This window comes from Podarcis muralis, chromosome 11, assembly GCF_964188315.1.
Source record: "Podarcis muralis chromosome 11, rPodMur119.hap1.1, whole genome shotgun sequence".
NCBI classification, from domain to species: Eukaryota; Metazoa; Chordata; class Lepidosauria; order Squamata; family Lacertidae; genus Podarcis; species Podarcis muralis.
The window spans coordinates 44,757,551-44,901,729 of record NC_135665.1 but is presented as its reverse complement, the minus strand read 5'-3'; the positions used below and the strand labels follow the sequence as shown (position 1 = coordinate 44,901,729).

At 42.9% G+C, this 144,179-nt stretch overlaps 2 protein-coding genes and 1 long non-coding RNA gene across 4 annotated transcripts; 2 read left to right on the top strand and 1 right to left on the bottom strand.

Annotated features, from left to right (window-relative positions):
* Positions 1 to 37,549: 37,549 nt before the first annotated feature.
* On the bottom strand, positions 37,550 to 52,529 carry LOC114606516 (uncharacterized). The gene is made up of 2 exons (XR_003708892.2): positions 52,267 to 52,529; positions 37,550 to 37,911 (listed from the first exon to the last, which is right to left on the bottom strand). It is a non-coding gene; the product is annotated as an uncharacterized LOC114606516 (long non-coding RNA).
* On the top strand, positions 51,783 to 70,754 carry FST (follistatin). 2 transcript variants are annotated; one of them, XM_028748866.2, is made up of 6 exons: positions 51,783 to 52,013; positions 54,150 to 54,341; positions 57,225 to 57,443; positions 59,542 to 59,766; positions 68,569 to 68,799; positions 69,310 to 69,593. In XM_028748866.2, coding segments are annotated over exons 1-6 (951 nt in total). In that variant the 5' UTR covers positions 51,783 to 51,931; the 3' UTR covers positions 69,312 to 69,593. The 2 variants fall into 2 exon arrangements, with proteins under 2 accessions (XP_028604699.1, XP_028604698.1); XM_028748865.2 differs by lacking the exon at positions 69,310 to 69,593 and adding an exon at positions 69,600 to 70,754 and having other exon boundaries at positions 51,786 to 52,013.
* Positions 70,755 to 96,787: 26,033 nt separating this feature from the next.
* Positions 96,788 to 142,580, top strand: NDUFS4 (NADH:ubiquinone oxidoreductase subunit S4). The gene is made up of 5 exons (XM_028748440.2): positions 96,788 to 96,994; positions 108,857 to 108,935; positions 133,564 to 133,736; positions 136,880 to 136,953; positions 142,366 to 142,580. Exons 1-5 carry the CDS (start codon positions 96,873 to 96,875, stop codon positions 142,467 to 142,469), a joined length of 552 nt encoding a protein of 183 aa, XP_028604273.1. The 5' UTR covers positions 96,788 to 96,872; the 3' UTR covers positions 142,470 to 142,580.
* The last annotated feature ends 1,599 nt before the right edge of the window (positions 142,581 to 144,179 follow it).

The window sequence follows — 144,179 nt, the reverse complement described above, 5'->3', positions numbered from 1 at the left end:
GGTTCGCCAGAAGCGGCTTAGTCATGCTGGCCACATGACCCGGAAGCTGTACCCCGGATCCCTCAGCCAATAAAGCAAGATGAGCACCGCAACCCCAGAGTCGTCCGTAACTGGACCTAATGGTCAGGGGTCCCTTTACCTTTACCTGGGAGTTTTAAGGCATAGACATTTGGCAGCATCCTTGCATATTCAATATTTTTACATTTCTCCCTCGAAGCAAGCTCATACGTCCAACATTATCAATAATCAGAAATGTTTTTCAAAAAAGCAATCAAATTTAAATCATTGCAATCAAATTCATGCCTGGAGAATTTGCTTTAGAACTAACTCACAAATTCATTTAAGGAGTGAACAGTAACATTTGACTGTAGGTAACTATAGTAAATGGATAGTCTAGCAAATGCAGCGTAGCAGAGAAAGCAGCTTTGCTGTCAGAATAATACAGTGAGTAAACTGAGAAGTTTTTTGCAGATGTTTGGGCCTCATAGAGTTTGGACGTTTGGCAACAGATCCTTAGCTAATGTTTACAAGTGTCCTCGTCTTGGTGGTTTTGATGGAGCACTGCCAATTTACACAGGCGGAGCATTTGATTCTTGGTTTACATGTGTGTGAGTTACGCATCCCTAATCTTACGCAAGTGAAAACATTCATGTGCTTTCAACGTGTAACTGGGCTACATTTTAGCCATGCTGCAGGCAGTCACTGCTGCTTAGCAAAGCTTTGAAATACTAAGCACAGTTATTTGTATATTTGGAATATAGTAGAACACATCATTGTGTAAACTCTAAATTATCCAACTCTCTTTATAGGGGTCAGCCTTGTATCCTGGACAAAAATTGGCCTGCCCCGTGCCCTCTATTGATCACCAGCAATGTAGACATTCTGAGCAACTGGCTCCTATATTCTTTTGTTCTTGATTTGGCTGCTGTTGTCATTGTACAATTGAAAGAACACTCTGTAATTGGCTGAAAATTGTTCCTACATCCTCCCTGCATGCCTCCACAACAGCTCCTGCTCTGAAAAAAATATTTAAGAACCCACCTCCCCAAACAGGGGATGCGCTGCTCTGGTTCGCCAGAAGCTTAGTCATGCTGGCCACATGACCCAGAAGCTGTACGCCGGCTCCCCCGGCCAATAAAGCGAGATAAGCGCCGCAACCCCAGAGTCGGTCACGACTGGACCTAATGGTCAGGGGTCCCTTTACCTTTATGCATGTGTGACTGAATGAGCACAGGTGCATCACACAAGATTGTGAGACTGATGTGTGATCACGGGTCCCAGTGATTTTCTCCAATGAAAATAGGAATGTCCCATTCCATAGTGATTATTTTACTATTTATACTCCACACATCTTACTGGGCTGCCCCAGCCACTCTGGACAGCTTCAAACATATATAAAAACATAGCACAACATAAAACATTAAAAAAAAAACAACTTTGCAGAGATCTGGACTAAATGCATGGAAGCTGAGGGACAAGGCTCCTCACCTTAGTAAGCACACATGAATAAAACCAGCTGAAAAGGGCTACATCTAGCCTAAATAACATTTAGCAATTATGTGGCAGAAAAGGTTGCGAGGCTTCAGCTCACTTAGAACTCAATGACAGCAGCAGGTTCCCTGTGTTTAAAAAACAAAACAAAACAAAACCACACAGCCTGTTAAAAATGGGTCACCTTACTCTTCTTGGATAGATGAGGTCAGATCAGAAGAGTGATCCAGACTTCATTTGGAAATTGTCTGTCAAACTAGAAGTTGCTCTTAATCCTCCCTTCCTGTCTGTGTCCTACCTGTGTTGGCTTGCATTGAAAGTTAATTCTCCACTGAACCCACGTGAGATTTAGCACAGCCGGTGCAGCAGTGGCCAAATGCATTATTAGCATTCAGCATTTTGCATGAAGAAAAGCATAGCTTTCCCAGACATACCTGAGGGCTAAATAAAGCTGTTTCTGAGTCCAACTTCAGACTGGCTTGACAATGGCCCAGCTCCCTCTTCGTTACCATTTGGTGTGGAAATTGGGTATACATTTCCCATCTGTTCTCTTTGAAATATTAACTTTGCTCTGACAGTGCTTTGAACTGACTCCGATCTGCATGAAACGTTATAAGAGATGCACTCTGTTTAATCGCGTTCAGGGATACTTGGGACACAGCTCTGATTAGTTCTGACACTGCTCAGAGGAGAAAACGTTGCAGTTGTACTCTTAAATGCAGAGCGTCTCATATTACAAAATGTACTGCATTGATTAGCTATTTCTTAAAAATAGAAGAAGAAGAAATAGCTGTTCAAGCATTCCGGAGAAAGACAAAAGAGCAAGGAAATAAAGATCAGCGCTCAGAAATTTAATTTCCTCAGAAAGAAAAAAGAATTGCATGCCTGTGGGTAAATTATCAGATTGTGGATTTTTTTTTTTTTTTTTTTAAGGAAAGAGATAGTTTCTAAGGATTACACAATCATTTGATTGTGTAATATTTGCTCTGTGATGTAACACCGCAGAACACCTGGTGAATGAATAGCAAGAGCAATCTGGTAACATTCCAGAATAACAGAATAACAGCACAACAGAACTCGAATACCTCTCCTACTTTGACTTTACTCTAACTTTTTTGATACCCACTTACTGGGGGCAGTGCTGGTGGTTTCTCTGCCATAACTCCCCCTCTCAGCCTCACCTTGCCTCACCCTGAGAAAGGAGTCCTCCTTCAGAGCCACGCTTTCTGGCCAGGAGAATTCCTGTGCCGACTGAGACCATGGTTTGCCACAGCAGCTAGAAATGCTTTTGAAACTTAAGATTCTTTCTTTCTTTTTCTTTTTAGTAAAAGGCGATTTATACGATCTGAAGAGAAACCAGAGTATGACTTAGATTCTTTCTAAAGAAGAAGAAAGAGCTTTGAAATGTCTTTCCAGTCACCATAGCAAAGCATGGCGGCAGTTCAGACAAGTGTTTATGGCCACCTCAAATTCTTGGTTCTGAAGAAGGATCCCCTGAGCGCTTTCTCATAATAAGGGGAGACAAGGAGGGCAAGGAGGAGGTGGTAGTGCATGCTGAGGCATGCAAACAGGGGTTGATCTACTATGAAACTAATGTAGCTTAAACTCCAGTACCCCTAATCCTGGAGGGGCCTCAGAAGCGACTTCACTCATGCATGTGGGGGTTACATTTTCAAGACCCTCCAAGTATCCCTATTTTCCAGTGACATCCCTGATTTAGTGAAACCGTCCTGGTTTCTAATTTGATCCCAGAATGTCCTACTTTTCCTTTGGATGTCCCTATTTTCAATGGAGAAATGTTGGAGAGTATGGAGTTATCCGACCCCCAAGCCATCTGAAGGCAATCCTGTACAGTGGTGCCTCGCAAGACGAAATTAATTCGTTCCGCGAGTTTTGTCGTCTTGCGATTTTTTTCGTCTTGCGAAGCACGGTGTCGGAAAAGTTTTGGAAAAGCTTCAAAAATCACCAAAGTCTTCAAAAACCTCAAAAAAGGCTACCACACCACGTGCTATGAGTTGCTCCTCGAAGTCAAGTCGCAACTGTATTAACGGTGTTAAGAAAAAGGAAACAAACTTGCAAGACGTTTCCGTCTTGTGAAGCAAGCCCATAGGGAAAATCGTCTTGCGAAGCAGTTCAAAAAACAAAAAACCCTTTCGTCTTGCGAGTTTTCCGTCTTGCGAGGCATTCGTCTTGCGAGGTACCACTGTATAGGGAAGGGTTTTTTTAATGTTTATTGTTCTATTGTGGTTTTTATATATGTTGGAAGCTGCCCAGAGTGGCTGGGGCAACCCAGTAAGATGTGTGGGGTATAAATAGTAAAGCTATCATTATGGAATGGGATATCCCTATTTTCCTCAGAGAAATGTTGGAGTGTATGCGTTCTGCGCCACTGCCGCCCCATAAGTGAAATCCCGTAAAGTGGAGGGGCACCCTCTAAAAAGCCTCTAAATCCATGGTTCCCAATGTGGGGCAAACGCCCCATAGGGGGGCAATTTGATATTTGGGGGGGGGCAATTAAAAATGAGCTTTTAGCAGTTAATGGCCTTTTAGGCTTCCTCAACGTGAATAGGAGTTCACTTCTTGAATAATAAGAATTATATGTCATGGGGGGGGTCAGGATTTTAGAGATTCTTAGGTGGGGCATGACCAAAAAAAGGTTGTGAACCACTGCTCTAAATGTTCATTTCCTCCTGCGCTCCAGCTTTTTCTTCTGCTCTCTCTCTCTGCACAACTTTCTCTTCAACTATAATTGAAGCTCTGGGGCCGGCTGGAGGTTGGACGATGCACAGGGAAAAGGTTGCAGCTGCACTACTCTGCGTGTCAGCTGTTCAGCAATGAGGTTGAGCAGCCTAAACAAAGCCAGTCTCTTCAGGGCTTCCCACTGCCTTCACTGCCTTCCTCTTCGCCACTCCAGGGAGGGTCTCCTTGTAGGCCACATCCAGATCTCTCTTGCCATTTCGTGGTATGATACTATTTATTTATTTCGCAGCGGCCCATGTATATGCAGTCATGCACGAGTAAAATGCATGTAAGGGTGTGTGTGCCTGTATAACACTTCCCTAATTTTCATACCCACCCACCCTGGCATAATTCAAAAACTATAAGGCATAGGAAATTTTAATTCACACCCATGGCTGACCTGTGAGATATTCCAGTACAGCAATTTAAATCAAAATCTGAGATGTAGTAGTTATTAAAAATTAAAAATAAGATGTGGTGTTCTGTTGTGGAACAACCCCATTGAAGAAGATAACAGTGCTTAACCTGAGCTCACTGCTGGTTGTGAAGGGGCCCCCAACAGTAATCTTCAGGGCCCCCAAAATGTAGGTCTGTCACTGCATGCAAAGCTTCAGGGATGTCAATACTCTGCCCTCCCTTTGCCCACCAACTGAGACAATTGTCCCATTCCACTTCATTATTGGGCCAGCCCTAGAGATGGGATATTATGGAGGTTATCCAATGGTACAGTTGCATATACGTTTTGGTGACCATTCTTTGCAGATTAATAGCTTGGTTGGCTTGTTTAGGTATGAGAAGTCCCAAATACGTTAAGCTGCCTCTTTGCCATGTGACTGGCCAATCAGTCTAGTGATTACCAACAGACAGATAGAATGAAGATATTTCAGATTGAGGCATGCAAACAAGTTGCATTCCTCAAGTGTTGCTAACTCCAGTTGTTTTTTTGAGCGCTGTCATCGTCAACTTACAGTAGCCTGCACAAATATATCCAATTGCACTGGAAATATCTTGACCATCTCTGGGGCATCATCAAAGATCCCTGCATAAAATCTGTATTTGTCATCCAGAGTTAATGACATGATTTCAGAAGCACTGTAAGGCCCCAAACACAAAACGACTGGGGGGGAAATCTAGTTCATTTTAACCAGCCATTTCATATGCTGAGGTTTTACTGCTTTTTTTGAACTTCTTCCAGTCGAAATGAAAAGGCTAACTCAGATGCTAAGTCTCTGCCTCATTCCCTGCACACAACTCAATAGATAAACTATAAATTCACATGCACAAATTTATAGTTCCAGTTAAAGGATAATGGAAGTAATTTTGGGTCTTGAGATCTAACAGACTTTCCTATCCTCCAAGTGTCCCTATTTTCCAGGGACAGTCCCAGAATTACGAAAGCCATCCCGGCTTCTGATTTGACCCCAGAATGTTCCTGTTTCCCCCACCAGTGTCAAAATGAGGAAGATGAGCTGGGACTTGTCCTGAGCGATGGCAGTGGCAGCTGCGAAGGAGCATCCCATGGCCTCTCCATGGCTGCCACTGCCGCAGCGGTGGAGTGAACCGACCAGGTGCCTGGGGCGGCACGTGTGCCCTGCGCCAAGGGGTGAGGCCAGCGGTCTGCGGAACTAGGCGAGCCAGGGCAGGACACTCCGCAGGGCCTCCAATGAGTCTGCCTGCCTCCTCCCACTCAGCAACCCTACAGCTGAGGGGAAGGCAACAGGCGGACCGTTTGGGGCAGCACAGAGCCTGCGGGTGCCCAAGCCACCACATCACTCCCAGGAGAGACACGTGGCTCGGGTGCACTGCAGGCCCCGCGGTGAGTGCCGCCCAGCATTTTGTCACTCCCCCTCAGTGGTGACACCCGGGGCAACCCGCCCCCACCGCCGCCACCCCTCTGCCCCTGCACTGCCAGCCTCCACCCTTGGGCATCTTGTAGCAGCTACTGGAGACAGGTGAGGAGGAGGAGCAGCTGCCATCACTGAGACCCAGCCCCACATGGTATGCCAGCTCTGAGGGGCAGGGCCATCCTGGGCAGGAAGAAAGAGGGAGTGGAGTAGAGTCCAAGGAGCTTTTTAAAAAAGCTCTGTGCATCCACATCTAATCTTGCCCCTTTCTAAAATGTATTTACTGCTATGTGTTTTTCTTTTTGTAAATCTACCAAAGAATCAAATCAAATCAAATCAGGATTATGGAATTTTCTCAGGATGGCAGAAAGTACAGTGGTGCCTCGCAAGACGAAAATAATCCGTTCCGCGAGTCTCTTCGTCTAGCGGTTTTTTGACTTGCGAAGCAACCCTATTAGTGCCTTAGCGGATTAGCGCTATTAGCGGCTTAGCGGCTTAGCGGCTATTAAAGGCTTAGCGGCTTAGCGGCTAAAAGGCTATTAGCGGCTTAGCGGCTTAGAAAAAGGGGGAGGAGCGGAAAAAATCGCAAGACTCGCAAGACGTTTTCATCTTGCGAAGCAAGCCCATAGGGAAATTTGTCTTGCGAAGCAATTCAAAAACTGAAAACCCTTTCGTCTAGCGGGTTTTTCGTCTTGCGAGGCATTCGTCTTGCGGGGCACCACTGTATGGACTTTCTTCTTCCAGCTTACTTTAGCAATGGCCAATTTCACTTCCTTGAATGAATTTGTGAGGGGACACTTTGTATTATGCATTTGAAGAGTAACTCTCCACTACAAAATGCATGTGTACATCTAATGAAACACTTCTGGTGGTTCCCCACCCCCCTGTGATTCAACTGGCCTTCACTATGGACCGAGCTGTTAATTTGACAGGCCCTGCCCTGTGGAACTCCCTGCCAATAGGGGTTCAGAGGTAACCATCCCTCCCTCCAGATGCCTTTTGAAAACGTTTTTGTTCAGACAGGCCTGTGCAAGATTATTTTTTCTTCTACCCAATCAGTATTTAATGATAGTTATTGGCATTTTGCTGATGTTTTTAATGAAGTTCTTATTGGTTTTATCCTTATATGTTATATATAAGTCTTGCTATATTTGGTTGCTTGTAAGTTGCTTTTGGTTGCCTTGGGCAAAATAAAGCAACTAACAACTTTAATAAATTGTTATGAATATGGGATTTTAAAGTCATATATTACAACCACCCATCTGTATCAATAGCAGCATTTTGCTTCAAAATGCATGTGAACAGGGGCGAGCATGTATCACCAGTGGCAAGATATATCTTTAAAATCTGGCCTCGTGAAACAATACTTGTTAAAGTGCCAGCCCAACAAATCACAATGTAGTGTGCAAAGTTTCAAGTTCACTAAAACTCTGGGATGCGCTGGCATCATTGCTTCACAATTAATTAAAGTTGAAATGTTCCCATGTGGATGTAAGACGCTTCTGTAGATCTGCACGAAATAAAAGAGTAAACAAATACAATCTGCCTGCCTCCTTATAAGTCTTAGCTGGTTACTTAACGTCTTCCTCCGTTTCCTCTAGCCTGAGAACTTTGAGGTCAAGATGAGGTCAAGCTGAGTCAGTCAGCTCTAGTGACACAGCAATACATACATCTGCTAAGCAATGGAGCCAAGGAAAGAGGGGGCTGGTTGGAAACGGAGGCTTGACGTCATTCTTTTCGGTTACTACCAGCCATAACCCTTAAAAATTATTAGGCACAGCTGGTTCATTAAAAGAAAGAGGGTGAAGAAAAAGATGGATCCACCCATAGAATAATTTTCAGTCTCCCTTCCAAAATCTGTTGATGACATTTTTGGGTCTTGGTTGCAAAGGATTTTGTGTTCGAAGGGATTAGAGGAATTTACAGTGTCAGCAACTGAGCCTTGGATCACAGCATAATGACAGAGACATAATGACTATTACAGCACCAAAAGTGGGTCATGCCATCACTTTCCAAGACCAATCAAGGAGACAGATGAAGTGTCCATCACAGAGATAAAGCTTCACCTTCCAGAGGCGCAGGGAGCGGGGTCCATGACATTTTTTCAAGAGTACACAGAGTACTTTCGATCTTGCCAACTCCTGAAATGGCACTGAGGACATCCCCAAAGGGGGCTGTTTGCTGCCTTAAAAATGCAAAGGTCAAATGATCAAAATGTAGTAAATTCTGTACAACAAAATATGTTTTTGAATGATCACATTGTTTTGGCTCAAGCTAAATGTGAAACTTGGTTTTGAGAGATCTTGGAGAATTCAGTATGCACAGTCCAGTTTTTTAAAAAATGCCACAAAGGTAGTGTTTGTTTTCAGCTTGATACATATTTTGATTATTGATATATTTATAATTTGTACTGTGATTTATGCCAGAGTTGCAATCTGGGATCAGGTCCTGCTGTCACTAGGAGCTTTAAAAATAAAGAAAAATACACTTGGACCAAGACTGCCCCAAATATTTTCCTCTCGGCTTAAGTTATCACAAAAGGTCACAATTCCTTTTTTACTTTGGTTTACCCAGTTAAAGAACTGCATAGAGTATAAGGACTAAAGAAGACTTGTTTTAAGTATTACTGCAAAGCTCAGGTAGATGGATTTGGTATTTCAAGACCCTAGATTTTCTACTTGCAGGAACACAAAAAGCTTTCTTTTCCTTGAAATTGTATTTATCACAAACAGCATTTACTGTATATATGAAAATAGACTTGCTTATAACCCACTCTGATTATTAACTTTCATATGTAATTTAGTGCCAATGTTAAAACAAGAAGAGGAAAATTTATTTACACCCATAAGGCTTTTCCTGCAAGTTGATGCTCTTACAACAAAATAACCTGATATTCCCAATTCTCTTTTTGCACAATTTGTTCACAAATTCCATTTGCTGGGATAATTTTTTCTGTTCTTCAGCAGCATCAAAGAGGTATCTATGGAGAGATTAATTCACAGAGTCCTGCTCCAAGTACAGCCTGATTGAAACAAACAGGGGACTTGCGGGAACTTTTATTTGTGAATGACTTTCCCAGAGCCAATTGCCATGACAAATGTGTGCTGAGATCACAGCCAACCATGTCCTCTGAGCTGTGAGTTCAGCAAATGTAAATTGGGATCATCTTCGCACATTCATAAAACTGTCTAATACAACAAAAGCCAACTTATAAGGCTTCGTCAAAAGCAGTTATGTGGTCTGAAGAATGCAAAGGTTGTAAATGATACTGAGCTGTGATCTCAATGTGCATCAGAAAAAGTACCAGAAAAAAATAAGTTTGAGGTGGTTTGATCCCACACACCACCATAATGTTAAAAAAATAAAATAATACTGTGTAAATTATCTTTTGCACAGATGTAGCAGCATTCTTACAAGAATCAACATTCTATTTATTTTCTCCTGCAACATTTATGTTTCATTAATGTAGTGAAATAATCATTATGTTCAGGGAATTATTTAAATGGATGCCCAGCCAAGTGGAGAATATTATGATAAACATAGGAAGGGCCACAACTGGAAGGGAAGGAGCAAATATGGCATTGAGCCTCTTTTCTGATGGCTCAGGCTCCAGGTATTGACAGAAGATTTAGCCAGTCAAAAGGCTTCATAGTCCATTAATGGCCAACTGCAGGACCCTTGCAGGAATAATGCAGGTGAATGGGGTGGAGGTTCCCCACCAATGTCCTATTTCCTAACAACTCTGAAGAGGGTTCTGAGGGATTAGGATAAACGGACCACTAGACAGGAGACACATCTGCAACATATAGGAGGGTTTATTGGGTTGTTTTTATTATGTTATTCTGTGTTTTTATATTGTGATTTGATGTTGTAACCACCCTGAGACCTGCGGATATAGAGCATTATACAAATTTAAATAATAATAATAATAATAATAATAATAATAATAATAATAATAATATTTAAAACACTATTTTGATATCATTGAGCAAAGGCATCAAGTTATTTTATGAATTTTTTATTAAAGTTTCAAAGTTTTTTATAACAACCAAACAAAACAATACAATACAATAAAAAATACAATAAAAAACAAGTATAATTTCAACCCTTATTTTCTTATGACTTACTTCCCTGACTTCCTCATACCTCCCCTTTCTGTATTCCAATTTCTAGATTTATTATTCAGCAAATCCTTCCCTTATTTTTCACTTAATTTTAACCATTCTTTTCTTCTTCACTTATCCGTTACCGCTATTAACCACATATGTTCTAATCCAGCATCATTCTAACATTCATTAATTTTACAGTATTTCTTTAAATAGTCCTTAAATTTTTTCCAGTCTTCTTCCATTGTTTCTCTTCCCTGGTTTCGGATTCTGCCCGTCATTTCTGCCAATCCCATGCAGTCTATCAGGCATCAAGTTATTTTATGAAGCGTGCCATTCTTTCAAGTTGTTTCAGCTAATGTTCCTGTTGTGGGTGATGGTGTACGTGTAAGGTTACCAGACGTCCCCGTTTCACAGGGACAGTCCCTGAATATGCAAATCAGTCCCCATACAAAAGCAATTGAAGTTGAAAAGTGTCCCCGGATTCATTGAAAAAAATCTGGTAACCTTATTGTGGTGGTGGTGTTTTAACTCACCATAGACTGATCAGGAAAGGAGGAATAGGATAAAACCTGAAGGAAGAAAAAACAAACAAAATGAGGTGTCCTATTATCAACAACTTTTAAAGCTCTTTCTTCTTTGCTTTAATGCGTTTGAAAGGCTGCCCTAGTGTTCTAAGGATCTACCATAATGCCTTTAAACCTCTGGGTACTTTTCCATCCCTTAAGAAAATTCAGGGCCATATCATGTTTGGGAGGACTTAGGATAAAGTTATAAAAACAAACACATTTTTGCAAAGTCTCTTCTATTTTATTATGGGGCCAACATTTGAAAAACGCCCGCTCTTCATTGAATGAAACTGAGTTGCCCTGGGTGTGAACCAAGTCCCAGAATTTAAGTCTGAAGTAAACAAACCTGAAAAAGAGTAGCATAGCCTATTATCTGAACTTAAGGGATCAAGCCATTATCACTTGCATTCCATCTGCAGGTCAGGATCCCTGAGAGGAATTCTCAGCAACCGTCCCGTGTAAACTGTAACGGGTTTTGTGGGGGATGATTATTGAAATTGTTTCGTTTTGCATATATTCTGCGTACAAATGCAGGTGTGGGAAATGGATGTTGTGGAAGGGGAGGAATACAACCCTAGTACATTTTTTTCACACTTTTGACACCGAGTGTGCGAATCAGCCCTACTCAGTGAAGACCCAGGTGGAATCTACACACATACAAAAAACGCTATGAAAATGCTTTTTAAAAAACGTTATTGAATTTGCCATAGCTCACTGTCGCCAGTGTCACATTTGCATATTGCACTTCACAACACACTTAAAACATTTTATTTGCAGCTGTATAGCTGAATCCCCAGTGTGGTGTAGTAAGAGAGCTGGACTGTGACCTGGGAAACCAAGGTTTGAATCCCTGTTCAGCCATGAAGCTCACCATGTGTTTACTTTAGGCCAGTCACCGTCCCTCAGATTAATCTACCTCACAGGGCTGTTGTGAGGATAAAATGGGAAAGAGGAGAAGGTACTTAATTCATTCTGGAGGTCTGTTCTTAACCTGAAACTGTTCTTAACCTGAAGCACCACTTTAGCTAATAGGGCCTCCTGCTGCCGCTGCTCCGCCGGAGCACAATTTCTGTTCTCATCCTGAAGCAAAGTTCTTAACCCGAGGTACTATTTCTGGGTTAGCGGAGTCTGTAACCTGAAGCGTATGTAACCCGAGGTACCACTGTAACTGCATTTGAGGCGTGGCTCCTGTTTCAAAAAGGATGTAAGCAACAGTGATTTTGCAGTGTAGTTTCCCCCTGAGATCTCATGCAGCACCCCAAACACATGTTTTGGGGCGCTGTGCCCAAAAAAGGACTTTTGGGGGGGAGGTGGGAACCAAAGCACAAAATCACTAGCAATCACAGCAAGCAAAATGGCCAGCGTATGCTCACGATAAAAAATGGGGAGATGGTGTCCGGGAAGATGGCATCCCGGATTTTGGCTTCTAAGTATGGGAGAGTATGAATGCAGGCGCTCTAAGTATCCCTATTTTCCAGGGAAAGTCCTGGATTTACCAGCCATCCTGGTTTCTGATTTGATCCTGGAATGTCCTGCTTTTGCTTAGGACATCCCTATTTTCATCAGAGAAGTGTTGGAGGATATGGCAGAATGTCCCTATTTTCATTGGAGAAATGTGGGAGGGTATGGAGTTAGCCAACCCTCAAGCTGTCTGAAGGCAATCCTGTACAAGGAAGTTTTTTCAAACATTTAATGTTTTATTATGTTTTTATATATATTTGAAGCTGCCCAGAGTGGCTGGGGCAACCCAGTAAGATGTGGAAGTTTCCCAGAATTGTTGTTGTCATTGTTGATGTTGTCATTGTTATTGTTGAATAGGACATTCCTACTTTCATTGGAGAAATGATGGGTGGTCTGTGAATGATGAGGTCGTGGCCTCCTTTGTTATTGCTTGGAAAAAATGTCTCACTTGTATTGGCTGTTGGCACCACCTCACTGCTACTGATCTGCAAAAAGCCCCATGGCAGAAGGTTTCATGATATCTTCTCCTGGGCTTTGATGGAGAAAAGCCATAACTAAATAGCAGAGCATCTTATTTGCATGCAGAAGATCCTAGATTCAATCCCCAGCATCTCTAGGTAGGGCTGGAACAAACCCTGTGCCTGAAATCCCATAGACTTACTGATAGCCAGTGTAAACGATACAGAGTTACTGGTAAATGGACCAATGATCTTATTCAATATAAAGCAGCTTCCTCTGTTCTTATGCAGCATGCAGATGGGGACATCACATGAGGAAATGTTCCTCCATTATAAATCCTCAGAGAGCATTGGGGAATGTTAGAAAGAAGTTGATATTGACCATTCTACATTTAGGAAGATCCAGTGGTCACTTGTATTACTGACTGTCCCTTATATATGCACATTAGGAACATAGTTCAGGGAAGGGATGTAGCTCAGTGGTAAAACATCTACTTTACATGCAGAAGGTTCTAGATTCAATCCCCAACAAAGATGGGGACGCGGGTGGCGCTGTGGTCAAAACCACTGAGCCTCTTGGGCTTACCAATCAGAAGGTCGGCTGTTCAAATCCCCACGACGGGGTGAGCTCCCATTGCTCTTTCCCAGGTCCTGCCAACCTAGCAGTTCGAAAGCACGCCAGTGCAAGTAGATAAATAGGTACCACTGTGGCAGGAAAGGCATCACGGTGTTCCGTTGTGCCAGAAGCGGTTTAGTCATGCTGGCCACATGACCCGGAGGCTGTACGCCGGCTCCCTCGGCCAATAAAGCGAGATGAGCACCACAATCCCATAGTCACCTTTGACTGGACTTAACCGTCCAGGGGTCCTTTACCTTTTTGGTTTTTTTACCAATCCCCAGCATTTCCAGGGAGGTCTGGGAGAGGCCCCTGTCTGAAACTCTGGACAGCTGCTGCCAGACAGAGTAGACAATACTAAGCTAGGTGGACCAACAGTCTGTCTCCACTTCCTATGTTCCTAAAAAGTGCAGGAGGCTGGCTTCCAAGTGCCTGGTATGAGGGCACTCACTGGTTTTGTTTTCGATGATTTTTTTTTAAAAAAATCTGCTCTGATTTCCGTACAAGTAGACGAAGACTTAAAGTTATTTTAAAAAATGTCGAACAACAACAACAACGAGCAGCTGTCAAGAGCATGGTAGGCAGCTTCCGTGACTTCACGTGATTATAAGAAAAACCAGCTGGGGATGTCTTGGGGTTTTCATAAAGTGTGGCCACCCTGGAAGGCTTCAGAATACAGGCCACCGGAGAGAGGCTTTGCAGAATGAAAGAAATGGCTCCCACAAACCCTCTCGGCCACTTCAAAATTGAGGTAAGTGCAACAGCAAAAATCCTCTGAAATATTTTTAATGATTTTCAAATGCCATTTCTTTTCACGTTACCTGATGAAAAATGGTGGGGTAGGAGAACGGAAGACCCTTTTTGGCACAGCATCGAATAGACATCCCTTTACACAGTGCATGCACGTTCTGTACTCAGGTATGCATTTTTGAATAAATAAAGGAGAGAGGAAATCAGGCCTTAGCAAAAGAAGCTAACAAAAATAAACGACTGAAGCCATTTAAAAGACAAGAGCTTTGATCCAAGGCACAGAGTTTAGGCCTGAGCGTCTCATAGGACAAGCGGCAAGCCCATCCTTGTTCTTTTCTGTTGCATGCATAAAGGCACGGAGGACAGAAAAGAGTGAGAGGTTGTGACACTACCGGTCAATGCCAGAAAGATATTGATGACTTGGAGGGAGTTCAGAGCAGAGGAACAAAAGTGGTCAAAAGGGGGCGGGAGCTGGAGGAAAGATTAAAGATTAGAAGAGACAAACGTGTAGTTAGCTAGTCAGAAAAGACAAAAGAGCTCCAGATAAACAAAGACTGTCAATGCCAGAAGTGGGGAAAGTGGGCTGAACAAAAGGGGGAGGGAAGTAAGCTAGGAATGCCCTGCCCGTGAAATTGATTAAACCTGGAAAAGGAAAAGGGCATTGGCCAGGAAAAGCAAGGGGAGCCCTATTACTAATTACAATTTTAAAAACTAAACTGGACCACATATTAGATCAACATTTCCCCATGTGGACAGCAGAAGAGCAACTCCCATGATTGCACTGTCTGCGCTCCAAATGCGTAGGAAATTCTTTAGAGTGGTATTTTTAGCAGGCCAGCTCAGGGCATTTTGCCACCTGAGGGAGACCACCCACCCGCTGCTCCCTCTGCTGCCACCTTCTTCTCCTTCCCCCACCTCCTCCATTACAAAGTGCCGCTATCCCACCCACCCCCCAAAGACTCACTCTGAGGAAGAATTCAGAAAAAAGGGGGGGCAGTACAGAGCAATGCCACCCACTTTCCTGCAACGCCAAATTTATAAATGGTTTTTGCATACCCTCCGACATTTCTCTGATGAAAATAGGGAGATCCTATTCCATACCCACCAACATTTCTCCAATGAAAATAGAGACCTCCTAAGGAAAAGCAGGGCATTCTGGGATCAAATCAGAAACTGGGATGGGTTCTGTCAATCTGGGACTGTCCCTGGAAAATAGGGACACTTGGAGGGTGTGTTTTTGCCACTGTGGAAAAATGGAGGTGATACAGGCAGTCTCTGAGGCCACCTTTTCCCGCAATGCCTTGCTCTGAAAAAAGGACCCTACATCGAGGTGTACAGTTCATTTTCAGAGTAAAGCATGGGGAAAGCTGTATCTTGGACAGCCTCAAAACAGCACTGCCATCCATTTTGCCACAACAGCAAATGCCATTTAATTTTTAAAATGTTTGCACTGTTTTTTCTGCCAAATTCAAGTAGTATCAGTGCCAACGATATCTTATGAGGTGTCTAAACGCATAGCCAAAATCTATAACTAGATGAAACCATGTATCTAACCAAATTCATCAAGCAGCTTTCAAAATAACATAATATTGTTATTTTACACAGGATTTACCTTTGGGCTAGCAAAGCTATGGTGGTGGTGGTGGGGGGTTATCTCAACATGGAAGTTTATCAAAATTAAGAAACAATGCAGAAGCCAATTCATACCAGAATATACTCATTAAAAGTTAAAGCACGAAAAAGGAAAGGAAAGAAATTGTGTGGAATAATTGTCAGGAAGAATGACAGCAAAATGAATTGGATGAGCTCATTGTTCTGTGCAATCTTTAAACTTCTGTATGTCCATGAAAACAGTGCATTTTTCTGTGATGTGCTATTCGCAAGTCAGGATATAGCGCACCAGATGAAGAAAAATTAAGATGATAATATTTCACTCATAAAACCACTGGTGTGCTAAACACTGCCATTGTCGATTCTGTGGTTTTTTGACGAGGAAGAACGCCTGGTTCTTTTGAAAGAGTATTTTATTCCACACACTGACTTTTAAAATACGAGCTAGTTCTTCATTACACCAACCTTTCCACATTAGTGAGTGACAAGGATTTCTGTGGAGCCTGTTTCACATGTGGCTTGGCAGGTGCTTTACATTTAAGACACATGAGGTTTTTTTCAGATTGTGTTGAGTTGCTCTAATCATAACCTCAGAGAATCAGTCATTGTTTACTTTAGTTCTATCATAAGCACATCTGGGCAACTCTTTCAGTAATGGCCAAGGTAATTAATAATGAACTGAGGTGGAAATCTGATAAAGTACTTATGACATCCATATTAGTGCCAAATGAATTCATCATGGCTGAAGTTATTGTAAAAATGCTGAAGGAATTAAAAGCCATTTGACGTAGTGTTTTAGGTGTGTTACTAGCATTCATACAGGACAAAAAAGAAGAATTACCGTACTTTGCATCATGGGATAACACCGTATCTTTCCAAAATTCTTCTGTTTCTGTATTCTGCCTTTTCCCACTCCCATCAGTATGAATGTTGTTGTTGTTGTTTAGTCGTTTAGTCGTGTCCGACTCTTCGTGACCCCATGGACCAGAGCACGCCAGGCACCTCTGTCCTCCACTACCTCCCGCAGTTTGGTCAGACTCATGCTGGTAACCTCGAAAACACTATCCAACCATCTCGTCCTCTGTCGCCCCCTTCTCCTTGTGCCCTCCATCTTTCCCAGCATCAGGGTCTTCTCCAGGGAGTCTTCTCTTCTCATGAGGTGGCCAAAGTACTGGAGCCTCAGCTTCACGATCTGTCCTTCCAGTGAGCACTCAGGGCTGATTTCCTTAAGAATGGATGCGTTTGATCTTCTTGCAGTCCATGGGACTCTCAAGAGTCTTCTCCAGCACCATAATTCAAAAGCATCAATTCTTCGGCGATCAGCCTTCTTTATGGTCCAGCTCTCACTTCCATACATCACTACTGGGAAAACCATGGCTTTAACTATACGGACCTTTGTTGGCAAGGTGATGTCTCTACTTCTCAAGATGCTGTCTAGGCCTGTCATTGCCCTTCTCCCAAGAAGCAGGCGTCTTTTAATTTCGTGGCTGCTGTCACCATCTGCAGTGATCATGGAGCCCAAGAAAGTAAAATCTCTCACTGCCTCCATTTCTTCCCCTTCTATTTGCCAGGAGGTGATGGGACCAGTGGCCATGATCTTCGTTTTTTTGATGTTGAGCTTCAGACCATATTTTGTGCTCTCCTCTTTCACCCTCATCAAAAGGTTCTTTAATTCCTCCTCACTTTCTGCCATCAAGGTTGTGTCATCTGCATATCTGAGGTTGTTGATATTTCTTCCGGCAATCTTAATTCCAGCTTGGGATTCATCCAGCCCAGCCTTTCGCATGATGTATTCTGCATACAAATTAAATAAGCAGGGAGACAAAATGCAGCCTTGTCGTACTCCTTTCCCAATTTTGAACCAATCAGTTGTTCCATATCCAGTTCTAACTGTAGCTTCTTGTCCCACATAGAGATTTCTCAGGAGACAGATGAGGTGATCAGGCACTCCCATTTCTTTAAGAACTTGCCATAGTTTGCTGTGGTCGACACAGTCAAAGGCTTTTGCATAGTCAATGAAGCAGAAGTAGATGTCTTTCTGGAACTCTCTAGCTTTCTCCATAATCCAGCGCATGTTTGCAATTTGGTCTCTGGTTCCTCTGCCTCTTCTAAATCCAGCTTGCACTTCTGGGAGTTCTCGATCCACATACTGCTTGAGCCTTCCTTGTAGAATTTTAAGCATAACCTTGCTAGCGTGTGAAATGAGTGCAATTGTGCGGTAGTTGGAGCATTCTTTGGCACTGCCTTTCTTTAAGATTGGGATGTAGACTGATCTTCTCCAATCTTCTGGCCACTGCTGAGTTTTCCAAATTTGCTGGCATATTGAGTGTAGCACCTTAACAGCATCATCTTTTAAAATTTTAAATAGTTCAGCTGGAATACCATCACTTCCACTGGCCTTGTTATTTGCAGTGCTTTCTAAGGCCCATTTGACTTCACTTTCCAGGATGTCTGGCTCAAGGTCAGCAACCACACTACCTGGGGTGTACGAGACATCCATATCCTTCTGGTATAATTCCTCTGTGTATTCTTGCCACCTCTTCTTGATGTCTTCTGCTTCTGTTAGGTCCTTACCACTTTTGTCCTTTATTATGGTAATCTTTGTACGAAATGTTCCTTTCATATCTCCAATTTTCTTGAACAGATCTCTGGTTCTTCCCATTCTGTTGTTTTCCTCTATTTGTTTGCATTGCTCGTTTAAGAAGGCCTTCTTGTCTCTCCTTGCTATTCTTTGGAAATCTGCATTCAATTTCCTGTATCTTTCACTATCTCCCTCACATTTTGCTTGCCTTCTCTCCTCCGCTATTTGTAAGGCCTCGTTGGACAGCCACTTTGCTTTCTTGCATTTCCTTTTCATTGGGATGGTTTTCGTTGCTGCCTCCTGTACAATGTTACGAGCCTCCATCCATAGTTCTTCAGGCACTCTGTCCACCAAATCTAAATCCTTAAACCTGTTCCTCACTTCCACTGTGTATTCATAAGGGATTTGACTTAGATTGTATCTTACCGGCCCAGTGGTTTTTCCTACTTTCTTCAGTTTAAGCTTGAATTTTGCTATAAGAAGCTGATGATCTGAGCCACAGTCAGCTCCAGGTCTTGTTTTTGCTGACTGTATAGAGCTTCTCCATCTTTGGCTGCAGAGAATATAATCAATCTGATTTCGATGCTGCCCATCTGGTGATGTCCATGTGTAGAGTCGTCTCTTGTGTTGTTGGAAAAGAGTGTTTGTGATGACCAGCTTGTTCTCTTGACAGAACTCTATTAGCCTTTGCCCTGCTTCGTTTTGAACTCCAAGGCCAAACTTGCCAGTTGTTCCTTTTATCTCTTGACTCCCTACTTTAGCATTCCAATCCCCTATAATGAGAAGAACATCCTTCTTTGGTGTCACTTCTATAAGGTCTTGTAAGTCTTCATAGAATTGGTCAATTTCAGTTTCTTCAGCGCCAGTAGTTGGTGCATAAACTTGGATTACTGTGATGTTAAAAGGTCTGCCTTGGATTCGTATCGAGATCATTCTATCATTTTTGAGATTGCATCCCAGTACAGCTTTCGCCACTCTTTTGTTGACTATGAGGGCCACTCCATTTCTTTTACGGGTTTCTTGCCCACAGTAGTAGATGTGATGGTCATCCGAACTGAATTCGCCCATTCCCGTCCATTTTAGTTCACTGATGCCCAGGATGTCAATATTTATTCTTGCCATCTCATTTTTGACCACCTCCAACTTACCCAGGTTCATGGTTCTTACATTCCAGGTTCCTATGCAATATTTTTCTTTACAGCATTGGACTTTCCTTTCGCTTCCAGGCATATCCGCAACTGAGCGTCCTTTCGGCTTTGGCCCAGCCGCTTCATCAGCTCTGGATCTACTTGTACTTGCCCTCCGCTCTTCCCCAGTAGCATGTTGGACGCCTTCCGACCTGAGGGGCTCATCTTCCAGCGTCATAACTTTTATATGCCTGTTGTCTTTGTCCATGGAGTTTTTTTGGCAGGATACTGGAGTGGCTTGCCGGTTCCTCCTCCAGGTGGATCACGTTTGGTCAAAACTCTCCACTATGACTTGTTCATCTTGTGTGCCCTGCTCGGCGTAGTTCATAGCTTCTCTGAGTTCTTCAAGCCCCTTCGCCACGGCAAGGCAGTGATCCATGAAGGGGATCAGTATGAATAATGATATATAAAGCTAAATATCAAAATAGGAGATTAATTTGAGTTTTGATTTCTGCAGAGCTCTCTTTCTCATTGTACATTTGGAGGCAAACATCCACAGCATTGATCTACCTACCCATCAACATGTTGCGTGTCGAGGTCCCCAGGTCCACCCCAATAACTCACACATCACACAGAAATTTTTGTTTAAGATTTTTGGCATAATTTTGGCCACAACTTTATTAAAATACAAATTTGTGAGTGGTTGCGTAGGCATTGGTTGTGACTATCTGCCCCCACCATGGGGGACAGACTGACATTCCGCACGATGCGAAAGTCAGAATGGGGGAATACACTTGGGGGTTACGCGGAGCAGGGAACCTGCCCTCACCCCAAATGCAACCAGGAGCTCATTGCTATGGCCCGAGCCCCCTTGACAGAGTGGACAAGCAATAGTTAGCTCCCAATTCCTTTAACGGAATCCCTTGCAGCAGCAGCATTAGAGGGGCAGGCACAGCCAATCCATGCCCCTCAACCAACCAAACCATAAACCAATGCCTAACCACGAACCTTACAAGTTGTGACGATTTGCTACGCAGTAGGCAAAAACCAAATGGCCCCAGCCAATCAGCCAGATGGACAAAATTCCTACCAGGCCCCCGCTCCAAAGCAGACGACCCCATGACAGGCATAGCAAGGTCAAAGCGAACAACCCTATTCTGGGGAGGGAGGGACGGGCAATCCGATGCACGTGCGAAAAGAGGAAGCCCTAGCCTCGTGCAAGGAGTTTTACTATTTCTGGCTGTCAATCAATAAATGGCAACATTAACTTCTTCCCAACAACAAGGGAAGCCCCAATCACATCAGTGGCCAACGATCAATTAGCCCGCCCCACAACTTTGGAGTGTCCTGGCGGCCCCCACCGCAACACGTGCTCTCCATGAAGGAGAACACGCTTTACAATAAACAGTGGCCTACAGCATGGTGGGGCTGAACCACTTATCCAACCTCCCTCTGACTGTGTCATTGCTTCATACAGGGATGGAGAGAAGCAGTGGCAAGGCAGCAGCAAGGTCAGCACAGTGCAAACGTTGTGCAAACAGCGAGGCCAATCTGTTGCTCCTGCCAGCGCATTTGCACTGTGCTGACTTCACTGCTACTTCCCCCTCTCTGTCCCAATATGCAGCAGCGACACAACCAGAGGGAGGTCAGGTGAGTGGAAAAGCCCCGCCATGCAATGAAACCAGTTTCTGAACCACTCCATATTACTCAAGTTCCATCTCCATTTTGGGTAACTGAAGCAGAGGTTTAGGCGCAAGGTTTAGGCTCAAAATATATCTGTACATAAATGAATCATACAGCCAGGCGTAACAGCATATGGTAAAAAGAATAAAATCTTAGGTCTTAGTGCATCTTTCGTTGTTCCATTCTGTTCCCTCTCTTTCAACATCCTCCACCAGTGTTTCCCAAACTTGGGTCTCCAGCTGTTTTTGGACTACAACTCCCATCATCCCTATTTAGCAAGACCAGTGGTCAGGGATGATGGGAATTGCAATCCAAAAACAGCTGGAGACTCAAGTTTGGGAAACACTGTACCCATAACACTGACCCTACACATTTCCTTATACAGGCATTATCGGGGGGGAGGGGGGAGTAGGCAGGCCATGTAGACTAGGACTACCATGTGTCCGGACATTACTGGGATTTCAAAGGCAAGTCAATCAAAAGCTCAACGACTTTCGGTGTGTCCTGGATTTTGCTTTTAGAAATATGGCAACCCCGGTGTAGAAACACAGCCTGCATTCAACTGGATCATGCCTTCATTTATTGTATAAATTCAGAAGTTGTGTGTGTTCTTGTGTCCCTTTTTTAATTTGAATGTTAACTTTGCAGTGGCCAGTGGCTATAGCATCCTATTGAAATCCTTACTTGCAGCACTCCAGAGGCCTAACAAAGTTAGTCAGTTTTGAGGCCTAAACACCAAACACTAAAAATGCACTTTGAGTACATTCAAGTTAGTTGGCCTTGTGGCCATTACATGACTGTGGCTGTCTGTGGTGGACGGTACCTTATATATTGAATTATTTCTTTGTTTTTTCCTTTAAACCAACCTTTTCCTATCCTATTATAGCCAGTTTTCCCCTCTCTTTTTTTTTTATCACACATCAAAATCATTAAATCTGAATTAGTCATATCTGTCTCACATCCATTGTAAGAAAATGTGACATGTGATAAATGCAAAAAGTTTTATTTTTCTCTGCAAAACATTGAACAGGGAAAGCAAATAACAAAAATGATCATTGAAATCCTGGGGGGCAGGGGAAGTCTTTCAGAAAGCGCAAGCAAAAATTCATCAAAGGGAATGCAGAAAAATTCTGGTTAAGTATATTAGTTCCTATATAAATATATTTTTAAACCTGCCTCGTTGAGTAAACGCTTCTTCCGGATATGGGATTTTTTAAAAAGTAAATAAATAGAATTAATAAGTGTCTGGCATTAAGCAGCTACAATTCAAAACATTTGTTTCCGATGAATTCCAAGGAATAGGAAGAAAGGCCTGTGATGATGAGAAAATTCATATAAAATTTTCATGGTCTCATGGTTTTCACTGTTGAACTGCCAATTACTCATTGGTGTCCCTGTGACGTCCTGCGGATGTACTTGCGCAGATTATTTACAAAAGCTAAGGAGTGATTAAGAAAGGCAGCAATGTTGAAAACATCCCCTGTTATGGTTTTGCTATACTTATGGGCCCTTCTTTGTAATCAGTGAGAGAGAGAGAGAGAGAGAGAGAGAGAGAGAGAGAGAGAGAGAGAGAGAGAGAGAGAGAGGCATATCCCAAAATTCTATGAGTCATTCAGTTAGGTTTCTGACAGAGCGCAACTAAAAGCACACAGAAAAGAAGAAGGGAAGTGACCAGATGGCCAATGATTAGGGATGTTGGGAGCTCTGGCCCAACAACATCCAGAGGGCACCTTATTGGCTAACCCTGTCTTACAATCCAACATAAGAACATAATAATTGCATTGATATAATTTTGAAAGATCTGTTGAAGATACACTATCAGTGGAATCTCGCTCTTAAATTTAAATGTTTATATGATTCTTAAATGGCTGTTGTTGATTTATGGGGGTCCCAGTTGTACAGGACACACAACAGCTCTTCACGCATGGATGTCCTCCATGAAGACATCTCTAAGCACCAACGCATTCCTGATGCTAACGGCAGGATCAGTGGCAGGTCCGCATTCTTCAGTCACTGTATGAACATGAGAAGAGTTTTGCTCTACTCTCACACTTGTAAAATTTAACTGCTTCTCCCACCTTTCTTCTTTTTTCCATCATCAACATTTCATTTGGTGTTATGAGTGGAGGGAGAACAGGATGGGCAGATAGAGATGAAGTGAGCATAGGAAATGATGTAAGTCCTCTCCCTCACCAGTGGAGAAACCTGGACTGAGAATCCCCTAGACCAGGGTTTCCCAAACTTGGGTCTCCAACTCTTGTTGGACTACAATTCCCATCATCCCTCCTCACAAGCAGGACAAGTGGTAAGAGATAATGGGAATTGTAGTCCAAAAACAACTGGAGACCCAAGTTTGGGAAACACTGCCCTAGACCTTTTATTAAATAAATAGTTGATGTGTTGTTTATTTGCCTTTGTTTGTTTCCTTGTTTTAAAAAATCCAAATTCACATTGTTGGGGTGGCTGAGAAATCCCATACAGAACAACCAAACTGTAATAATGGTGGCCACTGCTGCTTAGAGAATCTGCAACCAAACAGGGCAGCATCAATGATTTGAGGGTTTGAACTTTAAAATGGCATTTTTCCCACATGCTGTCACAGACAGCTCTCGAGAAGGAGTCACAAGGTTAAGTGAAACTGTGAGCAATCTAAAATAATCAGGTCATTTTTGGAACCTGCAAAGTGAAACACAGTTATGAAACCAGGTAACTGCATGGCTGGTTACCTAATCACACCTGCATTTATCGAGCAGGTGCAGCAACTCCGACTTCCAATAGCAATTCAGCAACAATCCTAAAAATGCCAGTGCCATTCAAAAGTAGAAAAGGGAAAGCCACACTCTTGACGTTTTACTCACAAGTCAGAATCCTGCAAAGTTAGTTGTGCCTTAAGCTCATTGACTTCATGGGGCTTAAGTGTACCTAATACAGTGCCAAACTGTGGCTGTAATTTGCAGAAGCACACACAATTGGGAGATTATGCATAATAATACCTCCTGCATGGAATTAGAATTCTACTTGCAATTGTAATTCACTAGCAAAATGCCCATCATTATGGGAGGTAGTGTATTTTGGAGAGAATATTCATATATAGTGGGGACTGCAGGCAGTGTTCTTGTTGGAAGCCAGGCCACCAACTTTGTGCCATTGTTCCCCTGCAGAACTTTGGTGTTCTCCATAGGTGTGAATGGCAGCCATTCACTTATATGGGAATAAAGGATACAATCATGGACACCATTTGATGGGACAAATGGGGCTAGTAAATGAAGTATCTGGAATAAAGAGCGTACCCAACTAAAAATCAGTTGTCCCAAATTACAGCTCCTTTACTGCCTGCTCCCATCTGCAAAGCTCCACCTATTCTTCTGTATCACTCAACCCTACATTTCTGGGGTCACATTAGATAATGCTTAGAGCACATCAGAAGATGCTTTCACTCATTCCATTAGCACACATACCACAAGAGGGACCATATTTGAAGGCCCTGCACACACAGTGAGTGGAATGTCTAACCCAAACTATATTAAGACTCCGTATGAAAAGAATTTAAGAAGAGCCCTGCACCCAAATATGTGCATCATCACCAAGTGTTTGCATGTGTTTCCCAAGAACAGTCTAAAATGGACCGATGGATTTCTTTCCAACAAAACTTAACTGTGACTTTCGAAAACTGCTGTGCAGAAAGTTAGACCATCGTCAAGGCTTCAGGGGATCCTATCACTCCCACGGTGGGATGCCAAGAAGCAGGAAAACAAGAAGAAATAAATTGCCAAGTAATTTATTCAATATTCACAGAGAGAGACGAAGGAATGCGGTCTCTCTTAGATAATGGCGTTGCTCCAAATAAGGCCCCACATCCTCAGTTCCTCCTATTCTACGTCACCCCTGTGCCAGCTGAGCTGTACTTTTTGCCTCTGAGCTTCCTGTTCTACTACTCTCAAGGCACGCCTGGTTCTGGGAGAGGGAGGGTCAGGAATGCTGTCAAGAGACACTGAGTCTGTCAGCTGTATCTTCCCTGGTGCTGCTTCTTCCTGCTGCTCTTCCAATACAGTGGTACCTCGGGTTACATACGCTTCAGGTTACAGACTCCACTAACCCAGAAATAGTGCTTCAGGTTAAGAACTTTGCTTCAGGATGAGAACAGAAATTGTGCGGCACGGCGGCAGCAGGAGGCCCCATTAGCTAAAGTGGTGCTTCAGGTTAAGAACAGTTTCAGGTTAAGAACGGACCTCCGGAACGAATTAAGTAGTTAACCCGAGGTACAACTGTATTTCCCAGCTTCTCCCCTCTGCAGCTTCTGAACTATGACCTTCTGCAAATCACTGTTCTAAATCTATACTGTCCTCTTCTCTGGAAGGTGCAAGAAGGGTGGGATAGATCCCACCATTCCTCCTTAGTCCAGCCCCTGACAACCATTGACCTATCTAGCTCAGCCTTGTCTACGCTGGCTGGCAATAGTTCTCCAGAGTGTCAGACGGGTTCTTTCTCAACTCTACCTGGAGATGCAGGGAGCTGAACTTGGGACCTTTCACATTGCATTGGGCTAGTTCTGAGTCTTGCTTCTTGCCCCTAATTGATTCACATAGCTGTTTGTCAGACTTCTCTATAGTGGTGGTTCATTTTGTCTGTTTTGTTTGGGCATCCGGTGACAGTACACACCGGGAGGAAGAGACACAGGCCAAAAGGATACAGCCCATACAATTTGCTAAAGAAACACAAAACTCGCAAGTACTGTGACAAGGCATATTTCCCAGTCCGAATATTATTTCTTCAGTGGTAATTTGCATGTTCATACCCCCTGAAAAAAATTGTCGCAATGACTTTCTCATCGCCACAGGGAAACAGCAGACTGTCTCTGGGATTCCACTGCCTCATGACACAATGGGTCATTGTGTCTTGCTGTTAGCCAGAAGGTTGGTGGTCCAAGCCCACCCAGGGATGGCTGGGGGCAGGACGCCTGCATTGGGGTCCCTTCCAACTCTATGATCCTATAGCTCTAAGATTCCTCTCTGCATCTGTATCCCTGAACAAATTCGGGCCACTCCCCACTGAGTGAGTTGCAGACATCTGAACTTAATTTTAGATTTTTTAGAAAACATTGTGATGGGTGCTGTATGGGTTTTATTTTAAAAGTACAGTTGATGCGGGGGGGGGGGAACAGACCAAGTAAAAAAGAGTAACTCAGAAACAAAACAACAACAAATCAGCTACCGCATTTTTCGCTCTATAAGACGCACCAGACCACAAGTAACACCTAGTTTTTGGAGGAGGAAAACAAGGGGAAAAAATATTCTGAATCTCAGAAGCCAGAACAGCAAGAGGGATCGCTGCGCAGTGAAAGCAGCAATCCCTCTTGCTGTTCTGGCTTCTGGGATAGCTGCGCAGCCTGCATTCACTCCATAAGACGCACACACATTTCCCCTTACTTTTTAGGAGGGAAAAAGTGAGTCTTATAGAGCAAAAAATACAGTAGGTATAACTGCAAGAAATAAAGGTGGGTTTCAATGGAGCAATATCTCTGGTACAGAATACAATGTGTACCCCAGGGATATAGAAGTTGTGACCCTCCAGTTGTTGCTGGACTTAAACTCCCACCAGCCCCAGCCAGCATAGCCAATGACCAGGGATGGTGCAACTTTCCTCTGTGGAGGGCTCCACGTTTCCCATCCTTGGTACAACAGATCAATAAAGCATTAATCTCTCTCAACATCCACTGCCTTCCAGCCTCCTCAACTTCTGAACCTAGTTACACATAACTTGGCGCACCAATAAAGGCTTGTGCATTTGTATTGCCTAACCCATGTGTTTTCAGGAGGCTGGGGGGGAAATGAGGAACCATGTATCATAAAAGCATTGTTGACTCTCTTAAGCCCCAGCCTCCCTGACACATAAGCTTATGACAAACCTCCCAACCCTTTTTAGATTTCTCAAGGACTGCCAATACTATTAGGGTTTTAAAATACTGGCGTTGTGGTTTATCTGATACACACACAGAGAGAGAATCTGAGTAATACGTGTTTTGGATAAAGACATCTAAATGCCGCGAACATTTCCTATGTATACTTTGAAAACGGAATTAAGCCCATTAGTAGAATGGAAGCTATTTGAGGCTTGTAAAAAGAAAGCGAGCTTGGTAGATTGTCTGGATTATTTCCCACTTTGAACATATTCTTTTACTTAACTCGAAATGACTGGTTTATATTAATACAGTTAAATATTGAAAGAGGTTTTGGGTCACAGGCTGATAGTAATTCCATTAAAGCAAATTATTTTTCCATTTCCAGAAAATCTAATTAAAAATGTGAAAGCAAATGTTTTGTGTAATTTTTTTTAAACTTTATTTTGCTACAGAATAATGCAGTAAACGTCTGGTAGTTCACCACCGCCGCCTGTTCTGCTTCTATTCTTGTTACAGTTTCCTACCCTGGTATTTCTCATTATTTCTTCCTTGTTTTCCCCTACTACTGATTCCAAATTAAAATGTGTGTGTGTGTGTGTGTGTGTGTGTGTGTGTGTGCGCACGCACGCACACACACACCCCATCGCTAGGAACTGATATGGTGAATTAGGCAGCCCAGAGTGAACTAGCTAGTAAAATGAGGACAGAATACTACTTTAATTTACTTTGAGTTAAAAGGTAACAAGCGGAGGGGAGAGGAAGATTGCCATCAAGAAAACAATTGTTGAATAGGAAGAGGGAGAGATTTACTCATTTAATTTACCTATTTATTTAGGTTATTCTACACCCTTCACCATATGATCACAGGGTGAACAACATACAGTGGTACCTCTGGTTAAGAACTTAATTAGTTCCGGAGGTCCGTTCTGAACCGGAAACTGTTCTTAACCTGAGGTACCACTTTAGCTAATGGGGCCTCCCGGTGCTGCCGTGCCGCCACCTCACGATTTCTGTTCTCATCCTGAAATAAAATTCTTAACCCAAGGTACTACTTCCAGGTTAGCGAAGTCTGTAACCTGAAGCGTTTGTAACCTGAGGTACCACTGCATTAAAGCACACCAATGAATATTCTAAAAAACTGATTAAAAAGATCAATACAAAATAAACACACCATAAACTTAAAAGAAAGAATAAACTCAGTAGCAGAAGGCACACTACAAAAAATTAACCACAGAAAGGTTGAGTAGCACTGAGGACTATTAAGTAATGAAGTGACATGCAGATACACAGCCCTAAGACCTTACAGGAGAAAATATGTTGTTTTACTACAGTAACACTGAAGAGATCAGCATCCTTTCATTTCAGTAGGACCTACAGCCTCAACAGCCAGCATTGTCAGGCATTTGCTGAGCCCCCAAGCCCCAGAAAGGGGGTTACCTTTGAGCACTAGAACCCCATAGTTTCTGCTCATCCTCCTTACCATCTGCTTACCTGCCCTCTCCATGTGGCCTAGAAGAGAATGGGACAATTAGTGAGCAAGTAGAAAGGGCAGTGGCAGCTACCATCTGCATCTTCACCAGTCCTAAACCCTCTGGACCATGCCGGAGGTTGCACCCAGGCTGGGACAAACCTCCACCACTGCCCAGACTGAGAGGTGAGCAACTGAGTGGCAAAGAGGAGGCACTGGCGGATGAAGCTCTGCCACCGAGAGGAGGAGGAGGAGGAGCTGGCTGTTTATGCCATGGTTCTGTTGGGATACTGCCGGGAAGATGGGGGCATCAGGCAGGCATCAGGCAGGCCCCCAGCTGGCTCCAGCCACCGGCCGGCAGCTGGTCTCCCTTGGAACAGCATCAAACAGCGACACAAGCCTCAGATACATTTAGAGACCCGTGCACGCTCTGTCAGCAGAGTGTGTAAATCATCACACAACAGATGAGGCGGACAGAGAGATGTGCAAGCATAATGTACAGCATTTTATTCAGCATAGTTCAGGAACAAAGGAAAACATGTCTGCTTTCCTTTGTCTCCAGCAAAGAGCAAAAGCTACATACAAACGGAAGTTCCCAGCAAGAGCTGGAAGTAAACAGGCATGTGACACACAATAGTCATGCCTGTTCCCTTTTAAGGTGGAATGGAACTATATCCTAACAGGTTCCTCAGACCCAGGGGCATATTTTATGTGTTACAATGCAAGCATTGACCTTATCTGGGGCAGGGTTCAGACTGAATGCTACAGGAGTGCAGAATGTTGATCTTGCTTCAGCAATGGTCCTCCTCTCATCTCACTGCTTTCCCCTGGGAAAACCCACACTTTAGTGCTCAGTCTGAACAAGCAATTTAAAGAGTGGGTTTTCCCTGGGAAAGGAGTAGTGCAAGGGGAAGACCATTTGGACTCCTGCCTAGAAAGTGAGGGTCAAGTGAGAAACTGCTCAGACTGTGCTTTCTAGACACAGGATGAGCAGAAGTGTGGACTTAGCCTAACTTAGGAGCAGCAGTTCTGTCTCACCTGTAAGCTCTGCCTTTACCAGAAACTTCCTCTTCATTTAAAGGGGCTCAGCCGACTCCAGGTGTCTTTTACTCTGATAGTGCAGAAAAGACCCTGGTTGTACCGGGGCTTCTGAGATGGGAATTCTGAGTCAGGACAGAATGTGACCTCAAACTGGAGGGAAGTTAGTACCATGGGCTTGTATGTTGGACTTATTCTGGGGGACCCTGCATGCAATTTCCTTTCTGACTTGGGAGCCCCCGATGGCATCCCCTGAGAACCTCAGTCCCAGAGCCACAGCACTAAGAAACTCTTACGGACACCACAAAATATTCATTTCACTGGCATCACAGTGAAGACCCCAATCATTTACTGACTATATAATATAGTGGAACTTCAGTACAATTATATTTTGCCTGACACAAGAGATGGGTAGTAAACTGTCCCTACTAAGCTCCCAATTTTTGTATCCTTCTGTTTTTCTTTTCACATGCAGACTCTTTTCTTAGCCTGTTGATTTTGTCTAAATAACAACATGCCTAAAAATATGTCCATTCCACTCATCCTTGTCTGCCACTCTCATCAGCAAGAGCTGTCACCTCTGAAACTCTTACCTTGTTCTTTGTAGCCTCCAAATTTGTGTTGAAAAGGCACCTTCTGCAACGGCTGCAGTCTTTGGGGCCATTTAACAAATTCCTGAACTCTTTCTTTTTATCTTTTCAAAACTGGATGAAAACAACTCATCTCCAAATTGAGGTCCCTACAAACGATGCTCATACTTTTCCTTCTACCTTTTCTTGCATGTTGATGCTTTCTGACCTTGCAACTATAGCTCTTGTCTTTCCTTCTCCTGACTCTTAATCCAACACCATCACATACCATTATTTCAAATACACTTTGAGTAGTTACCAGAATAACACTTCAGTCATTCAAGTTCGAGAGCTGCCGTTTGTTGGCTAGCGGTAGACCTGTACAGCCTCTTGAAATTCTCCACCCTAACTGAGGGCAGAGAAATGGGGAGACCATTTCCCTGACTTTTCCCAGGGGGAGGATAAATTCTCTGCAAACTTCTCAGGCATGGGCATAACTACAGATGGAAAAACATTTCATTTCAGCTTGCATTTAAAGGTGAACCTACTTAATGCACACCTTCCAAAACAATGAGAGACCCAAAACATAGCGATCCTTCAAAAGTTGCACATCCCTTTTTAATTAATTAATTTGCGGCTTTCCAGCCAAGGAATGTGTACCAAAATACATATATTTGGGTTGTCAGGGTTCAAAATTAGCAGGGCATCAGGTGCATTTTGTGCCTCAAGATTCTTCATTTGCGAGCACCTCAGAAAGTCTGGGCGCCATCTTTTGTGCCTGGCTGACACTCAAGGATTACTGAAATACATGTGCTTTTAAAGCCTGAAAGTACCGTATATGTTCAGGATTGACAATATGTTAAGGAGTTTAACAATAAAGAGTAAAGTGTTTCGAAAAGTATGGTATCAACATATGGTATCGAAAAGTATGGTATTGACATTTTTATTGTAAACAACAAATTAAACATGCATTTCTGCTAAAATGTGATATTAACAATGTGTCACTTATGTGAACTGCATATTAATTCATGCTTATTAAAATAATAAATAAATAGTCACCCAGTGATGCCTAGACATTCTGTTTTGGCACCCACAGCCCAGGTCCCAGAAGCCATTTGGCTCCTAGCTTTTCTACCCCAGTTTCTAACACTGGATTAAGTGTGTATAAATATATATTCCAAATATAACTATACCAAAAATGTGTTATATTTAGCGAAACTTCTCTACAAAAATGTATATGTCCAGCAAAATTCCATACAAATATGTGTATCCCAGAGGCTGCTGCCTCTGCTTGTTCTTTTCGCCAAGCCCTTTTCCCCATTAGGCAACCCTTCTTCATTTTGCATGTGACCAACCAACTCCCCCTCTGTTATTCATCACTGCCACTGGGTTTAATGGTGGGGGAAGGAGCTCTCTAAAAGCACCTCCTCACTCCATTAAACAGCTCACCTGGGCTGCCTTCCACCCACACTGCTTGCTTGCTGGCCTGCCATATTGCACTGTAGTTTGTGTGGCCACCTATTGATGGCCGCAAGAACTGCACCATGACAACAACCTTACATTTTTATGTATATCAGAAGATTTGGAGAAGGTTGCAATGAAATGCTGGGAAATTTTCAGAATTACAGTTTTCTTGTAATAAAAAAATGCAAACTGCTATGTAAATGTGGAGAATTGAACTAAAAACTGGAAAAAATGAGAAACTGATAGATTTTCCCATTCCTAGCAGTAGCACACCTTTTTATGGTTTTATGGTGAGGGCATAAGCGCCTGCTGGATCCAGATAGTGTCCCATCTAGTCCAGTATCCTGTTCTCATGGTGGCCAAGAAAAGCTTTCCCCTTCTGCGGTTCTCAAGAAATGATATTCAGAAGCATGCTGCCTCCATCTGTGAAGGTAGAACACATCCATCAGGGTTAGTAGCCACTGATAGATAAGTCTGGTAACTAGACTACCTTTCCAAGATAATTAAATAATCTCCAGGGTTCTAGCAGGGTTCTAACAATCACATACCCTCCAACATTTCTCCAATGAAAATAGGGACGTCCCATTCCATAACGATAATTTTACTATTTATACCCCACACATCTAATGCAGTTGTCCCAGCCACTCTGGGCAGCTTCCAGCGTATATAAAAACATAATAAAACATTAAACATTTTAAAAAACCTCTCTATACAAAATTGCCTTCAGATGGCTCGGGGGTCAGATAACTCCATACCCTCCAACATTTATCCAGTAAAAATAGGGACAGCCTAAAGCAGGCATGGCCAAACTTGGCCCTCCAGCTGTTTTAGGACTACAACTCCCATCATCCCTAGCTAACAGGACCAGTGGTCAGGGGTGATGGGAACTGTAGTCCCAAAACAGCTGGAGGGCCAATTTTGGCCATGCCTGGCCTAAGGAAAAGTGGGACATTCTGGGATCATATCAGAAACTGTGACAGCCTCTCTAAATCAGGGACATCCCTGGAAAATAGGGACACTTGGAGGGTCTGCAATCAATGGCTGCAAGCAGCAAGGACTGCATGTAGCTGTACATTTCCATCAGTATCATAAGACCAGTGCTTTTTTCTGGGGGTATGAAGGGGTACGCATACCCCTAAACATTTTGTGAATCTTTGTACTTTTGTCCATTTACTGTAATTATTTTTCCCGATTTGAACTATTAAATGGTGATTTTCTTGAGTCAAAATGAGAGTATCCCTAAACATTTTTAAGGGGGGAAAAGCACTGCATAAGACTGATGGGAAAGTGTATCTCCATCCATACTATGCAGTACCAATGAGGTTTACATGATCAGATGTTCATCCTCAGCTGCATGTTTTTGTTGCCACAGCAATCACTGCAAGCACCTGAGGCCCATGTACCAAGCAGGATCCGGCACTCATGTTGTTTAAAATCCAGGGTGCTTTGAGAAAACAAATTATTGGAACGTGGAATTCAGGGTTCTAAAATAGATTTTCAACTGTTCAGCCAACAGGTTTATGAGGCTGTTGCCGGGACACAGGATGTGAAAGGAAAAGGGGGAAACAGAGTGAGAGAGATTTGAATTTGAATTTGATTTCATCAGCAGCCTCCCAAATCCAGCTGCAATGAAACTACGCGATGCTGTTAATTGAACAGATGTGCCATAAGGGCATAAAATAAAAATGGACCTTTTCTTTTTAGCACAGCTGCCTATTAAAGATTCAAGAGTACAAAATAACACATTGCCAGGCCACAAGAGTAGACTATCCATACCGGGTAAAGCAAGTTACAAAATTGTAACTTCCCTCTCTCTTTCTTCTCCCCTTGCCTTCATTTTTCGCTAAGGAATGTGGTTAACTGACAGTCTAGCCCTCCCAGACAAATTATTAGTGGCAGGAGTAATGGCTTTTTATAAATAGTAAATGTGCATTGGACGATTGTTTCTGCCTACCTAATAATAATAATATACTGCTTGTGGTGCTTTTTCAGCAGTTCTGGATAGGTTTTTCAATTTTGCAGCACTTTCTGTGGCTTAATTATCGCTCTTATCTTTGTAGCCTCAAAGAGGCTTGTCTACTGCAATGCAATCTATGTGGGACATCCTTCTAGAGAAGGATGTGAGCCTGGGAGCCATATTTACCTGTGCTCCAGTGTCTGATGAACCATGGCAGAGGCAAGACCACAGTTCTCTCCTGTGCTAAGCCAATTTGCCACAAAGAGAAAATTAAGTTCGGTTGGCCATACTCCTTACATACAACTGGGCTGGGGGTATTATTTAGGGGGTTGTTGTCACTGTTGATGTCATTTTTAAATATCTTAATTTTGGATCTTATGATTTATGTGGAAATTGTTCAATTTAGTTGTATACTTTCTGATGTTTTGTTTATTCCTTATGACTCCTTTTGTTATGTTTGCAGTTTTATGTAATTTTTTATATGTTGTATGCCACCTCGAGCATGGTTTTAGCTTTGGAAAGGTGGCACACGAATAAAATGATTGATTGGCAGCTCTCACTAAGAACACACAATATTCATTACAGGTCAAGTAGTGTCTAACCAGGTATGCCCAAAAGGATAGAAATGTAATTCCACACAAATCCTAAATTCAGCAAAACATCAGTTTCCTAGAATTTCCAAGCTGTGCTTTTGAAATTTAGCTTTGAGTGATGCTGTTTTTAAAGTACAGTGGTACATCGGTTTATGAACTTAATCCGTTCCGGAAGTCCGTTCTTAAACCGAAACCATTATTAAACCAAGGCACACTTTCCCTAATGAGGCCTCCTGCCGCTGGTGCCCTTCCACCGTTCGGATTCCGTTCTTAGACCGAAGTAAAGTTCTCAAACCGGGACACTACTTCCAGTTTTGCGGAGTTCGTAAACTGAATAGTTCATAAACAGGGCTGTTCTTAAACCAAGGTGCCACTGTATCTTCCTACCAAAATTTAGCACTTTTTAAGTTTCACTGACTTCTGCAAGAGAATTAAACCCATGCTTCAGTTTATCTCATTGCAATGTATGCAGTTAAAAGTACTTATCTTGGACTGGGTTGTTTTCGTCATCGTCATCCATCAATGCATTTTATCATCATCATCATCATCATCTGAGTTGTTGTTGTTTAGTCGTTTAGTCGTGTCCGACTCTTCGTGACCCCATGGACCAGAGCACGCCAGGCACCTCTGTCCTCCACTACTTCCCGCAGTTTGGTCAGACTCATGCTGGTAACCTCGAAAACACTATCCAACCATCTCATCCTCTGTCGCCCCCTTCTCCTTGTGCCCTCCATCTTTCCCAACATCAGTGTCTTCTCCAGGGAGTCTTCTCTTCTCATGAGGTGGCCAAAGTACTGGAGCCTCAGCTTCACAATCTGTCCTTCCAGTGAGCACTCAGGGCTGATTTCCTTAAGAATGGATGCGTTTGATCTTCTTGCAGTCCATGGGACTCTCAAGAGTCTCCTCCAGCACCATAATTCAAAAGCATCAATTCTTCGGCGATCAGCCTTCTTTATGGTCCAGCTCTCACTTCCATACATCACTACTGGGAAAACCATAGTTTTAACTATACGGACCTTTGTTGGCAAGGTGACGTCTCTACTTCTCAAGATGCTGTCTAGGCCTGTCATTGCCCTTCTCCCAAGAAGCAGGCGTCTTTTAATTTCGTGGCTGCTGTCACCATCTGCAGTGATCATGGAGCCCAAGAAAGTAAAATCTCTCACTGCCTCCATTTCTTCCCCTTCTATTTGCCAGGAGGTGATGGGAGGTGATCATCTGAGTTAGCAGAATGTAAAAGTACATATCCACAAGCAGACAAGAAGAATACATTTGAGATTTTCTTTCTCTCAAAACCGGTGAAGACCCCTGTCATTAAGAGTAATTGATACTGGAGGTTTCCTGGGGAGCGTAATAGAAACAGGGCAATCATAGACTAAGCATGAGATTGCAGTCCCTTGATAATCTTAACTAAATAGCCTTTGAGACACCTCTCCTCTGTGGATTATCTAGCCCTTTGTCAACCATACTTGTACTATTGCTAACTTTCCTCCTTTTCTGCTCTAAGAAGTCAGATAGGAATAAATCCAGCCAACCAGCTACTGTTTGGATTTATCCCAAATTGCAGCACAAGTGCTGCCTGGCAGATGCACAATGCACCCTAGGATTAATATAATACAGGCTAAGCCCATCTTCTCAATGTGGGGTGGAATTAAGGGCAGAGGCAGGGCTCTGCATCCTTCACTCAGACAGCGTGTGCCAAAACCAGCTCTGTGCTGTTCAGCATCTGCAAGGTCTGTTGCGGATTTGCATCCATGCCAGGGTCTCTCTAATAATAATAATAATAATAATAATAATAATAATAATAATAATTTATACAGCATCTGGCTAGGTTTCCCCAGCCACTCTTGAAGGCATCCAACAAAATATTAAAATACAATAGTGCATCAAACATTAAAAGCTTCCCTAAACAGGGCTGCCTTCAGATGTCTTCTAAAAGTCTGGTAGTTGTTTTTCTCTTTGACATCTGGTGGGAGGGCGTTCCACAGGGCAGGTGCCACTACCGAGAAGGCCCTCTCCCTGGTTCCCTATAACTTGGCTTCTCACAGCGAAGGAACCACCAGAAGGCCCTCAGAGCTGGACCTCAGTGTCCGGGCAGAATGTCAAAGCAGCCCACACAGCCCACCAGGGTTGGGGAGTGACTTCTGCCAGCCACCGTTCAATGGTGAAGCACAGACATGCAGGAGGTTCCAGGTGTAATCTCTGGCAACTCCAGGTTTCTTTCTCTCTTTTTTTAAGGATCAAGTAGCTGGTGGAAAGGAAAACCTTTGTCTGAGACCCAGACAACTGCCAGAGTATTATTTGTTTATTCAATATTAGACCAAAGACTCATAAAGTCTAGCATTCCTATGGGAAGCCCATAAGCACAATAGGGTTCTCATGGTCCCAGCAATGAATATTCCCTGCCTCCAATACTGGAGATCACATAGCCAGCAGGGCTAGTAGCCACTGATAGCTTTAGCCTTCATGGATTTGCTAAATCTACTTTTAAAGCCTGCTACACCTTGTGGTTCCAGAGCTTAGCTATGCACTGTGTGAAGAAGTACTTTCATCACCTTTCCTGCTCTATGCCATCCTTTGGGCAGCAGAAACGATGTGATCTGTTGCAGCGCAGAAAAGTTCAGGAAGGTGTCTGATAGCCTCTAAGCCTTTTAGTGATGGGTGGAGACCAGCAGAATGCAAGGGATACTGTCCAATACCAGCATTGCACTGAAAGGAACAGCGATTTTAAAAAAACAAAGCCACCATCCTGCAGCCGCCCTCCGTTAGCACCACTGAAGCCTGTTTTCGGGGTGGGGAAAACCTGTTTGTTTTAACATGACACAGAACCAAGTGTGCTAACTCTAAGGCACAGCATCATATACAGAGAAGTATGTGTTGGAACAGCTGTGGCCTCAGCATGAGTGCTTGTGGATCACCGTGAATTTTTCCAGTGTATCATAATTACAGAAACACCTGTGCCAAACAGCTTACTCCTGATCCTCTATAAAAGTTCAGAAAGCCCTTCAGTTTTCTCATTTCTTACAAGCTTGTGCTGCCTGGAAGCCAAATCAGTGCTTCTCGATATGGGATGCTGTACAATTGCTCCTTTTCATGGCTGAAAGCCTGGGGGAGAACTGGGGGAGGGATGCTCAGGTGCATTTGTCGGCATATAATTTCCCTGCTTGATTATTTGCTGTCGAAGGCGTACGGTTCGGCATGCAGCTAAGACGGCCTGAAAATGCAATACCAGTCAACGAGATTTAAGCAGCCTAACTGGTTGCACTTAGCAGCCCAAGTGCACTGCAGCTCAGATCGTTTTTAATTCCAGTAAAAGAAAAGAAAGTATTTGGGGGCATAAATCAACTCCCACTGGAAATGTTGCAAGAACAAATCTTATGTGTGTTAATGGTATTTGGAGAAATATGTGTCCTACATTTCTGTGGGCATAACCTATGCCTCAAGTATCTGTTTAGCTGATGTTTTGCTACAATATTGTGTTTCCCTGTGTGTATCATATGATGAATACAGTGCAGCCTCAAGCATGAATACCTTTGGTTTGGTTGTTATTCCACAAGTAATAGCACTACAGCTGCATCTCCTTTGGGAATTGTTGGCTAAAGTCTATTAGATTATTTACATTCAAGAACCCAAGAGCATCAGCTTAGACAGGGTCATAAGAAAGTCATCCTTAGCAGTCACCACAGAAAGCATGACTGCCTATGCTTGAGGCAGAGGTCCAAAAAGGGGGGAAGAGAAAGTCAGGATTTAGCTTTCCAGCTTAGGTCTTCATCTCACCAGACAAGGGTGGAAATATAGGGAAACGGAGGGCAGTGCATCCACGCGGCAAACTTTTGAAACTCAGTTCTCCTTTGTAGCCGTATCTAATGGAGCCGAATTTTCTCTGCATCCTAATGTAAGAAAAGAAAATGGTAAGGACCCATCATATCAGAAGTGGGTAAGTGTTTCAGGGTCAAGAGTTGTATTCCTCTGGGCAGAGTGTTTGGACCACTTTGGCATACAAGTGGTATATAAATTAATAAATGACAATAATAATAATTATATTTGTGGCATTCTCCCTTCCATTTATTCTCTTTGTCTCTCTTTCTCTCTTGCATGCATGAACATGCATCCATTCAAAAAAAAAAACCACACTAGCACCCATCCTTTTTCCACTTCATTTGTTCATCATCCTTATAATGATTATACCATTCAGTCTACTCCACTTTCTTCCTTATGCGGCACAAAATGCAGTAACTGAGGGCCCGTTCTGACAAACCTGAAAGGAAGTTAAAATGAGAGTTTTACTGTAGACTGATTTGGGGTTGAGTTTTCATCCTGGCCATGACTTTTCCACTTTACTGTGTCAGTAAAAAGCAGTTCTCATACAAAAACAAAAGCTAAAAAACACATCTCCATTTCATTGAAAGCTTAGGTACAGCCAGCCTTCACTTCAGTCACTGTGTATAGCAAGCATGAAGAACTCAAGGCCTGCAGGACAAATGTGGCCTTTCAGGTCTCTCTGTATGGCCCTCAGAACTCTCCCAAGACCACACACCCCAAGCCACACCCCTCATTGTCCCTTGAGTGCCTTTCTCTAGATTGAAAGTGCCATTGAACTCTGATGATGCTTCTTGCTTGCCTAGAGAGGAGACAGAGTGAAGAAACTAGCATACTGCGCAAAGGTGAAGTCTACATTTAATGCTATATCTACTTTTGCCTCTGGCGGGCCATCACTAGTATATGGCCCCTAGAAGCGAATGTGGCCATCGGCCTTTATAGGTTATGTGAATCATCCCTATTAACCACAAGTGGCAAAGCCTAGCATTACGTACCCAAGTGTGGGTGGACTTCAGGTATAAAGAGCAAGGATAAAAAGAAGGGGGAAGAGGAGAATAAAGACTTGGAGCTATTTCTGTGTAGTGGAGTGTGAATGCTACCAATGAACTAAGAAGTGCACAAACTAGAGCTGTGCTGGAAATTTCATGAATGTCTTTTCTGGTTTTTGGAGGGGTGGGTGGAGGTGAAACAAAAGCTTTCTGGAAAACCATGGAACTGAAGAAGATATTTTTTCCCCCTGAAGTCTTCAGGAGGGGTTGCCACTTCCCTCACTTGATGATCAGGGTGGGGGAACCTTTAGTAACCTAAAGGCCACTTCCTGAATGGGCCACCTTCCAGGGGCCGAATGCCAGGGGTGGAGCAACAGATGTGACTATTTGTCCGGACTCTACAGTCAGAGGTTCTGCAAGTCCATCTGCCCATCCAGACAAGCAAGAGATATTGTCACAGGTCAAGGACACATTCTAGCCAGACACAAGACCTGGAGGAGGTCATGGAGGGCCCGAGATAAAGGGGTGTGTGGGTGTGTTGTTTTTCCATATGTTGTTTTGGCTTCTTGCTTTTTAATGAGGCTTACCGAGTGTTGGTCGGCTTCTCAGAATGGGTTTTGGAGGATAAGAAAAACGCAAACACTTTGCAGGATTGCAGGAAAGGGAAATTGCTTTTAGAAACCGAGTGAGAAATTATGGTGTGCATGGTGGAAATGGCCTGGGTGGTGTTTGATTTTTAAAAGAGAGACGCTAGGGTGTGAATTAACCATTGGTGAGACTTAGAATGTCTTTAATAAGTTCCAGCAGGGAGAAGGAGCTAAGGTTCACTGGAGGTGCCAGTCTGCTGCTTATTTGGGTTGTACTCTTCTGGGCTTTGTTTACATTTAACTCTTCTTACTCCTCCCTCCATCCCTCTCTCTCTCTCTGCAGACAACAATTTTATTGCAGGGAGAGAAAGAAACGCCACACCCAGCAGGTAGAAATGGGGCTGATGGCTTCTCTTGGTCAGAAATCTGTGCATGCTTCTTGCAACCTTTGACAATGATCTTCATCCTATCCTGGACCCCAGAAACCCATCCACAATGAATTTTAGGCTGCAGGTCTATACACATTTTGCTAGCTGCTGCAATGAGCATATCTGTCAACTTCAGTTTCTCATTTTTCCTATCTCAAGTTCAGTTCTCCACATTTCCACATCAGTTTGCAAAATATTTTTTTTTAATCCTCCTGAAAGTTCATCAGCATGTCTGGGTGGATTACTTCTTCTAATTTTATCTAATATGCACATTTTTGCTAACTAATTTCACCTAATATAATGTATTTTTGTATGTTACTTTCACCGCCGCATGCATACAAATACATGCACCCTTTACCCTGTGCATTTTTCTACACACTATTTGGCTGGAGAAGTGCGTTGCAAAATTCAGAGACATGCTGATTTCAAAGGATGGTTGTGTGTTTGTGTGTTGTTTCAAAGAGCGTGAATTGGGTAGGTTCACCTTTAAAGACAAACTGAATTGAACTTCTCCCCCATCCCTACTTGTGAGTAAACCCAGAGGGCACAGTGAGACTTGCTTCTGTTCAAATGTGCATAGGATGGCTCTACAACTGCTGCTTCAAAGAGAGACAGCTTGTTTCTTTTCTCCTTACCTTCTGTAAATCCCATCATTCTCTCCAGTGGAACACACAAATGAAACTCAGTTTGGATAGAATCTATATAAAAGTGCTGCTACATCAACTGCTGTTGTAAATCATCAGAACCTTCAATGATCTGTGTTAAGATATCTATGTAAACAGATTAAGATGTATTCCATAAACTACTTAATCTACAATCCTAAGCACTTGAAAAGGCAAAGGGTTTCACACATTAAGTAAAGCACAAGCCGCTTTCTAGCTATGTTGTTTATGGAACATGTGCATGTGTGTGTGGTGTGTGTGTCACATTACAACTTCATGCTTTCCATTTGTTTTCTGCATAAAATGTCATGTGATTTGGTATAGCATTCATAGAAATAGTCTGCAAATGCATGTTGGCATTGATTGCTTTCCAGCCACCAAAACCAGCTGACACTAAAATGTTTTATGGTTCAATGGGTTTGTGGTTGTTGTTTTTTAATTAAGTGCAGACTTAAGCCATAAAAGTTAGGGAAATTAATACACTGCAAAGCATGATTGGGAATGGGCATAGCTCAGTGTTGAAGCACATGGCTTTGAACGCAAAAAAAATCCCTGACACCTCCAGTAGACTGGGAAAACCTTCTGCCAGAGACCCTCAAAGGAAACTGTCTTATACTGCACCATATTAATTCTGCATTGCCTCCACCAAGGGAAACCAATGTAGTGTCTTCTAGATGTTCTTGGACTCCAGCTCCCATCAGTCCAATAGTCAGGGATGATGGGAGTTGTGCAATAAACACAGGCAATAATTTGTTCCGGAGGTCCGTTCATAACCTGAAACTGTTCTTAACCTGAAGCACCACTTTAGCTAATGGGGCCTCCTGCTGCCGCCATGCCGCTGGAGCACTATTTCTGTTCTCATCCTAAAGCAAAGTTCTTAACCCGAGGTACTATTTCTGGGTTAGCGGAGTCTGTAACCTGAAGCGTATGTAACCTGAAGCGTATGTAACCCGAGGTACCACTGTAATGTCAAAACCATACAAAATAGACACCCATGGCAGAGACCTGTTCAGTTGGAATAGCTTGTAGGAACAAAAAATATCATATAAGGAAAGGGCTGCTGGATGAGTCCAGTGGCCCATCCTGTTCAGTATCATGTTCTCATGGTGGTCAACCAGATTTGGGGGGGAGGGGGATGTTCCCAGAAAGTGCAGGTGGGTGGACATTGATTTATTTTTTACATTTTTAGATGTATATCTGAAAAGCGTTAATGGGTGAAGAAGTCCAATGTGGTTGCAACTGTGCTTCTGTATGTTGAAAAATGGGCACCGTTTTCATTTGTTGTGTTTAGGGTGGGCCCTTCTAGCTGAGCCTTTCCTCACTTGCAGCTTAAGATCAGGGTGCAGGCCGGGACCCTGACTGAGGGAGGAGCCGCCATTTGCCCTCCCTCAACTGTTGCCTGGTAACAGTCATTCCATCAGGCTACCTGAACTGTTTGCATCACAGCTGGACTTTGTTAGAACTATATCTTTAAGAAGCGGCACTGAGGTTGCTTTTTCTCTTTTTCCTTCTCCCTCCCTTTGTAGCCTTATTGGAGTTCACCGATTGGGTCTGCGTTGCTCCGGGACAGGAGGAAGGAAGTCAAAATGACACCGAGGTTGGTTCAAAGAAAGAGTTTATTCTGCTCTCCGGATAGCAGAAGGCACCTGCGTGGTGAGTCTACAGCAAGTACAAAGAAATGACAGGTTTCATGCAGTTTATATATCCTCCAGGCACCCTCTCACTCCTCCCCTAGGAGCCCAACCACGTCGGCGTACGTACACAGGTTGACATCACATATGTTCCTGCTCTGGTACTCTCAACCATAAAAGGATCTTCCTTCCTGTACTCCTGACCATAAAAGGATATTCCTGTTCCTACTCCTATCTTGGAGCAAGAGGTCACTACTTCCAAGAACATGCTCTGGCGTTAGTCCCAGACTTGGGTCTCTGCGTCATTTGTGGTGAGGACATAAGATATGTCTGCGTCTGTTCTACTGGTAAAGTCAAGGCCAGTCTTGCCATCCAACTGATAAGGGAGAGAGCTGTGTTCTTGTTTTGCATTTGCTCAACGGCTAAAGTTTATGCATTTTAGCTAAGGAGAAATGGGGATTTTGGTGCAGTTTAAAAACTGCCTGCACAGTCAGTTTTGGGGTTTGGGAAACCCATTCCTTCACCTTTCCCTTTTTCCATCTGTGCCCTGTCTTTTAGGCTGTAAGCCTGAAGGCAGGAGCTGTTCTACTACGGAACAGGTAAGCTACTCTGAGAGACGTTTTTTGCCTAAATGGCAAAATAAAAGTGCCATCTGCCTAAATAAATGTCATATTCAAAGGGTTTTTAAATGTTTTATTTTGCTTTCTTCTCTTCTCTTCCCTTCCTGGCCCCCCTCCCCGCCCATTTTGTGATAGCTTCCCTTGAGAACAGTGCACCAAACAGCCCTATGAGATTCCAACCTGCCCTTATGTTTTCTCCACTGTCCCACTGTTAACAATGTGTGCCGAAATCTATGACCTCAAGTAGGGACACAAGGGTCTGTTATTACTATTTCAGCTACCAATAAACCCCAAGCACGGGTAAGTTTGACCTTATACAGCATGTGCAGATTTATTTGGAGGCGTTTGGGAATGCCACCTGCTCGCATGCCCTTTTAACTATATCCACACAAAGCATTTGTCTAACCACACACAGTCACCACAGTCCTTAAAGCTTCACAAGAGGCTTCTTGTATTTAAGGTCACAGACAGCCTGCACAGACACAACACCCCGTCCCAGTCCTTCCCTTGGCTCATGATGAACCAAATACGCAAAAGAGACAACTGGTCTAATAAAGCCGCTGCAAAATGATTCAGATTTTTATGGAGCCAGTGCAGTGAAGTTTCTTATGATGGTTTGCTTGATGAACACCTGAGAGTGGAGGGCAGAGTGCTGGCCAGCCTGAATTTGTATGCATAAAAACCAGGAAAAGAAAACAACAATACGGTCATGTCTATGTTTATGTGTATGACCATTTTTCTTTCATAATCTTTGAGATTTTTTGTAAAAAGAAGTGATGAATGAATAATAATGGTGGTTATTATCTAATAGAAGTAAATAAATAATGTAAACTTCCCAAATAGATCTAATTTGCACTAGACAAGCTCACAAACAATTTTCCAATAGGGTTTCAATAGTTTTATGATAACAGAATTTGGCTACTTGAACTGGTTCTAAAACCAATACAAATATTTGTCACTAAAGTACAGTATTTTTCCGTGTATAAGATGATTTTTTTATTATTTGAAAATATTTAAAATTGGGGGTTATCTTATACATGGATAGTGCAGAGGGGGGACGGGCGATTGGTGGCAGCCGCGAGCAGAAGATTGTCAGCGGTGATTGTGCAGGTGATTGGTGTCTGTGGCAAGGCCTGCTGGCGATTGGCTGCTGCTGTGGCAATTGGGTGGGTGATTGGCAGCTGCAGCAAGGCCTGCTGGCAATTGGCTGCTGCTACAGCAATTGGGTTGGCGATTGGCGGCAGCTGGCGGCGAGCGGGAAGACGATTGGTGGCTTTGGCGAGTTGTGCGATTGGCAGTGGCGGTCAGGAAGGCAATCCCCCCCCCCCCAAAAAAAATAAGCTCAAAAACTCTGGGCAATCTAAACCCATTTCCTTAATTTGGTAAATAGGGTTTTTTTATACACGGGGATGTGTTAAACACAGAAAAACACAGTACTATGTATTAAAATTAAGGAAGTTCTTTCCATCGCTCTTTTCCATTTCTGATTTACTGATGCAAGAGGGCGTGATGCAGCCAAACTCGAAATCCCACTGAAGGCACCTTGAAGTCCCACTGATTTCAAAGGTAGAGCTTTAAACATGTGCTTGGCTTTTGCCTGGATGCTCCAAATGGCAGCCATAACACTTGGAGCTTTGCACAATATGGACCACCCTGACCATCTGGAAAGCATACCTTCCTGCTGGCAAATAGGGCTGCCTTGAGAACTCTGCACGTGAGCTGAATGTGCTGAGAATGTGCCAGAGTGTCTACGGAGGAGGAGGGAAGAACCTTTCTCAGTTCACTTTCCCACATTCACTTCTAGGCAACCTTCCAGAGGTCACATGACAGTGGTGGGCAGGGCCAAAGGCAAAGGTGGGCGGAGCAATGGATAGAAATGTAGGCTAATTTCTATACACACAGCTCTCTCTCTATACTCCAAGCGAGAGTCATTATTAGAGTTCAATGACATATTCACGTCCTCTCACTGAGGATGTCAAACCACTCAACCATCCCAATTTGAGTGGGACATCTGGAAAATAATAATAATAATAATAATAATAATAATAATAATAATAATAATAATTTATTATTTGTACCCTGCCCATCTGACTGAGTCTCCCCAGCCACTCTGGGTGGTTTCCAACAAAGATTAAAAATACATTAAAATGTCACACATTAAAAACTTCCCTGAACAGAGCTGCCTTCAGATGTCTTCTAAATGTCAGGTAGTTGTTTATCTCTTCGACATCTGATGGGAGGGCATTCCACAGGGTGCCACTACCAAGAAGGCCCTCTGTCTGGTTCCCTGTAGCTTTGCTTCTCGCCATGAGGGAACCACCAGAAGGCCCTCGCCGCTGGACCTCAGCATCCAGGCAGAATGATGGGGGTGGAGACGCTCCTTCAGGTATACTGGGATGAGGCCATCCCGGCTTCTGACTGGATCCTGGAATGTCCCATTTTTTGGTCCGACACTGTGGCATGAGTCAACTAGCTCCCATGAGAGCTTGGGACCAAAGAAAAAACTGAGTTGCTTCATGGATGTTTTAACTGAGATTCCTGCATTGAAGGAAGAAGACCTAGACTACAAGACCTCAGGACACTTTCCAACTCTATGATTCTATGAGTGTCCCTATTTGGATCAGTGGGATGTTGGAGGATATGGGGTGTGAAGCAAGGCCAGTGCAGGGCATGTGGCCTGGGAAGTGTGACACCCTTAAAAAATGGCAGCATTTCTGGAACATTCTAAGGTAGCTGATTTAAGGAAAAAAAACCTAAAGCGATTGGCCAAAGATAGTGGGTTTCTATTCTTAGCTGCTATTTTTCTCCTACTCCCAAGTATTTACAAGATGATATTCCTGCCCCACCGGTCCTGGCTACAGCGCGTTCTGGGTCTGTGAACCGCCATTTTAAATTTCTCAGAATGCCCCTGTTGTAGCATTGCTCCAAAGCACTGTGGGGAATTTTAAAGGGAGACTCGGAGCCACCGGCCACCACTTCAAACTGAGCCTGTGGCCTGGAATCCACTAACTTAGGAGGGGGGCCTTCAAAGGACAATTCCCCAAAGATCCCCACAAAACTGAGAAGAGTTTGCTTGCAGGAAGTATCTCAGATATGAGCATAAAAATTTCTTTGTTCCTGTCATCATTTATAAAATGGAACTAACCATGTTGAAAATGTTAGCTCAGTATTAACCGCCCCCCCCCAAAAAAAAAAACTGGTCTTATGCTAGAGAAGCCATAACATTTTCCAAATCTGTGCCTAGACTGTGTTTAATCTCTAGTAGGAAAGATTTTCTATTTACCACATGCTCGGGTGCTTTGCTTCACCAAAACATTCAACAGACAGAAATAGTACCTCATGCAAACATACTGTTCCTATCTATTAAATGTTTTGGGGAAGCAAAGTACAGTGGTACCTCCGGTTAAGAACTTAATTTGTTCCAGAGGTCTGTTCTTAACCTGAAACTGTTCTTAACCTGAGGTACCATTTTAGCTAATGGGGCCTCCCGCTGCTGCCGTGCCACCGCCACGCAATTTCTGTTCTCATCCTGAAGCAAAGTTCTTAACCCGAGGTACTATTTCTGGGTTAGCGGAGTCTGTAACCTGAAGCGTCTCTAACCTGAGGTACCACTGTACCTGAGTGTAGCAACAGAGAAACAAGAACAATTATCAAGGAAAACTGAACCATCTGACAGTGATGGTCATTCTTCTGAAGGGCAAGATAAGCCTTGGAACAGGCGCTGGAGAAAATTCCCCATGTTTACTAAAATGAAAACTGATTAAAATGACAATAAAAATAACATTCCTTACAAAGGAATATGCTTCCTCACAAGTTGTCTCAAAGAACCATTTTCCCATGAGACAGAGTCGGGTTCCCCCTCATTGTTATTTTCCTCAGAATGCAGCCAGACATATTAAAATGTATAGGCTTCTGAAACAAGCTCGCTATTTAATGAGAAAACGCAAAGCTTGAGAATGGCAGCATTCTTGTGTCCCGTGAGACAATTCCTTTACAGAGCGGGCATCATTGTTGCCTTTACTGTAAGTTACATTTTGTTGTTGGCAAAGCAAGAGGAGGGAGGCAGGGCAGTCAAAATATGCTGATATATGAAAGGAAGATTTCAGGTCCAACAATGCTGCTCCCCGACATTTAGGTGCGAGCAAAGCCAAATGCCTAGCATTTGAAGAAGCCAAAACAATAAAGGAAACTGCAGCTGTCTCTACGCGATGTCAGAAAACAGGTGTGATTCAAGTCTCCATACCAGGGCAATCATATTGATCTGCCGATGATGCACATCTGAGGCGCATATGGGACCGTTATGACCTGGTATGAGGTTTGCTTCCAGGAATATGGGCTGTTAAAGCTGCCCCTGTAATAGCAAATACTTTCTAGAATTGGGATAAACATTTTGCCCAGCGGATCAATACGAAGCCAAGGTGAAGCATGATCAAGGTGAAGCTTCAGTGAGAGAACGTGAACCATTCTCCAGAGCAAACAACCCTCCATTTTATCCACACTGATCCCACACACTGGCTCAGTCCTTGACCTGATGTAACCAAGTGCTTTGCTACATTTGTGAATTGGGAAGAGGGAGTGATCTTTTATCGAATTGCCAGAATGCTGTAAAGAATGAAGGCAGGTAAATTTTAATTTTAAATTTTTTGTTACTCCGTCCTGTTGGCCTACTTTTCTGCTGTTCTGTCCCTGACTATGTTTGCCACCAATTACCGTATGTCTTGTATTCTAATTACATTACTTTTCTCCTTGCAGACCAAGATAAGCTGGTGACACCAAAAACCACAACATTTCCAACAGATGACATTTAAATTAGGGCCATGATGATGCAGAGTTTTAGTTTGCATAATTTTTCATTTAATATGGCATATGAAATGGCATATAAAATCTTTCGAGTTTATATATGTTTGCACACAAATTGCAGTGGCTTTCAGGTATCATCTATCTATCTATCATCTATCCAGTATCCAACATGAAATTAAAGCTGAGATCCTGGGCCCCCAAATGCATTTCATTTCATACTTAGCACCAACAGGAGATACACAAGTAAAAGTTAACTGTATTCCCATCACTTCCATCCAACACCCTCTCATCTTGGGAACCAGGTGCCTTCCAGATGTTGTGGTGTCTGGGGTTTATGGGAGGGCACCATATTTGCAAAGGGTGTCATAGATAGAGTTCTACAGGGTTATGCAAGATGAGGGTCTGTTAGGATCAAACACAGTGCTTTCTTCTAGGGAGAGAAAAGGTGCCAGTACTCACCATGAAGTTGTTATGGTAAGTGCCACATTTTAAACCAGTGCTTTTCTTCTATAAAAGAGGCAGTAGCGTACCATTGAGTACGCTACTGTGGTCTGAACCACTGAGCCACTTGGGCTTGTCTATCAGAAGGTCAGTGGTTCGAATCCCCGCAATGGAGTGAGCTCCTGTTGCTTTGTCCCAGCTCCTGCCAACCTAGCAGTTTGAAAGCATGCCAGTGCAAGTAGATAAATAGGTACCACTGTGATGGGAAGGTAAACAGCATTTCCGTGCACTCTGGTTTCCGTCATGGTGTCCCGTTGTGCCAGAAGTGGTTTAGTCATCCTGGCCACATGACCCGGAAAGCTGTCTGTGGACAAACGCCGGCTCCCTTGACCTGAAAGCAAGATGAGCGCTGCAACCCCATAGTCACCTTTAACTGGACTTAACAGTCCAGGGGTCCTTTAATTTTTACCGTTGAGTACCCCCAGGGGGAAAAAAACACTGACTGGTATAGTAACTGTATGACTACTTCCCAGTTCAAATATTTCCTTGGCCACAAATTTGCTGAAAGTGGCCTTAAGTCAACATGGCACTGGACATCCCACCCACAACATCTGGATAACAATACCAGCTCACTTTGCCCAGATCTTGCAATACATTATTGGGGTGCTGTGTGTGCAGTGCTCTGAGCCAAATATGCAGAACAAAAGGGGGTGCAGTGAGGTCTGTAATCAGCCTCAGGTCACAAGAGACCCTTTTGCATCTTCATCCGTTGTGACTTTGAGCAGAGGGTGGAAAGCTTTCTCAATGGCTTATTACAGTGGTACCTCGGGTTAAGAACTTAATTTGTTCTGGAGGTCCGTTCTTAACATGAAACTGTTCTTAACGTGAGGTACCACTTTAGCTAATGAGGCCTCCTGCAGCCGGTGTGCCGCCGCCACACGATTTCTGTTCTCATCCTGAAGCAAAGTTCTTAACCCGAGGTACTATTTCTGGGTTAGCGGAGTCTGTAACCTGAAGCATCTGTAACCTGAAGCGTCTGTAACCCGAGGTACCACTTTATTTCCTTAGAACATAAGGCAGAGATAGCCAACCAGGCGCCCCCCAGCTGTTCTAGACTACAATTCCCACCAGCCTCAGCTCTGGAGGGCCCCACGTTGACTTCCCTTGGGGAGTGGTGTAAGGCTAAATCGGAGAGGCAGGACGTTTCAGCGGCAACATTTACAAGCCTGATTCATAAGGAAACGAGCAAAGTTTCAAAAGAGTCAGTGTCTGGGAAAACACCACCCGCTACGTGCGCGCGTGTTTTTAAGGGAAGCCAGAATAAATGAATAAAATATCCGGCTTTGTCAAAACCGTGCGGGAACACCGGGATCCATCCTAGACTCTGCCGCTACCTGTTTTCGACAGGAATCCCGCATTTTTAACGACGGTTCCTGCAGAAACCTGGCTTGTTTTATTCCTTCCTGTCCGTGCATAACGGCATCCGCCATAAGAGGGCGCTCATCAACCCCGCATCAGGCGTGCTATTGAGAAAGGGGGGAAAGGGAGAGCGCGGCTGAACTGATTTGGGGGACGGGGTGAGACGGGGAGGGGGGGGCGCGGCGGAGGATGCAAAGAAGCTTCTGAAATTATCAAAATGCCCCGGAGCTCGGCAATAAAGATTATAATGACTATACTCCCCACCACCAGCACCACCCAAATATGTATATATATAAATTGCAAGGAAGAGGTCAGTCATTTACCAGTCTGGTTGTGAATGGGTGTGACGGGGGGAGGGGGGGGATATGCCTCGGCGTGGCATTGTGATTCATGCCCATTTTTCAAAGGCGGGACCGTGGCCCAGTCTGAGGCACCCAAACAACTGTCTTCTAATATTAGCACGGCTGTATTTCTAGATCTATTATAGTCTGTCCAGACAGATCCCATTGTAATGGGATCTTTTATTAAAAGATTAGCACTATCTCCTGCAGTTGGTGGAAAAAAATCTGTTATCACTGAGTTATTTGCAGTTGTAGGAAGGGGGGTTGGTGGGGGGGCAGAGAGAGAGAGAGAGAGAGAGAGAGAGAGAGAGAGAGAGAGAGAGAGAGAGAGAGACTTGGGGATGGAGGGGGGAAGAAGGGGCAGACGGGGGGGATAAAGGGGGGGGGAGTCTGAAGAAGGATCGGCCGGACTTCGGTACAAATCCCAGTGACTTGGCAGTAAGCAAGAATGTTTGCCTGCATTTTTTGCTGTCTGTTGCCCTCTTGGTAAGGGCCGGGCACTGGACGAGGCTCGGAGGAGGTGGGGGGGGTTTATTGTTGTTTTTAAAGAGGCGGATTTTTGAATCAACACTCCCCATTTTTTTCCCGTTAAGTAATCGTTTGGTATAAAAGGAAATATCGCCTACTCAGTTTCATTCAGCGGTGCCAAAAAATGTTATTATAAATGAGTCCGCCAACTCTTCTTGAAAGAAGCCGAGAAGAATGCCAGACAGCGCTTAATAGACTAGCAACGCTGCAAAAGTTCATTAGGCCTGTTGCAATCGCGTCCGTCCCGTCTCTCCGCCTCCCCCGTCGTAGAGGATGGCTTATTATTTTATTCTTCGGGAAGAGGGACCGCCTACGTCGCCTCCCCATCGCCAGTCCCTTCTCCTTCTCCTTCTCCTTCTCCTTCTCCTTCTCCTTCTCCTTCTCCTTCTCCACCGCCGCCGCCACCTTCCATTGCAACTCCAAATACTCCAGACGCCCCCAAGTGAAAAGACTCACACTTGGGTATTGAACCGGGCATTAAACTTTGATTTGTTTTTGACGAGTCCCAGAGAGGGCGAAATATGTGCGCGCCAGACACTTAACTACTGTTTGGAGGTGTGAGGGTTAGAGATTTATGAGTAGCCACAACATCTGGGGCGCGGGGCTGGTGGTGGGGAGACGGCGGGAGGGGTGGGGAGACCGTGCAACACTCACCCCCCCCCCAGTCCAAACACTTCCAGGGAGAGGGGCGCAGGAGAGACAGACAACGAGGACAACGCGGACAACGCCAAGGCTTCGTCTTTTTCCTCTCGGGAGGAAAACTTCGTGACTGCTCAGTCGCCGTCTAGCTCAGCTGCACCTCCTTGCAAGCATAGATCTCTGCACACACAATTCTCTTCCGTTCCAAACGCAATCGCTGTTTTGCAACTCGCATATCATCCCCCCTCCCCGGCCAGGTTGGGTTGGGAAGGGGCTAGGGAACTCGGGTGGGAAAAGCAGGCGCTGCAAACCAGCGAAATGGGCTTTCGAAACAGACTCCCTAAGAAGTAGCGTCTCCTGTCTAAACGCGCCTCTCTCCCCCTTCTTTTCCCTGCGCCCTGGTTTATTAGTGGAGTCAGGGGGTGCTCTTATAAGCTTTTCCCCCCCCCCTTTTATTTTAAGGTTACTAGAAACTGTTGTTGTTGGCTTCAGACACACGCACACAAACCACCACAACAACGTACGCTCCTTTCCTTCCTTGCTACCGCAGACGGTAAGGAAGGTGAGGCGAGTCCCTTTGGGTAGGTAGGGTCGCTCTAACCGCCAGTGTGGCGAGTGGAGTGCCTGGCTTGCGGAGCGTAAAGACTAGATGGGCGCGCGTGTCTGTGTGTGCCCGCGCGCGCGCACCTAAAAAAAAGGGGGGGGAGGTCGGATCATTGGAAAGGGTTTCACACTGATTCGCACTCAACTTTTAAAAATCTCCAACACTCTTCCCCCCCCCCCCACCTCCGAACACACACAGACACTCGCGCGCGCACACACACATTAGGAGACCGCCCACCGCAGAGCTAAGACCCCATAGATTTAAAGAGAGGCAGCATTCAGAGCCTGACGTTCATTCAATAAGCAGCCTTGTCTGTCTGGCGTGCTCTTTCGTTTCCCTCGTCTTCCTCCTGCTACTTGAGAGGTTGCGTCTTCTCTTTCCGCTGGAGGGAAATAACTAAGGATGTTAAATCAGAGAATCTTCCCGGGCATGGTTTTTCTCCTGCTGTTTTTCTGCCACTTCATGGAAGATCAAACAGCACAGGGTAAGATGCGCTTTTACGCCTTTTTAATGTGCAGATGTGCCTATTCTGTCATCCGTCTGCCTAGAGAGAGTCTGTCTGTCTACCCTTTCTGCCTTCTTCCCTGACGCTTTTCTCCAGAGACTCCCGTCAGATGAGCTGACTGTGGAACTCAACGGGGCATGCCTCTGAGCAGACATGTCTGGGATTTTGCATGTCTACGGCTGCCGTCTCGGACATAAATAAACAAGTCCGTTCAACTCGCACTGGGACTTACTTTTTTGGGTGGAAACGTGCTTAGGATCGCTCTGCGCGGGCCCCTTAGCACAAATGGCGCAGAGGTGACAGGGCGATCCGCGTCTGGCCGGGTGCATCGGGCAGGGAAGCGAGGCGCAATCATCATTAAAATCTTGATTGCCTTCATCATCATTAGCTCTAGCCTCTTTTCTCAATAGCTTTTATCTTGCATCCCTAACGCGCTGCAGCTTAAATGAGCCGCTGCACCAGCTCAGAACTTTTCTGAGTTCGACCACCACGGAGGTCTGGTTTTGAACATGTGTGAATCTGTGTGTGCTCCCGCGCGCGCCTGAGAGAGAGGGAGGGAGGGGAGGCTGTGCAGTTTTGTTTTTGTTGTTGCAGCTTTTTGGTAAGGTTGCTGTTTAATTTGCTAAAATCATCTTGGCGCGACGAGGATGGGAATATGGACTCCGAAAGGAACTCATTATTATAGCTCACACTCCTAGAGGAAAAGAGTTTTTTCAAGTTTGGATAATTGTTTTATGTGCCCCTGCTTTCCTCTAGTTTTATGCCATTCTGTGAACTTTGGCAAAGGGTATCTTAGGGTGATTAAAAAAAAAACCAACCCACAATGTAACCACGTATTTACGACTAAACGCGTTTCGCCCCATCTCCACTCCAGTATTGATTAGATGTGGATTGAGGGGTTATTAGGATACTTCTACAGTTTAGACTTGGGACATTTGTTTCTGTTTCCTTTGTTAATGATTATGCCTCCCTTGGTGCTATATTGCAACCTTAGACTGACAGCAGCTAAAATACGATAATTATTATTACCATTACTCTTTTGAAGTTTTGAGGCGGATAGATTTGGTGCTTGGGACCACGTTAGTCGTGTGTGTGTGTGTGTGTGTGTGTGTGTGTGTGTGTGATTTCCTTCTGAATTCTTTGCTCTGGCAAAATTCCCATATGGATAAAGAAGCAGAATCGATTGCCACTGAGTGTTTGGAGGAGTCACATTGGTGGTTCACGAGGGACTCGCCCCCCCCTCCCCCAAATTCTTCAATCTCAGAGAATGGAGCGACAGGTCTAATCAGTGTTCTTGGTTCGGATCCAGAAGCAGCAGCAGCAGACCAGCCGCAAGGTTGTTGTTGTGGGTAACCGTGTGTTTGTGCGCGCGTATGTTCCCCCAGTTGTTTTTCTCTAGTAAACCCGTGTAAACTTGTGTAGCTTAATCCGATTCTTCTCCGCTTCCCTCCTCCTGCGCTTAGCAGTACGCGTGCACACTTCGATCACTCACTCCTCTACTACAAGCCATCTATTTCTTCTATTGATGAAATCAGCAAAGTTTGATGATTTCGAAAGACTACGGTTTTATCATCGCTGCTACCACCGTTGCCAAATCCTATACTTTGGGTGGAGGAACGGGAAAGACTGTAGTGAAATTTCCCCGTCGGTTGTGTGTGCGTGTGTGTGCCAACTTTTATGTATGAATTAAGCAAGGGGGTGGAGTGTGGGATGGACAAATGAGGGGGAGATAATAAGCGTCATTCCCCCCCCCTTATGATCTTCTCCTTCCTTTTTAAAAAAAAAATAACTCCTGAGACCTATTTCGCACCCCTGCCACGTGCAATTAAGTCTTTTCGGGCCCCCACCCTACCCTACGCGCCACACTCCCCTCCAAAGCTACAGCGCTTTCTCCATATGGAAAAGTAAGATGTCAAATTGGCTTGATCAGGTTATTGGAATAGCGCTTCCATTTGGTCCAGAGGAGAAGCTTCAGGTTATGAAACCGGACAAATAAAAAGTAAACAGTCTAGTAAAAGTCAATGAAAGCCGCACGTGTTGTGTCTGGGTCACTGGTAACTGACATTGATATGGCTGGGTCTCTCTCTCTCTCTCCCTCTCTCTTTCTGAATGCAGCTGGGAATTGCTGGCTCCGGCAAGCCAGGAACGGCCGCTGCCAGGTCCTCTACAAAAATGGTCTCAGCAAGGAGGAGTGCTGTAAAACCGGCAGGCTTACCACTTCTTGGACCGAGGAGGACGTCAGCGATCACGTGCTTTTCAAGTGGATGATTTTCAGCGGGGGTGCCCCGAACTGTATCCCATGCAAAGGTGGGGGCCTCTTAAAAATAAAAAAATAGGAAAGGGCTGTATTTCTTCGCCAGGGGTGTTCACATGTTGCATTCAATGAGTTGTGTGACAGCTTTGTACCTGTGTCCAGTGTAACATGTGAATGTATCTGTTAAGTTGCACAGTACTGAGTCAGACACCATTGGTCCACACTGACCAGTAGTGTTTGCTCTGACCAGCAGCGCTTCTCTCTCCAAGGTCACACAGGCAGAACATTTCCCCCAGTCCTGCAACCTGAGAACCCTTCTTATCCCTGAAGCAGTCAGAGGTTGGGCTTGCTTTCTTCTGCATAGAAAGCTCTAAAACTGAGTTGCCGCCCCTTCCTAGGAAGGAGGAGACTTCTCACCCCACCCACAGCAGCCTAGGGCTTCGTAATTTGTGCCAAGGCTCAGAGCCCAGGCATCTGTTTTCAGTGCCATGGGCTCAATCCTATTCCACCCTGAGATCATCTGGTAAAGGGTGGGTTATATGCTGAATACCTAACTAACCATGTGATACATGTAGCAAGGCAGAAGAGATTAAAGTGCCCCTGAGCTGGTAAGGGACGCGGGTGGCGCTGTGGGTTAAACCACAGAGCCTAGGACTTGCCGATCAGAAGGTCGGCAGTTCGAATCCCCGCGACGGGGTGAGCTCCCATTGCTCGGTCCCTGCTCCTGCCAACCTAGCAGTTCAAAAGCATGTCAAAGAGCAAGTAGATAAATAGGTACCGCTCCGGCAGGAAGGTAAACGGCATTTACGTGCACTGCTCTGTTTCACCAGAAGTGGCTTAGTCATGCTGGCCACATGACCTGGAAGCTGTACGCCGGCTCCCTCAGCCAATAAAGTGAGATGAGCACCGCAACCCCAGAGTCGGCCACGACTGGACCTAATGGTCAGGGGTCCCTTTACCTTTACCTGAGCTGGTACAGAGTGCATTTGCCTTGCCGTTTGTTGACTAGCGAAAGCCCTACAGTAACAGCGAGGGCTTCCAGATCTCAGGTTGGTGTCTCTAGACAGTCTGCCATCCAGTGTCTCCTTCTCTACAAGAAAATAAACAGCTTCTCCTTATAATAGACATCGCTATTTTATTTTATTTTTGAAGGAGAGTTCCTGGTGCTCTAAGACTGCCTCCAGCTAATTCTAGATGTGTTAAGGGGCAGCTACAGTTATGCAGAAATAAATTCTGCATGTGCTCTTCATAAGAGAGTCTGCAGGTAGGCTTGCCAGCAGTTCCCCCTGTGCCTCTAACAGCTGCACAACAAGCAGAAGTTTGGCAGGCCACCCTTTCCCAGCCAATTCATCTTCATGCTGGGAGCAGCTTTTTGCCACAAGGCTATTATGGCCACGGGGGCCCTGCCAGGAGCAACAACACCACCCCTGCTCCTCTTACTGACCACTGGAGTCCAAAGCATGCTCTGATGAAGACTCAAGTTGAGCTCTGGTTACATGGGGGAACATGGTGTGTGAGTGAGCATGAAAGAGGAAGGTGGCAACCACTACGAACTTTCTTTTAGTGGCAATAGTGTGCAAAGCTCCATAGCAACTTTTGCTCACCTGGTACCTTCCAGGTGTTTTCCTGCACTGGCCGGGGCAGATGGGAGTTGTAGTCCAAAACATAAGGAGGGTGCCAGGATGGCGAAGGCTGTTTTATAAAGAACTAAGGTGTAGCAAAGGGACGTGGGTGGCACTGTGGGTTAAACCACAGAGCCTAGGACTTGCCGATCAGAAGGTCGGCGGTTCGAATCCCCGCGACGGGGTGAGCTCCCGTTACTCAGTCCTAGCTCCTGCCAACCTAGCAGTTCGAAAGCACGTCAAAGTGCAAGTAGATAAATAGGTACCACTCCAGCGGGAAGGTAAACAGCGTTTCCGTGCGCTGCTCTGGTTTGCCAGAAGCGGCTTAGTCATGCTGGCCACATGACCCAGAGGCTGTACGCCGGCTTCCTTGGCCAATAAAGCGAGATGAGCGCCGCAACCCCAGAGCCGGAAACGACTGGACCTAATGGTCAGGGGTCCATTTACCTTTTAAGGTGTAGCAGCAACTCACTTACCCAAGTATCTTGGGCAGGATTATTCTAGAATAATAATAATTTTAAAAAGAAATGGATCGCAGCCAGGGCTTTTCAGAGAGGCACGTGCAACCTTGGGCTGTCTGTAACTTAAATGACCTCCCCAATGAAAGAGGGTAGAGGACAAAACCCAACAGGTTAGGAGTGCTGGATGAGCAGAGAAGATACTGCATAGCACAGTCAGTAGAGCATGAGACTCCTAATCTCAGGGTTTGAGCCCCATGTTGGGCAAAAGATTGCATTGAAGGGTGTTGGAGCAGATGATCCTTTACAATTCTATGATTCTAACGGACTGGAGAAAGGGAGGAGCTGAGGCAGATTTCCTCAAAGAAGCAATCTTTGACATGCATCTCACTTGTCCTGCGCATGCAGTTTCTCATTGGAGATTAGCCCCTTGGGCATGCCATCAGACGATTAAAAGGATAGCATGGCCCACCCTTTCAATGGAGGGGGGCTCTAATGTCTGTTGCTACTGCCCAATGCTTGCTATTGCAGGTTAATAACTGGGGAGTGCACAGACATTATTTTGTGCCTCTAGCACCAGAATAAGGGGCATTTGGGAAGGAGTGGAGTGGATACGGACTTGTGCGTCACGTTGAATGCATCCGGCTCAGCAAACGGGAAGATCCTGTGTTTTTATCTTATGGCCTTTTGCTACGGCGAGGGGAGAGGGGGTAACCTTCCTTATATTCTGGGTCAGCCTGTGGTTGTTTGTGAAGCTGTGGTGAGGACTCTGGGTGTTCAATTAAAGCAATGTCTCTGGGTTTTTCTTCCACCCGCCCCCAACACTGCCCTGCTCCCTTTCCCATTTCCTCTTTAGAAACCTGTGAGAATGTGGACTGTGGGCCTGGGAAGAAATGCAAAATGAACAAGAAGAACAAACCTCGGTGTGTCTGTGCTCCGGATTGCTCTAATATCACATGGAAGGGCCCAGTCTGTGGCTTGGATGGGAAGACCTACAAGAATGAGTGTGCCCTTCTGAAAGCCAGGTGTAAAGAGCAGCCAGAACTTGAAGTCCAGTACCAGGGCAGATGCAAAAGTAAGTTTGCAACTAATCTGTTCTCTGGGTCGCAATGCTGGTGGGGGGAGAAGGTCTATCTGGAAAATCAGAAGTTGCTGGTTCTCCCAGTATACTACTTATCATGGTATATAATGCAGGAGATACCAGTGCAGAAAAGTGCTTTGTGGATTCTAACTCAAGTTCCCCCAAGAAGGACTGTGTACAGGCCATACCTTTAAAGCACATGGCTTCCCCTCTAAAAAAGGGGGAAAGAATCCTGGGAACTGTAGTTTGTTAAGGGTGCCGAGAAGCCTGTCCTACCCATTTGTAGCGGAATGAGGTGGTAGAGTCCTCAGGCGGTTGGCTCAAGTGTTCCTCTTCAGGCTATAGGTGGGGAACGCCACTTGAAAATTACTCTCCCCCCAACCAAAAAACAATTAACATATGTACAATTAAAACATATGTATAATTAGAAAGCAAGAATGATCCTGGAGAATAGTTAAAGCTGATCCTGTTCCTTGATGCCCAAGTTGTTTCCATGTGCTGGGAGCTGTTACTTTTTCCACAAGAGAACATTCACAGCGTCCACCAGGGGTGGATGTTGGTAGTATGGCGAGAACAAAATTTGGCACGCACCCCTCCCCGCCTAAATATTTCTTATTTTCACAATAATTCCTTTTGATACAGTTGCTTTTTATGGCTCTTCTCAGTAGGGACCCATATAAATATAGATTTATTATTATTATTATTATTATTATTATTATTATTATTATTATTATGTGCCCTCTTGGCTTGGCAAGGGTTCACCACAAGGGGCACTGGGATGCAGAGGATGTGACACCTACTTCAAGTTTTGAAAACCGCAGTGCTATATCCATGTTGTGGCTAGTAAACCAAGCAGGGGTAGGGAACTGAATCAGGCCAATGGGCCGGATCCTTATGTCGCCTTTGCCGCCACAGATAAGGGAGACTTAAAACACAGCAAGTTCATTCCCTGTCCCACCCCCTGCTGTGTTTCAATTCACATTTGCATGGTGTTGTTCACACCAGACAGGAGGCAGATGTGTCCTCGCCTGGATGCGCATGGCTTTGCAACCCTCTCCACCTGGAATTCCTGCTCTTGCAGCTGTCATCTGCCTCATGTGTGGTGGCTGTCTCACACATACACATCCTTCTTAAGTATGAAGTAAATGCAGCTAGTCATATTGAAGCTCTACATGGGGCTATCTTTGAAGGTACTCAGAAACTCATAACTCATCCAGAATGTGGCCGCCAGACGGGGAACTGGGAGCAGCTGCCCGGACTATATAACTCCAGTCCTGAAATATCTACATTGGCTCCCAGTACGTTTCCTTGCACAATTCAAAATGTTGGTGCTGATGTTTAAAGCCCTAAACTGCCATGGCTCTGTGTACCTCCACCCCACTGTTCAGCCTGGACACTGAGGTCCCGCTCTGAGGGCCTTCTGGCAGTTCCCTCACTGCGAGAAGTGAAGTTACAGGGAACCAGGCAGAGGGCCTTCTCAGCAGTGGCACCCTCCCATCAGATGTCAAGGAGATAAACAACTACACAACCTGCTAAATACATTTGAAGGCAGTCCTGTAACAGAATTTTATATCCTGTTGGATATCCAGAGTGGCTGGGGCAGCCCAGTTGGATGAGTGGGGTATAAATAACAAATTACTATTATTGTTGTAAGCTGGTTTGAGAAAAACAGCAGTTTACCTCAAGAAACTAGAGGATTCACCTGGATTGCAACAAACACCATGCATATGCGACTTCAAAAACTGGAAGTGGGAGCCCACTGGATGAGGACTAAGCAGTCTGGCTTGTTTTTGCCTGCTCACACTTTACAAGCCCTGATGTGTGGGACAGACAGATATATTTGCAGGGGTGGAGCAGGTGGGCCAGAATGGTTTGAGAAAAACAGGCCTAATTAGCTAGAGATGGGCCAGAGACTCCCCACCACTGAGACAGAGTGGTCATCTCTTTACTATGTTCATTTCCATTTAATGTAAAAAGCTACTAAACAACTTCTCAATGGTTGCTGTTGGTGCCACATGTTATTCTAGGCTGCTTGGTGATGGAGGTGGTTCCTGTTGTTGCTCACAGGTCGTTCCCCTGTCTATTCTTTCAGAGACCTGTAGGGACGTTTTGTGCCCTGGCAGCTCCACCTGTGTGGTCGATCAAAACAATAACGCCAACTGTGTGACATGCAATCGGATTTGCCCAGAGCCTACCTCCCCTGAACAGTATCTCTGTGGGAACGACGGGATCACATATGCAAGCGCTTGTCATCTGAGGAAAGCGACCTGCCTGCTCGGAAGATCCATCGGTCTAGCCTACGAAGGAAAATGTATCAGTAAGTACCATGCATTGGGGAGGGGAAAACCTGAGAGGCCTGAATGAAGGAGGCTACACCATCCAACTTGGGATCTGTGCCTCATGGGTGGAAACCAATATCTGTATTGTGAGGGAAACACAGGGCTCCCTGCTCGGTGTCTAGTGGAGAGGCAGCCACAGGAGAGAACTGGCAGGTGGAAGGAGTGTTTATGGAAGGACCTTGGCTCAGTGATAGAGCATCTGTTCTGCATGCAGAAGATTGAATCCCTGCCATCTCCAGGCGGGGCTGGGAGAAAACCCAGTTTCGATTCCTGGAGAACGGCTGCCTGTCAGTGTAGACAATACTTGGCATAAGCCACTTCCTATGATCCTGTGTTTAACCTTTACCCTGACCAGTTCTCCTCTTCAAGTCATTTTAAATAGATTTTCCCCCATCTGAGGACACACACCCTCCTTCCTGCCCACAGAACCTCTTCTGTGTGGACTCTCCACCAGTTATCTTGGTAGGTTTTCTGAGTTCACCTCAGATGAGTGAGGGCCAACTGTATCTACTGAAGAGCGAGGAAAATACTGTTTTATAGAATCACACCGCAGGAATGTAGGACTTTGAACACTCAAAAGGTGCTCTATAAACTTTAAATATTACCATTTACGGTTATTGCAATCCCCATTCTGCTTCCTCTTGTCTCACGGGGAAGTTTACCAATGCGTGGAGTGGCAAATGGTTGTGGGGCTACCCTATTGGGAGCCAGATAGCTTCCATCAGTCGCCTTAACAAGAAGGGCAATGAGCACCATACAACAGCCAGTGTCAGAGAGTGTCTATTCAATATTGGCTGGACGAGACACCTGGATTTGGGCAACCTGTAAGCCAGAGGAACCCTCCAGAGTGGAGAGAGGTTGCTTTCAGGGTATCTGTGCCCCTCAGATATAGGTGGCATAAGCCAGCAAGGCAAATATATATTCATTTACTTTACACACACTGGCCCCCACAATGATTCTGTGAGGTATGATTTACATTTTAAAGTTAAAGAACTAAAGGCTTTGAGAGAAAGAGGGTGTGAGATAGAGACTTGATCAAGGCAACCTGATGATTCTGTGACAGGGATCTTATTTCAAACCACATTTGCTTGCCCTCAATTTCTGTTACAATTAAGATGGCAAGGTTTAGATCAGGGGTGAGGAACCTGCTGACTAAATATTCCATCATTGTTAAATGTTGGCTGTGCAGGCTGGGGCTGATGAGAATTGGAGCCCAACAATGTTGGAGCCCCAAGTTCCCCACACCTTGCTAAATTACTTAGATGAATCTATTTTAAACAATTATATTGACATAAAAAGGTGCCCTGAGGTCAACTTGAAAATTATTTTTAATAGCCATAGCTATTAACACTGCAGATAGAAAGTATCATCTTGCAAGACGCATTCTCTCCTATGTGAAAAGGAAATGCCTCTTACAAAATTCTGCCTGCTTCAATGCATGTGTACATCAGTCAAAGCAAATTTCAGCATGCTTCCCTCTTAAGAACTGCTGTGGCTTTTTTCCTATCACGGGAAAATGTACATAGATTGATGGGACAACCCTAATACATACACTCCATTCCCTTCCAACTCTACAGTGCTATGATTCCATGTCAATGACTTGAGATGTTAGGAAGCTGGCCTCTGTACCACTAGTATTTGTATTTTAATTAATTTTTATAATGTTTTTATAATGTTGCACTGTTTTAGTGTTGTTAGCCGCCCTGAGCCCGGCTTCGGCTGGGGAGGGCGGGATATAAATAAAATTTATTATTATTATTATTATTATTATTATTATTATGGGATGGCTCCACTGTGGCAGAGGTCCCATGCTATCATACCCCCCAACATTTCTCCAATGAAATTAGGGAGGTCCCATTCCATAATGATATATATATATATATATATTTCTATTTATGCCCCACACAACTTACTGGGTTGCCTCAGCTACTCTAGGCAGCTCCCAGCATATATAAAAAACACAATAAAACATTAAACATCTTAAAAAACCCTTCCTTATACCTCTGCGAACGTCCGCCTCATCTAGCGCCCATTCCGGCAAACGTCCGTGGCAAACCCGGAAGCACTCGTGCGCAGACACGGTGCTTTGCCCTGCGTCCTTTTTGGCTAGTGGTCGAGGCTCCAGAATGGATCCCAGTCGCAAAACAAGATACGACTGTACAGGACTGCCTTCAAACAGCTTGAGGGTCAGATAACTCCATAACCTCCAACATTTCTCCAATGAAAATACAGTAGGGACATCCTAGGGGAAAGTGGGACATTCTGGGATCAAATCAGAAAACCGGGATGGCTTCTCTAAATCAGGGCTGTCCTTGGGAAATAGGGACACTTGGAGGGTCTGTGCTATGCCCAAGTGGGCGCAAAAGCTCACAAAGCCCTAAAATAGGGCTTTCCATTGTGGGGAGCCACCTGGTTTAGAGCCACTGGATCCAAAGCCCTATGCATCCCCCGAGGTCCCCTGCCCCCATGATCCATGAGCTGATCCAACTAGTATTTGGATGTGGTGGTGACAAGTAGACATCTATAGTGTTGCACTGTTAATCAATTAAACTATCAAGTAATAATAATCCCCTAAAATTTCTCCTTCATCCGGCAACCATAATCATTCTAATACAATTTCTTTGCAACAGAAGAGGAGCAGATGGCAGTTTAAGTGACAGCAAGGGGAGAGGCTCAGGAATTGGGCTGGTGCTGAAATTCACAATTCCAGACTTGAAAAATGCAGATTTGGGTAACTCCAATAGGAGATTAGTACTGTGAGCCCAAAAATGCAAATTTGGGTAACTACAATATGAGGCTGGTATTATGAGCCCCAAATTTCTTCTCCGGTTCAGATTTTAACCTGAGTCCAATAAGACCTTCAGTTCTCCCTTCCATCCTATCACTCAGTACGCCAAGGCTGGAAAGAGGTTTTTCTCATCCCTTCTTTGTCTGATGCTATGGCTATGCACGCTACATGGCTTCACTACAAACTGTTATTTCCCCACTCCTGTGAGAGATCTAAATTTTTAAAGGGAGAATAGCTATTTTTGGTCCATGTAAAATAATATTCCCCATGAATTGTTGTTCAGGCAGTTGTTTCTGTTGGAATCCAGTTGACTTCAACACTGAAGCCATGTGGTCTGAAAACATCTTCAAAGATCTGGTATCCTCATGTATTTGGGGTTCCAGTGGGAGGTGGGCCAAAGATTTGTCCTCAGTAATTGTCAGCTGAATTAAATAGAAAGTTTTCTTGAACTAAAACCTGGATTTCTGGATTCCAGGAATACATTCCTACTTGGTTTTTAAGTAATTTTGGAACTTTTAGCATTTTCTTCTGCTGTGGTTTTGGTGTGGAAGACGAGGAATGGAATGTGTTGTGCAAGGGGCGCGCCAGTTTTTCTCTACTTTTCGGTCAAGACTAGCCATTTCAGTGGCATGGAAATTTCTAGAGAAAATCCATTTTTCTAATTCCATTTACCTGGCTGCTATATCTCTGCCATTTCCCCACTTGCTGCAACTTCTTGCACCTTCCTCATAGATCACCGTACCCACTGAGGAATTAAGTAATGAGATATCATTACAACTTTGCAAAGCCAGTCAGATTTGTATCACAGGCGGCAGCTAAGGGTCAGGATAAGTGAGGGCAACTGAAACAAACCTTTTTGCAAGGAGTACCCCCCAGAATTGAGACTTTCGTCACTGGCAGAAATACAGTCAAAAGCAGTTAATACTTCTAGCCCTAGTTAACTCCATAATTTTTCTACAAAACCCAGTTCCCTGCTGATTCCAGTATGGAATTTGAAGATACAGTGGTACCTCGGGTTAAGAACTTAATTCATTCTGGAGGTCCGTTCTTAACCTGAAACTGTTCTTAACCTGAGGTACCACTTTAGCTAATGGGGCCTCCCGCTGCCACTGCGCCGCCAGTGGGCGATTTCTGTTCTCATCCTGAAGCAAAGTTCTTAACCCAAGGTACTATTTCTGGGTTAGCAGAGTCTGTAACCTGAAGCGTCTGTAACCCGAGGTACCACTGTAGAGGGGTGGGGTTGCATGTGATAGGAGACGGCTTTTGCCTGTTTCCGCAGAAGACATGCTCCTCTCCATCTTCCAGAAACTTTCTCATTAACCTTGGAGATGCTTTTTAACTCTGTCCTATTGGGAAAACTTGGGAGTTCAGATCATTCGTTAAAGTTGTGCTCTCCCCTTTCTCCAAAATGGGCAGGCTTTTGGAGAAAGGGCTTTTTAACCTCGTTCTCACAAACAGTGGATAGTAAGTTAAACTCTCAGTGCTGTACCAATTCAGATTGCAGCTATGGACTTACATGATCAAATGCTTCTCCATACAATAAACAAATAAATGTAGTAGAAAAGTAGATCAAAAAGAGAACTTCTAGCTTAGTTTTTTCCTGGCATTCTAGTTTTCTAGGGATTTTTGTAGGGAGCTCTCTCTTTTTTTGCATTCAGCCATTTGAGCTCATATATACAGTCTCAAGAGGCATTGTCCTGGCAAGGTTTTACCACCTCATCTGCCATTTGTGGGCGTCAGACTTTAGATTAGCAACATATCCTGTGTCTTTTCCCCCAAGATCAAGCGGTGTGCATCACAGCTGAGCAGGGTTCTGAATGTATGTTTAACTTATTTAAATCCGGCACTCTATAGACACTACACCTCAATAGCTCCTTTGTACTTACATTCCCTTACATTAAAGGACTCTGTCCTGCTCTGCCACCCAGGCAGCTTTCCTAAGTGCTATTAAAAGCACATTTTAGTCCAGAATGCATCACTTGTGAGTATTTACAATGGATGATTAAAAGCAAAGAACTTCCTATTTTAAGTCTACAAGTGAAAAATGTAGAACCCTATTTGAGCATACCTGGGGAAATCAGCCAATTGGTGATATCTGCCAGTGTCAAAATTAGTGACAGGGAACCATCACTACCAACCCTGGTCATGCATGGTGCTAGGCTTGGAAAAAACAAATTCAGAAAAAATAAGCTGAGCCTGTTGTATCCCTGATGATACCACTGAGAGCATGGCAGGTTCTGGTCCCCCCCTCAGCTGCTTCAGTGAGCTTTCAAGTCATCTCCCCCCCCCCTACCCACTTGCCATATGTCTGGAATACGTCCATCAAAAATGGCATCCAGGTGGCATTTTTGGAAATCAGTCAATATGTCTGGGGAAACCCATATCAGTCCGTATCAGAAGTGTGGGGTTTTTTTTTTTCAAAAAAATTTTTTTTTCAAAAAAAGCTCAACAACCTTTTTGTCTGGATTTTCAGTTTTTTAAATATGGCGACCTTACATCCTTCCATTTATGTTTGGTCAAGGGATTAAAGCACATATTGGACATTTAGGTTAGCACAATTAAAGAAGATTGAAGTGCTCTGTGGCCTTAGTGTAACAAATCCACAAATTTGTGGCCTTAGTGTAACAAATATCAACAGACTTTCTGCAGTTAGGAAAGTGACGGGGAAGTACACTGAAAAGTGTGGGATGAAGGAACGATTAACACGAAGCTATATAAACACTGCACAAGCAAATCAGGAGGTCAGCTGGGGAACTACAGGAGATGAACAAAAGAAGGGGAGTTTCATTCATATTCACCGCTCTTATGCCTGGACCATTGAGAAATGTGATTTCCGCAGTGCTATACACAGCATGGGGGAAACTAGATCTCCCCAGGAGTGGGGGAATAACAGTGCAGCCATGTTAGAGTGCATAATAGCCATAGCATCCGAGAAAGAAGATAATACAAGTTTCAGCTGAAGGTTGTACAACTGAAGCCAACGGCTGATGTGATTCCCTATATAATTTACTAATTTGATAATCAGCTGCAAATTATATATCTTGTACTGAATTTATGGACAGAAAGAAAGGCAACAGCTACAATCTAAAAAGCACTTTGCACGTGGCCAAGATCTTAGATTTTTAACTTTTTTTAACAGCAGCTCTCCCCCTGCCCCGCCTCACCACTGCCCTATACAGTCACATACACTATACACTCCATGCTAAAACAATAAAGACTGCAGTGGATCCTTCAAGGTAAATAAATTTAACCTGGTATTAGTGTTCATGCACCACAAGCCATTGTACTGATTGCATGAAATGTTGTCCTCAGTTGGCTGTAAACATTGAAGCTAAAGGACCTTGACTTGCAAAATGTACAGCCAGTGACATTTCTACGCAAATTCAAACACAGGCAAAATGAGTACAGTAACCCTTCAAGACAGAGAGGTTTCTGATCACGCAATCTCCCCTTGCTTTGCCGTGCTAACCTAACACCTAGAGTGGGAGACAAAACTTTGATCTTGTTTGGGCTCCTTGCTGTAACACGAGCTGATTTTGCAACTCCTTCTGGTGTCATAAGTGGTTTGCTACATTATCTGACCCTTCTGAGAATGCAGAGCTAGTCATTCAGTGTGACCATTGCGGCTGGGTCTGCCACTGTTTATAAAAATAGAGGACTAATTGAGCCCTAGAAAGCAAGATGCTTCTCCCTCCCTCCCTCCCTCCCTCCCTCCCTCCCTCTCTCCTCGCATGCCTTTCCCTTAAAAATCCTATTCTGATCTTTGGCCTCAAAGATCGAGCACAGGGGTCTTGGGACCAGCAGCAATTACTAGTTTATAACATTGTGCCAGCACTGGGAGCTGTCCCTGTGCCCAGAGTTGGCTCAGCAGCTCATGTAGAAGCTGTTACATTGTCAGTAGGCCACTACCTCTGACCTGGAAGATCAGTGTGACACAAGAGCCACATAGCCCACTTCTAAGTCGTCCTGGGTTCCATGGGATTTGCTCCCTAGAGAGTATGCTTATGCTTATGGATCTCAGTGGCAAATGTGGGTCACCAACACCCCCTTTATCAGGCAACCTAGGGCCATTTTAAAGGCAGTCATGTGCGTTTTCTTTTATTCATAGGGAATGGGCCTAAAAATTCACCTTGAATCTGTGCCTTTTTAAAACTCTGGTTCCTTTCAAGGTGACTCTGAATTCTCTCTGCTTTGATTTGTGTCTCTAGTTCCCAGGCACTGTGTCTAAAACAACTCTGTGTTTCTTCATTCACTTGTAATGGGGAATCTAACATTAGCTAAAACTTTTCCCCTATTTTGGCCAGAGTGGATGAAGTTTGCAGGCACAGTAGTCCTTCCAGAGTGGATTATGCCTGTCAAAGTGGATAAATTGATCCAAGTGGGGTGTTGTTGTTTTTTGTGAGGGACATAAAAGGGATACATTTTCGTCCATAATCCTGAGTGGGCGGGCCTGTCTTTCTTTTTGATGTGGCACTTCAGCATGGGAGGGAAAGACTCCTGAATCACTCTGATTCACCTGGTTATCCAGCCCACACAGAGAGCTGACACTCACCCCTAGTGCTTCCCTAGAGTCAGGGCCAGCCCTACCACTAGGCAAAGTGAGGGACACGCCTCAGGCGGCAGATGCTGGTGGGTAGAAGCAGCAGCCACCCAGAGTTCCTCCTGAGCTCTGCAGCCATTCCCTTGTGTTGCCACACAGCCTCTCCTGGCCTCTCTAGGTGTGGTGAAGAGTATTATCCCGTCATTAGTGTGGAAGTAAGAATTCAACCACCAGCACAGTTGGTTTCTGTGTGTGGAGTAGAGGAGTGTCACCACCTTGTCCTTCACCCCAGACAACACAATTTTAAGGGCTGGCGCTTTCTGTGGTGGCTGTTGCCGATAAATCAGATTTATAGGATTTGGACTTGGCCATGGCAAGGGTTTCAGCTTGAGCCATTACACCCAAAGGCAAATAGAGTAAAACAATCCTAAGGCCAGCAAAGGAACAGATGGCACTCCTCAACCTTCCATGTTCAGAAAGTAGATCAGGCTAGCAAATGAATCTTGTTTCAAAACAGGAGAAGGAACAGGATTCTGCACCAAACAGGAGGATAGCAGTATAGCTTATGGGGTGCAGGGCAGGCTGGGTAGCCCACACAGCTCTGTCATCCATCACCTCACTGCTATGCCTCTCAGCCACCAGCATCATGACCCTGTCTCTCTACATAGCCTGAGCAGACAGCATTGGAGGCTGATCTGCTAGGATGAATGGAGCTCTGCCTTACCAATCTTAGTCTGTCCTCTGTCAGCCCCCACCTCCTAATAATCAGTCCAGAGAGTGGCATTAGCAGTCAGATTCCTCCTCCTCCTTCATCTCTTGCACTTGCAGAATTCAGTAGGGAGAAGGATGGGGGCAAAACCAGAATTAGTTGGCCTTGTCTCTTGCTCTACCTGCCGTTGACTCTGGTTGCATCTACTGTTGGCCTCCCTGCCAGTCCTAAGGGGCATCAGCTTCTGCTGATTGAGAGTGGAAATCAGCATAGCATTCCCTTGTGTTGCCAGACAGCCTCTCCTGGCCTCTCTAGGTGTGGTGAGGAGCATTATCCCGTCATTAGTGTGGAAGTAAGATTCAACCACCAGCACAGTTGGTTTCTGTGTGAAACCTCTCTGAGATTGCACTCACAGCCTCCAGTGCCTTTAGCTGAAACTCTCCCTCTTCTAGCTAAAACTTTCAGCCAGGGCCCCACCCTCCATCAGAAAACCAGGAGACAAGTAAAACTCAATTTTAAGTCCTAGCTTCTCTCCACACCTCCAGCTTCACTGCCTCCTGTTGGGCAGTCACAGGGTTGTTGTTTTTTGGAATCGTCTTTGTGACCCTGCAGAAATTGTCAGAATATAAATTCACAGTTACTTTGCTTTAGCTCTTTAAAAAAAAAACAAGCAAGCAAACAAACGTCAACCTCTTTCCCCCTCCCCTCTTTTTCTTTTTTTTTTTAATGAAAATCTCTTGTAGAGGCCAAATCTTGCGAAGACATCCAGTGCAGCACCGGGAAGAAATGTTTGTGGGATTTAAAAGTGGGCAGAGGCCGGTGTGCCCTCTGCGACGAGCTCTGTCCCGAAAGCAAATCGGATGAATCTGTTTGTGCCAGCGATAACACCACTTACCCAAGCGAATGTGCTATGAAGGAGGCAGCGTGTTCACTGGGTGTGCTTTTGGAAGTAAAGCACCCAGGATCTTGCAACTGTAAGTGAGATTTTTAACCTTCCCAGGAACGGTTATCTTCTGAAGGCAAAACAGCCCCCAGTTTAGGGAAGACTGACACCCTTATTAAACATGAAAGGGAACATGAGAGAGATCTTATGCAGAAAGATTTATATATTATACAGACGTCTTGTGGTTCGTAAGGCATAACAGATAGCCAACAGCGGACATTTTGGGGAGCCTTTTCTCATTGTAGGAAAGGGTCTGCTTAACATCAGAGGGCTGCCTTTAAATGCATCTTTCGGGCGATTTCCTGCCCTCGCTTAATATCGTTTGCTTCAGTGTGCTTTGCTGTTTGCTTTATTAACACTTGGCTACAATCTAATCGCACCCTCCCTCCCCACTCCCTCCCGCGACCCCCCTAGCTTAACACTTAACCACGTGGGCTGCTGTCTCCTTGCAGTTGCCTCTGAATGAAGGACTCAAAAAAATAAAAATAAAAAAGCAGTTTAAAAAACCTAGAACACAAGAGCACTTTTTATCTAATTTCAGGAATCTGCCAATAAAACCTGAGCCATTGAGTCTTCAGAACTTGCTGCAGTTATGACTTCATAGATTATGTAACACACACACACATGCACACAAAAACTTTATTGCGTAACAGCAGATGCCAAAGTGCATCTCACTACAAGCCACGCTTAAAAAAGCAAAACAGAAAAAGAGAGTAAAAATGCAACTCTCTATCACGGCTATGCAGGGGGCTTTGAAAACATGCTCTGAGCTGCTTCTGCGCTGTTGTTGTCCGTGTTTAAACAACAGCTCCCCTGTATTCTCCTATCTAGCCATTAATGAAGATCTTGACGAAGACGACGAAGACGACGACCAGGACTACAGCTTATCTTCCAATCAGTGGTAAAACTTCCATCACTTTTGGAACAGCCATTGGGCAAGAAATACAATGTCCATACTGTACATAAATGTATGCTTATTTATTTGGGGAAGAAAAAAGTATACATATAGTTGAATCTTGTAGACATTTATTTATACTGTGTCATGTTTTATAATTTATACATAAAAAAATGTCCGATTGACTGTACACCTTTTTTTTTTTTTGGAAGAAATTTAATCGTTATGGGATGAACAGTGTTATTTATTGTGAGGTCTCTTGCCTGTATAGTAAAGCTTCTTCTTCTTTTCTTGTAAACTATAAATCCATTCCTTAGAGCTTATCCCCCCCCCATCCCCGTCACAACTCTTCATAGCCTTGTTTCTGCCAGTGTTAACTCTTTTCCACTTTAACAAAACTTTGCATGTCAGTTTCCTGTTACATTTTTATTTATTGTATTTCCTTGCCGGTTCTGTACATACATCCACAATCCCTCGGGTATTTGTTTACAAGGAATCTTGACTGACCAAAAGGCGCTGTAAACTGACTTAACTATAGATTCGGGGTGCAATGAGGCAGTCTTTAAGGAAACCTCTTCCCCTTGGTTATCCCTTGGTTATGTTCTTCTGATTGATTCATGTTATTGAGGTGATCTCAGTGTACTGGACATTTCTACTGTACTATGAGAATCCAAACCCAAAGATCGGATTATGAAGGCCGTTAATAGCTATATGGCTAAATGTAATGAGAGCATAATTTTTTTACTGGGGGAAAAATACATTGTCACATGCATCAATGTTTTATTTGATGTTTCCTTTAAGATAGTCCTGCAGTTCCATTTTTAAAAGTCCTTTTCGTTTCTCATTCAAAGTGTTCACAGAATATTATATCAAAGCTTTATCAGTTCAAGTTTCTTGCTTTTCATAATACTTTTTTTTTCTGAGGCAATTTTATATTTTCAAACATGGCGAGTTAAATATAAATTCATTTAAATATATAGTTTTGTACTTTTCTACCATGTAAATGTGCAATGTATATAAAAGTTATAATGTGTATTTGTAAATAAATTATGAGTGAAAAAAATAAAAAAATGGATTTCTTTTCCCTATAATACATTGGCTTCAGTTATTGGTTGCTTAATGAGGTTCTTCCCCACCAAGGCTTTTTGAATGTGGAGGCAGTTAGTTTCAGAGCTGGCTTCCCAACTTGGTACCCCTCAGGTGTTGAACTACAATTCCCATCATCCCTCACCATTAGCTTTGCTGGCTGGGAGGGATGGGTGTTGCAGTCCGAAACAGCTGGAGGGCACCAAGTTTGCAAATTCAGGTTGTTATTTCGAGCCCCGGGAATTGTCTGAAGGCCTGTCAACTTAAAACTAAGCATGTATAGCCCTGGGCAGTGTCTGAATGGAAGACCACGAGGTAAATAAATAAACAAACAAACAAACAAACAAACAAATAAATAAATAATTTATTATTTATACCCCGCCCATCTGGCTGAGTTTCCCCAGCTACTCTGGGCGGCTCCCAATTGAGTATTAAAAACAATACAGCATTAACATCCCTTATATGCTACTTTGGGTTCCATCATGGAAGCAAATTTGTACTTTTCTTTGGGTGTGAAAAAAATATCCCAATCTAGTGCTGGATGAACTCCAAGAGTTGGTGCTGACAGGGTTTCAAAATGGCTGCTTGCCTCATGACATGCGGTGAGTAGGAATAAGCGTCACATGATTGGGAAGGGAAGCAATTATACGCTGGGAAACTGGTGGTGGTGCTTTTCTTTCAGATGAACCAAATAGAAGTGGACTAGTAAAATAATCTGTGGGCTAAGTAATTTTTGCAGTATTGGCTGGTGTGGAAGGGTGGAGTCACCCTCCAAACACCAGTGTCGTTGCAGATAACCTGGATGGGGACTGGGCAGGGCTATGGTGGAGGCAATCCAGCACTCCCACCTGAGTGAGCCACCCCCCCCCCATGTTTACAACCCCACTGCTCTGCCCTCTCAAGTTAAGTTCCATACCACTACACTGGCCACTAGTGGTCTTCTGAAGACTTATTTGCAGCACTGCTTTAAACCTTATATTCAAATGGTGAATTTACTACTGCCAGCCATATCACTATGTGATTTGGGGCCACATTGGTGATGATCAGTAGCAGAGAGCAAAGGAAAAAAATTCACTGTGTGATGGTACGAATTCACATAGTGGATTCCAGTAGATCATTAGAAATCGCCATGAGATTGCCGGCCTCTGGCAAAATGCCTAGCACAGGACTGGAGAACCTGCATCCCTCCAGAGATGTTGCTGATCACCCCTGACTATTGGCTGAACTGACTGTGGACAGAGGTTGTAGGATGAGAGTTGAGGTCCAGCTCTGAGCCATAGTAAACCTGAAGAAATGAAATCTGAACCTTAGTTCACTGGGGGATGTACAGTGGTGGAGGAACCCTCTCCGGCACCCGGGGCGGCGCAGCCCATATGGACTCCCTACAGAATGCCACACATGCACAGTCCATACGGACGGTGCGCGAGTGGCACCCATACAGGCTGTGGGCTCCCTCACTCCCTCTACAGGTGAGGGGAGGCAGGGGCCATCTTGTCACCCCTCCCAGAGTGGCACCCGGGGCGACCCGCCCCCTCCGCCCCCCATTCCTACTCCACTGGGGATGTAAAAGAAACAGGGTTTGCAGCAATACTGACATGTCAAAAGTGATCTATTAGAGTTATGGGAAAGTGGTAAACAAGCACAGGTCAAATAATTTTATCTATTATTTATTCAACCACGATTGAGTAAAAGGGTTGTTCCACACAGAATAAACGTTCCATTCTGGTGCAAAGTCACATTTAGATTCTAGAAAATTGTACTCTAACTTACTTCCAACGTCTCATATTGAGGCACCTGAGAGCCAGTGTGCAGGAGTGTTTAGAATGTTAAACTAGAACGTCAGAGATCCAGGTTCAAATCCTCACTCAGCCACAAAGCTCATGGGGTGAACCTTCGCCCAGTCACGTTCTCTCAGTCAAACTCAACTCACAGGGTTGTTGTGAGAATAAAATGTGGGTTATACAATGCCCTTAGCTTCTCGAAGGAAGGCTGAAATATTGTAATAAATATTGCAACAGTGACAGCATTTGTTCCTCTTTATGTCATTAAGAGCTTAGTCCAGTTTCAAGAATCCTTCCGGGGACTCTCTCTTTATCCTGTAAAACCATACAATGTCAATATAACCATGTATTTTGCCTGCCTACAATAAAGCTTTTATTGGTGGACACTGGGATCGTGAAGTTTTAATCGCGTATTAACAGGTCTACTTGCTGAGGAATTAATTCCTTGCACCTAGTAGTTCTAAGCCAAATGATAGCTGGATTCATTTATACTTGGTGGTCTACACAAAAATATGTGAATAGACACCACTGGGCTGTATCCAACACTGTCACTCAGCTGGCAATAAGACTTCCATCAGTGGAAGCCTCTGGAACACTCTGGTGCAATGAGCAAAATGCCAGCAAAACCCTTATCAAATAAAGAATGCCTAACTTCTGGGGAACTCCGGAAGGGTAGTCAGATTAGTCTGGTACAGCAAAAACAATTTAGTCTTCTGAAGCACCTTCAAGGTCTATTTTGGCACAAGCTTCAGGGGGAAAGTATCAGCTTTATCGGATGCATGAACTGTTATCCTCACTTGGCAGACACAGATAGGGAAACTAATTTTGTAAACAGTGAGGCCAAAAGGCCATGAAGTGCGAGAGGTCCAGGAGATCTGTGACGTTTGTATTTAGAACTGTAGAGCTGGAAGGAACCCCGAAGGTCATCTAGCCACAGCTGTCAAGGTTTCCCCTTTTATTCCGAATAGGATTCCTCGCAAGAAAAGGGAAAAGTTGACAGCTATGCAAGTATGATTTAGATAAGAAGTGATATTGGAGTCATGTATAAAATCAACAGAAATAGCTTCTATGGATCTAAGACTAAGACTTATTCAGCAAAAAATAATATTCAGAGTCCATTGGACTCCAGCAAAACTTTACCAGAAGAAAATAACAAATGCAGACAACTGCTGGAGATGTGGAAGTAAAAATGCAAACTTAGTACATATGATGATTGGCTACCCGATGATAAGATCATTTTGGTGCGAGGTGAGGATATATATAGCAAGAGTAATTTTTAAAAAATGTTATTTGGGGGATTTGAATTTAATTCTAAATTATATACCAGAAACATGGGAGATTACAAGGGGTAAAAAAAAAAAGGATGTACTGTGCCATGTTAGAAGCAAAAAAACTTGTTCTGATGAATTGGAAGAGCCGCAAAAAGATCCCATTGAGCACATGGATTGACAATATGGACAGACTAGTTGCATACGAACGAATTGCATATCGACACAAATTAAGAATGGATAAATATGAAGAAATCTGGAAGGATTAATTAAGAGATAAGGCGGAAAGTGGAGGGAAGTAGGGGGAGGAGAGGTGGGGAAATACTGTTAAAAAGGTGTAGTTATAGGTATATCAGTACTCAAATCTGAATTGTTAAATTGTGTTATTGTGTTATTGTGGTTTTTGTTGTATGTGTTTTTTGTGGTTGCTGTTTGTATTGAAAAAAATGATTAAATAAATTAAAAACACACACACAAATACAGCTATGCATCTAGCCCAACCCAACCCCAACCCCCCCCCCCCCCCCGCAAGGTAGGAATCTCAGCTAAAGCATCCCTGATAGGCGGCCATCCAATCACAGCTTAAAAATCTCTGCGGAAGGGCAGTCCAAGGCAATCCAAGGGAGACCTTTCCACTGTCAAACAGCCCTTGCTGTCAGAAAGTTCTTCCTGATGTTTAGTCGGAATCTCCTTCCCTTTATCTTGAAGCCATTGGTCAGGCCCTGCCCTCCAAAGCAGTTCTATAATGGTAACAGTTGAATTTTTAGGGAGTTCCACACAAGGGTCATTGCTACAGCGAAGGCCTCGTTTTGTGCTCTTTGGTATAATGATAGAAAACAGAGCAAGACGTCTTGGGTAGATTTGAAAGACCATGGAGGCACATATGGGAAGAGGAATTCTTGAAGATAGGCAGGAACCAGGCCATCTGAGTCTTTAATGGTAAGCCCTAACACTTGAATTGGCCCTAGAAGCAAACAGGCAGCCAATCTTAGCAGGACTATGATTTCTCTTCCGCAAAAGAGCAGCTGGTTTCTGCAATAATCAAAGCATTCCTAGCCGTCTCTAAAGGCAGCCCCGCGTAAAGTGCATTACAGCAATCCACAGGAGATTATCAGTGCATGCAGAATGGATGCCAGCTCGTGATCTGAGAGGATCATAATACAAATCAAAGGTGGTAATCGGCCATCCTGGCTCCTTTTGCTACTAGTGTATCTAGCAGCAGAGCAGGATACCAACCAAGACTGCAATTCTGACACTTCAGAGGCAGTGCAAGTTGAAATTTCTCAGGAGGCATTTTTCGGAGTTCACATTCTCACCCCTCTTCCCTAGAAACCAGGCCATTTTGCAGAAACTAGTTGTGGTGCCTGCCACACACACACACTGAAATGGGATACAATTTGCAGACATGGTAGCCCTTCCTAAGGGAATAAATCCTGCCAAATTTCAGAAGGATAGCCTTTGTAGCCTTGGAGTGGATAAAAAGGATTCACTTAATCTCCCCAAGTGATCTGTGGGCAATTGGTCTGCAAATACCAGACATAGGAGAGGTGCCTTGAGGAAAGAAACATGCCAAATTACAGACAAATAGGTCAGGGTGTGTGCTGTGCTAGATGTCTTTAAAAGTGTGTGTGTGTGTGTGTTTGTGTGTGTGTGTGTACCTTCCATAACTTTTTTATTTTGGCAGAATTAGATCAAATTTTCAGGCAAGTCCAATGACACCTTTAATGTTTGTTTTTTAAAAACAACAACAACCAGTTGGTTGGAATATAGCAGGCATGTGAGATAAGAAACCTGACAACTGCAAGCAAATGGGTCCAGCAGTCTTAGCGCTGACTACAATCATAGTTGATTTACAGAGAGAGGCAAAACTAAAATCTATTGGTTTTCCTTTCTGAAAATACTGGGATTGGAGTGTCTGGGTAAAATCATCTCTCCTGGTTACAAGCTTGACCTGACAGTGACAATCTCCCCTACAATCTCCCTTTTGCCCCATCTCCCCCTTTTTCCTCTATTCTGTTGTTTTCCTTATAAGGTAAGGTTAGAGAAATGAGTTCCACTTTTAGCAGATACTTGTCCGTAGGAGCATCTGATTCATTCAAGCACTGCAAGGTGCTTAGCAGAGATGCCTGGTTTGAGTTGGGGTGCCTTGTACTGATTCCACTTCATCTCAGACAAGTCCCGATTTGCTCCAAAGCACTCTGCTTTGGCTCAGGATTGAGGCTTCCTCCAAAGCTACTTCAATTCATATGTATCTATAAGGTTGGCATCTGTCTGTCTCAGAAGACAATGGAAGAGTGGCCTTTGAGGGTGAAGTCAAACCATTGGAGAGTTACAGTGCCTGCTGCTGCTGTAGAGACCAATATGGGAGAGACATGTTTTGTTGCAGCTGGAGCAGATGAAGGCATCCAGTTGTGCTGCTGCAGGTGTACCATGGCATTTCTTTTTTCTGCACTTCCCCCAGCGGTCATTCCTCCTCTGGTTACTGCTGTGGATACATAACCTGACATATACATAACCTGGTTACTGCTGTGGATACATAACCCGACTGGCATGTTCTCTCTCTCCTGGTCTTTTGTTTGGGAGCTTCAAAAGCTTTCTTCAGCCCAAACATCACAGTGACTGATGCCAACAGACACTGGCACACTTAGGGATCTGCAGAGTGTTCACAGTTTGCGTAACAGACCTCAGCGACTCAGCATTTGGGCCAATCTACTTTATGTACATATAAGCACACACGGAGCACTGCAACATGGCTCCCTCTCTCTCTAGCGCCAGATAGCAAAGAGAAAGAGCAAAGGACAATAGTCCCACTTCACAGAACACAGTAACACAAACATCCTGTCTCCGTCACTTCCCACTCTGTGGAGTCAAAATATAAACTGTCATGTGTTAGACAAAAATCCCATGACTGCAATCATGGAGCAGGAATTCTAACATCTATATCTATATCTCCAAATTATTGTTCGTTCCATTTATATGAGGCAGAGCAGTACTCATCCGATTTTACCTTCTGCTACTGGTCCTGACATGTAATTCTGGTCTAGAAATGGAACCACTAAACAATTATGTCTCGTACACCCAACTTCTTCAGCCAGCTCACAAAGTTTTGATGATCAGTTGTGTCAAAAGATGCTGAGAGATCCAAAAGCTCTAACAGAATCTCACTTCCTCTGTCAGGCTCTAGATTTGGGGTGGGCAACCTGTAACCTTCCAGGTGTTGCTGCACTACAACTTATATCATCTCTGACCATTGGTTATACTGGCTGGAACTGATGTGAGTTGGCCAACATCTGGAGGAGCACTGGTTTTCCATTTCTGCTCTAGATGGAGATTATTCATTCAAACTGCTGCAATGGGTTATATCAGTTGTCCCCCCCCCACCCATGTGCCCCTGCATCTCCCCTCCAGAGAGTTGGGGGAATCCCTAGAACAGATGGGGGGCATGCAGCAGGAGAGGGAGAAGTTCTATTGCACATGTGGAAGTCCTTGCATGAATGGGGATACAACACTATGTGTCCAGTTTAAGACTGATCGCTCATCCACATTATGCTTGTCCCATACTTTCTAGGCATCGGTCCAAGAGTTTTGTTTGCCCTGCTGCTTTCTCCAAGAAAACCCAAATGGGTTTTATACAGATTGATGTTTGTTCCGATTCAGGGGTCAACCATCCTCACACTCTCACCACCACTTCTCTCTTGGCATTTTTGTGCCAATGACAAGTTGCAGAACGCATCTCACAAAATGGCCCCATGGAGACCCATGTCACATAGGCAGGCATAGCTGGTGAAAGGGCCAGTGTGGTGTAGTGGTTAAGAGTGGTAGACTTGTATAATCTGGTGAACAGGGTTCATGTCTCTGCTCCTCCACATGCAGCTGCTGGGTGACCTTGGGCTACTCACACTTCTTTGAAGTCACTCAGCCCCGCTCACCTCACAGAGTGAGTTTTGTGGGGGAGGAAGGGAAAGGAGAATGTTAGCCACTTTGAGACTCCTTCGGGTAGTGATAAAGCGGGATATCAAATCCAAACTCTCCTTCTTCTTCCCAAGAAGAGAACAGAAGAAGAGACAGGCCAGCATCTGATACGTGAAGAAAGCCACAGCCTTTGAGACAATAAATGGACATATGATGGGGTTGACATATTTTGAAGACCAAAAAAGAAGACACATTTGCTGACTTCTGCCTTTAACTACGGATTGCTTATGATGACTCTCCTTTTACATATCCATGAAAAAGACAGCATGTCCTGGGAAAAGAGGACATATGTCATATGAAAGCACAGTTGCTTGAACCCATTCTCTCTAGTCCCTTTTGTGGACCAACAAACGAGCACCTTACCCTGAAAGTATACTTGATGGAGCTTAATTTTTATATGGAAAATGAGAAACCAAAAGAAGTTCTATTTATCATCTCTTCTTCCACCTCCCCCTGCCAAATAACTTGTAATTATATTTCGTACTACTACAACCAAAAAACAAAGTATTCCATAATCAGAGCAGCAATTAAGTTACATAGTAATTGGTAGGTGATGTGAAGCTTAGAATGGGCGAGCCCCATTATGAAATCAAGTCTGCCATATGTTTAAGAGATACCAGTCTGTTTCAGAAATGCTTGGAATGTGTGAGACATTTATTCCTATGGGATACTAACTGAATGCATAAGCAAGACAGATTAAAGGAAGTAACAAAGCTGCAGATGCATTGAATATGAGGTGTCCATGTTAATGCGCATAAATGTATTAACCTGCCAACTGTTCCATGCTGAATTCATATTCATACCGTGATTGTGTGAATTTTGCTGGGAAAATCAAGGGGAGTAATTGGACGCAGGAGTGCTGTGCTTCAGTTATATGCTGTTCTGAAAGAAACTGACTTGTTAAATTCAGTTTGCTGTATGGCACATAGAGGTATTTACAGAATACTTTGCAACAGGGAGTGTAAAAAGATACAATTCCACAGGAAAGGGCAACTAAGAGCCTTGTGGCACCTTCAAAGGGTAGCGCACTTACACAGCAGTATGAGCTTTGGTAGTTAAAAGCCACAGAACTATATGAAAGTTCACGCCGCACACACAAAAATGTTAGCCTTCAACCTCTTTTCTGCAGGATTTGCACCTTTTAAATTTCCTGTTTCAAAGCAACATTCCCTCCACGACAATTCTCCGCTCCCGTGAGAATCAATATGATATTTATTCATAAAAAAATATTATTATACTGCCAGCTCATATTAAATATCAAGGGGTACAATAAATCATAAAGCAATACAAAACATGAACACATGTACTTAGAATAACCTTCTGCACACAGGGAAGGAACTGAGCAGAGGAGCAAGCTGAATTTTCACTGTCCTGGCAGGCTCTGAATGTGCTTGTTTGGTGGTGGGGAAGACTGTGTGTGTGTAGACCTAATGAGGGAAAATTGAAGGACCCCCTAGATCAGCCTACGCCAACCTGCTGCCCTCCAGATGTTTTGGACTGTTGGTAGGTCCAAAGCCAATCATCTGGCGGAGCCTTGTTAGTCATCTCCCATGGACCAGAAGCGCAATTCATGTCAATGAAGAGCTGTGCCTTCTGTACAGTCGGCCCAGCTCTACAGAACTCTCTCCCAGTAGAAATCAGCCAGGGACCATCCCTGCTACATTTCGGACGCCTGGTTAAAGCCATTTTATTCCAGGGCGCCTTTGCACCACAAATGCTGCACCGGTGTTTTAATCCTCCGGAGTTTAATTTATAGTTTTCGTTTTGTATATTTTCTGTATGTATTTTATGAGCCGCTTTGGGAACAAGATGGTGAAAAGAGTGTTATGCATTTTAAAAATAAAAAAGAATAAATTAAAAACAAACCTGCACCAGCCCCGCCTGCCAGCACAGAGGGGTGGGGACTTTCCTGCCCTCAGGACCCCAGCAGCTTTCCACTTTGTAATTTTGAACAGAACAAAGCCATGCCATGACGTCGTATCATTCCCAGGGGCATTATTTTGTGGGGTGGGGGCAGGTGATGGCAGCCCCTTTTGGCCAATTACAGGTGAGGATAGGGAGGGGGAGGAATGTGTTTTGGGGATGTGAGCTGGTGATGAATGTTGTTAAGAACAAAGGGAGCAGCCTCATACTGAGTTGGATCACAGGTCAGTATTGACTATACTGGCTGGCAGAAATTCTCCAGGATTTCGGACAGGTACCTCTCCCAGCCCTATAGAGAGATGCCAAGGATTAAACCCGGGACCTGCTGCATGCAAAGCAACTTCTCTTCCAATGAGCAATTTGAGAAAATACAGCAGACAGACGGGGATGCGGGTGGCGCTGTGGGTTAAACCACAGAGCCTATGGCTTGCCGATCAGAAGGTCAGCGGTTCGAATCCCTGCGACGGGGTGATCTCCTGTTGTTCGGTCCCAGCTCCTGCCAACCTAGCAGTTCAAAAGCACATCAAAGTGCAAGTAGATAAATAGGTACCACTCTGGCAGGAAGGTAAACGGCATTTCCGTGCACTGCTCTGGTTCGCCAGAAGTGGCTTAGTCATGCTGGCCACATGAAAAACTGTCTGCGGACAAATGCTGGCTCCCTCGGCCTATAGAGCAAGATGAGCACGCAACCCCAGAGTCGTCCACGACTGGACCTAACGGTCAGGGGTCCCTTTACCTTTACAACAGACAGACAGGTAAGTTTTCCAAAGTCTCGGGTTGGCTCAGAAAAATTGTTTGGGTTTTTTATTTCCCCAGAAGAGTTCAGAGAATTTCAGAGTTAATCCGAGGCAACTTTGGGAGAGCTTGCCCATTTCAAAAGCAAACTTAAACATGTTATTCAATCAAAATACCCATGCCCAGCATTAAGCTGGGGCTGGGTTTCCAGTTTTATAGTTATCTAAATATATTCAAACTTTGGCCAATACTTGATGTTACAGATATCCCAAGCATTTGGGGGTCGGGAAAGAGAGAGAAAGGGAGTGAAGTGTAAACGGGATTTTTTTTGCGTATTTCAGATGACTGATGTTCATGCTGGCAGTCCTGGGAAATCTACACCTCTTAGCTCTTATTTTGGAAAGCTTTGGCTGAAAAGGCTTCAGGTCCCATGAGACTGATATGTAGATGAGACATTAAGAAAGACTAGAATGCCTTGTTATTACCTCCCCACATGCGACTAACCAGCACAATGGCCTGGGAATACCATTCATTCACCAGTTTGGGTTGCTATTGAATTCATCCTCTTGTTCCAGGTCTTCACATTGAAAAGCCATCACAGCAGAACCTTGTGGGCATTCAAGGAGAAGGAAATCCGGACACTGAAGTGCTAATTGTGATGGAAGATTCTGAATCCAGGGAACTGACGGACAAATCAAAATGAAGTTAGGATCCAAATCAGTGGTGTCCGTCCCCCCCCCCCATCCCTGTACTCACACACACACATTTCCTGTCTCATTTTAGAGACTTTAAAAAGAATAGATCGTGTCAAAGGAAACTGTGATGAGGCAGAACACGGAGCAGGAAACATGTTGCTAATTTTAATACTGTCATTCTTAAATACATAGCAACAAGTCTATGAGAACTGAATCCTTATTTCAGAGACATTGGTTAAATTGTTAAATTGACAATGATTAAATGTTAAATTGTCAACTTTTGCTGTTAATTCTACTTCATCCATTAGATATAATTAAGAAAAATGGTTTTGCTGATGATGCTTTGAATGTATTGTTGGCAGAACTTTACATGGTTGCATGGCATCGTGTTTCAGCAATAGGAAATCCATTTTCCTCCCAAATGCAATTTTGTAAACCGTGACCATCTTCTTCTTCTTCTTCTTCTTCTTCTTCTTCTTCTTCCTCCTCCTCCTCCTCCTCCTCATCTTCCCCCCTCTCATCTTCCTCCTCTTCTTCACTATCGTACTCTGAGCTTTGCATATTATCCATTTTTAAAAGAATGTGTTCATGAGCATTCCCCAATCTGGTGCCCGCCAGCTATCTTGGGCTACATTCTCAGAACCTCAAGCCAGGATGGCCATTGGTCATGAGGAATTTAAAGGATGGGTAGACCAAGCTGCCCAGCACTGCTTGGATTATTGCCAATACAACAGAAGGACCAACCAGTGGACAGTTTGTCCGGGGTCCTCTCAAAAGTGAAGCTGGTCCTGGATCAAGATGCATGGAGGCCAAGACGTACATGAACACAACATGTGAGACTGCAGGATATGTTTACTACTTGCATCAGGGATAAGGAACTGTGGACCTCTAGCTGTTGAAAGACAACAATTCCCATCATTGCTGACTATTGACCATGCTGGCTAAGACTGATGGAAACTGGAGTACAACAATATGTGGAGAGACATAGGTTCTTCACCCCACGTTCACATGTTATGGCAAGGAGGAGAAGTGCCTTGAATTAAAATCTCCATGCTTTAAATTAAAAACCCCATCCCCAGTATAGTGCATGCCTGAATTGGTATTCTGACTCCAGTTCCCATCAATCCCAACAAGCAAAGCCAAGGGTCAGCCCAGAGATATATAGAAGGCACCAGGTTGGGGCAGACTACCTTAAACCAAAGCTTAGTATTTCAATAAATATTCCGCAGATATTTTAATGCAGCATGTGCATACATGAAAATCATACTACGACTGCTGTGCCATGTGCCCTGGTGAGAATTTGATTAGACTCTGTGTACTGGCATCTCCAGACAGGGCTGAGAAAGACCCTTGTCTGAAACCCTAGACAGCTGCTGTCCATTTCATGACAGCTTCTGTCAATCCTGTAACTCTTTTCTGGGAATTGGTCCCACGGAGTAAATATGCATAGGACTGCACTGGACTTTGCCATTCCAGGATCACAAGATGGCCGTGTCCACACCATACATTTAAAGCACTACGATACCACTTTAAACACTCATGGCTTCCCCCAAAGAATCCTAAGAGCTGCTGTTTGTTAAGGGTAGTGAGAGTTGTTAAGACCCTATTTCCCTCCCAAAGTTCTCTGAAACGGGATTGGATGTTAAGCCACTCTAGAAATTGTACATAAAGGTAAAGGGCCCCCTGACCATTAGGTCCAGTCATGACCGACTCTGGGGTTGTGGCGCTCGTCTCGCTTTATTGGCCAAGGGAGCTGGCATATAGCCGTGGCCAGCATACATGTGGTCAGCATGACTAAGCCACTTCTGGCAAACCAGCGCACGGTAACGCCGTTTACCTTCCCGCCAGAGCGGTACCGATTTATCTACTTGCACTGTGATGTGCTTTCGAACTGCTAGGTTGGTTGGAGCAGGGACCGAGCAACTGGAGCTCACCCCATCGCGGGGATTTGAACCGCCGACCTTCTGATCGGCAAGTCCTAGGCTCTGTGGTTTAACCCACAGTACCACCCGTATTGTGAACATAGCCAGTGTCTAAATAAGAGCTAATCGTTTTTCTTTAAGTAGGGTACCTTATTCTGGGAATCTGTTCATGTGGTGTTTTATACAGCTCCACCGCTTTCTATCTAAATCTTAGCCTATGCTTTTTTGTTTTGGTATGGTAAATGATTAAAAGTATGTAGCATGAACAATTTTAAAGAGGATTATACTTGTATCTCTTTTGGACTAGAAAACTTTGAACTGAATGTGTCATTAACATGTATACTTCTATAGTTCCAATATTGCCTAGTTCTATTGCTTTCTCTTGTTAAGTATTATAAAAGAGTATGTGAAACAAGTTTTAGATTAATAAGAATTACCAGAACTACTTGGAGATATAAAAAAGATGTATATAAAATAATGAAATTCTAATCTATTTAGCTTGATGCAAATTAAACCACTAATATCACATTGGTTGCAAATCAGCTCAGCTGTTCAAGAAAAATTAAAGCTTCTCTTATCAGATTGTCTAGTTCTCTTCCAAAGATTTGAATAAAAATCATATAGAATATAGATGCCTAAAGCTGCAATCCTAACTCTACTTACCTGGCAATAATCCATTAAATTCAATAGGGCATATGCCTGAATAGATATGGTTAGGGTTCCAAACTTACCTTAATTTTTTTATATTATTATTATTATTATTATTATTATTATTATTATTATTATTATTATTATTATTTTGGTGCACTTCTGTCTAGAGCAACAAAATGTCTCTTACATTTGTTACAGAGACATTTGTGGGTACAATTAAATTCAATGGAAGAAAACAAAAATCTAAATTCTGCACCCATAGCTTCCATGTGGTGCATAGAAAAGGCAAGGAAGAATAAGATGTTTAAAGTAATTTTTAAGTTTGCAATATATGAAAACGTCAAACATTGTGTGTGAATATAAATTGATTTATTAGGTTTGCTGCGATTTGTGCTATGGTTTTTAAAAGTACGTTTTGTGAATTGATGGGAGGAATACACAGACACAATAAGGATTACAAGTCTCTTTGATGAACTCTGCCTCATTTAAATCTGATTCTCTCTCTTTGTTACAGAAGAGATTATCTCCCTTAAATGATTATTTCCCTTCTTTTGAAATGTTAACTGAAAGAAAAAATAATTGACAATCTAAAGTGTATAGGACAGCGTAGGAGCGGGTGTGTAAAAATAATACATGCGTAAACAAAATTAGCAAAGGATCAAGTTTTCACTGCGCAAAGACACGCCACTACCACCAAATTTAGAGTGACAGCTCTGGAACAAACAAAAAACAAAACAAAAACCAAGCACACACAGCTTCTTTGGAACACAAAATTTAAACTCTTATAAAACAACAGCAACACAAGCAATCCATGGATCCTGATGAGTAATTTAATTTTGGCTTTTAATTTTTGTCATGACATACAAGTGGAAGTATTGACTTTGGGCAGAGAAAGCCTCAATAGACGTGTCACACACACACACACACACACACACACACACACACACACACACACAGCACATTTGGATTTCTGCTGGAGGTGACATTTTGTGATCTGAACTGTAATGGGTAATGGGAATGTCTTTGTTGCAAAACTTAATAGGATGAAAACACAATTCATTAAAAAGTGTTTCAAAATTAAAGGACGAGCTTCTTAATATATGAAGAAGTTTACATAAAATAATAATAATTTGTGCACAAACAAGCAAGCATTTTCATGCATTGTGCATCTCAGAAACAAGAGTTAGGTTTCATTTGACAGGGAATTAATGTCACTTTTGCTTTGCCAGTGCTTCCTGTTAGGGTAAGAAGCCTTTTCTTTCCTATGACAGAATCCTGCAGCTGAATGGTTGATAATGTCAAAGGGCTATTAATATGCTAAGCCTTTTAATGGCATGGGATACCTCCATCCTGTTCTCCCCAGTTTTGCAATAGTCCTTCGTCATTTATAATTTGGCTTGAAGAATCTGAACATTTCCAACTGGGTAGAATTTAAGATAAATTATAATTTCTTTTAAAGGCCTGAGTTCTGCTGCATAATGACTTTAACATTTATTATTCAAATATCAGAACCGTTGTTGTTTGAAAAAAAATGTTTTGTTTATCAGGTTTGCCAGATAATATCATTTTTAAACAATAAGGTGGAAACCAAAACAAGAAATTCACATCATCAGCAATTACTTTTGAGACTTTAGATTTCCACCACAATAAACTAATATAGAGAGGTGCTTTTTATTTGCAAGCTTTAGTGATGTGTCTATTACGCCTTATAAAAATTCAGTCAGAAATTCATGATGTTGGAGTACACCTCATTTATCTGAATGGTTTAATGGATATTCAAGTGTTTGGACAGGTGAAAACCCCACTGACAAAGGACACAATGTGGTTCTAGTTGCCGGCAAATAAGCTCTAATACAGCACAATCCAAGGCTGCTCAGACGTAAGCCTCCACAGAGGTCAAGGGGGCTTAATCTTGAGCAAGTGCATATAGGATTGCAGACCAACAGTGCAATCCTATACATGTCCTTTCATCTACAAAGAAATCTACATAGGCCCAGCCCACTGATGGGGCAGGGTGAGGAGCCTGCTTCACCTCACCTTGCCTCCAACACCTGCCCTGTTGTCTCTACCAACAGTGGTAGCGGTTTCTGATGCGCTGAAATCTCATAAAATCCCATGGAATGTGTGAGATCTCACGAGACTTCGGCGATATCTTGCCAGAAGCTGCTGCTGGCACTTCACAGATGGGATACCACTGGTGCTGCAGGTAAAAGAGGTGCGACGCTGGCATTGGGGTGACAACAAGGGGGCAGGGTGACAGCGGGGGAAGCGGCACCTTCCCATTTTGCCCCTTATTCTTCAAATCCCCTCTCCACTTGTCTGCACTTGGCAGCCTTCTGGGGTTTCCTGAAAACCATTTGACATCTTCAGCTGGGCTTTCTTGAGAGCCAGTGTGGTGTAGTGGTTAAGAGCGGTAGACTCGTAATCTGGTGAACAAGGTTCGCTTCCCCGCTCCTCCACATGCAGCTGCTGGGTAACCTTGGGCTAATCACACTTCTTGGAAGTATCTCAGCCCCACTCACCTCACAGAGTGTTTGTTGTGGGGGAGGAAGGGAAAGGAGAATGTTAGCCGCTTTGAGACTCCTGAAGGGGAGTGATAAAGTGGGATATCAAATCCAAACTCTTCTTCTTAAACATCATAACAATTGTTGCTGTTTTTAAGTATTTCTACTTTTAAAGAAATCAGCGTGGAACTCTCTCTTTTTTTCATGGTAGAAGGAACAAAATCAGCAACCACTTGGTAGCCAAGCCTTGCTGACTTCCCATGTTTCAATCAAAGTTCAGGGGCAGGTGTGGGGTACAGCTCCCATCAGCCCCATCCTGAATGCTCAATGGCCAGGGTTGGTGGGAGTTGTGATTCAGCAGCATCTGGAGGGCTGGGGGTTCCCCACACCTGCTTAACGGGCTGTTACTGCTTCTTTGCCTTTGAAAACAGGTCACATTAGCAGGTAATCGTGTTGGTTGACTTATCTTACAGTCTGCTACTGAGCCTGGTCCAGGGCTGATGTACAAAACTCTGAACAAATTGGGTCCAGGATACCTCAGGGATTGCCTGAACCCTTATATTCCAGCTTGATTACTGACAGGGGTGCCAACTTGAATAAAATATTGGGGGGGCCAAGTAAGGCCCACCCTGGTCACTTGGCGTGGTAAATGGACACCCTTTGAATGGCAATGCTCATTAACCGGGGGGGGGGGCTTGAATATTTTATGGGGGGGGTTGAAGGGACATTGGCCCCTAGGAGTTGCCTATGATCACTGAGATCATCTGCAGGAGCATCTTGGGTCACTCCTTGGTAAAGCTTGTTTGACAACAAGAAGAAAATGAGCCTCCAGTGTCATCAGCCCAGACCTGTATAACACCCTGCCATTAGACATTTAGTGGGTGCTTTCTGTGCCAACTTTCAAACACCTGCAGAAAACCTTTCAGCCAGACCAATGTAGGCAATTGAGAGTATCCTATACCTCCTGTGGTTGGTGGTTGGAGCCCACCCAGGGACAGCTGAGGGCAGATTCCTGCATTGCAGGGGGTTCGACTAAATGATCTGCAAGATCCCTTCCAATTCTACAAGTCCATGATTCTACGTCCTCCACAATGGGCTATTGATGTTTGTTTTTAATTTCTATTTGGTTTTAATGTGTTTTTAACTATTTATTAATTCAGTGTTTGGTTGTATGTTTTTATATTGTTCTAAGCAGCTGTGCTATATATACTTATGGTACAATAGTATAGAAATATTTTTATGGGGGGGGGGACACGGATTAAAGATGTAATGGAGGTTTCTCAGGTTACCTTTACTTGCCCCTTCAACACTCCCAAACCAGGCTAGATGTGTAGCTTTTTCAGGGCAAGATCTTGACTCCTGATCAGATTGTATCATGGTGCCCAAAATGGCCACCATGGTTTTTCTAAACACTTGCAGGGTATGGCATCATGATTTCAGGAAACTGATTAGTAAATCATTCCATGTATTATAGAGGGGACAGGGCACTGGCGGAAGAAGGTGGGTGCAGTGGGTGTGGTCCGCCCCAGGTGTCATCCCTGAGGGGGGGGTGACATCGCCGTCCCACCCCCGTGGGACACTTACTCCACCTCCCGTCACATTCGCTAGCTCTGCCTCTGGGACAGGGAAAACTGGATGCAGAACTGGTGTTTTATTTGGCAGCCAATAAAGCGAGATGAGCACCGCAACCCCAGTCAGGGGTCCCTTTACCTTTATGTATCTGATAACATATAGTTCTTCCTGTAAAAGGAGGATCTAACTCTCAAAAGATTACTAGGAAATATATTCCTGGCCGATGCTGAATATTTGTTGGTACAAAAATGTGTAATAAAAGTGATCAGAAATTTTCAATGACCAGTTCAGTTAACTGAAACGTTCAGAATTTCCCTAAATAAAAATTGGAGCCAGCAACAACACCACAATGTTCTGTTGCTCATTAAACTCTCTTGCAACTGAAAGGTGCAGTTTCTTGCTCTGTATAATCTGGGTTTAATGTACCCAAGTAGAAATGTCTGCCTTCTGCTGAAGGTACCCCTCCAATGTGTGGAAGGCCAACAGATGGGTGACGAGGATGTGATGGCACACAGCCTCAACCACTTCAGATTATTCTAGTTGTGCAGCGGAGAAACTCCTGAATAGGGCTTTCATCGTTCAATCTATTTGTCTCACTTACAGAGTTGAGGCTCTTTCCCTGCTTACCCAGTATGGTCTGTTGACTGGAATGGGGAGCAGAGGGCTTCATCACTGGAGAATACAGTTAATAGTCAGTGGTTTCTGTCCTACACAGTAGGAGTGAACAGAAGAGGCCGGGCTTCAGCTGAAACACATACAGGGTAGGATATAGCCTTTGGGAACCAGGCAGGTTTAGCTTCACACAAACTGGTGGATTTATTGAAAGATGGCAAAGGGTTGGTGGTACCATTAGCCAGAATTGGCTGTAGGGTGATTAGGCTGGAGGAAAGTCAAACTATATCTTCTGCAGATGAAGAGAAAGAACACAGATGGAGAAGGCTGTAAACCCTTTGAGATATACAAGAACCAGGTATAATGATGGTGTGATGGCCTGGGACTCGGGCTCGGACTTGGAACCAGAGGAGTCTCAGTCTGCACTGGATCCTTTGCCTTAGGCATCATCTGAACCAAGTCTGGGGCCTGATCCTGAAGAGTCCCAGTCTGCACAGGTTCCAGCTGGGCTGAGTCAGGGGCCTGAGCCTGCCCTGACTCCAGATGCGGGGCTTACCTCGTTGACTCCAGCTGGGCCATCACTTCCAGCTGCTCCACTAACAGTTTGGTCAGGGGAGGCTGAGGTGGCCCCTGGGTCTAGTAACCCACCAACATCTCCAGAGCTGCAGAGACTAAGGTCTGAGAGAAGGAGAGACCTGAGTACTCGTAGGAGGAGTGCTCGCCTTCGGGTGAATCAGGGAGGTGAGTCACCAGGGGATCAGGACCAGCCGCTACCCCGACAAAGATAAAAGGCTGTCGGGCCCCACCCCAGGTTGCCGGAGCAACATTGCTGTATGCTAGATCCTGCTTGAGATCCTGTATGGTTTTCTGCCTCGTGTCTTGCCTTGGCCCTGTTGGACTGACTCCTAGCGGAACCTTTGGATTCTAGTCCAGTCCTGGACCGTGTTTCACGGGTTACCCCCGGGCCCAGCACAGATGGTGTAATCAACAATAGCAACAATACATCCATAACATTGTAGCAGATAGGTCAACTTTGCATTGCATTATGTCCTCACTTTAGGGATTATGAGATTGTGTCATCAATTGGATTGTTTTCTTTTTTATACATATTGTGTCACTAATATTTTTGAATGCTATCCCTAGTAATACCAATAGACCAAGGGGGACTATTGAAAACTTATGTGAGAGGTCATAGCCCAGGATCTTCTACAAGCAAAGCCAGATACTCTACAGTAAAACCATGGCTGCATTAGTACTGATAAAGTTTTCATCATACTTTGAGCTCTATATAATGTTTGTCCAGTATTAGGCTCCAAATGGGCTGGAGGTGCTAAAGGCATGACAGCTTCCAGGAGGCAGACAAAACTAAGCCATTTTAAAAATAAAATAAAAGTGAGGAAAACGTTGGAAAAATTGAGCCTAGAATGAGTCAAAATAAAAATTTCACCCACTGGAGGTAGACAGCTTTACAAGTGGCAGCTCAACTTCCATGGGCTTTCTTTCTGTAACAAATTGAGTCTGCCACTGCTTGTGGTGACACCTCATGAAGACATAGTACCATTTCAAAGCCATTTTAAGTAAATGGCAGCTCTCATAAAAGTTGGTGGCCAGTGATGGCCAGTGCATTGTGCAGCTTGGGAAGATATCAATCTAGGTCAATCTTAGTAGGGTGACTTACGGTATATCCTCAAAGGTACTGCTGGGGTGGGGTTTTGGGGAGAGGGGGTGCCACAGAGCATTATATGAACTATCACCAGAAAAATGATGTGGAAGGAGTACAATTGTCTGAGCAACAAGAAACTGGTACCTAATAAAGAGAAATAATTCCCCACTGACTCATTTACAGAACATAGAAAATATCCAAGCTGGAACTTAAGATACCTGTAGCAGTATGTCAAGATAAGACGAGCCTGTATCAGCTTCAGATGGGCCGAAGCTGGTCAAAATCTCACATTTTTGGTTATGGGCCCAGAACCAAAAATGTGAGATTTTGACCAGCTTTGGCCCATCTGAAGCTGATACAGGCTCGTCTTATCTTGAGCCCAAGCAGAGTAGTCCACACAGCAGAATGATAAGCAGTATGTGCCACATTCTTAACTTTATTTACACTCTATGCTGAGAGAATACAAACATGCATCTTGCCTCTGTGAGAGCAGAGAAGCAACTCCTCTCGGAAACAAAGAACAGCAAGAGAACAGTGAAAAACAGGAAACCAGTGAACGTCACATCCAGTCTCCCATTCCCGTGGGAATCCAACAGTAACTCGGACTGTGGAATGCAAAACAATGTCTTGTGACTGCAGTTGCTGCTCAGTGAGGAAAATAGAAACCAACAGTATAAGGCTGATTCTTTGAAATACTCAGTCTACTGAGATGATCACATTTTGCACTGGTTATCCTAGTTAAAATGCAATGTTCAAACTAAACATGCCAGCTTTGGGGAGACTAAGTTTCACAAGCATCTGTCTGTTTATTAATTAGTCTTCTTTCCCCCCAGTGATAAAAGAGGGAAACAGTTTTTTCTCTCTTATAAAGTGTCTTCACGCTGTTTCCTCAAATAATTCAAAAATCACAAATAATAGCAAGAATCTTTGGTGTAGTTTTAGAACTGATATGACTGGGTTGTTTTGTGGGTTGAGGGGGGTGTTAACCAGGAACTCTGACTGGTTATATTGGCCTCCACTTGGTGGTGGTGGTATATGACTTCAGAAAACTAGCACAAGCCATTGGCATGGGTTTTTAGGGGGATACCAGATTTCAGGATTCATAGTTAACACTGTCTTCAAGACTTGTAGATAGCACTTGAGTGTATGTCTGTGCAACAGTCTGTTGAGAATATTAGACACACTCTAAAGATGGAACAAGTAAAGAGGGTCTATTTAACTTTGAGCAGTGAGATCTATAGACAAGGCACCCATCAAATTTACAATATGTGGGGTCTTTGCTAAACCAGCCTCAAAAGTCCCTGCTTCTCTTCACCACCAGACTTCAAAAAGAACAACAAAGAGACATTTTCTTCCCAGCAAAGGATGATTAGCATTTAACATTATTATCTACCAAGATGTGTCTGATTTATCCTGCTCGAGGCACTCAAGCCATCATGAACAGCACCCTTTTTTATTTTCACAAGGCTCAAGCATCAGTCAGGCACACCCAATATTTTTTAAAAAGTTTTTTAAAGGGGGGGGAAAACCTGAAAAAAAGAACATAGGAGCATATGGCTATAAAAATTCAAAGACAAAAATCTGTTTTACCTCTTTCTTCTCATGGAAAACTTAACCAATTTTACACCCACAGAAGACACTATAAAGTGGGGGGGGGGTGGAGAAAAGAAGGGGGCTTTTGCATAGACAATACAAGAAAAGAAAAGAAAATCCCTGCTTACGTCAAACAGTATGAACAGTTTCTTAACAGCATCGGCCCTGAAATGAGTTTGTTTTTTTTTTAAAAAAAAGGCTTCGCAGCCCTGCCTTCCACTCATCTTGCAGGTTTCTAAAGTGGGGGTGGGGTGGGGGATAAAAGAATCACAGTTCCCTGTCTGCTAGGTAAGCAATTGTGAAAGAATATTTTGATCATTTTTCCAGTGTGCATAAGCACACAAAGAAAACCTGGGTAAAATAATCAATAATCTTACTTCAAAGAACAATAAAAATGTGTGGCATAATTAATATATTTGTGTCAGGAAGCAAAAGAAATTCAATTCTAAAATGCCTCTGAAAACAAGCAAACAAAACCTTTTACTAACCCCTGGGAGACATATAGAAGTCCACACCTTACATTTAAAGCACTATGATGCCACTTTCAATGTTATGGCTTCTCCCAAAGGAGCCTGGGAACTGTAGTTTGTTACAGGTGTTCGGTAGGTTTAGCTCCATGAAGGGTTTCCTAACAACCATGCATCTGATGTGTTTGCTACTCTGAGATCCTTTGGGAGGAAGGGCATGATATAAGAATAAAAACACGATAGAGTCGTGATCTCCTTTCTTGGTTTAGGTCCATTGGTTTGGGTTCTAAGTTCCAGAGCAGGAGAAAACAAGCTTGCTCCTTCCTCCATGTGAAATCTTATATCCTCTGTCTCCTCTTTACTAGGCTATACATACCCAGTTCCCTCAACTGTTTCTCATAAGGCTTGGTTTCCAGACCCTTGATGATCTTTGTCGCCCTCCTCTGCACACGTCCCAGCTTGTCAATATGCTTCTTAAATTGTGGTTCCCAGAACTAAACACAGTCCTCCAGGTGCGGTCTGACCAAGGCAGAATAGAGCCAGTACTATGACTTCCCTTCATAGTATTAGCATTTTTTGCTGCTACATCACATTGCTGACTTATGTTAAGCTTGTGGTCTACTAAGACCCCTAGATCCTTTTCACATGTACTGATTATTTCTACCTAAGTGTAGAACATTTTATTTGTCCCTATTGAAATTCATTTTGTTAGTTTGGGCCCAATTCTCCAATCTGTTAAGGTCATCTTGAATCCCAATTCTGTCTTCAGCAGCATTGACTTGCCCTCCTAGTTTGGTGTCATCTGCAAATCTGATCAGCATCCTCTCAATACCTTCAACCAAGTCATTTATAAAAATGTTGAACATCAGGTCCAGGACAGAACCCTGCAGCACCCCGACTTACCACTTTTTTCTAGGGTGAAGAGGAACTGTACTTGAGTATTCTTTGGGTTCAGTCACTCAACCAGCTATAAATCCACCTAACAGTTACCTTGTCCAGCCCAGCTTCCTTGTAAGAATATCATGGGGGTCTTTGTCAAAAGCCTTCCTGAAATCAAGATGCACTATGTCTACAGGATTCCCCTGATCTACCAAGCTTGTCATTATGGAAAAGGGAAATGAGGGTCATCTGGCATGACCTGTTTTTTAGAAACCCATGCTGGGTCTTAGTAAGCAAAGCATCCTTTTCTACGTGCTCACAGACCGACCGTTTAATTATCTGTTCTAGGACCTTTCCCTGTATTGAATATTATACCAATATTTGCTATGACCAAATATCACAGGAGTTGTGAGCAATCATAACAGCCACAGTGATACAAGGAAGGCATTCGTGGTATTTCTGGCCTATCAGTGATGGACTCTATGCTATATCTGTAGTGTTGTTACTTGCAGGAGTATCAACAATCTCAATCTGAAAAGAATTATGAGCCCTCTCTTGATTGCAGCCCAAAGGGTGGGCTTGATAGAAGCCACAGGAAACAAGTTGCAACACAAACAATCTACCCTGACTCATTCTGATAACAAGGGCTTTGACTGGAATTCTTACTTGCCTCCAGCCTAGAGTAACATTTAAACAATAGATTTCAAACCACATTATCAATAGCCAGCACGAAAGCAGTGCCCGTTAAAAATGATTTTCTGCAGACTTATGGGGGAAAGGTGGAGTTTCCCTGTAGGTCTGTGCCGTCTGTTTAGTTGCATGTGAAACGGACAATGTAGCAGAAGTTGCCTGTTTTTAATTTTTCTTTTTCTCCATGGGCTGTGATGTTTTATTGAAGACTCATACAAAAGGAAAGGGGGGGGGGAATTAAAACCAGACAACTCTGACTTCATTGTAAATTTCATATGCAGTCCAGCAGGCCGTAACAAATAGCGTCCACCCCTCCCCCCTCATCAGCTCTTTGGCTATAGCTTGGAGATTGCATAAAATCACAAATAACATGTGCCATGTGAGTATCCTCACTGATTTTAAAAGACAGAAAATGGTGTCGAAATAAAAAAAATAAATCTTTCATTATGTAATAGTATTGCATAGTGAATTTAGCAAGATTTAAAAGATGAAGTAGATGGAAAGCTGCCATTATTCCTTTTTCAAATCCTAATTTGGACATCACAAAAAGAGAAAGGGGGGGGGGGAGCTGACATAGTACCAGCAGGAGAGATCATTTTGCATATGGAAAGTAACAGACGTGTACAGCCCAGGAAGAGAAACATACCCCAGGCAGGAAGAAGGGAGTCATTCTATCACCAATATAGTTTTATTCTTAAAGTCACCACTAACCCAATGTGCACAGGAGTTAGCATACAAGCAATTAGTCATATTTATGTTCTTATTCAATGAGAACTAAGGCTGCAATACTAGATTCACTCACTAGAGATTAAATTCCATTGATCACACTTAGGTATTTAGGATTGTGCTGTGTGGTTGCAATCTGACAGATACCGTACATACAGAACTCACAGGGAGTCTTGTTTTTGAATGAACATGCAGAGAACTGAATAAGAGCAAATGTCATTAAAAGGTTTACAAAGTGCAGTAGGTATAAAAACTGCAGGTGACTGCAAATATCTGGTGAATAGAATGTATTCCATTGGTAATAATTATTATCTAATAAGGGCTCTGGGAAGGATAGTGACCAACTTCCTCAAAAAAAAAATAGGAATAGTGACAACCCACTGCTATGACCTGGTGAGGTGGAAGTGCCTTTCTGTCCCTTGAAAAGTTAATAGAGCTGAAGGAGGAAGTTGAACAAATGACACTCTTTCACACTTCATCGTTCAGCTCTATGGGCTTTTCAAGGTTAAGATGATTAATTCTACTTGAATTGAAGACTGCAGGCACACCATAGATTTAAAGCACATTACTTCCCCCAAAGAATCCTGGGAACTCTAGTTTGTTAAGGGTACTGGGAATCAAACCTCTGTGAGTGATAAACTACAGTTCTCAGGATTCTTTGGGGGAAACAGTGAGCTTAAAATCTATTGTGCATATGTATGCACTTTCTGTCTCTCCAGAGGACGGGTGGTGCCCACAGCACGCGCTCAAAAATCTAATTGCACCCAAGGACCTAAAAAGATTGGCGACTCCTGTAGAAATCAACCTGAAATGCCACTTAAAGGGAGAGTGCGAGTGGTTAAGCCATCAGATGGCTGTTCCTGCCTCTGTCCCCTCACCCTCTTTTAATTCTCTGAGCGACCCAGGAGGGAGAACTGGACCCAGCTGTTCTGCTTAGAGAAACCATTAGAGAAAGAGAAAGCAGCAGCTGCTCCTCACAGGAGCTGCCATTTTCTTTTCTCTCTTCCTCCCCCCTTTTTTGCAAAAAGAACTGGAGGCGACCAGCAAATCCAGTCCACCCAATCAGTGGCGTAGCGTGGGGGGTGCAGGGGGGGCGGCGGCACCGGGCGCAACATCTGGGGGTTAGGGTTAGGGGGCGCAAATCCACGGGTTAGGGGGCGCAAATTACTTGCCTTGCCCCGGGTGCTGACAACCCACGCTACGCCACTGCACCCAATTGCACCATGCAGAGAATGGGGGGACGGGGAGACGGGACCAAGACTGCCAAGAAAGAGAGAAAAGGAAAGAAAGAAAGGTGAGCAATTGTGTGGAGGCTGTTCTGGTTCACCTTCACTTCCTCTCCGGTGGGGAGTGGGTGACACAGAGGATTCAGTAACTGATGGTTGCACAAACCTGCCCAGGAACACTTTTATGTCTATCATCTCTCAAAGGCCCTCTCTGTTCAGAAGGATCTATACTAACTGACTCATCCTTGCTCTCGGGGCGATGCAGCATGGAGGACTGGGGCCCAGCAGGACTGTCTAGGCGAGTTCTTCAACCTCTGTTCCCCATTTGTTGCGGGACCACAACTCCCACCATCCCTGACCACTGTGAGACTGACTAGGGGTTGCTGTGCACCTAGGAAGAGGTGTCTGCAGCTGCCGCCACATCTGCCTCCTTGACCTTGACCTCTGGATTGTGCCCAGAAACAGAGGTGGATGAGCAGACAGACAGACGCTGGAGCCAGTCAGCAACCCAAGTTCTCCAGACCATACCTGTCTATCTGCCATTTCTGGTGGTGAAGAAGATCGGGCCAACGAAGGGGCTTGGGGTGGGGAGGGGAAGGAGGTCCCCTGCCTCTATTGGTTACATCCCAACTTTCCTCAGAATTGCTCAAGGCAGCATAAAGGGGGTCTTTCCTCCAGCCACTTTGTCCTCACAAGAACCCTGAGAGGTAGGTTAGGCTGAAAGAGGCTGGCTCAGTGTCACGCAGCAAACTTCCTTGGCTGGGGAGGGAACTGAACCTGAGTCCCCGTCCCGTCCCCCCCCGCAACCTTCCTAGCCCAACGACAATCTTCAAATCACACAGACATATTGCCAAGCCATTCCAGGAGCTGCCGGTGGCTATTACGGCAGCCACGAGAGATTGACATGGGAGCAAGTCCCACTGAAGTCAACGGGAATGGTTCCCAAATAGACACGTGCGGGATGGCGCAGGTACGATTTGCACCATACCTAACCTCCCTCACCTCACCCCACCCACTCCTCTCACTTTGTCCTCCTGCTTAAAATTGGCCCCTCCCTCCTCCCCCCTCCCCCGCCGCCTCTCTTTGCTCTCGCCTCTCGTGGCAAGTTGTTACGGCAGCGGCGGCAGCAGCAGCAGCCATTCATCTCCTTCTCCCCCTCCCCTCCCCCGCTTCGCGTTTCAGCCGGGACGGAGGCGGTTTGTCCCTAGCGGCGCCCCGTCTCCGCAGCAGCTGTTCTCACCAACATGGCGGCGGTGCTGCTTCTGCAGGAGCTCTCAATGTCAGCGGCTGCGGCGGCGAGGCACTTGGCGCGCGGGGCAGGGAGAGAAGCGGCAGCCGTTGCCTCCACCGGCGGCCTCGGGCCCAGGTATATATCTATCTATCTCTCTATATATATGGGAAGCAGGCGCGTCGGCGGGTAGATAGGGGAAGAGGGAGGGCCGTGGCCCCTCATCCTCCACTGCCCACCAGACCAGGAATGGGATTGGGGGTCGGACGAGATATGGGTGTGTGTATGTGTCTCGTTGTCCAGGTGTCGTCGTAGAGAAAGGGCGTGGGTTGAGGCCACGAGCCAGGGTGTGTGTGTGTACACATATACACGTGTTTATATGCGACAGACTTAACTGGGACGCCCCTCACCCAGCTTTGCCTACTGGTGAGGGGGAAGCAGCTCTTCGCCTACCCCCAACTCTTAAGGGTCTTTTATCTGGCCTCCACTTTGCGCAGTTCATTGTGCGTCCAGCTGTAAACGGGGAAGAGAATTAGCTCTCCTTTCAGATAGAAAACAACAACAAAGATTGTCCAAGAGGCACCTAAACAAACAGGTTTATTGTATGTTTTCGCTTGGAGACCTCAGCTGCGTGAAGCGTAGTGTTTGATTGTCAGGTGCAGTCACTTGGCGCAAGGTGATAATTGCAAGCAGCCGGGCATGGTGAAGGCCATGAAATGTAAAAGGAAGTAGTAAGTAGGCCTGTGCCTTTTTCCGTGCGGAAAGGCAGTATATACAATACAGAACGTGCCCTTTGCAACAGCGGTCACTGTGATGATAGTCCTTCCGGTTTGTGTTAATGTTGATTTGACTCCTGTATGGGAAAGAAGCCCATCGTTTCAGAAGCCTGGTTTTTCCATTCTTGTGATGCTGATGATTTCTTTATTAATGTTGATCTTCTGACTGAAGCTTACTTAAGATGTGCTTTTCTCAGAACTTTCCACAGTTGCAAATCATGTTTCCCTCTTCCTTTAAAAAATAGTGTAAACTGTACAATATACATATGGAGATATTCTTGTTCTGCTTGTGGGTGAATAGGAAGTCCACTGCAGTAACTTCTGTTGTAAGTAAACTCTTCTATCTGTATGGCTTGAGAGAATATGAACATGAAGACATTAAAAAATGTTGGAATAAATATATTCAAAGCTATCTTTGTAAGGCACCTGATCTCTTTTCACGCACACATATTATTTACAGCATGGACAATGTCCTGTACTATAGCTGCTTCTGAATGACAAATTTCAACTGTCGACAAACTCTTCGAGGACTGGGAAGCCCTGAATATTATTATAGTGTGTGAATATGTGTATATGTACACCATATTTTGACCTTTCCTTTGCATCTTAACCAAAGTCTCCCTAACAAATTCATTGCTGATTTAGTGGAGAAAATAAGAGGAAGAGTATATTCATTTCATACTGTTTAGGTTTGATAGTTGCCTATGATTAGAACTTACTACATTTGTAGCTAATTAGAGCTAAAGAAAGTTCAGACAAATTGAACTGTACCATATACTATCAACAACCAGTTTGAGGGAGAAGCGGAAGGGAGGAGCTACAGAGGTTTTCTTGGAGCTTCTATGGAAGAAAAGTCTTATCTTTTGAGTAGCCTTTCTCTGTGTATTTTTCTCCCTCTCTTCTCTGGGCTAAATTTGACCCATCTGATTGGGATTGGTTACTGTGGTTTTTTAAAAAGTATACTCTTTTACCTGTGGGAGGAATAAAATACTGTACTCCTAATGTCCTATGAGGGAAAATTGTCCTGATCTTTTGCAGAATCAAGCACACTCCAGTGCACTGATTTTAAGGCATGTCTTACCTTACTGTAGGATTGGGCTGTAAAGATTTTTCTAATCATCCCTAACCTGTCTCATCCATTATAGCTTTATTATCAGTTAGTACATATACCAGTGTTGGTTGGAAAAAATTGCACAGGAACACTGCTGAATAAATAGAAGATTTAGATTCATATGCTGTTGTTTCTTAAACCAGAAAGAAGAAATGGATCTGCACTGGAGCAAAATATGAAAGAAATTTCCTTTTGGAAAAAACCCCAAACCCCTATACATGGATTCAATGAGACTTACTGCAAAATAAGTTTCCCAATAAATGTGTATAATGTTGGAATACAAGTAGTTTACAAGGGTCTTCTTAAATAAAGGCCTACTTGTCTCTTGGCCTACCTCTGTCCTTTTTTAATGAACTTCGCAGTTGTATGCAAATGTTTGTGTCATTGGGAATCAGGATCTGAGCAGTTACAACATTTTTATAGCCTGATGTTAGCATAGTTTAAAATGGCTACACTTCTGGACAAATGCTTTATGGGTTGTCTTCTGTATCCTAGATCTCATTGGTAATGCATTTTAAAAAAGAATTCTATATTGAATATTGGAGCTTCAGTTCTTGGGTGGTCTTAAGCAGTGCTTTTTCGGGGGGGGGGATGCAGGGGTATGCATACCCCTAAACATTCTGTGAATCTTTGTACTTTGGTCCATTTACTGTATTTATCTTTCCCGATTTGAACTGTAAAATGGTGATTTTCTTGAGTCCAAATGAGAGTACCACTAAACATTTTTAGAGGGGAAAAACACTGGTCTTAAGTTATCCTTAATTGGGGACTTCTAGTAACAGCTTCTTTACATTGCATTCTTCTTCAACCCATTGAGACAAACATTGATGTATTTAAGCGATCTCCTTGGACCCAAATATCCAATTAGTGCTACCTCAAGGCAGTAGATCGCTCCAAGTGGTACACAGCATCATCTGGAAAGTGTGTCCCAGTATTCCTTGCAATGTTATAAAAGGCACTTGATTGCGTGTGCCTGCACAATGAGTTATATTGTAAAGTTTCCTAAGATGTCCATCTCTGATTTCATGATGCTTCACTGTGCCCCTAAAAATATTGCCTCAAGCACTTGCTTGGGTTGTTTATGCAGTCTAGGATTTTAACTCGCTGAAAGAATGAACCCACTTTCACATTTCTTTGAATAGTGGAAAAATCAGACACTAATGATGTCTTAAGCTACTCTTAATTACAGCCTACTACCAAATTTTGTAGGACAATAAATCAAAAGCAATGCTGGTTTTTAAAATTCAGATTATATCACAGTTCTAATTACTGCATGGTATACAACAAATTGAAATGCAAATATGGTTTTTGTTGTGTTCAAATAATCGGTATCACTATATGTTCAATAGTCATCTTGCATTTTAGAGAGGCATGACTTTCAATTGTTTCTCTCGCTTTTGGCACCTATATTTTTCTGGCAGATAAACAGTCTTCTTTGAAAGATCTATTACTTAACCAGCCATTGTGTTTTTTAGGAATCTCAAGAATGTTATTCATTTCAAAGCACATATTTGATTGTCAGTGTGAGAAACTTCCATTCTGTTGGTAAGGTCATTCCCTATATCCAAAGAGAGCTGGCAATTTCAAGCAGTATTTGAACTTTGTTCTTCGATCAATATGATTGGTGGCAATACAAATTAACATCACATTTTTTCCCTAGACTAAATAAAATTCATTTAGTTTTAGATAAAGCAGAAAAATAAGTTCAATGTTTTTTACATGATTCATAACATTGCTTCTAATTGTACTTTTTTTAAAAAAAAATTAAAAACCCTTGGTCAATTTCTGAATGAAGAAGTTGCCTCTTATTTGTTTGTGTTTGTTTCAGTTCCATGATTGACAGAGATTGAACTTTCACCAACCCACTTGTAGGCATCTTTTGAAATAGTTGTAGCAAGATGAAACTGAACAGTATGTAAAAGTCTTGATTAGAAGTCTGCAAGGTTTTAAAAATTTCATTTAAAAGCAGCCACAGAGTGCAGATTCCATTGAATCTCCGCAAAAAAATCTAGGTATTCATTAGGGAAAACTTGCAGGTGTTGCTTACCTCTTATTTCTCTGTTTAAAAAGATTTATTTTGTCTTTTAGTACTCCTTCTAATAATTCTGGATGTCAATTTTGTATGGCATCACAGGATAAACTCTTTGAAGTCCGTGCTTTTGAAAGAATAATTCTCCGTTCTGAAAATAAGATTATTTTGTGTACGTATATTACACAATATTTTGAGTAGATATATATCCTTCAACAGAACAGTGTCCTGTCCAGAGAGCAGATGAGTTGCAACAGCCCTTTGCACAGCTGATACTGCAAAACCTCAAATAAATATAGATAACTTGTTTTCTGTAGAGAACCATTTATTCAGACTCAAAACATCATGACCAAATGCAGCCCCCGGTTGTCTGTACACTTGTCAACTCACTGATTATTGGTTTCATTTAGAAATGCAGTATCTGGTGCCACAAGATATTCATAATTCATAATCTACTGTTTGTAGATTTGTAATTTGTGTATATATTTTAAATGGATGTTTAAGGGTGTAGCATGTTCAAAGTGCAGTGCTTTAAAATGCAAATTTAAGAGCAGGGAGCAAATTCACATCTGCACATGGCAAAGCGGAATAAGATGTGAGATGGTTTTACGTAGGATAGTTATGGATGCAGTCCTGTGCATACTGTTTGGGAGTATTTCAGTTGAAGTGATTGGGGAAGAATTGCACTGTAAAAAATAGAAGTACGTTGAGGAGATATATAATGGGGCAAGTGTGTCTGGTTTTGTTTTCCATTGTGACAAACATGGACTAGCCTGTGTGTGAATGATTTGTGTGAAGAGTTGCCATTGAATGTGTTAATTCTTCCTGACATTTATACCCACTTCTTCTGAAGTGACCAGAAGGAAAATGGATGGGGGACCTGCCTTACTTGCTGAAATTCCCTCTAAAGCTTCCTTTATGAAGTTGTTGTGAAATTATGCACAACTATTAAAGGTGCCTTTTTTTGCATCTGCTCACACTTGCTTCTTCCTATTTGTTATGCTGTTATACTTCACACAGATATACATAATTGGTTTGATAAAAATATTTGAATAATAAGTTCGTAAGATAATAGTGTTAAGGGTTTTTGTCTAAATTGTTAAGTAAATGATTAGTTAATATATACTTTTTCAGAACTATTGCTAAGGCAGTTGAGGCCACCAAGCTAGTGACCATTGAAAGATAAAAGTGATAAAATCCCCTATGGGTGATATCCAGTTGTGGCTTTTTGCTTGTTCCACTCATGAAAACAGGAATTTTCTTTTCTCTCCTCCCATTGCATGCCCTCCAGATCTGCTCCTGAGAATGGGGAGACACCCTGGGGGGTAGAAGGTGGTGGCAGGGGGCATGGAAAGAGAAGACCTATTGCATGCACAAATGTGATGTTATATTTTGCCCTTATTGTTGTACCATGCCCTACATTATTGTTAGTTTTCTTACTAAAGGCGCAAACTCCTTTGATCAGAAGTGAGCAAACTCGTTAACAGTTAATAAGTGAACGAGGTCAGTGTTGATCGTTTTTCACAATATGACTTTTATTAATTATTAGGGGGAGATAACTAGTTGCACATATAAACAGCAGCCCTCGTACTAGCTATTTGAAACTGTTCCTTTGACTTTGGAGGACAACTGGCAGCACAGAAATGACTCTTGGGTGTCTTTTGTAACCGGCTTACTCCAAGCATTAGTAGAAATCTGTTACATTTCCAACATTTAATCATTTCTGGATTTTATCTCTGTTCAGTTCTTTTAGTTTTTGGGGTTTTTTTTTAAATTGTCACTTGTTTCGTTGTGTTTTATTTGTTGATTGTAAACTGTACTTGTGCCGTGAATTAGTTTTATTCACACTTTTTTGTTTCATTCTGAGATGTCTTGTTGAAAGAAGGTTTGAGAAATAATTTAAGTAAAATAAATCAAAATTGGAGGAAGAGCAGCTGCGGCTTGGTGGCAAAGTACATGCTTTGTATGCAGAAAGTTCTAGCCTCAGTCCTTGACCACTCCGGTAGGACTGTGAAGCATTAGCATATGAAACTGGGGAGCTACCAGTCAGTGTAGGCACAACTAAGCTAGATGGACTAATGATTTGACTGTATAATTAGAATCATGGAGTTGGAGGAGACCACGAGGATCATCTAGTTAACACCCCCTGCAAATTTGGAATATGCAGCTGTTCCTTACGGGGATCAAACCTGCAACCTTGGCATTCATCAGCACCACACTTATTTGTTTGATTTATATACTGTTCCTCATCAAAAGATCCCAGGGTGGTGTACAACATTTAGAACGCATTAAGTCGCTTCCTATATAATGATATTCTGTATAACTACCGTATTTTTCGCTCTATAAGACGCACCAGACCACAAGACACACCTAGTTTTTGGAGGAGGAAAACAAGGAAAAAATATTCTGAATCTCAGAAGCCAGAACAGCAAGAGGGATCGCTGCGCAGTGAAAGCAGCAATTCCTCTTGTTGTTCTGGCTTCTGGGATAGCTGCGCAGCCTGCATTCGCTCCATAAGACGCCCACACATTTCCCCTTACTTTTTAAGAGGGAAAAAGTGAGTCTTATAGAGCAAAAAATATGGTAAATTGAGTGTTGCTATTTTTGGCAACTTATTTTTACTTTCTGTATGTTAATAAACTTTCTATAAGGCTTATCTTCCATAACTATGCCACAAATACACATATTAAAGTTTGAAGATGTTGTACCTGTCTTGTTATCTGGAAGGTGCTCCCCCCCCCCCGCCCCCTTAACTAATTTATAAAATTCAGAAGGAGTTTGGGAAAGTAAAATATCATAGCCTTTCCTGAACACAGAGGTGGGTTGTGGAACGTTAGCTGTTTCATTCCTCGCAGTTCTGGAATTAAACCCTTTGACTTTTGTACTACTTTGTGATAATAAAAGCACACTTGTTATTTACTGCGGCTTTTGGTACAATCTGAATATATTTGTGTGGGGAGACATTTGACATTTCAGAAAACACTGGCAGGGCAGAACTTAGGTCACCTGTGTTTTTTGCAAATTTGTAATCCTTCCTCCCCCAGTCGTCTCCCTGTTCCCACCAGCCGCCCACAAATACAGAATTCCAGCACAGTACTAGTCAGGAGCTAAGGAGATGCTGCACGGGCATAATTACTGTTCTGTTAGATTTTGTATTCCTTCTTAAGCTGAAAAGTTGTTGTTTTGCTGCAGCAGTTATTGTCTACCTTGTCTGGCCTAGGCAGCAGTTCCTTGGCTTGTTATCAGTGGGTGACTCTTTCTTTCAGCAATTTTGTTATCAAATTACTGTATTTTTTGCTCTATAAGACTCACTTTTCCCCTCCTAAAAAGTAAAGGGAAATGTGTGTGCGTCTTATGGAGCGAATGCAGACTGCGCAGCTATCCCAGAAGCCAGAACAGCAAGAGGGATTGCTGCTTTCACTGCGCAGGGATCCCTCTTGCTGTTCTGGCTTCTGAGATTCAGAATATTTTTTTCTTGTTTTCCTCCTCCGAAAACTAGATGCGTCTTGTGGTCTGGTGTGTCTTATAGAGCGAAAAATACGGTACTCATTTTCTTAAGCAATTGTATGTATAAATAGCACTCTGATTGACCTATTTCGGCATCTGATGCTACGGAAGCATGAAGAAATGCACTTTTTTCACTTGGCGTTTGATAGCACCATTGGTTGTGATCAACATTGGGGGGCTTCAGTTGTATTTATCTATTTGTAACGCTCATATGAAATGCCTAGTAGTTGTTCATTTCCTAAATCATGTTTTTATTACCTAAAGGGTCATGAGTTCAATTTCAAAAGACAGGTGAACTTTCTGTAGTAATTGGCTTTGATACATGATACCAAGTAGCTGCCTGACCTTTGGCTAGTAATGTTAAAATTAGTTTTATTTTGGTTTTTATTCATGCACCAAATGAGTGGCATCTGTGTTTCCAAGACAATGTTGTTGCAGGAGACTGATATAGTGAAATCACCTGTCCATGTCTGGACATAATGTCAGGTAACTTTTTTCTCCAAGCTAAGTTCCTCTATGTGTACTATCCTTTTGAACATTTTCATTTCAGATCTGTGTTTATCTGCAATATATTTAGTTTAGGGTACAAACACAATTATTTTTAGATATTTATAAATATAACATAGTAAAGGTCACTTGACCTGTTTCCTGTGGTGAATAAAATTGTCTCTAGACAGGAAAAGTTATGCAACATAAAGATATACATGTTTATATGTTTGTATGTTTTGTTTTGTTTTGTTTTGTTTTGTTTGATTGTTTGTCTTTATTATATGCTTGGAAAACTAATAAAAATTATATTTTTTTTTAAAAAAAAAAAGTTATGCAACATAGAAAAAGAGCTTGATTTTTCTATCTCTTTCACTGTCAATATGTCACAAAATAAATATTTCATAGCACTTCCCAGGCGTGTAGTGGCTTGCCTGCACATATTTAACTGTGGAAAATTAATGCAATTAATTCTAGGAAAATTAGCAGGATTTAAAAACTGCCAGATAAGTAGTAAATGTGTATATTGTTATGGGGGGGTGGTGGTTTGTGTTTTCATTTTATACTTTAATGGCGGAAACGGCCCTGTGGTGTTAGGATCAAACAAACAAACATAAGCAATAGAGAAACGGACTGGTGTTCTTTGATTGAAATAAATTCCATACATTGTACAGCGTACCCTCACCCTCTCTGAATGTAACTTCTTTGGATGTAAATCCCACTGGATATTTCCAGGTCTTGAAGGCTTTGATTCAGCTGATAGCTATATTTATTTATGGAGAAACACACAGCATAATGTATTTAGCAGCGATCTTGGTTTCCTGGCTCTTGACAGCAGTCAGTCAACTCCTGTGGTCCTGATCAGCTGCAGCTAAAGGCGAGCACCATCAATCACCTACAAAAACACTGCGGTCCAGGGACCACCAACCATCATCACTTCTGTCTTGTTTTTATTCAGAGTGTAAATCCATGAACTATGACTCTCCCTCACTTGTTTAAAGTGGAAACTGCATCTCCTCAATTTGAAGAGCAGTAGTTTTGAGGGTACCCCACGCAGCGTTTGAAGGCTGAGCACCGGTTGCATTTTGCGATTGGTAGTTGGACTTCTGCGACTGGATGGAGATGTCCAGGGGCTGCCCTTGGCACCTAGCGTCTCCACCTGCCTGGCTGCAGTCATCTGGTCTGCCGGGCACAGCGGCAGCAAAAGGCACGCCTCTTTTTCTGCAGCACAACCCTTGGCAAACATCTAATTCACCCAGCCGCGCGGCAGCAAAAGATGCACCATTTTTTTACTGCCACGCTGCTGGATGAATCAGATGTTTGGCAGGGTAGAGCAGTAGCAAAGGACGTCTCTTTTGCTGCTGCACTACCCTGCTAACCCCCTGATTCGCCTGGCAGCATTTTTTAATTTCTTTTTATTCATTTTGCTGCGGGGCTGCCCGGTCTGGTAGCAGAGCAGCAAAAAAAGGTGCCTAGGCATTTTGTCCTAAATCCCAGGAGCCACGTGGCTCCTGGCATTCCTATCCCATTTTCTAACACTGATAATATTAACAGCCTTGTACAGATGTTATTGGCAAAGAATGGAACTTGAAGGCATGCTGAAGATTGGCTGTGCTTGCCTTTTGAGAATATTTGATCAAAAATGTAATAGAACCACATCTAGCTTGCACAGGTGGGCTGCATTCTCCCTGAAGCAGCAGGTGCATAGCGTGCGGGTAGTTCTGATGCTCACTTGTCACTCTCATTCAAACAGATGGCCACAGTGGCAGGAAGTGCATTTTGGTAGCTTTGGCTAGTTAGCCAGTTATTTGGCCTTTTCTGGAGACAGTGGTCCTAGTGTCAGTAACTCATCCTGTTGTGGCCCCCCAGAGGTTGAACTTGCAACTCCTGTCAGGCCCAGCAACATTTGGAGGGCCACAGATTAGTGGTCACCTCTGCCTTGGTTACCTTCAGATAGTGCTGTATTGCTGCAATGTAGGGATGCTAAAAACAGTTCTATAAGGTTCAGTGAGTGCAAAAATGGTTCTGCCAAATTATTGTCTGGGTTTCAGCAGTTGGAGTATGCATCTAAACTGATTTTCTTTCCAAGCTTGATTTGTGCCTTAAAGCCCTAAACAGCTTAAGAGCAGGCTATTTCAGAAAGTGTCTGCCCTCACACCTACCTGCCTGATCCTTAAGGTTGGCTGTGTGACTCTGCTTTCTGCCCTGTTCTTATGTGAGATATGATAGCATCATGTCATAAGATGCTATTGCCCCATTTTTGATGTGATTCTTATTATGTCCAAACTTTTTAGAAGAGAATGTACCACTTGCCTGAAATTCTGGCTTTATCTTGTTTGCTTCACAATTGGGAGCCATTCAAATATATTTTCTTTAGCTTTCTGGAGTTCACAAGGCAACATGTGAGACACTCTTTAGCTATTTTCTTCTAATGGAACTTTGTGAGTAGCCTTAAACTTCATTTTCAAAGTTCGCTTTGCTTTGTTAAAATATCGCACATCTGGGTAAGCCTGATTTCTAGTCATTATTAAGAATGATGTGTTATAACCAAGATAAAATACTAGTTAAGTTTGCATGCTTGAAAGTGCTCTCAATTAATCACCACATTTTAAAATATAAGCTACTAGAAAGCTAATATTGAGGAAGTAAACTATTTTTTGCTGTTTGAAGGTTAGCGTCTTGTGGGAGTGGGGACATATTGTCTTTCAAACTTGTTCAAGTTACAGTCAGACCAAATAGCTGACTTTCAAAAATTGTGATGCTCATGTAGTGGTGGAATCTGTGCCAGCAAGGCAGCTATGGCACCTCATAAACTCAAAATATAATTTGCATTTGGAAGTCTGCTTGCTTTGTGAATTATGTAACTGCTTCAGAGACAATTCAAAACTTAAAAGGAGTCTGGTTTTGAAATTCTGTCCGTAGTAAACTTGCTGATCTGATGTTTCCCAAAGAGGAGTGGGATGGAAGTGAAATAGATGGACATTTATAATGCCCTATCTTGCTTTTTAAGGTAAACAATAAAACATAAGGAGCTGTACTGGTATCTTGATTACAAAGTGGCATACAGTAAATTAATAAAAACAGTAGACTAATAAAAAATATGAAGTCTCAAGCTTCATCTTGGAAAAAAAAGTGTGTGCTTGGAATCTTTCATCAACTTCTTGCTTTTTTACTTTGCTTCCAGATATTTAATGAATATTGATAACTACAGTTGAAGACAATGGGTTGGATCCAAAGAACCTTGAGAAGGAAAAGAGCTGCCACCGCTTTCCTGACATGCTTGAGCAAGAATTCGCATAGTGATATGAGAGGTTAATTCTGTAGCAGTTCTGTTTCCTTCTGCCTACACAAGAGGCTATACAACCTCTTTGAATTTAGTTGGGTTTTCTTGCACAGCGTTCCCATTGCTAAGTGTCAGTCCTTTTGTCCAGTGCAAGGACAACTTTTGGATCCAGCCCAGTGTTTGGCCTAATGTACTAACTGAACCATAAAAATGACTTGAATCATTTTTCTGGGACAGATCTTTAGAAGTCAGTTACAGTGGCTATTTGTAGATAAATGTGTACATCAGAGAAATGTTGAACAGGGCCTAGGCATTAATTCAGAATCTGTGTCTTAACTAGTCTCAGGAGTGTTCTTTCATTTATGATCCTGCCTTGAAACTTCCACTACAGTTTGAATTGTTTGGAAAGGGACTAATGAGTTTAAGTCCTCTGATGCTTCATTGAGGTTCAGAGTTCCAGAGGAGTCGCAGTAGCTTTGCATTTTTTTCTGTTTGTTCGTGACAAACCAGCTACTGTACTTGCATAGAGTAGTACAGTCCTTGCCACTGGCAGTCTCTGTGTGACAGAGAGCCTGTAGGCTGACATAAAGTGCAGCCTGTTGTGAACTGCTAAGTGAGAGTCTGCCAAAAACTCAGTAGACAGAACTAATTGGGGGGTGGCGGGAGGTGGGTGGATTTTTGAGCCCTCATTTCTCTCCCCTTTTTTTACAAGATGGATATTGTTAAAGTAACTTGTTTATGTAAGATTTGTCTGCCTCTATTTTCTCATTGCATGAATCATTTTTTAACTTCAAGTCTTGCACTGCAGGTCACTGAACACTTCCACATGGCGGCTGGCACAGGACCAAGCTCAAGACACGCAACTCATCACAGTTGATGAAAAATTGGTAAGGGCTTTCTGCTGCGTATGCTGCCTTGAGGGTTGTTTCTGTGCAACAGGTATTCAGTCCTCCATAGTGTACTGGAAAAAGAGTGTAACTGCCGAGTAAAAGGCCTTTCTTGACTAAAATGGGTACCTTGGTAAGTCCTAAAAGTCATAGGATAGGATAGGATAGGATAGGAGAGTTGGAAGGGATCCTGAGGATCATCTAGTCCAACCCCCTGCAATGCAGGAATATGTCTTCAGGGGAAAAAATGTGTACTAAGATATGCAAGAGTTTAAAATACGAAATTATGCATCTTGACTACATTCATGTTGACTAAATTGTGGTTAGGAAGCAGTAAAAAATATTTTTAATGTGACATATTGGAATCTGCCCACTTCCCTGTTATACATGAATGATTTGCAATCACTTCTTAAAATTAACGGTTGGGTTGTTTCATTTTATCGCAATACAGTTTAAAGAAGCCATGTAAATTAATTGTAAGCTGTGTTCATGCACCCTGTTTTAAATATGCATGAAGGATTGCAATTAGAAACAACTGTGTAGCATTCTTTTGCTAATCATTACCAGATCATAATTTTGGCAGCCTTTAACTTCTAACATATTGCAGCGTGTGGTCCATCACTAGTACAGTAATGCAACCTGATATTTATGCTTACATTATACAATGGCCTGACTTTTGTTGTAAAGCATCCAAGACTCCTAGTGGGAATGTCATAGTTAAAAGAATAATTTTCACTGACAATTGTATCATGTTTGATTTTTGGAGATGGAAAATAGTAATAGAACCCCCAAGAATACATAAGTTGTAGTGTGCTTACCTTTGAACATTGCAAGAACGTACCTCCTAGAAAGCAAATGGCAGTGGCTGAACAAGTGCTTGGGAAAACTCGCAGTGCTACCTTAATTAAACAGGGTGGTTATTGAAGGATGTATCCAGCCCCTCTTAGCAAGTGCAGAGCTGCATTGTGGGGGGATTCCCAGCTCATCTATGCATTCAGGAGTATATCAGGGTGGGGATCAATTGTGCTCCCCTTTTCAATAATGCCATTACAATTAATATTAAATAATTGACTTCTTCAGTGACATTATCTAGGAATATGAAGAACAGTTCTTGGTGCAGATTTTGTTGAAATGCTTTGTCATTGTGTGGGAGCACACTTAAATTCAACTGCACTTTTTTGTATTCTTTAAATATAGCAAAATATTTTATATGTAAGACAGCCTGTGTAAGTTCATCTTATAGGTAAAATGCACTCTGTGTTAACCCTAGATACAGATTCTGCATATTTTACAGGTATTTTTTGTTTAATGAATAGTTCCTCCCCCTAAAATAATAATACTTTTTATCAATCAATCAATGGGCAACCCTGCAAATTTCTTCATCTCTTGCCACTAGTCTTCTAGCTCAGTGGAGCAGCTTTAATATTCTTTCACAAAACCCCAACCTCTCAGCGGTGCAAGATTCTAGGAGTTCTAGCCACTCACCCAGGGTCCCTGTTTCCTTTTGGAAATGAGGCACAGTAAAGACTCTGGTGTCTTTATGATATATGGTTTATTTACACATATATACAAGCTGAGCCCCTGTGTTGGAGGGGCTCCCACCATTGCACTCCAAGAGGGTCTGGTCTCTCCCATAGCTGCAGCCTTAGATTCAAACAGAAATCAAAGATAACTCTAAAACATGGGTCTTGCTTGCTGCATTTTACCATCTGCAGTATCACTGCAAAAACTCCATTCTAAGACCTCCATTCCACTCTTCAAAAACTCTTCTTTTCGTCTTCTACCTGACTCAGAGCTGAAGGAGGGGCCTCTCCCATCTGTCTTCTTTTAATGGTCCATCTCCCAAGGCGATTACTTCTTCAGGAAGCCAGCCTGGCCTATATTTTAACATTTGCTGGGTCCAGCGGTTAGGAGCACCCACAAACTCGAGCACCCACCAACTTATAACTATATCTATATCCTTCTATCCATCCATCCATAGAGACAGACACACGGTTCATAATACTGGTTAATCATTAGTTTTTCTGGCAAAGGGGCTGCCCTTATTTCCTCACCTTTTATTGCTGAAATGAGATACTATGGAATAATTTGACTGCATCATGTTTCAGTGGAGTTGACCTTTAAATGTGTTCCTTAAATTTGAATGCCCTTATGGTGAATTGAATGCCCTTATGGTGACATTGATAAAGTCTGCAAAAGAAATAGGCAAAATATTGTAGTGATTCCTAGACTGGGAGACAGAATGTGGACATTTGCAGAGGATAATTTATGTGGGTGATATGTACTCAGCTTAAATGAGACACGAAGAAGCAGAAAATATACTATCAAAAAGATTCCTCGTTTAGCCTTGCCACAGATGTTTTTCCTACATCTAAACAGTCAGATCTAAAGCATGGGTCCTTCTGTAGCATCCTGAGTTTGTGGCCTAACAGCAACACCAGGTGAACCATCCATGGGTTGAATTCCAAAGGTCTGGAGTTTATCCTGAGGAGCTGATATCTACAGCTTGCCAGCTGATCTTGGCTGACATCATAAAATTCAGGGTGAGAGGTGGCCCCTCTAGGCTTTGTCTATGTTGGGAAATTGCCCTGTTGCTGACGTGAGATGTCAGCAGTGGGCTCCCTTAGTGAAACTTAAAATGATTTAACTTCTACCATATGAAACAAAATTGGTTCCAGTACTATTATAGAAATCCTGTTTCTCCTTTTATAAAGTTGTGTGTGTCACATATAGTTCTCTTAAACTTCAGTAATCTCTGCGGTGTTTGTGCATGAGCCCTCGTGCCTGTTAGTCCGCTCACATTCTGATTTGTTGAGTTGTAAGTATTGCTCTCCCAGATCACTTTGCAGCTCAAAAACAGGAAAATATGAAAGTAGCTGTCCTAATTTGTCTGTATGCTATAGCAAGAAATGCTTAATCCAGTACATAAGTACCACAATACTATTGTTAATTAATAATAATAAAAATACCAGTGGCAAGTTGTTGCTGGCAAGGTTGGCATAATAATAATAATAAATACTGCAACTCTGATTGTGGGATTCCTGGTCAAAATGAGTCAACTTCCTAAAGATTTCCAGGTTGGTATAAGATGCCATTTGTCCCCATTCCAGTTGGGCTTTGTATATTGGAAAGAATAGGAGAAACTTATCCTAAATCGGCAGACTTCATTCAGGACAAAGGAGTAGCAGGAATCTTCCTGCCCTCCCTCCTCTCCTATAGAGTTGAAGGGATCAATGTTCATCATAATGAACTGTGGAGATGTAAGTGGGGTAGAATTTAAAGGATCTTTAGAGATATCTTGTACTTTTAATGTCCTCACTGTGGTTCGGAGCCATACTTCTCACATTGAGAGTCTGGCTGCTCCTAAGAGAGGTACCCTGGGGGTAACGTAAAGTAGACTCATCCCTAGCCCAAAAGACATGGATTGGAGTAGAAATTATTGTTTCATTCTCTCCCAGTCAGGGGTCATGTGCCCACCCACTTCTTCAAGTGGTAGTAGTGAAGGACCAGCAATGCAACCCTTTATTTTTCATGGCCTGTTTTGTTTCTGCAGGGAACCTGAAAGCATCTCTGTGATCCCTGTCTGCTCCTTTGATCTGCTTGACCTCAGACTGGAGATAACTGAATGCTGCCAGCTGAGCTGTTTGTCTTTACTTTGTGCTGGTTACGCTTGGAGGCCCAAATAATTCTTTTGAGTTAGGGGTGGCTCTCTGTGACACAGTTTTAAGACCTCTTGTAGATAATGCTATGGATACTTCAGTATCTGTTCTGGAGCTTAGTGATACTGAAAATTGTGGTCATTGTTGTAAGGTTGACTTGTGGATTTCGTGACCAGTTCTTGAACTGATAACACAATAGTCCCAGTGCTATCTTACGTGTGTCTACTCAGAAGAAAGTCTCATTTAGTTCCATAGAACATACTCCAAGCAAGTGTGTATTTGTGCACGTAAGTGAATTAGTAACTATTCACTTTGGGTACCTGTAGTCAGCCTTTTACCACATGCCCATCAACTTAGGGGCATGCTACAACCCCCAGATTGCTAGCCAGGATATCAGTATTGTTCTTCAAGAACTCTATATGATTATGAGTTAGTAGAACACCACCCAGTAACAGAAGAACTCAGTAAAATTAGAAAATACAGGTTGGTGTTTTGAGGCAGCTGGAGATCTGCTTAGCTGAAGATTTGAAGCATTCAAAAGAAATGTTTGAATTATACGTTTCATTTCTAAATTTCTTTTAACCTTGACTTCCTAGCTGTCACTTCAGAATTGCTGGTAATATAAAGCATTTTACAATATTTTGCATTCAGTTAGAACATTTGTTACTGCCAATACCTCAAGCAGTATGTTTAACAGTCTGATGTACTAATGGCCTAAAATTGATTCTTACATTTAACTCGGTACTTCGGTCTTTCAGGAGTGTATTTCATTCTTTTTCTAGGATTTACTGTGGTTAGGGGACATCATTGGGTCTTAAAAATGAATGCAAATGAAAACTGGCATAGATAAAGATGGTCCATCTTGGATTGGGCAAGTAGGCTAATGGTCTGATCTGGTATGTTTGTTAGTAATGAACAGATTAATGAATTGCAGTTAGGAATTAAACACCTAAACATTAGGAAGAACTTCCTGACAGTAAGAGCTGTTCGACAGTGGAATTTGCTGCCAAGGAGTGTGGTGGAGTCTCCGTCTTTGGAGGTCTTTATGTCAGGAGTGCTCTGATGGTGTTTCCTGCTTGGCAGGGGGTTGGACTCGATGGCCCTTGTGGTCTCTTCCAACTCCATGATTCTATGATTCTATGATAATTAAATATAATAAGAACTACCTGAAAATGGAGAATACAGGAGCAAAGGAGAACATTTCCACAGAGTTCCTTAAAAAATCTTTTAAGACTGGTAAGAGAGATGAATGTTTAGTTGACAGACAGAATAGCACACTATGGTTCCTAAGCTGAAACAGGACTTGTAGTGCTAGACAGATTTACATATTCCCTGGTATGTTAGGAATGCCGTAAGATTTATCTTATTTTAGTAAATGCATGTCTTACCTTTCCACCTGGGGACACTCTTGGCAACTAACAATATAAAATACCAAAAAATTACACTCAAGTAAAACTTTTAAAAAACATTTACAAATGAATAGTTGAATAGCAGATAAGTACCAAAACACACCAGCCAGTTAAGTTTTTTTTAAAAATTCTACCAAAAGAGGCAGAAGAGGCCAAAACATGGATCTCCCGTGGTAGAGGGTTCCACAACTTGGTGCAGCTCCAGAGCAGTCTCTTTAAGACTTACCCCACAAGTGTGCCTCTAATAAAGAAACCTCCTCTACTAATCCATCAAGTGTCCTCACCACAAATGATTTAAGCCTTTAGAAGTAATAGTTAGCACTTTGATTTGAGTCTAGAAATGAATCAGTAACCATCTGGAACCACAAAGGATGGGCATCTTATGTTAGGTTTCCCTGTAAATGGCACTGATAGCTTAGATTAAGTTTCGACATAGGGAATGTGTTGTGATCATGTAACTCTCCCTGGGGATCTTATTGAGTGTTAGCATAGACATATCCATAATGATTTTTTGAGATATATATTTTTTGCAAATAAGCTCCCAAAATGTTAGTAACCCTCCTGTGTATATGTCCCTGAGAAAGAGAGGCTTGGTCTGCCAAACTGCTAACCAGGAAGAATAGTTAACCTGGGCAAGTAGCCTGATGAGAAGCTACAGGTCTGAGTTGTTGGGACAAGAAGTATTGGCTTACTCTTTAGAAATACTATCCAACGACATCTTTTCGTTCGTGCAAGGACTTCCGCTTCAATGGAACTTCTCCTTCCACAGCATCCCCCACCCCCCGATCTGTTTGGGGTTTTAGATTGTGGGGGTGGAAAAGGAGGGGGAGATTGCAGGCAGAAGTCCTTGGGTGAGCAGAATGACTTTGTTGGACATGACTCTTTGCTAGGAATGTCTTGGATAAATCAAAGGTCTTGGTTTTATAATGAGCTGCCATTATGAGTTTGGAATAAATTAAAAAGAACCGAGCTGAAAGGCATCCCTTGTAATCTTTTATAGACATAACATGTCCTATAACATACTTTGGATGAAATGTGGTTTAACTCTTGCTTGTCCTCTGTCGTGAGATATACGAAAAGGACTGGGTTCATGATTCATATTCATCAGATGAAGTAGGCTGGAGGAAAAATCCATGTTTAAAAGGCAGGGCCTAAACATATTTCAGGCTGCTGTATTTGCATTTTTGTTATTGGAGATACCTTCCCTAATCTAAACATAACCTTGTCTTTGCTGGCTCATGAAAACCTAAATCCTAAACAAGTATCAGTAGGCTTCTGGCACAAGCAAGCGATTTTGCCGCAATTACTGAAATATCCTCTCAAATGAATTGTTCAGTGCTTCCTAACTATGCTGAAAACTCCCTTTGTGGGAACAATGTGCCAGCATTGTACAAGCATCCTAGAGGCAGCCAATTCTTCTGTACAGAGATTCCCCAGAGTGCCTTCCCCACAGGACAGGCTCAGGCCTTATCTGCAGCTTACAGTGGTACCTCAGGTTAAGTACTTAACTCGTTCCGGAGATCCGTTCTTAACCTGAAACTGTTCTTAACCTGAAGCACCACTTTAGCTAATGGGGCCTCCAGCTGCCGTTGCGCCGCCGGAGCATGATTTCTGTTCTCATCCTGAAGCAAAGTTCTTAACCCGAGGTACTACTTCTGGGTTAGCAGAGTCTGTAAGCTGAAGCGTCTGTAACCTGAAGCGTATGTAACCCGAGGCACCACTGTATTCTGTGCTCCAAGACTTGTGGTTTGCCCCATTTAGCTGCTGAAGACTAGTTTCACTCTCTCGTCTCCATCCAAATATATTCTTACAGCTAGTTCCAGTTCAAAGCATAGTTGAAGGACAGCTGTATCTTGGATGCAGGCATTGGAAGGATTATAACTGCCATGTGACCAAAGCTTTCTGTTTAAACTGAAGGTTAATGTCATTGACAGGAGGAAACTTTTCTTCTTTGACCTTAACAATATAGGAACTGGTTTGTTTGTTTTTCAAACACTCACAAAAATTTGTTGAAGAGAAATCTGGAAAAATTGCACTGTTGCTTAAGATAGCTGTCAAATATCCTGAATTCTTGGCACCATTCTTACTGATATGATAGCATTCTTCCTTTCCTGACCAGTTGACAGAATCATTATATGACGACTTGCATTTACTCTGGCAAATTTTATTTCAAGTGTCTTATGACCACATGAGGCCCAGTTATCTGAGCAGCACTCCGACTCTGAAGCTCAGTGCTTTTGAGTATTCCCCACTAGAATTTAATTGTTCCTCGGCATCTACCAGTCAGCCCTAACTTTTTGCTAGAATCAACTCTCTTAATAGGTTGCACTGCCACATTGTCAACATACAACCATAGAAGCTGCCTTATACATTGAGTCAGTCCACTGATCTATCTAGCTCAGTATTGTCTCTATCGGTGGGACCCACCTTTAATCCAAACATCCATTTCGGGAACGCTTTTCTAGTTTGAAAATCATGTATTTGTGTTGCAGTTGTACTCCTGTTACAACCCACTTTAGATAAGGCTTCAGCCTGGTAGTGGGCCCTTATCCAGCAGTTCTGGACCAATGATCTACATTGACTGACGGCAACTTTCCATGGTTTCAGATAGGATCTTTCCCAGCAAATACAAGGGATTTAATGTGGTATTTTCTACATGTACGACATGTGTTGTGCAACCAAAATATAATTCCTAGGGAGCTATGGTTAGCAGAGCCCACCCCCCACAAATCCTCATCCATTCTTCATGTATTTTTCAACCTACCCCAATGAAATTGCAGTTTTTATTATATGGAGGTGTTTTCTAGGGAGAATATGGAGGCTTTCTTACTTTATTTGCTGGTTGCTTGATACGCTGTGTCCTATTAGTACACTGTTCCTTGGACTAAAGGACATAACCATTCTTTTTGTTTACAACAACATTAATGTTTTCTATTTCAAACATTTGATTTCCCCTCCCACCCATCTTTTCCAAGGGTAATTAAGGAACCTCAGAAGCAAATCCAAGACATGCCTAAATAACTTGGCATGAGGCTCCAATGCCATACTTCTTAGTACACTGCGGTCCTTACTACTTGAAATTCTTATAGGAGCTGTAAAACTATGCTTAATTAATTATATAGTCCTTGATTTTAAACATGTTCATGCACATTAATTTGGAGAAGAAAAGTAACTATTACATGAAACTGTTTTCCTTGTAATCTGTGTAGAAATTAAAGTGCATTTTTACATTTTTAAAGTTTCTAGAAAGTTTCATTTATGTGAAAGGTGGAGTTCTACAGGAAAGGGCAGTCTTTCTTGTCACACTTATTTCAGCTGTCTAAAGCTTAAGCTATAAGCACAGAGTGCACAGAATATGTTAAAATCCCAATTTAGTCCTTTTTTGTGTCTGGTGTTAACACCTTGCCTCAAATGCTGGCTGCACTTTCTCTGTTTATCATTACTGGTTTAATTTGATGAATTTCAAGTAGCCCTGATGTTTAGGCACATCAGATTTGTAGCTGTAATTGCATTGCTGGAAAAGTTAGTATATCTGGGGTCTGCAGACTTTTTTGGGGTGGTTTTAAACTACATCTCCCTAGAGGTGGGTGAGGTTTTCTCTTTTGAAGTTCTTTGAACACAATTTGTTGATTGAATTAGTTTTTTAAGAGGGGGAGGAGAGAGATTTGCATCCTTGAAAAGTGAAGGAAGAGAAAGTTGTTAAGACAAAAGTAGCTATTTAGCAGTAGTTACTAGACAAAATAACTCCAAACTGGCTTTAAAAGCAGAGAGAACTAGAGCATCATCTGTTTGAATTGTACCCTATTGCCACAGAACCCATGTTAGCTGTGGAGTCTTGTTTTGTGTATATGGTGGCATTGTTATGAAAAGAAATTCCAGATTAATTAGATGGGAGACAAGCTTCAGACTTAAAGACAATGGAAATGTACAATTAATTTATGGTCTGTTTTGACTGTTCACATTTAACGTTTAGCGCAATTTATCTAACTTTATTTCAGTCCTTCTTTTCCAGAACGCTTAACTTTCAGTTTCTTTTGCATTCTTCCATCACTAATTGTGCTCATGATTATCACTTTGAAGTCTGCCATGTTGAAAGTGATAATCAAAGCCACAATTAGTGGTGGCAGATTCAACTCCGCAAGTAGTGTATGTGAAGCAAGGGAGTAGAAAATAGAAGCCATTTGTAAATGGGCAGACCTCTGCAAACACTGAGGTGCCTTGTCTTCTATTCCGGAGAGCTTACTAATTGATTATCGGCTGTCATGTAGCAACCTTGGTGGTGAAGGTACATTTTAAAATAGCATTTGATTGATAGAAAATGCAGTAATATGCCACATGATTTTTCTGTTCAAGAATCCTTGCAAATGGGCCTTGGGGCTAGAACAGGCAAACCATTACCCTTAAACTTTTTGAGACGGTGTGCATTTCTGTAATACAACCATATAGCTTGCAGTCCCCCCCCCCCAATGAATGCTCCAACGCAGCCCTTTAAAAATAAATGAATAGGATTTTGAGAATAGAGGTCACGGTAACATAGTACATGCATATTTATATTTAGATAAGTATATTCAATTTTTAAAAGATTGATAATTCATTGCAATTCATTGCCTGCCAATTAATTCCCTCTTTAATTGGAATAGTGTATCTCAATTCAGCCCCCAGTGCTTGCTGCCACTTGCTTTTCTAAGTAATTACTGTTTGATTAAGCATGTGGTAGTGTTAGCAAGCTCAGCTGGCTGGCTAGTGATACAGAGCTTTCTGTAAAATGTCTGCAGGCAACAAGTTCTCCGCCAGTCGACAGACTGTAGCAGTGGCAGATCTAGCAACGAAATCAATATATTTATCCTTGTTTGTAAAAGGGTTTTATGGTCTTCCAAAAGAGAGACTTTACATGAGAGATGCTCAATTGCCATGGTGGCATTGGATCATCATTTGCTAGCTTTTCAAGTATTTTTGTGGGTCAGCAGCAGCTCGTTTTGAATTACTAACCTGACAAAATACTTTTTTGTGATGGTAGCTACATTTAGTTTTCAGATTAAGGGACTGGTGGGTCTGGCTTTCATTTCTTCAGTTTCTTTTCGCTTTGGTACATGGCTGTGCTATCTCTGCTAGCTTGCAGGAGCGTCTGAGATTGGGGGTTATACAATTTTTCTAACATCTCAAGTGTCTGTTTTGTCTGCTCAGAGGGCATTCTTGTGCAGAGATTTCAACGCTTTAGTCTGGAGCACTGGGTCAAAGGATATGTCTCTTTGGAAGGCAGATGGGAGACCTTTTTATTCATGAAGTAGCATTTCACTTTACATCAAAGAATAGTAGGTTTTCAGACCTCATTATGATGGAAGTTCAGTGCAGCCCTTTAAGAAGACATGCAACATATTCAATCTGTTTTAGATGCTTTGGGAGACACTTGTCATAGTCACTTTGCAAGGTTCCAAATTTGCTATCCATAACCACTCCAATCCAGCATTAGTTTAATGCTCACAGAAGATTTCTGTGCATTCATTCCCTGTAGTATCAGGAACCACACATGTAATTTCCAGAACTTAATTTCTGAAATCAGAACCATATGAACAGTGCAAAATAGCTTTCTTGGGATGATTGGGCAGGAGAAGGCATACTACAAGTCTGAATCCAGCCCCTTCCCCTGTTTTGAGGAGGTGACAATGAGAAGAGCTTCTCGTACCTTCCATACAAATGGCTGAGATTGTCATTGTCAACAATAAATGTCCCCGTAGCACTCCTTTTAAAGAAAAGCCTTTTGTTTTACAATTAATTCCAGAAATAACACAGAATTCTAATTGTTGGGGCCTCTTAATAAGAGTAATTCCATAACAACGCCCTGTGGTGGCAGAATTCCCTGTCCTTGGTGAACGCCCCTCCAATATCTTATTGAAGTTTTCTATAAAAGATTCTTCAGCTTCCCTGCAGAAGTGTTTCATTAATTAGCTTCCTACAGTTAGAGTTTCCTCTCAACTAATCTAGTGTCTCATTGTAACTTCCCTCTAATATTATCTAGAGCCTTCCCTCTAATATTATAGATTTCATTTTTTTTTTGAAATTATGAATTTCACATATTTGGATTCAAATAAACTGGATCCTGTCTGGTTTATTTGAATCCACCTTAAAATATGGGTTCAAGCATACAACCAGAAAGATAACAAAGTGCTGCAGCTTCTTATGGAGGGTTGGGGGCAATGGCTTCCTGTGATATTTCAGGTCAGCCTTTCCCAACCTCAGTTACCGTTGGACTACAACTCCCAACATTCCATACTGGCTGAGGCTGATGAGAGTTGTAGTCCAACTAAGGACCCAAGATTGGGAAAGGCTGCTTTAGGTCATATGTGATCATGCTTCAGCTGGTCTGTAGTATTACCTCTTTAATGTGCCCCCACAGGTCTGTGATATGTCAGGGGTGTTGCATAGGAAGCATATAAGTACACCCCTCTTGCCTTTCAGTGGGGCTGTTTCGCCTACAAAGCAGTTGATACGGCCAGGCTGAGTTCAGCAATTAGGAGGAGTGTCTGGAGGGGCAATGCAACCAGACACATTCCTTTTCCCCTCTGCTACTAGAGATCTGTGTGGCAGGAAGAAGGATGTTGGGGTCTGCCAGCGCAAGGGGAAAATCTTTGTGGGTTTTCTTCAATACATTTTTTCATTCAGATTTGTTTCCCTAAGAGAGTTGAAATCTTACCTTAATTTGGATTGGCTTTTGCTGAATTTGGAAAGTTATTTATTGTTTATTTTTGTTACTGTATTAAACAATAGAGAGAGAAAACCTCTAACTTGTTTGCATAAACACAACAAAAGACAACTTCTACAACAAAGAGGTTCCTGTTTCTGGTTTGTAATCGGGGCAAGGGAAAATGTAAAATAAATGTTAACAAATGTATTGGGTATTTAGAGTTGCTGAGAGGAGAAACGGGGGGGGGGGGGGAGCACCAGAGTACTTCTGGTATATAATAAATGTGAGTTAGGAAAACAGGCTTTTAGAAGTAGTGTTTAATGGGGACTTGAAAGTTCTAGGCATTAATTAGCGAAACAAAGTGAAAGTTTAAACTGTTAATAGCTGTGACATCCCTAAAGCATAGCAGTGCAGAATGCTAACACTAACAGTTCTCTATTGTGTACTATTTTAACAGGGTAACTGTGTCAGTTCTTCCTAGCCCCCTACCTGCTGTCTTTGGAAATAATCTTCATTACTTGGTGCTTGTTTTTCCGCCTTTCATTAACAATGCCTATCACAGCATGAAAGTGCAACATCTCTCATTACTCAAAACGGGGAAGAGTGGGGGGGGGATGTATTGACTGGCAGAGGTTGGGGGCACAGCATCTTCTTCCTAAAATAAGATTTCATATTAACACTTGCAAGTTAACATAAGAGGACCTTCTAAGCCACTGCAGAGGCTGCTCTAGAGTAGCCTTCAGTAACCTCCATGTGTTTTAGGCTAGCTGGAGTTGATAGGAGTTGTAGTCCAAAATGTCTGGAAGGCCCCAGGTTAGTGCAGGCTGTTCTAGACCCAAAATCTTTGCCCACACTGTTTACTCTGTGGCAGATGCATAGTTGTGTTCAGCTCAACCTTGTGCTTATTGATAATGCTTGAAATTGGCATGTTGGACCCCCTTTCCTATTTCCTAAACTGCCCTAACCTCTTGAAAGCTCTATGTGTGCCTTTGTGGCCTGTCTTCCCATACAGTTACACATTAGTGGGAGAGGCTGCCTTTAATTCTGTGGTTAAGTCTGTGTCCAGGGCAGCTGTCTACCAGCTCCATCTGGTGTGTCGACAGAGACCCTACCTGCTTGCACACTGTCTCACTAGAGTGGTACATGCTCTGGATATCCCCCACTTGGATTACTGCAATGCACTCTACATGGGGCTACCTTTGAAGGTGATTTGGAAACCCCTAGAAACTACTCTGCGGCTACCAGAGTGGCGACTGGAAGCAGCCACCAGAACCATATAATACCGGTCCTAAAATATCTACATTGGCTCACAGTATGTTTCTGAGCACAGTTCAAAGTGTTGGTGCTGACCTTTAAAGCCCTAAATGGCCTCGGCCCAGTATACCTGAAGGAGCGTCTGCAGCAACTACACTACTTTCCAAAGACATTTGAAGGCAGTCCTATACTGGGAATTTTTTAATGTTTGATGTTTCATTATGTTTTTATATTCTGTTAGAAGCTCCCCAGAGTGGCCGGGGCAACCCAGTCAGATGGGCAAGTGGGGTATAAGTAATGTAGTAGTAGTAGTAGCAGTAGTAGTAGTAATTTTTCAAAAAAACATTTCAATAGCTTTTATTGAGTTGGAGAGACACTGTTTTTGAGACCAAAGCTTTCACAGAAAGATGTCTATGTCCAAGAAATAAGTTCAGTAAAATCCTTAACTCTTCCCACCCCCCTTTATACAACCCTTTCTCTCTTCAGGCATGCTTTACATCTGCAATGATCACAGGTTCATCTATCACTTTAGCCATGTTTAGGTATAATCCTGCATGATCAGAATACTAAATTGTGGGGAGAGCCTCCATGAGCACAGCAGACTCTGCAACCCCAGCGCATGAAGGGCAGTGGGAATTTGACAAAGTGGATGAAGCTAGCTAGCATGTCCATTCTCTCCCTATTTCACCATTCTGATTATATAAAGAGAACAACACCTCAATAGTTACTCAATGCATCTCAGGATGACACTCCAATACACTGTTCTCGTGATCGAACCAAAGCTAGAACTTGCTCTGACATCACTACGAAAGAACAATATAAGACAATATAAGTTATGAGAATGATAGAGAATATTATTGCAGGGGGTTGGACTAGATGACCCCCAGACCCCCTTCCTATTCTACATTCTATGATTCATTGTCAGCTTTGTGGAGGCCATTGCTAGCTGTGTTTTTGGTCAACAGTGTAAATGGTTTGCTATACAGTGGAGTCAAAAGAAATCCTGTGCAACTCCCCTTAGCTGTTCTATAGTCATAGTTTCTTCTTTTTAACCATTATTTCCTGATTTTTAAAGCAGAAACTTATGCTCATTGTGGCACAGAATGGCAGCAGCAACGTAGCAGTGGCAAACTGCCAGAATCTGCAACTGAGCATATTTGGTGGGAAATTGCTCGTGGTTGGCCTTTCTCAGGTTTGTGTAGCATGGTGCTTCTTTTGGGGAAGTTGAAAATTCAGAAATCTATCTTTTTGCCTGCATGTCTAATCTGACAGTTCCTTTTGTGTTGAACTTCGCTGCTGGTTTTCTTGTGTTTTGTCTGAAAAACTGTCAAGCACAGCAATGCATATACTTAAAGCGTGTGTGTGTGTGTGTGTGTGTGCGCGCGCGCGTGTGTGTGTGTGTTTGGAGTGGATGAAAAAATTGCGTGTCTGCCTGCAGAGCAAGCAATTTTGTTCCTTTCTTTCTGTGGTAGGGGTATAACTCCCAATTTCCAAACACCTCATTCTCTTGATGAAATTGTATGGAAAGGTTTAATGTGCACAGGTAGTTAGAAATATTTTTTGTACTTGTGGATAAATACAGCAGTGGTGAGTTTTTTTATTTTTTAAAAAATCTCTTAAGCACCAAATATTTCAGGGGTTACCAGGGCTTAGACTTTTTCTCTTTTTTTGTTATAGTTGCAGGAGAGGGAGAAGACAAGAGGGACACAAAAGCAAACATTACTGTTTCACTAATTAGTTATATGAAACGAGTAAAAGAGAAGTATGGTAGTCTTGGTTTGATAGTCCCTCTCCCTCAAAAAAATTTTAATGCCTACTAATGCGGTGTCATGCTGTAGGTGGTGCTGGGTTGTTAAGCTTATAGATTATTCTTATGGCTGGTAGTATGGCTAAAACCAAAGAGCCTACAGACACATCTTTTCAATCTCAGATCATGTGACAGCTCTTGGATACCTGAAATTGAGCATTAAAGAGCAAAGAGCTGTTTTTCCAGGGAGATAGCAGTGGGGCCAGAGGAAGTGTGGATAAGCCCTAGTGTGTTATGCTTTTATGATCCATTATTGAAACACCATAGGTATTCGCAAAAAGGGGGAAGGAAGTAATTTGCAAATCGTCCCTGAAAATGGGGGGCTGATCCCCTCTGTCAGAAATTCTCTTTTTGCTTTCTTTGGTTCCTCCTGCTGTTTTTTCTTTAGGAAAAATTCAGCGACAACTAATGTTGGGTTGTCATTAAGATAGGATCTCTGGTTTCTAATATTTTGCCCCACTAGTTAACACAGGATGGGCAAAGGAGAAGTAAGTTGATAGCAAATCTTCAGCCATATTTTGCATTCTCATTTGTGCACGTTTGTGGTTTAATGCATATATGGGTGAGGCTTGGACTGGATTGTCGTGAATATGAAAACTATGAGTAGGAACTGTGGTAGAGCTCGCTTGTGTTAATTGCTCTTTAATATTCACCCCTTCCTTGATGCTGTTCCTTCAGTACTTTTGTGTGGCAAGGAAGCCATTGCATTGCAAATGGTTCAGGTAGGATGCTATTTCTGGGCAGATCAGTGCCCAGTGATGCACGAAAGCTTGGTGTTTCGTTCCCTCCTGGTCATCTCCAGGTGCCTGTGGGGAAATACAAGCATGAGCTGGGTTATACATAGATACAGTAACCAGGCCAGCAGCAATGTTAGTGATTGACAGAATTTTTTCCACCACAGTATTTATGGAAACCACTGCTAACAATATCTTTGTACAGCATGCTGACATTTCTCCCAAAGATTCCCTATTGGGAGATAGACAGAAGGGATCAAATGGAGAAAAACCACAGCTGCCTTCCATGTGGGAATCAACCCAGAATTACTGTATGAATGTCTATGTAGCAAAAAGACAAGCGTTTGGGTATAGAAAGTAATTTCTTGAAGGCTAATGCGCTTCCCCACTGCTTGTGCTGTTTGAATCTATTAGTTACATACCTGCTCATGTTAAGTGTTTATTCTGCAGACTTCCCTTCCTCAAACCTCATCCCAGAAGACAATAGGGAAAAACATTGAGAAATGAAACAGTTTCACCGTCAAAAAGTCACACAAACAATTTTCAGGAGCAATACATAGAGGCAGACACTGTAGTTGTCCCAGTCGTATGTTTTTCAACTCCATGCTCTTGAACTTTGTTTTTAAACTTCCAGTGCTTGTCCTGGCACAGTCTGTTTTAACCAACTCCGTTGCAACATCTTAGTGGTCTATTTAAAATATGAGGCATGCTAGCAAATTTGTCTAAACTTATCTAAAGTAGCGATACCATCTCTTCAGTCCCTATCTTTATATATAAAAAAAGTATAAACTGTGGAGGTTAAGTAGGTTGGGCAACCGGAAGTAATTACTAAGTCCAGTGTGGTTTAATAAAGGCAGAGGCTAATTATTCAGTTTTTTATTTAAGTGAAATGGTGCCAGAAAGGAGGCTCCTGCAGAGCAGCTGCACTCCTTCAGTGTTACCCTAATTTACCACAGACACAACTGTCACAAACAGAACTTTTAAACTTGATATAATGGAAGTTAGGGGGCTTTTGTCTGGAGTGCATGCAGAAGAACCCTTTTATACAAATCAACCGGCAGATGATGGACAATGATGAAAATTTGATTCTTTGAAGTCATAATGGTCATTGAAATGTGTGAAATTCTGGCATTGAAAAGAGGGCAACTAGCAAGGCTCTGAATCTTGGGTGGCTGCTGGAAGCTTGCTGGGAGGTTTTCTGCATTTTGACATTAACTTCCCATTGCTTGTTCCCGGCTTCCTTTTATTTAGAGAGGAGGAAAATGTTAAACAGTAGATATTTGCTCTCATGGGTTCTGTATAATCTCTTGTGGTCATATTTGTGTGCTCTGTCGTTATGCAGATGTGAAATTGTTATATGTTCCTGATTTCATGAAACAAAAACTGCTGATGCCCAGAGGTTGTGGGGTAGGAGGGTGGGTTTGCTATTGTTTCTTCCCTGTGGCCATATCATTGTCTAAAAGCTTACATTACTAATTTCCCCCATAACAAGGGGGCTGAAGTAATACAATTATTCTCAGAAATGAAGCAGAACACTAACGATGAAACTTCTTCCATGATTTTGGAGGGAGTGATCTAATTTAAAAGTAGCCCACTTCTTCTGCTTTGAGTGAAAATTAAAGGTTAGAACCCTAGAAATTGGTTTCCTGTTGTTGTTGTTTTACAGTTGTGTTATGAGGTATTTCGTTATTAAAATTCCTCTCTTTGTTCCCTGTTCTTAAAAGCACCTCTCTTATATCACTCCACCTGAAAACCTGCTTCAAAATGGAAAGAATCATCTGCCATGCCAAACAGGATTCTAGTTCATTATATATACAAAGCACCAGTTTTTTGTTTTCTATATTTTGAAGATGCACACACCCCAACATAATATCAAAGAAATCCCACAGGTGCTCTGCTGTCAGCATTTGAAAATGAATGGACACAGAAAGCTTGGAATTGTTAAGCACAATACTGCTAAATATACAAAAAGGTATTTTTTAAAAATAAATTTAAAAACCCAACTCTTTCCCAACATCTTTGTTTCAGAAAGTTGGTTCACAGGTAGTTTTCACTGAGAACTTGAACTCGGAACAAAGCGCTGGAGACACAGTAGAGAGTTGGACTTAGTTCTTTTCAAGTATTATATTGTTTTTAATGGCGTCTTGAAGCGGGAGCTTTAGCCCATTGAAATGTCGCTAAAAGGACAGGTTCTTCTGTCAGTAGCTGAAGCTGTGTGGATGAAATGATCACAATAGAGTGTTGTAATGCATTTTCAAAGTGTGAGAAATCAGTTTGTCTAGACTGAGAGTGCGCCTACAGGGAATAGGAATTTTAGAGCTTCTGTGCTCTTTAGGTGTCAAGTATGTGAGAGATGCCAAGCCTTTATTCCATATCTTTGGCAACAGCTCAGCAATGCTACAGTACCTTACATGTCTAGTGCAAGCAAAAACAGCAATTCTGTGTCAGGACAACTCAGGGCTTCACAATCCAGAAACTCATTGTCCTAAACAACTGTCTGTTCAATTGCCAGCTTTAAACTGGGGGAGGGAGGAGTGTGTATGTGGGGAGAGGGGAGGGGAGATATCAATAAACAATTGCTGTATTCCCAGAAGGCATGGAAACTTTGGCTGTAATGAATCAAAAGTACAACGAGCTAGCAGCATCATGCAGCTATTTTAAATTATTAAAGCAGGCCCTGTTTTTCTTCTTGCTCTGAAAAAGAGGCTTTCAGAAGGATAAATCCCTTGCCACCACTAAAGGGATTTTTTTCTCTTTAGTTTCAGCCAGTCAAATACCATGGTATCTACGGCTTGACTTTTTCACGTTAGACTAGACCTTTTTCTTCATTAGAAGTAATTTTTAAGCATAACAAATCTTCCAAGGGCAGCATAGTCCTATTGTAAAGCTATACACTAGTTTTAAAATAACTACAGAAAAGGCCCTGCAGTGGATTGACTTGATGGGGGTGAGGCAAAGAGAGACTTGATGCTGTGCACCTAGGACATAGCGTAGCTTTCTTTAGTGTTTAACTTCCAGTAGTGAAGAAGCCCTCATCTCTGATGTGCTGCTTTTCAGTAGAAATATCCCCTTCTTGTGACCTACTTTCCCCATCCATTTCTGGGGAGAGGAGAGACTGGATTCTATTCTCCTCCACCAAGTCACGAAGGAGATTCCTCTCCAGAGTTCCCTTGGCTTCTTTTGCAAGTCCGGCTACTGCAGACAGCAGTTGGCCTCTATCTAGAGCACATCTTCCATGTACTCAGGACCAACAAGAGATGCTATTTGGGGTGGCAGGGGACGATTCGCTGTTGCTCAGAACTGGGGAAGGAGAAAAGTTATGATTACTGTGTCTTATGAGAATATAAAGGACAGAAATGTGATTGCATTCAGTGGTGACCTAATTCTAATAGAAAACACTTCTGCTTGTGCAAGAATATCAATTCCGATCTACCCACTGCAGTTTCCTGCTCCCAGCAGCCCTGCTGTTAAGAGCTGGGTGACTCTCTGGAGTAGTATGTGGTATTTTGGTACAGAGGGCTGAAGAAGATAGGAATGGAGTCTTGCCTTGGTCAAGCACTTTCTGCTAGCATGAAGCCACTGTTGGCTACAACCCACAGATTATAATCCAAAACGCCATGTGTACCAGGTCTGTACTTTCACTTTTGACGTGAGGAAAGCATCTGTGAAGATCACCTGGTATATTGGTAGTCTAAAGACCAATGCATGTTTAGCAACCATGGTAAACAGGAGGCCTCCGTATCATGCTTTTCCCATAGAGATGGTGAGTCACGTATAATCGTATCTTCTCACTTCCAGTTGACAATGTAAAACAGAGATTTACCTGTTCAAGTATCTTAAAAAATATGACACACTTTGTGGAAGGATTCCCCTACCTGCAAGTGTTTGCAAAAAGAAGCCATGATTTGTGTACTGCAGAAGCTAACACAGAAAATTGCTTTAAAACCTGCTATTTTTTGCAAATTTGAGTGTGTGTAAGCTTATAATACTATCATGCTTCTTAGTGTCTCCACATGCAAATGAGGTGGGTGCAGGAACAAGCCTAGGGAAACTGTTGAGATATATAAAACTAAATCATTTAGTTTTGTGGAACTGGGGAGGAAAGCGTCCAATGTTTCAGGAGGGGGGGAATCGGGGGAGCCAAAAAATCGGGAGAAACTGAGCTGCATGAACCCTTGGAGCATTCTGGGGATGAGCAGACAGCAGTTGAAGCCTCTGTGCAGGCGCAAAGAAGGGAGAGGTAACACTGGAGTCGGAACAAAAGTGAGCAATTGGCTTGGCCTCAAAATACATTTGGAGGTGGGACTGGCTGAATAGAATGCAAGCAGTGAAGCAAGTTTATTCTGCTTAGCACTGGTACACTGTGGGGAGGGGGCGGTAGAAAAGAGAGTATGAGTGGAATGTGAGCTGTGAAGCGAGCATTCCACCCAGACAACTCCAGGAGCTATGTTCCATGAGAGCCAGGCTCTCATCCCTAATATTACTTAATTTTTCTTCTTAAAAAAAAAGATACAAAGACATCAGGACTATGCATTTTCACACTTCTGGAACAGTCGTGGTCCTGAAGTCCTTGCCCGTGTTTTGGGTGGTATGGGGAAAAAAGAGGGAAATACGATAATGTGTGCAGGGGGCAGCAAGCGGGCTGCGAGTCATCTGTGAATTTGAACAAATATTAGGAAATAGGGAAGGTGGCAGCTGATTGGCAGGTAGAACATATTTTGCAAAGCTATAGCTGACCGCTCACAAAAGCAATAGATTTTGCAAAAAAAGGGTTGGGGAGTTTCTGACACTGAGGAATTTTTTTTGAGTGATAGCCAGCTAAGTCATACACAAGAGTAGACTCATTGAAATCAATCCACTTAAGTTCGCTTGTTTCAATGGATTGAACATGACTTAGTTGGCTACCACCTCTTATATATAGTATGGAAAACCACAGAGCAATAAAAGCAGTGCTTCATGGAGAAGTGCGAGAGAGAATAAATAAATGCAAACAAATAGGCAGCATTACTTTTTGGGATGCTGCATTTTAACATTGGAAATATATTAAGGGGTGGTGGTTGTGGGGTGCTTTATGCTGCCTCTGCCAGTGCACTCAGTAGTCATGTTTGTGTCCCCTGCTGCCGCTGCCATCTGTGTGTTCAGTGGTCATGGGGCTCTTCATACACACTGGTCCTCCATGCACAAGGGGCATCCTGGTCCATTCTAGAGATGCTACGGCCCCTTTTCACATGCGCCAAACATGGCTGCCAGGGCTTCCCCACATAGCCCCTGCAACTCTCTGATTCTTTAAATAATTCAGTATTACTGGGGTAGGGAAATAGATGTGCAAAATATGGCTGCAGAGGATCCTCTCCCCCACCTGCTCTGCAGTTATGAGTAACACTGAACTGCTTAAACAGTGCTCCCTTACTTGATGAGCAGGTAGAACAGCTATGGGGAACCTTTGGCCCTCTAGATGCTGCTGAACTGCAACTTCCATCATCCTTGGCCACGCTTGCTCAGGCTGCTGGGCATTACAGTCCAGCAACATCTGGAGGGCCAAAGGTTCCCCACACCTGATGCAGAGGACGGGACACCCCTGGAGCCAGCAAACTCCCAACATGTGCTTGCAAGGCCATGTTGTCTTCCCCAACAGCTGAGCTCCCACCATAGATGGTCAGTAGGAGAAATGGAAACTATGCTGAGGGTGTGAGGAAGGGAAGAGATTGTTTCCTTGATGTTGGCCTAGTGTGATGTAGTCAGCAACCACTCTTGATGGCTTTGTGCTGCTTGAAAGGGGAAAGAAAAGCCAAGAGACCAGAACCCAGGATCTCTGTCATTTAAGACCATGCATATACCCTGCGCACTGAGCTGTCACACTTGGTGGAGGCGATTGGGATATTCTTTCTGGCTCTCGCTTTTCCATCCAAAATACTTGTTGCCTCCAGGCCACCCAAATAGTGTGCTTTTGCTCATGCCTTCCTTGTCTTCCGTTGATCTTCTGCCTTTTCCCCAAAGAGCTGGGGAGCTCATGCTGAAGCCTCCTGTAAGCTGTGTTGTAAAGAGCATTTTTTCTTATTTCATAAAATTTATGTGCCACTTAGTTGTTAAAAAAACAAACAAACCTCTTGTGTACAAACACACCACCCCCATCTCTGTCTCTCTAAAGAGAGACTTGAATCGTATCATTTGAATATATGTGACACACCCTCAAACCAGTAAAAATGAGTTTTGCATTTTTATTCTTCCTTAATATCTTCTACTTCGTTTTTCATGTTTGTTTGGTTTTTTTAAAAATGCCTCACCTTTTGAAAGTTAATGAGAACTGGATTCCTTTTAGTCGGTGACCTATAAAGGATTCCCCCCGCCTTCTTTTTTTAATATGTCCTAATCCCAAGGATATGTTAATATGAAAGCGGATGTATTATTGCTAGTTGATTTCTATAAACAGACATGTTGAAACAATCAGGCCTCGCCTTATTTTTTTCTGCAGGTAAAACACGTTGTGTGAAGCCTGACAATTGGTTGCCCAACCAAACAACTTTTCCGATATTTCTTTTTTTAGCCATCAAATGCCAATCTGTCAGGAGAGAATGTAGTTTTGTGTGTTGCAACATTTTGACTAATAATTGGTGTGTCTTCATATTATGACTAGACTGGTATTCAACATAAACACTACTTGCACTCAAAGAAAACATTTATGATTAAATTGTTAAAATATTTTGACAGTTTGCTTTAGGTAGTCTGAGCTCAGCTTTTGTGCGTTGTTGTAATTTCCTGTGGGGTTCCCCCCCCCCCTCCTTGGTTCTAAATGCAAGACAAACATTTCACACTTGGCAGTTGTGACTGATCTCTCTGAGTTTATTTTATAAAGTGAAGCAAAAAAAGGGGGGAGGAAGGGAATAGAAGACGGGCCTCCTGTTTTCTTTCTTTCTAAGGATGGTCTGGTGAGAATATGAAGAGCTTTTAAACTCTGTGACAGAAGAGACTCTGAAGTTGGTAGCTGGAGGCTTATTTTAAAAATCCCAATGTGCTATTTAGACTTGTTTGCCTCCTCAAATTTAAGTCATGTCATCACTGGTTTGGATTAGTTCTGTCTGCCTGCAGTTGGACCTGTACCAGATCAGCCTTTTGTTCCTGGAGAAAGGCAGCGGAAGACAGTCCAAGCCTCTCCCATTGGCATTGTGCATGCAAGAATCTAAGTAGGCGGCAGTTTTGAGTTACTTCTGCTAGCTTAATGTGGTGGCTTCTGCAGGAAGTATTTGATGATCCACACTCTTTTTTTTGTCAACAGCTGTTAAAGGACTAGGATTGCTGTGCAAATTATAGAGAACTGCTGAGAGGCTTTCCGTAAAGTTTACTTTCATAGCCTGACCCAGTCGCAAGAGCTTGAGATGGATATAATACCACCGCACCAGTGTAAAGAGACAGTTCTCTGTCCGGCAGGATCTCGCACATAATTGAATAAAGGGCGGGGAGCAGGTAACACAAAGGGCTTGAGATGGATACCTTCCTGTTGGTTAGATTTGGCCTTCTCCTTGCATCATACAGCCAAACCCCCTCTTTCCACACCATCATTCCAACAATCCAGCCTTCTTGCTGCCTTTCCCCTCTCAAACCTTAACAGAATGCATACAATGACACTATTGCCTACAGTAAGTTACTAGCAGCGTTCAAAATTCGCCAGGCACATCTTACACCTGGCTAGTGGCCACTTGCCTGGGGATCCTTGGATCTTAACTGTTTTCACACACTGGCAACACATCCTGTAGAATTTTATCTGTGATATTTTATGTGCGCAATTGGAACGTGTTTCAGGAACCAAAAAGTCGTATTGAAAAATAAATTTTTCAAGCAGTCTGGCTCAAAATGGCAACTAGACATTCCGTTTTGGCGACTGCACCCTTGGTTTAGGAGCCATTCCGCGCCTAGCTCATATATCTAGCTTTCTAACACTGGTTACACTGACTTTTCAGTTCCCCATTATGTGCCTTTTTAAAAACCTGAATAATATTATTGGGTGACTGTACAACTCAGCATTTATTTTTTAAAAACCAAATTTTTACTAATAAAAAGTAACATGGGAGGCACCCTCTTTTCTGCAATGCTGCTTCATAGCAACAAGAAGACAGATTATATTTTAAACTGGGTTAATTTCTTCCAGCAATGCTTAGGATCCAAGAGGGTTATATGAACACTGCAGGCTGTTTGAATGTTTCTGCTGCTATTGCAAACCCCTTCACAGCCCCAAAAGACACTCCTGAAAGTTGGGGACCCTTTGAAATAGCCTCTGATGCTGCACAGGAAACTGCATTTAGAGGAGGAGAGAACACCCTGGTATAGATCTGGAAATCTTTGAGTGCACTTGCAAGTCTTTAGATTTCAACCAGATTGTGTTACAATTCATAACTGCTTTATCAAAGTATTCAGGAGCCTCAGAATGGCATCCAAAACTGTCTATGAAGTAAATGTTTTCAAGTAATCTTGCCCAAATACTTGCCTCAACCTAGTTTGGAATGTCTGACTTGTCAGGTTGAAACCATATCCTTCCACACCTGCCCATACACCACTTGCTACCAAGCATCAATGACCAAGGTTGGTACAGCTAGTCCAGGACAAGATGCTCAGCACTGACAGCCACAGCAGCCCATTCGAATCCACCTTTGCAATCCCCAATGTCTAAACCTCTCACCCACTTCTATTGGGATTCAAACAAGACTCTACAGAGAGCAAAAAGAGTCTCAAAAGAGTGTGTTTTCCTGCAGGTTAGTTGAATTCAGAGGGAGGAATTCCACGTAGCACTAAGGAGATTGCTCAGTTCTCATTGCTTGATAGAATGGTCTCCCCTCTTCTCCTCCTCCTCCCTGCCATGTCATGTGGGGAAGCAGAGGAAGGAAAGCCCAGTCACACTACAAAAATGCACAGATCTCCACTAGTGAGAGCAGTTGGTTAAATCCAACCCAGAAGTGATAAGCCTCTTTCTTCTGGATTGTTCGTATCATTTCCCTGGATGGAAATGACATATTTTAAGAAGAGGAAAGTAACCTGTTTATTCTTACCTGGGTCATATTTGTTTATTCTTCTTTTTTTCTTTTTCCCCCCAGGACATTTCACCTTTGACAGGTGTACCAGAGGAGCATATCAAAACCAGAAAAGTTCACATTTTTGTTCCAGCCCGTAATGCCATGCAAGCTGGTGTTAACAACACAAAAAAATGGAAGATAGAATTTGACACAAGGGAGCGCTGGGAAAACCCACTGATGGGCTGGGCATCTTCGTAAGTATAAAATAGCTGGCAAGTTCCATAGCTGGTAGGCTGTTGAGTGCTATGGAGCTTTATTCTCTGGCCTTTTGAACCTAGCAAACCCTTCCACATTCTCTCGTCTGTCTGTCTTCACCATCTCCGAAGACTCCATCAGCTGATATTGCAGTGGGGCTTGGTAGACAGACTGTTGCAGATCTTCTGGCTGCCACTGGTTGTTACTGCTTAAATGGGACGTCGAGAGACAAGATTCTAATTCCAAGGTTCATGCTCAGTTTCAGCTAAAGCAGAACTGCCTGTGCCTCAAGAGGGCTTTCTTTTGCCTCCTCTCAAAGCAAGCAAGTTAGAAACTTTCAAGTACAGAGGCATGGCACTAGCTCTCTGCCTTAATTTCCCCATCTGTAATATGAGCACAATACTCACGATCCACTGTATTGAGGGGCTGAAAGATTACCAAGATAATGTACTGAAATTATTTAAATAAAACACACGAAGCGTTATATTTGCAATGTTCTTTGGGAGACCAGATTTCAAATCCCCACTGACCTATGAACCCATCAGGTGAATTTGAGCCAGTCGCAATCTCTTGGCTTAACCTACCTTGCAGGGTTGTGTTGTTGGGAGGATAACATGGGGATAGGGGAGCCTGTATGCCATCATGCGCACCTTAGAGGAAAGGTGGGATAGGAATGTAGTAAAACAACAACAACTAAGTATTATTTTGGTAGCAGATTCATTCTGAAATTAGATTTTGGAGGCTCTTTCACTGCACATTTGAGAAGAGAACTTAGCAATTCAATGAACTTAAATTTCAGCAACAGTTACAATAAGTGTGTGTTGCAGTGACACTGATAATGGAGCTCACTCTGCTGCCCTAAATATGTTCAGTAACATATTTAAATTGCTGTCGCCCAAGGCAGGCTACAAGGGGCTGGAAAATACCTTCGATTTCCTTCTCCACCTAATTTGATAATGAGTGACCTCCAAAATGAGTTGGTGTATGTTTGTATGACAGTAGCATGCGGCGGCATCTCCACAGAATTATGTTCAATTCTGTGTTTTAAAAGGCATGGCAAAAAAACAGTCATGTTCACAATCAGTCTTTACATATAAAGTTAGCAAGTTAGTTCAGTATCTCTAAAGCAGATAACTGAATATTCCATGCCAAAACACCGTTTTAATAATGATGCAACTATGTCCTCCGTCCTCAGTGAAAGGGTCTGTTTCCCCATTTTGTGACCTTGGGATAAGTTTTTATATAAATTTTAGAAGCTCTATAATGTATGCATGTATTCTCATAAATTCTGATAATTCACCGTGCTTCTCTTGCTGGCACAGAAAGTTCTGTTTTAGTTATTGTGGTGGGGGTATTTCATTCTGAAAAAAAGATGTACTGCATATGTTTAGCATTTTGGGTTGCTGTGGGCTGGAGGTTTGGCTAATTCAGAAAGTGGAAGGCTAAGAATTCTTGGCCCTTTTGTGGTTCAGCCTTCTCTCTAGAAATATGAAATGAGAGTAGAAAAAAGTAGATTACCTTTCATTGTTGTCTTCTTTTAATTTTCTGACACCTCAAAATGCATTCCCATCTGCAGCTATTGGGGATCGTGGAGAACAGGAAGCCGGAGGCAGAAAACCTTTATCATGCCTCAAGTACAAATATTTGGTTAGAGATAGCCTGATTAAATGCTTCTATTATAAAGAATTATATTGCCTTGCTGCATTTTGAATTTTCAAGAGACTGGGAGACTTCTATTCAACCCTTTGGTTCTTGTGCTGTCCCACAATGTTCCTTTTTATCCCCTCCCCATGTTTTTTAATGTATGAAGCTGCTGGGTGATGTCAATTTGTTTACATTTATGAGTTTTTTATCTCATCCTTCATCAAATAAATGATCACAGGGCACGTTGCATAAAATAAAAACACTAACACAGTAGCATTGAAACAATTAAAACAATATATCGTATTTACTCGAGTCTAATGCGCCATCGAATCTAACACACACCTCAATTTTCGAAACCTTGAAACCAAAGAAAGGTATTTGCTGATGATTGTAAATGTGCTTTCGAATCTAACGTGCACCTTAATTTCTGCAACATAATTTGGCCCAAAAAGGTGAGCGTTAGATTCGAGTAAATACGGCAAATTGAGTAGACAATCCACTTCCTTCTTCTCAGTATGAATATCAATGTGCCAATGGTCAAACCCCCATTAAAAGTCTGACAGAATAGATGAGATTTTAGCTGACACTGAAAACTAGCCAGAGTTGGCACCCAGTGTTATATCAAGGTGGAAAGTTGTTGGTTGCTGGGGTGCCATCACTGGGTGCCACTCACAGGTCACTGAGGTGCTGAGCCTCACTTGGGGATGGGAGGAGGAGGAGGAGGAACTCCCCAGTGGATCTCAGTACACAGAGGACACTCAGTTCTGTTTCTCTTTGTCATCTGAATTGGGTGAGGCTGTGCCTGGACTTGGTAATGAGCTGGATGAGGACTAATAATCTGAACCTGAATCCTGACAAGGTGAAGTTGTTGTAGGTAGATAGTTTTGCTGTCCTGGGAGATGGTGTTCAGTCTTTTCTGAACCATTGTACTGACCCTGGGAAAGCAGTTAAGACCCAGCACTGTCATTAGAGGTCCAAATGACTTCTGTGGCATACAGTGTTTTTCAGCAGTCCAGCCACTTCCAAATGGAGGGAGGCTGGCCCCGGTGATCCATGCTCTGATAACTGTTGCCTGGAATACTGCACACTGCTAGTCCTTAATCTTTGAAGCCCTAAATGGCTCAGGGACTATACCTAAAGGAGCTCCTACTCCCATGTCAACATGCCTGTTTTTTAAGATCATCCGCCAAGACTCTTTCCCTCCACGTAACTCTTCCATCACTAGTACAAAGACAGTCTGCAAGGAAGAGAGCTTTCTCAGCAATGAGACCCAGGTTATAGAATATCTTCTCCACTGTCGGGACTAATAGTGCTCTTAAATATAACAGTGCCAGGCAGAACCATTTTTACCCCCCATGGCATTTTGATAAATGTGAAAATTGTAGTTTGTGAGTGAGAGAGAGATGGTGTGTATATACCACACTAAAATCTAGTGTGATGGAGAGTGGTATTTAAAATGTTTTAAGCAAATAAATAACTAAACATTGGTATTTTGCAGCGCGGATCCTCTGTCCAATGTGTTGATGACCTTTTCTACGAAAGAAGCTGCTATAGCCTTCGCTGAAAAAAACGGTATGTGCAGACCACGCTCCATGCAGTGCTTTGGTGGCACACTGCCTGCTTCTTCCACTTAATGGGAAAGAGGACTCCATTGCTCTCCTACCCAGCAAGTGCCATAATTCTCCATAAGCATCATCATCATCATTTTTTATTTGTATGCCACCTTTCCACAGTTAAAAAAACAATGCTCAAGGCAGCTTACAGCATAACAAGATTTACGTAATTACAAAAGTCATGAAAAATAAATAAACCACATCAAAAAATACACAGCCAAATGGGAAACAATTTCTACATAAATCAAAATCTAAAACTAAGAATACAGCATTAATATCACAGTTTAAAATGACATAGGTAAAAAAATAACAGCAGTTTAAACAAAAAACAAAACAGAGCCCTATCTGCTCAGCAGCGGCAGTAGTCCTTTATAGAGCCCATCAGATCCCTCCCTGGGCCAGGTGGTGTGTGGCACCCAGCCTTGAATGCTCATGCCTAACTCAGGCATTGCCTTGTTTCCTGACTTTTGCTGTCCTAAGCCACATCTTCCCTAGTGATTAAGATTTCCTATGACTGAGCAAGAGGTAGCATTGCATTATTGTGCAACTTTGCTGGCATAACCAGATATTTTCAAAGTTGTCCATTCTAGTCCCCCATTCTACTGGAAGCATGCGGGATAATATATTCCTTGTGTTTTGCTGCCTGACCTTCAGAGGTGAAGGAACACAGTTGATTTTACAAACACCATAAGGATTAATTCTTTGCTACTGTGAGAAAATTGAATTTGGAAAAATAGATTACACTATGCATTTGCATACAGACTCATCTTTTTTAAAGGACTGGCTTAAGCCCTGTGACTTAAAGCACAATAGTTTGATGTGGCTCACAAGTCAATGCGGGGCACACATCCTTACAGCTTTGCAAACTGGGAAGCTGGCTTTCCTATACCGAGCCTGTCTAGTCAAGTTACGTGGGATCAATTCCAATCTGTTACCTCTGAGGATGTGGACTGGCTGCTTGGACGAATGAAACCAACCACCTGTCTCCTTGATCCTTGCCCATCCTGGCTTATAAAAGCTAGCAGGGAAGGGCTGGGCGATGAGCTTCGCGGGGTGGTGAATGCTTCTCTCTGTGAGGGAGCCTTCCCAGACTCGCTGAAAGAGGTGGTTATCAAACCGCTTCTTAAAAACCCGTCTTTAGATTATTATTATTATCTGGCTCTATTTATGTAAGGCTGAAAGTGTTCAACTAGCCGTCTTCCTAACGGAAATAAAACACACTTCAGATGTGTCAGTTTTCCCTAGCATAGTCTGAGGGCTTTCTGAGGAGGAGAACTTCTTGTAAGCATTTGCAGCTCCTTAAGTGTTGGCACAAAAAAATTAAACCCTTTTATCTCTCTCATTTCCTGCAAATATTTGACAAGAAACTTAGTACTCTACTCGCTAACGTGAAGAACCAAGAGTGTTGGCCTACAGCCCAGTGTAATGCGGGCGAGGGACAAGGTTTCCCCTCTGCCGGTGCCAGGGCACCTTTATCTTGGTCTACAAGTTTCACTAATTCCACAACTAGGCCTCCTGAGCACAGAGATTGGAGCTGCTTGGCAAGGATGCCAAATTATGTGCTAGTTTATAACACTCGGGGAAACAAGGGGCCATTAAACTCATTTTCACTCTCAAATTCTAGAGTCAAAAGTTGAGCTTGTCTCTAGAGGGATGAAGGCTAGTGTGCTAAACCCAAGCCTGTCTAATATCTTCCTTTTTAGCATATATTTTTTTGCTTCAGGATAAACTTTCCTTAAACGAATCCCAGAAAAGAATTATGCTGAAGGTATTTTTAACTTACACTGGAAGTTCAGCACCTTTTCTATTTGTAGGGTTTTATTTTTTATGTGTGTGTGTGTGTGCACAGAGCATTTTTGCTCAACCCTGCTTAGTCACAGGAGGGCAAGTAGAAGCTCATGCCTACCTATCTGGGAGAAGGAGGGCTCCCTTGGGATCATGGCGTGACAGGACATTAACCGGGCTAAGGGATAAGAGGGAGCTGGTCTGTGCCACTTCATTGATTTTTCCCTCAGAGAAGTTGCTGATTGGGTGATCTCTGGAAACATAGCTATTACCTTGGCCCAGTACAAGAGAGATTCTGGGTGCATAAAGGACATTCAAAATTGCATATACTGCCATTCCTTTTCATCCTTATTTGGAGGGAACTAGATATGTGAAGTTGAACTGAGAGGAAGCAATCCAATCAGCTGACTTTTATTGTGGGGTTTCTGTGATGTGTGTGGTACATAGCGTAGTTATTTGGGTATGTTGTATATGCACCTCGTCATTTTATGGCACGCTTACCTGGCCTGCAGGGGGTTGATGGATGGAAAGCAGAGATTGTCCATTAATGCACAGGTGGATCTGGTTTGGTGGAGAATTAAAATTATATTATGAAGCAGAATGTTATATTATGAAGCAGAATGTTTAATTTGGGTAAGAGATTGGAAAAAAACTAATATATTGGATCTTGAAAGTTTTAATAATAGATGGCATGCGTATCTTAATTACGAGAAAGTAAAAGTCAATAAAGAATTTACAAGTCATATATTAAGAGGTACATTATATAAAGTTTGGAACAAATATAGATTACATCTGGAGCCACAGACATCTTGGTGGATATCACCACTGGAGGCATATGCTATAAAAAAATTGAATATGAGGACAAATTGGCCAACATATAGACAGTTATTGGAAGAGGAACAGGAGAAACTCAGATTAAAATCCTATGAAGACATACGGCAATATGAAGTTGACAGATGGTGGTAAATACAACTTAGAAGTATATTCAATTCGGATCAAAAGAAAGGATTTGCAAAAGAGGATTCAAAATTTAACATCACAGTGATACAGAATAACAAAAAAATGTTGTCCAAAGCATATAATCTTTTATTGGACTGGGAATTCATGGAAGAAGTGGTGAAAGAAACAATGATTAAATGGTCTCAGGATCTCGGACATAATCTCTATCTAGAGCAATGGGAGAAACTCTCGCGAGGGGATATACAATTTACTGCCTCATACAATTAAAGAAAATTTTGTAAAGATGTTCTATAAGTGGTACTTAATGCCAGTTAAGTTGGCAAAGATATACAAATTGAAATCCAACCTCTGTTGGAGATGTGGTGAAGAAATAGGAACAACAATATATATGTGGTGGAGCTGTGAGGAAATTAAGAAATTTTGGATAGTAGTACACGAAGAAAGAAGATGTTGAAAATATCAATAACAAAGAAACCAGAGACCTATCTCCTTGGATTGATAGATGAAGAGATACCACGTGGGGGGGGGGGGATAATTTTTCTATATGCAAATACAGCTGCTAGAATAGTGATTGCTGCTAGGTGGAAGTCACAAACTATACCCACAAAGGAGGAATGGATTTGTAAACTAAATGAATGTTTACTTTTGGCAAAATTAACTGCTATAATAAATCAGTCAAATCAAAAATTAAAGGAGTGGAAATGTTTTGAGGAATATATGGCAAAATATCGCTCAAAAAAAAGATACGCTAACATGCCTAGATTAAAATGTGAAGTATTGGATGGAAGAAAAATTAGTAAGAAAAGATAATAATAATATATAGATGATTTGAGAAGATTGTAGAATGCAAAGATTATTGTAAATTGTATAATGTGGAGGAAATCGAGTGGGGCAGAGGGAGGTGGGAGGAAGGAGAAAAGAATATTATGATGGATTGAGGAAATAGAAAATGTAAAGGTATGGGGGAATGGGGAGGAAATGGTGTTGGCTTTGGTACATCTGTATTGTATTGCAATATGTGGGAACCAATAAAAAAAGAAAAAAGGGGGAGATTTTGGAACACAGAAATAAAGCAGAGAGAGAGAGAGAGAGAGAGAAAATGGGATGGGATGGAATAAGCAGCTTTATTTTGGAAAATTCGGTTCTAGAGAATACTTCTGGACTTTCCCCTTGCTCATTATGTTACTCTTTCAGTGCTTATTATAAATTCAGCTAAAGGTTTCTATTGGTTGAAATATAGAAGAGCAGAAACAATGAAAGCACAATCTAATCCTGCACTGAAATCGCCTACCGGCTTCTATCCCCTCTGCTTGGTTTCTTAATATGCCTTTCCTGAAAATGGGGTATTGTGCTCGTAGGAGGGCTTGATGTGCCTTAGGGAACATAGGAAGCTACACTGACTGCCAGTGGCTCTCCAGGGTTTCAGACAGGATATCCTTCCTGCCATACCTGGAGACACCTGGGACCTCTTTGCACGTGAAGCATGTGCTTTGCCACTGAGCTATGGCTCCACATGGGGCATATTTAGGTGACTGTCAGGATCGCCTGCCAAATACTTTTTCTAAAGGAAACAAATTAGCTCAGCCTTACAAACTTGGTCATGACAAATTTTCTGTATCTTTTGTAGAATATAACTAGAATTTAAGTGTTTGCTGTTGGTATCCTGTAGACTTGTCTTCTTGAACAGAAAACCAACCTTCATGGCTTATTGCAAACTGCTTCTGAAATATGCAGCTCCACCTCAGAAACACAAGTCCAAAACACACACTTGGGCACAAAAAAAGCATATGCATAAGGCATATCTAAGAATGAAGGAAGCTTCCCTCCCTTCTACTCCCTGGTAGCCTTTAGAACCTGCTCACTGACAGAGGTTGGCCGTGTTACACTTTTGCTGAGTATCTGAATAGTCTGTTCTCAAGATTGCCTGCCCTTCATTTAACCCTATCTATCAGCAAGAGACTCCCCATCTCTTTTCTGTGGTCAGCAGTTCCACCCCTGTATTATCATCATATGCAACTCCATGTGCCAAATCTGATGGGTGCAACTGGAATAAGGTTTACAGGGAGAGAAAACCCCTGCAAGAGATTAGTGTCCTTTGATTTCATCTGAATTTTTTTTTTAAGCAGTGGGAGAGTTGGCAGTGTCCCTGGTCTGCAGAGCAGCTGATTCTGATTAGAAGGCCGCTTAATAAATTCTCCCAAGCTCACCTCCTTGTCCTTCTGGCTTCCTTGTGGCATTGTGGTACCCTGCTACCATGCATATTTTCAAAACTTGGCCCGACATCAGAAAGAGAGGTGTAGATGCATGAGATTACAGGACTTCATGTGTCAACTGTTGGTGCTGGTCTATCAGCAGGAGCGGCGAAAGTTGGAACACACAGTGCCTGAGATCTGACAAACCTGAGAACAGGTGGAGGTCACATTTAAGGCATATCTGTCTTAAAGGATTATTGTTCTCTGCCTTTTACAAAAGAATAAGCTAGTAATTACATATAGTATATCAAATATGTTGGTTATTTCTTTTTTGTTAGCTCTTAAAAGCTTGACGTTGCAATTGTTTGTGTTGCACTTGCTCTGTTATTGGGTGCATGTGTGTTGTTTAGAATTCTCTACATGTTTTTTCCTAGGCTGGAGCTATGATGTTCAAGAGCAGAGGATTCCAAAACCTAAATCCAAGTCTTATGGTGCAAACTTTTCTTGGAACAAAAGAACAAGGGTGTCCACAAAATAGGTTGGCATTGGCTGTCTCTGCGTCTGACTGTGAATAAAGTCAGCTGTGCTGTATTTATAGTCCATGTATAATACATCTCTTAATCTCCTAATAAATTTGACCTTTAAACTACTCATGCATCTTGTGGTGTCTATTTAAAATGTTTTTGATGTCTCCAATTGAACCTGTTACAAACTTCCCTATATTTAGAGAGGAGATTTGGGGTGTTCATACCTCTAGGAAATTGCTGTACGTGGAATTCATTAAAAGGAATGTTTGAAATGAGCTGCAACATTAAAGATCAAGCCATGCCTTTTGGAGTAATTTTATAGTTCAATAAATGTCCATCCTTTCACACAGAAAGGCTGTTAGATGTTCCTCTGGTTTTTTCGCTTATTTATATAGAAGAGGTTAATCTGTTTAAGTGCTGGCAGCAGGCGATCTCTGCTTACTGTTTTAAGCAGTTTTGTAAACTGCATTTTCTCTGAGCATCTTCCAGTTCACTTCACTACAGCTGACTTCCTAGAAAGATTCCTTATCTGAAGACTAGCTCTGAAAGACTGAATTAAGTGTCACATTCCTATAAACCTCAGTTGCAGTCTGATTGAGAAAATATTGTAAGATCTTGTTTTTAGCCTTTGAAGGTACACTCACAGTAATGCTTAAGTACCGCAACAGAAAACTCTGCCATTGCCTGCCCTTGATGCACAACAGTAGGGCAGGCAGCTGCCAGGGACCTGACTATGCTGTTGCCATTGTGAGAGAATTGGGGAGGGGGTCATCCTCTTGGACAGAACCCAGTGTGTTCTGAGTATTACGGAGGAGGCAGTGGATCTCAAGGCAAAAACCTAGGGAAATTGCCATAGCCCCAGAGCCAAAACCATTTGCTGACTTTCCAGAAGCTAAGTTCATGACAGCAACGCCCAGTCCTAGCACTTTCCTGGGAGGTAGCATGAGCAACAGGCTCTGATGCTGTCCATCAGGATTACATGCCTGACCATTAACTGTGGTGGCTTGGACTGATGGGAGTTGAATCCGACAACATCTGGATGATCAAAGGTTCTCCACCCCTGCTATAGGAAACGATTTTTACCTCCCAAGAGCAGAGGCGAATGCAGTTCTAGTTCCTCGGTGCTTCCAGACCCGGCAGCTTTGAAGAGGCAGTTCTTATTGTCTCCTCCTGGTGCTCAAGCATGGGAACTGCATGATGAACATGTCAGCATGTTAAATAAGCAGGAGGAGATCAATGCACACCAAAATAAATAAAAACCCAAAATCAAATCACATCTGTAAATTAAGATTTTCTTATTAGGGCGTTGAAAATTGGTTGAGGTTTGACCAGGCTGCCCACTTCCTGACACTGATGGAGTTGTGATCCTAACTGTTGGGGAAGACCTAGATAAAGACTTGCTGGCGCACCTCAACCCTGGTGCTCAGTGCAGGTAACAAGTTGCTACTGATGAAATTCTAATGACAACGATTAAAATCCTAAGCAAAAAGATTGTGACGGGGTGAAATGGTTTTGGAGGGTGGGGTGGCTAGAAACCACAGTGGCAGAAGGTCAAGATGGGAGGCTGAACTTCTCATATTTGAACCCATCAGTGAAATCTTGGGCTGCCCATCACTAGCATTTTAAAAAAAACCCAGTACATGCATGCTTAAAATGTGCCAAAGTTGTAGGGAGTGATTCCAGCTTCATGGCAGTGTTACTACACTGCATAGTTTTAATGG

Bases quoted from the DNA above. Each gene is read 5' to 3' on its own strand.
- FST (XM_028748865.2), top strand. From the start codon at position 51,932: ATGTTAAATCAGAGAATCTTCCCGGGCATGGTTTTTCTCCTGCTGTTT. The intron at 52,014-54,149 runs GTAAGATGCGCT...TTCTGAATGCAG, and splicing joins GGAAGATCAAACAGCACAGG to CTGGGAATTGCTGGCTCCGG. The intron at 57,444-59,541 runs GTAAGTTTGCAA...CTATTCTTTCAG, and splicing joins GTACCAGGGCAGATGCAAAA to AGACCTGTAGGGACGTTTTG.
- NDUFS4 (XM_028748440.2), top strand. From the start codon at position 96,873: ATGGCGGCGGTGCTGCTTCTGCAGGAGCTCTCAATGTCAGCGGCTGCG. The intron at 133,737-136,879 runs GTAAGTATAAAA...GGTATTTTGCAG, and splicing joins CTGATGGGCTGGGCATCTTC to CGCGGATCCTCTGTCCAATG. The intron at 136,954-142,365 runs GTATGTGCAGAC...GTTTTTTCCTAG, and splicing joins AGCCTTCGCTGAAAAAAACG to GCTGGAGCTATGATGTTCAA.